This window comes from Panthera tigris, chromosome D1 (genome assembly GCF_018350195.1).
Source record: "Panthera tigris isolate Pti1 chromosome D1, P.tigris_Pti1_mat1.1, whole genome shotgun sequence".
Taxonomy (NCBI): domain Eukaryota; kingdom Metazoa; phylum Chordata; class Mammalia; order Carnivora; family Felidae; genus Panthera; species Panthera tigris.
Window position 1 is genome coordinate 30,941,225 of NC_056669.1, and position 144,179 is coordinate 31,085,403.

General features: G+C 44.7%; 2 protein-coding genes across 3 annotated transcripts; one reads left to right on the forward strand and one right to left on the reverse strand.

Annotated features, from left to right (window-relative positions):
- Nucleotides 1-17,686: 17,686 nt before the first annotated feature.
- LOC102957305 (beta-galactosidase-1-like protein 2) lies at nt 17,687-80,770 on the forward strand. 2 transcript variants are annotated; one of them, XM_042959119.1, is made up of 19 exons: nt 17,687-17,802; nt 37,685-37,882; nt 39,520-39,588; nt 40,177-40,272; nt 42,053-42,161; nt 46,840-46,932; nt 49,760-49,841; nt 56,188-56,258; nt 59,344-59,428; nt 61,242-61,379; nt 61,941-62,021; nt 62,422-62,528; nt 63,183-63,323; nt 63,619-63,690; nt 63,954-64,032; nt 66,213-66,300; nt 66,582-66,693; nt 67,132-67,248; nt 80,720-80,770. In XM_042959119.1, the coding sequence occupies exons 1-19, from the start codon at nt 17,687-17,689 to the stop codon at nt 80,741-80,743; spliced, it is 1,878 nt and encodes a 625-aa protein (XP_042815053.1). In that variant the 3' UTR covers nt 80,744-80,770. The 2 variants fall into 2 exon arrangements, with proteins under 2 accessions (XP_042815053.1, XP_007082722.2); XM_007082660.3 differs by lacking the exon at nt 80,720-80,770 and adding an exon at nt 67,538-68,542.
- Nucleotides 72,494-80,055, reverse strand: B3GAT1 (beta-1,3-glucuronyltransferase 1). The gene is made up of 6 exons (XM_007082659.3): nt 79,973-80,055; nt 79,661-79,807; nt 75,775-76,283; nt 74,837-75,133; nt 74,001-74,101; nt 72,494-72,809 (listed from the first exon to the last, which is right to left on the reverse strand). The coding sequence occupies exons 1-5, from the start codon at nt 79,974-79,976 to the stop codon at nt 74,015-74,017; spliced, it is 1,044 nt and encodes a 347-aa protein (XP_007082721.2). The 5' UTR covers nt 79,977-80,055; the 3' UTR covers nt 72,494-72,809; nt 74,001-74,014.
- Nucleotides 80,771-144,179: the final 63,409 nt, after the last annotated feature.

Sequence of the window (144,179 nt, forward strand, 5' to 3'; positions counted from 1 at the left end):
CAGAGTCATGAGTTTAAGCCCCATATTGGACATGGACCCTACTTAAAAAAAAAGTCTAAAGGGTATAAATAGAATGAGGGGAAAAAAACAACTAAAAATGTAACCAATAAAAGGTAAAAAGGAGTGAATAAAGTTAAAAATGAGTACGAGGGACACCTGCGTGGCTCAGTGGGTTAAGCATCCAACTTCAGCTCAGGTCATGATCCCATGGTTTGTAAGCTCCACACAGGGCTCTCTGCTGTCAGTGCAGAGCCCACTTAGGATTCTCTGTCTCCCTCTCTCTCTCTGCCCCTCCCCTGCTTGTCCTCTGTCTCTCTCTCTCCCCTCTCCCAAAGATAAACAAAAATTAACAAAATAGGTACAAATAGAAAGTACATATTAAGATAGTAGAAATAAATACAAATATATTAGCAACCATAGCAAATTTTGTAAATGTACTAAATCTTCCAACTAAAAGGTAAAAGTTGTAAGACACGATAAAAATGAAATAAATAGATTTATAAGAGATACACCTTTAACCTGGTACACAAAATGATAGAAAGTTAAGATAAAAATATACCATGCATGAATTAGCAGAGAGAAAAATTAAATGATCCCATTTACAATGACATTGAAAAGAATAAAATACCAAGAATATATTTAACCATGGAAACAAAAAACCTGAACTTTGAAAACTATAAGATATTGATGAAAGAAATTGAAGACAACACAAATAAATGGAAAAATATACCATGCTCATGAATTGGAAGAATTAATATTAACTGTCCTTACTACCCAAAGCAATCTACAAATTCAATGCAGTCCCTATCAAAATACTGATAGCACTTTTCACAAAACTAGAACCAAGAATCCCAAAATTTTTATGAAACCACAAAGACGCCCAACTAGCCAAAGCAATCTTGAGAAAGAAGAACAAAGATGGAGATATCACAATCCAAGATTTCAAACTATATTACAAAGCTATAGTAATCTGAATGGAACTGGCATAAAAATAAACACACAGACCAATAGAATAAAATAGAGAGCCCAGAGATAAACTCAAGCTTGTATGGCCAATTAATTTACAACAAAGGTAACAAAAATATACAATGGGGAAAAGACAGTCTCTCTATAAATGATGTTGGAAAAGTTTGACAGCTTCCTGCAAAAGAATGCAACTGGACCATTGTCTTACACTACATATAAAAGTAAACGCAAAATGGATTAAAGATGTAAATGTAAGACCTGAAATCATAAAACTAAAAGAAAACATAGGTTGTAAACTTTTGGAATCGGCCTTAGCAATATTTTCTAGATATGTCTCCCCAGGTGAGGGAAACAAAAGCAAACATAAACAACCAGGACTTTACCAAACTAAACAATTTTGCACAACAAAGGAAACGACAAAAAAAAAAAAAAAAAGGGCAACCTACTAAATGGGAGAAAATATTTGCAAATGATATAGCTGATAAGGAGTTAATTTCAAAATATATAAAGAACTCACACAACTTAACACCAATAAACCAAATGATCTGATTTAAAAATGGGCAGAGGACCATAAATAAGTGTTTTGCCAAAGAAAGATACAGATGGCCAACAGACACATGAAAAGATGCTCAATGTCACTAATCACAAGGGAAATGCAAATCAAAACCATGATGAGATATCACTTTACAACAGCCAGAATGGCTAGCATCAAAAACAAACAAGAAGTACCAAGGGTCAGTGAGGATGTGGAGAAAAGGGAACCTTCGTGCATTTTTGGTGGGAGGGTAAATTTCTTGCAGCTACTATGAAAACAGTATGGAGGTTCCTCAAAAAAAAAATTAAAATAGAAATACCATATGATCCAGTAATTCCACTACTTGGTATTTACCTGAAGAAAACAAAAACAGTAATTTGAAAAAATATGTGCACCTTTGTGTTTATTGCAACACTATTTACAATAGCCAGGACATGGAAGCAACACATGTCCATGGATAGATGAATGTATAAAGAAGAAGTGGTGTAAATATACAATGGAGTATTATGCAGCCATAAAAGGTTGAAATCTTGCCAGTCACAATGTCATAGATAGACCTAGAGGGTATTATGCTAAGTGAAATAAGACAAAGAAAGACAAATGCCATATGATTTCATGTACATGTGGAATCTAAAAAACAAAATAAGTGCACAAACAGAAACAGACTCATAAATACAGAGAACAAATTGGTAGTTGCTAGAGGAGAGGGGGCTGAAGGTATAGGGTAAAATAGGTAAAAGGGATTAAGAGGCACAAACTTCTAGTCACAAAATAAATAAAACATAGGGATGAAAAGCACAGCATAGGGAATATAGTCAATGGTATTGTAATAACTTTGTATGATGGATGGTTAACTATATTTATTGTGGTGAGCATTTTGTAATGTATATAATTGCTGAATTACTGTGTTGTCCACCTGAAACTAATACAAAATATGTCAACTATACTTCAACTAGGAATAAAAATGTATACATACCATGCAAATTCTTATAAAAAAAAAACAACTAGAGTAACCATATTAATATCAGGCAAGCAGACTGAATGGCAATAGGTGTTACTAGGTATAGAGGATTACTAATAGTAATAAAAGATTAAATTCACGAGAAAGATATGTTTCTAGAGTTGTATGTTCCTAAAAATTTAGCCTCAGAATATATAAAGCAAATATTTCTAGTTCTATACATAAAAAAAGACAAATAGAAGTGCTTTACACTTGAGAAAATTTTTGAAATTGAGATATGGTTCATATACTAGAATATCTACCCTTTTAAAATTTACAGCTCAGTAGTTTTTAGTGTAGTATGTAGTAAGTTCATAGTGTAGTGTGTTGTGAAACCATCATCTAAATCCAGAATATTTCATCATTCTGAACATGTACCCATTGTTACTCCCCTGCCCTCATCCCCAGCTCCTAGCAACACTAATTTACTTTCTATCTCTATGTGCTCACCTATTCTGAACATTTCACGTACATGGAATCATATAATATGTGGCCCTCTGTGACTGGCTTCTTTCATTTGGCATAAGGCTTATAAAAATCATTCATGTCATAGCATGTGTCAGTACTTCATTCCGCTTATAAAAATCATTCATGTCATAGCATGTGTCAGTACTTCATTCCGCTTATAAAAATCATTCATGTCATAGCATGTGTCAGTACTTCATTCCTTAGGGATTAATTAAATTTTCGTTATATGGATACCACATTTGTTTATCCATTCATCAGTGGGTGAATATTTGAGTTATTTCCACTTATTTGGCTATTGTAATACTGCTATGAACATGCACACACAAATTTGTGTGTGAACATATCTTTTCAGTTCTCTTGGGTATACCCTTAGGAGTGGAATTGCTGGAACACATGGTAACTCTATGTTTAATTTTTTAAGGGAACACCAAACTGTTTTCCTAAGTGGCTACACCACTTTACATTCCCACCAACAATGTATGAGGGTTCTAATTTGTCCACATCCTCACTAACACTTGTTTTAATCTCTTTTTTTTCTCTTATTACTATAGCCATACTAGTAGGTGCAAAATGGGATCTCATTAAGGCTTTGATTTTCAGCTCCTTAAAAATGTATCCTCTTAAATGCTGAATGTAACAATGTAGCAAAGGAGTAATGCAATTGTACTTTAGGAAAACAAAAAGAATCTGAAATTTCTTGGGCATCTCATCTTTCGTTCCCACAGGACACCAGTATTCTTCAGCAAGTGTCATGGTAGGGTAACTCTGTCATAAGGTAATCAACATGTTACTTCTTCAGCAGGTTCATGCATTAAAAAAATCATTCACTGTTTGTATGGCCTCCTATGTTGCTATTATTGTCTATAAAGTATGGTAATAAGGCTTTCTTTTGCTAAAGGTTAAAAAATATTTAAAAAACATGTATTAGCTGCTATTCAAGCTTTCTGAACATCTTGCATAAAGAGACAAGAGTTTCAAAATATCTTGTATGTCATGGAATTTGTTTCTGGTTGAAAAATGCTCACTTTAGAACATCTGAGAGAGGAATTAAGATGGTGGAGCAGCATGGAGACTCTGAGCTTGCCTTGTCCCTGAAATGCAGCTAGATCAGCACCAAATCATTTTGAACATGTAGGAAATTGATCTGAGGATTAACACAACAATCTGCATAACCTGAACCACAGAGCTCGACAGGTACATGGTGTGGAGAGATGAACTGGGGGAGATAAAAAATATGCAGGATAGGCAGCTGTTTTTGCAGAGAGACAAGAGAGAAAGAGAAAGGAGGAGATTGCACCACATAGGGATCATTCAAGAAAAGCACTCCCCCGAAAGTAGCTAGAGAAAAAGAGAGGAAGTGAAAACACTGGCAGGGGGCTGAACAACAAATCTGTTCCCCAAAACCACTGACAGGAAGAAAGGAGGGGGCTTCAATACAACCAAGATCCTATAAACAGTAGAGTGCAGAGTCTGAAGTTTCTGAGCTCAGTGCCTAGTGGTGCTCTGGTAAGGAAGCAGCATGAATCCCCAGAAACAGACAGGTCTGAGGGGTACATGTGTCACATGGGGAGAAGTTCCCCTGCTTGGAGTGCATTTGGTAGAGGCAATATGGCCTCCCCACAGGCAAAAAGTCCCAGGGGACCTCAGAGAGCAGCCATGTTTGCTGGTATCCCAATACCAGCAAAGATGCCAGAGTGTGGTGAAAGCTGGAACCAGCTGTGTTTTGTGAACACAGCAGTTTCTCTGAAACTGCTGCTGTGGGATCACACATTTTCTGTGGCAAGTTGGCACCTGGCCATTGCTCAGCAGGACCCTCCCCCAGAGAGCTAGTGTGGGTCCAAGCTGCAAGAGTCTCTGAAGCATGGGGTTTTAAAACACAGCCCCATCTGAGATAAAACTCTGGAGGGAGGTGCCACCTGGCAGTCAGCTTGGACACCAATAGGGTAGAAGTGAGGAGTGGATGGAGGTCTGAGACAAAGGAGGGGTGCTTGATCATGGGTCAGGGAGAGCATGAAGTTCCTGTGCCAGAGACTAGGGAGCTGGGTGAAGCCATTTCCACTTCTACTGCACATGTGCATGTGTGCACATGCACACCACACTGAACCACCCTAGTAAGCTAAGCAGTGCCACATACTGGAGAATGGAGCCATTACACGAAGCCCTGCCCAACCCCACCCTCCAAGCGCGTCCCACAGAAGACCAGCACAAGTTACTCCAGCTGCTTAGTGTACATATTATCCAGGGCTTCATAATACCAGTTCTAGGGGAACCTGGATGTAACATTATTTGGGGTTCATTTGGGATTCATTTGGGCTTCATTCTGTTAGCTTCTGTTAGATTCATTCTGTTAGGTTCATTTATTTGTTTGTTTGTTTTGCTTCTGTTTTTCACTTAAATTGTGTACTTCTTCCTTCCTTTCTTTTCTTCCTCTTTGGATACAGAAAGAGGAAAATTTATTTTTATTTTACATTTTTTACTTTATTTTTATTAAAAAAATTAATTCTATTTTATTATTTTATTTTATTGTATAAATTTTTATAATTTGATTTTTCCTTATCTTTTTTCTTTTCTTTCTCTTTTTTTTCTCTATTCTAGCAAGCTTCTTTCTTTTAAAAATTGTTTTTAATGGTTATTTATTTTTGATAGAGAGTGCAAGCAGGAGAGGGGGCGACAGAGAGGGAGAGAGAGAATCCCAAGCAAGCTCTGCACTGTCAGTGCAGGGCCTGATGCAAGGCTCAAACTCATGAACGTGAGATCATGACATGAGCTGAAATCAAGAGTCAGACACTTAGACTGGCACCCCTTGCAAGCGTCTTTCAACAAACAGATCAAAGCACACCTAAGATATAGGTTCCTTTATTTCATTTTTTGTTTTGTTTTTAATTTTTAATTTTTAATTTTTTATTTAATTAAGTTTTTTCTTCCTCCACAATGACTAAACAATGGAATTCACCCCAAAAAAGAAAGAACAGGAAGAAATTACAGCCAGGGACTTAATCAACACAGACATAAGCAAGATATTTGAACTAGAATTTAGAACCATGATAATAAGAATACTAGCTGGGGTTGAAAAAAAGCATAGAATCCCTTTCTGTGGAGATAAAAGAAACAAAATCTACTCAGAAAGAAATTAAAAATGCTATAACCAAGATACAATATTGAATGGATGCCACTACAGCAAAAATGGAAGAAGCAGAATCAGTGATATAAAAGATAAAATTATGGAGAATAATGAAGCAGAAAAAAAGGAGTGAGACAAAGGCAAAGGCATGAGACAAGAATTAGAGAATTCCATGACTTATTAAAATGGAATAACATCCAAATCATAGGAGTCCCAGAAGATGAAGGGAGAGAAAAAGGGCAGAAGGTTTGTGTGAGTGAATTATAGTGGAAAATTTTCCTAATCTGCAGAAGGACACGGACATCAAAATGTAAGAAATACAAAACAACTCCCATTAGATTCAACAAAAACCAACCATAACCAAAGCATATCATAGTCAGATTCACAATATGCACAAACAAGGAAACAATTATGAAAGCAGCAAGGAGAAAAAAGTCCTTAGCCTATATGGGAAGATAGATCAGGTTTGCAGCAGAACTATCTACAGAAACTTGGCAGGACAAAAAAAGGAGTGGCAGGATATATTAATCGTGCTGAATTATAAAAATATGCAGCCAAGAATTCTTTATCCAGCAAGGCTCATTCAAAATAGAAGGACAAAGAGTTTGCCAGACAGGGGCACCTGGATGGCTCAGTTGGTTAAACATCTAAGCATTGGACCTCGGCTCAGCCATGATCTCATGGTTTGTGGGTTTGAGCCTCACATTAGGTTCTGTGCTGACAGGTCAGAGCCTGGAGCCTGTATGAGATTCTCTGCCTCCCTCTCTCTCTCTCTCTGCCTCTCTCCTGCTCATAGTCTGTCTATCTTTCTCAAAAATAAATAATAAACATAAAAAAAGGTTCCCATACAAATAAAACTTAAAGGAGTTCATGACCCCTAAACCAACTCTGCAAGAAATTTTAAGGGGGACTCTTTGAGTGGAGAAATGACAAAACAAAGCAAAAAAAAAAAAAAAAAAAAAAACCAAAAGCAACAAAGACTAGAAAAGACCAGACAACATCACCAGACACACCAACTCTACAGGCAACACAATGGCACTAAATTCATATCTTTCAGTACTCATTCTAAATGTTTATGGACTAAATGCACCCAAAAGACATAGGATATCAGAATGGATAAGAAAACAAGACCCATCTATATGCTGCTTACAAGAAACTCATTTTAGACCTAAAGATATCTGAAGATTGAAAGTAACAAGATGGAGAACCATCTATCATGCTAATGGTCATCAGAAGAAAGCTGGACTAGCCATACTTATATCAGACAAACTAGAGTTTAAAATAAAGACTGTAACAAGAGATGAAGAAGGGCATTATATTATAATTAAGAGGTCTATCCACCAAGAAGATCTAACAATTGTAAATATTTATGCCCCCAATGTGGAACACACAAATACAAAAATCAATTAATCAGAAACATAAAGAAACTCACTGATAACAATACCATAATAGTAAGAGACTTCAACACCCTACTTACAGTGATGGACAGATCATCTAAGCAGAAAATCAGCAAAGAAACAATGGAACAGACAGATATATTCAGAATATTTTATCCTAAAGCATAAGAATACATATTCTTCTCGAGTGCACAGGAGCATTCTCCAGAATAGATCACATACTGGGTCACAAGTCAGACTTCAACAAGTACAAAAAGATTGAGAGTATACCTTGCATATTTTCAGAGCACAATGCAATGACACTCAAAATCAACCACAAGAAAAAATTTGGAAAGACCATGAATACTTGGAGATTAAAGATAATTCTACTAAAGAATAAATGGGTTAACCAAGAAATTGAAGAAGAAATGAAAAAGTACACGGAGGCCAATGAAAATTAAAACATGACAGCCCCAAACCTCTGGGATGCAGCAAAGGTGGTCATAAGAGGGACATATATAGCAATCCAGGCCTTCCTAAAGAAGGAAGAAAGTTCTCAAATATACAATCTAAACTTACACCCAAAAGAGCTGGAAAAAGAATAGCAAATAAAGCCCAAAGCCAGCAGAAGAAGGGAAATAATAAAGATTAGAACAGAAATCAATAATAATAATAATAAAAAGCAGTAGAACAGATCTATGAAACCAGGAGCTGGTTCTTTTAAAGAATTAACAAAATTGATAACCCCCTAGCCATATTGATCAAAAAGCAAAAGGAAAGGACATAAATAAATAAAACCATGAATGAAAGAGGAGAGACCAAAATCAACACCACAGAAATACAAACAATAATAAGAGGATATTATGAGCAATTATATGCCAAAAAATGGGCAATCTGGAAGACATGGACAAATTCCTAACAACATATAAACTAACAAAACTGAAACAGGAAGAAATAGAAAATTTGAACATACCTTAACCAATAAAGAATTGAATCAGTAATCAAAAATCTCTCAAAAAACAAGAGCCCAGGGCTGGATGGCTTTCCAGGGGAATTCTACCAAACATTTAAAGAAGAGTTAACATCTATTCTTTTGAAGCTGTTCCAAAAAAATAGAAATGGAAAGAAAACTTCCAAACTCATTCTACAAGGCCAGCATTACCTTGATTCCAAAACCAGACAAAGACCTCACTAAAAAGGAGAACTACCGACCAATTTCCCTGATGAACATGGATGCAAAAATTCTCAATAAATACTAGCCAACCATATCCAGCAAAACATTAAAGGAATTATTCACCACGATCCAGTGGGATTTATTCCTGTGATGAGGGCTGGTTCAATATCCACAAACCAATCAATGTGATACATCACATTAATAAAAGAAAGGATAAGAACCACATGAACTTCTCAATAGATGCAGAAAAAGCATTTGACAAAATACCACATCCTTTCTTGATAAAAACCCTCAAGAAAATAAGAATAGGAGGATCATACCTCAAGGTCATAAAGGCCATATGTGAAAGACCCAAAGTTAATATCATCCTGAAAACTGAGAAAGCTTTCCCCCTAAGATCAGGAACATGACAAGGATGTACACTCTCACCACTGTTGTTCAACAGAGTGTTGGAAGTCCTAGCTTCAGCAATCAGACAATAAAAAAAATAAAGTGTATTCAAATTGGCAAGGAGAAAGTCAAACTTTCACTCTTCATAGACGACATGATTATATGGAAAACCCAAAAGACTCCACCAAAAAAAAAAAAAAACCTGCTAGAACCGACAAATTAATTCAGTAAAGTCACAGGTATAAAATCAATGTAAAGAAATTGGTTGTATTTCTATATACCAATAATGAAGCAGCAGAAAGAGAAATCAAGAAATCAATCCCATTTATAATAGAACCAAAGCCCATAAAATATCTTACCAAAGAGGTGAAAAATATATACCCTGAAAACTCTAGAAAGATTATGAAAGAAATTGAAGAAGACACCAAACACACAACAACAACAACAACAACAACAACAACAACAAAAACATTCCATGCTCATGGATTGGAAGAACAAATGTTGTTAAAATGTCAATCCTACCCAAAGCAATCTACAAATTCAATGCAATCACTATCAAAATGACATCAGCATTCTTCACAGAGCTAGAAAAAACAGTCCTAAAACTTGTATGGAACCAGAAAAGACCCTGAAAAGCCAAAACAATCCTGAAAAAGAAAACCAAAGCTGGAGGCACCATGCTTTGAGACTTCAAGCTATATTACAAAGCTTTAATCGTCGACAGTATGATACTGACACATAGGTCAATGGAACAGAATAGAAAACCCAGAAATGGGCCCACAAACATATGGCTAATGAATCTTTGACAAAGCAGGAAAGAATGTCTAATGGAAAAAAGTCTGTTCAGCAGTGTTGGGAAAACTGGATAGTGACATGCAGAAGAATGAATCTGGACCACTTTATTAAACCACACACAAAAACAAACTCAAAATGGATGAAAGACATAAATGTGAGACCATCAAAATCCTAGAAGAGAAAACAGGCAACAACCTCTTTGACCTGGGCTGCAGCAACTTCTTACTTGACATGGGAAACAAAAGCAAAAATGAACTACTGGGACCTCATCAAGATAAAAACTCTCTGCACAGTGAGGGAAACAATCAGAAAAACTAAAACGCAACTGACAGAATGGGAGAAGATATTTACAAGTGACATATAAAATAAAGGGTTAGTATCCAAAATCGATAAAGAACTTATCAAACTCAACACCCAAAAAACAAATAATCCAGTGAAGAAACAGGCAGAAGACATGAATAGACACTTTTCCAAAGAAGACATCCAGATGGCTAACAGACACATGAAAAGATGCTCAACATCACTTATTATCTGGTAAATACAAATTAAAACCACGATGAGATACCACCTTACACCTGTCAGAGTGGCTAAAATGAACAACTCGGGAAACAACAGATGTTGACAAGGATGTGGAGTAGAACCCTTTTGCACTGCTGGTGGGAATGAAAACTGGTGCAGCAACTCTGGAAAACAGTATGGAGGTACCTCAAAAATTTTAAAATAGGACTACCCTACAACCCAGCAATTGTACTACTAGATATTTATCTAAAGAATGCAGGAATGCTGATTCAAAGGGGCACATGCACCCCAATGTTTAAAGCTGCATTATCGACAATAGCCAAAGTATGGGAAGAGCGCAAATGTTCATCAACTCATTAATGGATAACGACGATGTGGTATACACACACACACACACACACACACACACAAAATGGAATATCTTGGCAATCAGAAAGAATGAAATCTTGCCATCTGCAACAAATGTGGATGGAAGTAGAGGTAATTATTATGCTAAGCAAAATACGTCAGTCAGAGAAAGACAAGTATATGATTTCATTCATTTGTGGCATTTAAGAAACAAAACAGATGAACATAAGGAAAGGGAAGGTAAAATAAGATAAAAAAATAAAAGAGGGAAGCAAACCATAAGAGACTCTTAAATACTGAGAACAAACTGAGGGGTTGCTGGAGAGGTGTTGGGTGAGGGGAAGGACTGAAAAGGCAAGGGGCATTAAGGAGGACACTTGCTGGGATGAGCCCTGGTGTTATATGTAAGTGAAGAGTCACTAAATTCTATTCCTGAAATCATTGTTACAGTATATGTTAACTAACTTTGATTTAAATTTTTAAAAATAGTAGCTAAAAAAAATCTGAAAAAAGTGCTCACTTTGTAATATGCCAAAATTGCTTTCTAAATATGGATCTGAAGGTCATGAATGAAACCATATGTTTGTAATTTTTAAATCATTTATGGCCTTACCCATGTTTGTCCTTTGCCAATGAAAAATACATGACACTCTTATTTCCTAATTTTTCATTTTATAAATATTTCTTAGTTTGCAGTGCTACACTAAGAAATCATGGTAACAAAATAAAGGAGAAGCATAGCTAACTTCATGGTTAGTTTATTATGCTGTCAAGTTTTAACAAAATTTCTATTTGTTTCAATATGTCCAGATATCTGATATACAAAATGTGGGTATTTCATATCACTAACTGGTGCATAGCAAAATATAATTTGTGGAAAATGTTTTCAGTAACATATTTTGTAGAAGGAACTTTGCACCTGGGAATCATAAGTTTGACAGATTTTTAAAAATCTTTTGGCAGCCTACCAGATACAAAAGTGCTGATTCAAAGGGGCACGTGCACCCTAGTGTTTATAGCAGTGCTATCAACGATAGCCAAACTATGGAAAGAGCCCAAATGTCTATCAACTGATGAATGGATTAAGAATATGTGTTATACATAAACAATGGAATACGTCCTGGTGATGAAAAGAATGAAATCTTACCATTTGCAAAAATTTGGATGGAACTAGAGAGTATTATGCTAAGCGAAATAAGTAAGAGAAAAACATATCACATGATTTCACTCATATGTGGAATTTGAGAAACTTAAAAGATGATCATAGGGGAAGGGAAGGAAAAAAATGATAAAAACAGAGAGGGAGGCAAACCATAAGAGACTCTTAAATACAGAGAACAAACTGAGGGTTGATGTGGGTGGGGTAAATGGGTGATGAGCATTAAGGAGGGCACTTGTTAGGATAAACACTGGGTGTTATGTGTAAGCGATGAATCACTGGGTTCTACTCTGGAAGCCAAGACTACACTGTATGTATGTTACTTGAGAAAAAAAAAAACAAAAACAAAAACAACTAGCACACAAACACACATACAGAGACACATACACAATCCTTTGTCAGTTGAAAACAACTGAAAGTGGCAAGATAGAGCAATTATTTTGAGGAACTTTTTTTTTAACCCCCATTGACTCAAATCCATAAGAAATTGTCTTTTTAAATTATTATTATAAGTCTGTCCTTTTGAAGTTTGGTAGTGAGAACAAAGTGTGCCTCATTTTTATTTAATGCTTTTATCTTTTCTTCACGTGTTGTTCATTCTTTATTCCATCTGGATCAAACATGATTTATCATAGATGTAGCTGCACATCATGTTGTAGCGTTTCCTCCTTATGAAATTTCAAGGTGGCAAGAATTCCCAAAGACAACTTTTTTTCCAAGACTCATGGCTGCAATGAAATTGTTATACAATTAAATTCAGTTTATAAAAAGTATGTTGTTTAATGCTATGAATGGTAGACATGAAACAATTCTAAAATGATAAAAGTTGTGATATAATAATATTGATATCTCTTAATTATTATTTATATTTCTAAATTTTTATACTGTATAAATATATAATGTCTATCTTTTTTTTTATTTTTAAAGGTCATCTATTTACATACATTTGTTGGCTCAAAAAAGATATCATATTCTTCCTTAGAACTTATAAAACTAATGTACTCTCTTAATATTCTTACTGGCTATCAATGTATTTCTCTATGTTCTTAAGGATTTGTAAGTTCTTAATAACTACTTCTGTACATAAGGGTAATAATTTCCACAATAATCATTAATCACTGTTTTATTTTGCTTTAACTTATCAATAAAATTTTAAGGTTTCACTTCATGTCACATCTCAAATGTATCCCTGCATCTGAAAGTGAATATTCAAATATTAACAACAAATTCAAATGACAAGCCCAGTTCTTATTTCTGACAGTGTTGCACTGTCGGTATTTGAAATTAACCTAGGTGATCATTTTATTGCAGAGAATGCGGTGATGCCTTAAATGATCTTATATGTTCACACCTAAATGATCCTACATGGGGTCACCAGCCCCCATCCGTTTCACCTACTCAAGGGTATTGCTCCAGAGATTTCTCCCAGGCTCTCCTACTTCATGATTTTCACTCCCTTTTGATCATGATCACTATTCACATACAAGCATATGGTAGTTTCTAACTAAAATAGAAATGAAAATAGAACACTAGCTCTGACTCAGAGTCAAGAACCACTGGCTCCATTTATTGATTCCCCTTTAATTCTTAGATTCCTCTTCACCCTTTCTAAACCTATCCAGTCAGCTTCCCCAATCCTACCCCCAACCCACCTAAACTGCTTGTATCCTAGTCACCAAAACCCTCCATGTACTGAATACATTGATTTGATTCATTTTCAGTCTTTCCTTAACTTGACTTATAACATGTAACACAGGTCATCACTGCTTCCTCTTTGGTAATGTCTCTCTGTTGGAGTTCAGGATTCCATGTTTTCTGAGTTTTCTTTCCACCTCACTGACTGCTCCTTCTACTTCAACTTTGCTGTTCCTCCTCTTTTCTCAGGGTCAAGTGTCCCAAGGCTCATCCTTGGTCCTCTTTCTCTGCACTTACTTCTTTGATGATCTCACCCAGGTTCATGCCTTTAAATACCAACTCTCTGCCAATGCCTACATTTATAACCCCATCCTAGACCTCTCGGCTGAACCTCAGCCTATACATTCAACAGCTTACATGATATCTCCACTAGCACATCTCATAGATATCTCAAACTCAGCCAGCCCAAGCTGTGCTTCTGATATTCCCACAGCCCTCTCCATCATGGGTAAGAGCAACTCAAGTTCTTCCAGTTTCTTAGGCCCAACATGTTGAAGTCATTCTTCAATCCCCTTTACTTCTCGCACCCCACAAATGACCCTGGAATCACAACAATTCTCCTGTCTCTGCTTTCATACTATTTCCAGAAATCCAACACTTCCCACCACCTCCATTCGTATCATCCTGAGCCAGCATCATCTCTCACTGGGACTGCTGCCTCCTGGCTGGTCTCCTTTCTTCTGCTCTTGCCCATTGCTGGTGAGTCTCAGCACAGCAGCCAGAGGAGTCTTTTAAAGCATAATTGATGTCATGTCCAAAGCCTGCAATGACTCCCATTTCATTCAGTCAGAACTCTGCTCTGAAAGGCCTTCTGTTGTTAGGCCCCTGTGCTTCTCTGGCCTCACTGCCTGCAGTTCTCCACCCCACCCCCGCCCCCCAGCCCCCTCCCCCCACAACTTCACTTCCCACAGGGACCTTGCAGTTCCCAGAACACCCTGTCATGCGCCTGCCTGAAAGCCTTTGCACTGTGGGTTCTTTCTGCTTGCATAGCCCTTCCTCCAGATATCTGCATGCATGGTTAACTATCACCTCTTTCAAGATCATTGTCTCAGTAAGGCCTCTGTGCATGCCCTACCCCACCACGCTCACAATCTCCTTCCTTTATCTACTTTCTTTCTGCTATGAAATGTACTACCTTTGAACAGACTCTATGATTTATTTATTCATTTGTTAATTTTTGGTGTCTTTTGTCCTCAGCTAGAATATAAATTTCAAATGGAAGAATCCTCATCTGTATTGTCCACTGATGTACTGCAAGCATCTAAGTGTTCAGCACATAGTAGTCATTAAACATGTTGTTTACTTCTTAATGGATGAAATGTGGAATTAGGTCTTTGGCTTTTCTGCCTTCCAAAAGGCTGAGGCTGAAAAGTGATATTTTTAGACTACAAAGGCCAAGGATGAAGTTCAGTGCATCCCTTCCCAATGTATACAGGTCTCTTCCAGTCCCACTGACACATCTCTTGAGGTAAGAAGCCTTGACAACTCATCTTAACTTGGATCTGTTTTCTTTTTCTTTTTCCAAGGCCAAAATCACCTTCCTGAGACTTTCTATTTTCTTTTTGTCTATGGTTGAAATTGCCTTCCTCTAGTCCCAGAAATTCCCACATGTTCTTAATTTCTTTGCTCAAGACTCTTGGTCAATTTGACAGCATAGTTGGTCTTGTCATGTAACCTGAAGCAAAAGAACTGGAGAGGGTGGGTGTCAAGGACTGGTCTGGGGTGTCTGTCTTTAAGGAGGAAGGTGAATTGAGGTTGTTATATCATGTTCCAGGGGCCCAAGTAGCTGCACTATCACAGAAGCCACATTTTGCATCTTGTTCTCATGACCTTAAGAAAGATTTTGTGAAATGTTTTTCTAAAATTCAGATACTCTATATCTAAGGCATTAGCACAAGGTACTCAAAAATAAGATGTGAGTAAATGAATAATTGATCTATATACCTGTTTGTTATGCCTATTATAAATAAAAATAAAACTGCCAATGAGGTTAGTTTGATACGATTATTTTTCTTGAGAGCCTACACTGTACTGATTCTGATTGTAGCTTTTACTCCCACCACGCTTCTTGGTGTACATTTCTTTCCCACTGACTATGTGGGATAGGTGAATTATCAAGGAAGGAACCATGGTCTCTGTCAGAGCTCTAATAGCTGAGCTGTGGGCTGAGGATATCAACAGGACTTCAGTAATTTTTTTTTTTTGTATATTTTCTAAAGCAAAACCCTTGACCCCAGAAAGGTGACCTGTGAAGATTATGATTCCTGAGCGTCAGGGATTTGTTTCCACCTCATGCACCTTGCCAGAACACTTTGTTTTCATCTCTACCAGGCCAGTTCATTTAACTGTAGCTTACATTCCCAGGGATTTGAGTATTTCATTGTCTTCCTTGGGTTAAATTCATTAAACATTTTGAAAAGAGTATTTTGAAGGAGTATCTTGCTAATATTTTAAAACCCAAAAGTCTTGGCTCCTCAGCAAAACACCTCTCAGATTAGTGCTATCTTTGTAACACTCTCCATGGTATCATTAAATCAAGATAAAGTAAAATTGCTCTTAAAGTGTGAGTAGTTGTGTCTATAGTTCTGTGCTTCCCAGGGGGTTAAGGGGTAATGATTATTTTTAAAGCACTGAGTTATTTATGTTTTCTTCCATAAATAAAAACAAGGGTAATAGAGTTGGGCTAAGAATTTCAGGGGTATTATAGCTCATTAGTTTTTGCTAATATCTGAAAAAGTATGGAGCTGCTGGTATTGTTTAAGTAACTTTAGAATACCCTTATGTGTAATAGATTGTACTCCTCCCCAGCGATATCACAAGGAGTGAGGGGTGAGTGTTGGGTATGTGCCAGGGATGGGCCTCCAAAGGTAAAAAGGGGGCTAGACTTTAACACTTTCTCCATGTTTCATGGGCTATCTTTTATCACAATTATACCAAAATATTTTCATCATACTCCTAGTATGTATCAAACAATTACATGCCTTTAAAAATGGAGAAAAGGTACTGATTTTGTAGAGTGTGCTAAGGGGTAGCTACTTCTCTCTCTAAATGTCTCCAGGAATGCTTCTGGCCCTGCTATCCTCCCCTCTTGTTTGTTTTTGCTTCTTGGTTTTTTGCTACCTGACTAAATATTTTCCCAATGCTACAAAAAGGACTCTTCACACCAAACTCTGCATGTCTTTGTTCTGAAAAGTAAAATCTCATTTTGTTCCTATCAACTTTACAATTTCAAAACTATGTACAAGTGACAGAAGTAGTTTTGAAACATGAAACGGGGTATTTTCTAGAAACTCGGGTGCTCTGAAAAAACATTAGCCTTCCTAGAAAATGTTTCAGATTTTCTTTCAATAAAATCTGAATTCTGTTCTTGGCATGAGTTAGGTGTGTGATTGTTAGAAAGCATAAGTTTGCCCAAATCTTACACAATGTCCTTTGTGATATAATTCTGTACCAGAATAAGAATTTTATTCGTCCTTTTCATGTGAGTATTTTATCTGGACTTTTTAAAGATAAAAAATTGAATGTGCTGGGAGTCAGGACCGGAACAAGACTTGTGGAGACTAAAGGCAAAAAATATTTTGGTGTTCCTTTCTCGGCACCCCACCATCCCCATGCGATGCAAACGTCAACCACACTAAGCCATAAATTATGTCTAAAGAAAATTCTACACCGTTTTGACTTTTCACATGTCACTACAAATTTTTCTTTCTTCAAAATCTGAATTGCTTTAAGATAGTGCGTTGGCTTTGCAGGTGCCTTTAATCGCTGCTTGCTAATGTAGCGTGGGGGGTGGGGGGTGGGGTGTGCTCTACGAGTGTGCAAGGACTGGGCTACACGCGCCGGGTATTTTGCACCCGTTTGCATATCACGTGCAGGTAAATATCCGCAGAAACAGCCAATGCCTCTTTGAGACTTGGGGCGTGGCAGACCCCGAGAACCGCCGGGTAGCGCGGGGCTGCAGCCAGTTCTAGGCCCCGTTCCCGCCCACGCTAGCCCGAAGGCGCTAGGGGCGGGGCCGAGGGCTTCAGCGAATGAGCGCCTGCGGGCCGGGCGGGCCGCTGTCAGGTAGCCCAGGCGACCGGAGTGCGGCCCCGCCCCCCGCGTCTAGCCTCCCGCGCGCGCGGCTGAGTGCTGGCTGGAATGCTAGCTGCGGTCCCTCCAAGCCGCGCGATGAGCAAGTGGAGCGTCGGGCGAAAGCCCAGCCGCACACTCGGACTCCTGCTGCTGGTGATCTTGAGTTACCTGGTGCTCCGCAGGTGAGAGAGCCCCGCCCGGCACCTGCCTGACTCCAGACATCTCAGCCTTACACACCCGTAGTTCTCGCCTCCCCTCTCACCTGAGGGAGGCGGCCCCAAGAGTCTGCATCCCGCGAATTCCGAGCCCCCACGGGGAAGGGCCCTTCAGTCTCTTCTTCTTTGGGTCTGGCGTCCCCCTGCATCACTAGGCACTCTGCTCCTTGCCTCGAGATCCAGGCCCCTGGGTCACACTAGGCGCTACCCGCTCAGTCTCCAGGCGTCTGTGTCCTAGAGCTTCCCCACTCTTTCTCTGTGCTTCTGATGCCCGGGCTCTGCTTTCCTCGTGGATACTCCCAGCTCTCTGGGAAGGACAACAGAACTAGCTTTCAGGTCTCTTTCAAATGTCCCCCATCACTGCTCCGCCCCTAGTCCTCCTTGGGGAACCTGCTTCTGTTTTTCTCCCGGGTCCGTACTTTCCTACCAATCCTGCTAGAAGGCTTGTCTATTCCGCAGAGGCCGGAGCTCCGGGGCTCCCAGCTATGGTAGATCTTGACTTCCCAGAGCAGTCAGCAGAACGCTGTCCCATGGGTCCTCCAAGATCCTCAGCCCTGGATTTATTTGCCCCACTCTAGGATTGATACAGCTTCTCTCTCCATTTGTCAGTCACCAGCTCACTCCTTCCCAGTCCCCTTTTGCAAAGTGTTGTCTGTGGCAAATGGTTGTGTTTAATGATAGAATAACTTACCCACAGCCTGCATGGGTGCCCTAGCCCAGATTTTTTGTTAACTGTATCTATTTATAGTATTCTATAACCCTGACCATGTCTTTCAGGTAGATTGCTGGCACTTTCCATATTCAAAACCTCCAGTGTTGCTGGGAACACAGACCAGCAGTATCAAATGCTTTGGCACTGAAAGTTAATGTTGAAGCTGAGTCCGGGCAGACAACACCACTTAGCTTTTGCTTCTTCTCTATCCCCTTTGTTAGTTTCTCTGAGTTTCCTCCAGGAGATAGGGAAGTTTTTGATGGAAGTGAATATCTGAATGTATTTTGCTGCCACAAGAACACCTTCAGAAACTCTTTCTATTTCCACCTTTTCAAGACTTACATGTCTTCTTTGTTTTACCTGTTCTTGACTTTGGTGTTGGGAAGGATGTCATGATATTGTTTGAGAGAAAGACATGGCACTCTTCTTACTCTGGGGCTCAGAAAATTAAAGAGGCATTTTGTTTCCCCAGTTGTTCCTAAGACTTTTTTTCCATCTTGTCAGTGATCTCTAACCCATTCCTCTTTGAAGACTGGCTCTGGCTCTTGTAGGATGCTCAGCCTTCCTCCTGATGCAAGGCTGATGCAAACCCCAGAAGGATTACTCAAAGCAGAGGCAACAGGAGCCTCTGACATGCAGCAGGGTATCAGGAGCCCACACCACAGAGAGAAAGGCCAGAGGTGTGCAAGTAGCATGTTGTTTGTCTATTGATGCAGGTCAAGGATATGGCAGTCCATGCATGGGACCCAGCCAGGTCATTATGAGGAGCAGCTCTGAGGGGCTTGAGTTGGGCCAGATAGTGCACCCTAATAGTCCACAGGAAAAGGTGTGGGAGGGAGGCTGGGTATTTGTTGATGTCTGGCATGAAAGAAGATGAGGTGTCAGGTAGTTGACTGGCTGTGAAGAAGCCTGAGCTTCTCACAGGTGAGTTAACCATGTCCATACCTGGGTTGGGGTGGCTGCAGCAGGAATCAGTCAGGGGCTTATGGAGGTTCCTGGGAATAGCTGTGACTCAAGCCTGAGGAAATAGTTTGAAATGCTTAGTAAAGTCATTGTTATCCTTGTTATTACTTCTTTTATACTAGGTAAGACAGAGAAGCTCTGACCCAAATTCAGGGCCGTCTCTTAGAGTCCTTCACAATATATGTCTTTTGGGCATCTTTTTGATTGTATCACCATCATGGTAATAGGCTTTCTGATCAATTCGTCCTGTCTTGCATGGGCTGGGCACCAAGGATTATCTCTGGAGGCCAGAGGAGAACACACTTTTTGTTGCTTCCTCTTCTTGCTTTGCTCTAGCTTTGACTGGGTCATTAACTGAGTTGGAGGTGGGGACCTTTCCCAGCAGTAGCTGGGAATGTGGATGTGGCCAGTGGAATATAGGTCACAAGGGAATTGGCTACTTAGCTGGCAGCTTTGTGGAGCTGAGCTGTTAGGATCAGCCCTTTTCTTGTACCTCAGAAGGCAGGTAGTGGGTGGGGGAAGGGAAGGCGCTGCTGGGATCCAGCTTTTGTTTTTTCCCATGAACTTTACCTTATGCTGGTTCATAATCAATCATAACTGTTTGATTATATCACATCCAAGAAATAGGAGGACAAAGATGACTTTTGAGGATGACCTCTTTTTTTTTTTCCTTAGATTGAACAGTGGTCTCAAATTACCTTTACTGCAGTATAATTGTTAGCAATAAGCTTGCATGTTTAGCTTGCACAGTTTGAAAATTTTATAGATATAGATATATAAATATATATATATAATTTTATATATCTATATAGTTATATAAAAATATATATATATAAATATAAATATATATATATAATTTTATATATCTATATAGTTATATATATATAAATAAATATATATAATTTATGTATATATAGATCAACATATATATATATAAAATTTTCAAAATATGAAAATTCAGAATTTCAAACATGAAAATACCACCACAATTAAGACAGTGAAAATATCCATCAGCCCCAGAGATTTCCTTATGCCCCTTTGCATCTCTCTCTCATGCCCCTCTCTGCTTCCGCAGCCCCAGGCACACTGATCTGTTGTTTTCTGGCACCATATATTTGTTTGCATTTTCTAGAGTTTTCTAGAAATGCAGTCCTAAAGTATGTACTCTGTTTTTATCTGGTTTCTTTTACTCAGCATATCATTTGGAGATCTTTGGTGCTTATCAATGTGAACCATGTCTGAACCAGCTCCCTCTCCTCTTTCCTACTCCCACTCCATGAATGCAAGAATTCCTGCTTGATATGATCAAGGCATAGTTCTTACTCATGACTTTTTTCCTTAATATAAATGCATCAGTGAGCAATAATCCAATTAACTCTGTATCTCGTATACCTGATATTTTAGCTGGCAAAAGTTAGGAGAGAGGAAAGTGGCCAGGTAGGCACCCTGCATCATGCCTCTGTAAAGGTAAGTTCATCTCTTTGCCCAGCTCTGCCTCATTTAGTGCTCCTTCACTGACATTACCTGGATTCCAGATCCAAAGTTCTTGAAGGAAAGAAGAGGAGAACCTTATCAGTCTTCTCCTTAGAGGAGGTGGATAACTTAGCAACATGACCTGGTCACCTTCTTTCATCCATATTACAGAAAGTGCTGTCTTCCAAGGGTGTGTGGGCAAATTGTGCCTCTCTTCCTGGCCTTCTGTGAGGTCACCGATTTTATGAGCTTTGCCTGTTTTAGGACTTTACCCTGCTTGAGGCCTGAGTCATATTCCCTGGAATGTTTGAACTCTTTGAACACTGTTCCTTTCATCTTCTAGTAGTGAAGTTTTCAGCATGTGGGAAGTGTCTCTTTCAGCAGGTAGTCATTTCTCTGACACAAGTGGGGACACATGGCTACCTGGGCAGTGGCTCAGTCAGAGAGAGGTAGGATGTCTGAGCCGTCCTGTGCTGGGAAGATAGAGTTGGCACTGGGATTCTTACAGTGCTGTACTAGCCAACTGAAGGGACCAGAGTGTCTTGGAGCAAGAACATGGAGATTAAATTTGGGGCAAAAGCTGCACAGCCTGAGCAGCAGAAGTATTGGAAGGTTAGCCAAAGAGTTTTCTGTGCATTCAAGGAATGCACAGGTCAAGGAAGTAGCAAGTGAAATAAAAGTGCTTAATCTTTGATGCGATGACTCAGAGTTCCATTATACTGACTTGAATGCTCTTCTAATGAAGATTCAGGATATGCTGGAGTTTAGGTCAGTATTTTCAGAATATTTAGCACCTGAGAAGGATTCTGGAGGCCAGCCCCCTTTCTCTGGTTCCTCCCCTATAATCTAGCAGAATTCTTTTCATATAGGGATATTTTCTGCTTCTTCCCCATTCAGGTTTATTTCTTGCTTAAATCTATTGCTCTGGATATTAAAGGCCACACATGTTGTGTGAGATTCTCCTGCAATAGAAGGGCAGGGGTATTTTTAGAGGCTAATGGTAATGAAGCAAATAACTCTTGACTGGGTCTACTGGGTAGACCCTCTTAGGTGATGATCCTCACTGATTTCATGCATCCGTGCACAGCAAGACAGTGGCATTGTTCCTTTCAAGAGCATGCTGCTTTTCCTGCAAAGTTTACTTTGTGAGTAGGTAATCTGTAAGGATAAAATATTCAAATAATATAAAGAGGAAAATAAAGCCTCCACTTCTGGTCCTAAGGTACCCCTCTCACCTCTAGCAGAGGTGATTACTAATAATGGTTTCTTCAGGGGAATTACATATACGACAAGACAGCTCTATGTATTATTACCCCATTTGTCCATTAGGGACATAATTTATTCAAACAATCTCCTATTGATGAACATCGATTGTCTCCAATATTTTAGCTACTGCAAGCAAAGTTGCAACGTAGGTTAACTACACTGGAATTAAAATAAAATAATATAAAGTAAAAACAAATAAGAAAACCCACAAAGTTACAATGAATATCTGTTGGTATATTTCTGTCTCTAGGATTGCTGACCATATAAGATATTCATTTTAAATATTGATAGACATTTAAAATAAGTAAGTAAAAATAAGTTAAAATAAGTAAGTAAAATAGCACATTCTGTTTCTGTTGGATCATTGTGAGGGAGATTCTGAGCTCTAAAGTCCGAGGGGAAAATTCTGTTTACTTTGTATGTGCACAGGTTCTTTGTGTCTTTAAGAGCTAGTACATTTCTTGTATATCTATGTAGATAAGTCTCATGCAGTGGCGACTGATTAAAAAAAATGTTGAGCATATTTGTATTGCCCCTGTGTCATTAAATCATTTTATTCTGATTCCACAAGTACTCTAAGAGGGGAGTCTTGCTATCAGTAGAGTCCTCTGGGTCATCTAACAGAATTTTCACCCCTCTCTAAGTTGAGATATAATCTTTTTTTCTATTTATGATGCTATCAGTGGGAAATTTTCCCATAATGAAAAATTTCTGTTACATAACATCAGGACACTTTTTATTGTTAATATGTGGTTGATTACTCCTGAACTGTTTTGTTGCTTCACCTTTGGGTCTCAAGGTTTTGGTCTAGTAGGTGTTTATTCAATACAAACTTCCTACAGCATTTGGAAGATGTTGCCCTCCAAACCAACAGCATGTCCCTGGATCATGTAGGTAGACACTTGGCCTGACTTGCTGGAGTCTGCATGCTAGGCCAGTTCCTGGCTCACCAAGAAGCCTTTTCAGAGGGAAAGACAGAGGTACTAAGATTGTAGCAGTGCCATCGACCTGCAGAATGCTGCAAAATGACCTGCAAAATGAGGTTATACTAGCTTTGAAATGGAAGGTTCAACCCCTTTGGAAATATTTAATGCTGTTCTAGCAAAGCAGGAGCCTAAAGCTTTGGGCACAGGCCAAGGATCACATCCAGGAAGTTGGATCAGCTACAAGGATAGAGTTCCATTTCCCTGGGATTGAAGTTCTTGGGGTTCCAGGATTGATCCGAGAGCCATTATTCTGGATTAGAGGCATTAAAGGCACTGGCCTGGGTCAAAGAGTGGGCAGCTCCTTCCTTAGGCCTTCACGATTCCCCACTGAGGGAGGAGTGTATAGCCTTAAGGCTGGTAAGGCCAAAATATCCCCAAGTGCACAGTTGAGGGGAACAGAATGCCCAAGGAAATAGGGCCTCATGGGAGCCTGTAACCACATTAGGATCTTGAGAGTGACGACTAGAAATTTGTATTTTAAATCCAAGTGAGGAGATTTCTATGCATGATGATGTCTTTTGGGCAGTTTAACATAACTGCCATCTAAATAATGGTTTCTAGCATGAATACTTGGATTAATGAAGATGTGAGTGTTTCCTTGGTCATCATCTTTAATGTGATGCTTTGGACCCAGATTGAACCTCTTCTCAAGGTGGCCCTGATGGGTTCACAGTGCACCTGGAAATTGGATTTGTAAGTTGTCATATCTCAAGTATACATTACATATAGTGCCAAAATAACCAGTCCTTAGGACCAGCGAAGACTTATGTTCTGTGACTTGAAGGACTATTTCTGCAGATTCCTACTTCATCTCCTGAGCTTGTCCATACCCTTGGAGAGCCTAAAATTGTATGGGCATTGCCTGGTCTATGCTGGAGGCCACCATGCTCCAGAAGTTGATGATGCTGTCTCTGTCACATCTGGTCGATGGATACTGGTCTGAATCTGGTCAGACTGTGTGGTATGACAGAAAGCTGAAGGAGATGGCTGTGACCCCAGGTGAAGCTTCCCAGTTCTACAATGGCCCCAGTTACTGACCAATATATTTTCAGGATTTACAGGTGATATAGGGATGCCTTCTGGCATGGAAAGAACCATTTCAGACCTGCTTCAATGAGCATACTTCATTCAAGATCATTCAAGTAAGCGACCGGATCTGGCTCTTCTCCTACCCCACCCTGAAGACTCTTTCTGAGATCTGAGAATCAATTCAGGGACCCATTTCACATGAAAGAAATTGTAAGTTTGCCACCTGCTCATCTGCCTTTTCTAATTCAAGCACATTAACTCAGCACTTTTGACCATGTCTGGTGAAGCCTGGCCTGTGTAGAGCCTGTGCTGTGTCCCTTGTCCTTATGATCCACTACTGTGATAAAATATAAGAAGGATTCATCCCTCTACCCCTCCACACTCCCAGTCTCTGCCTGATGGCAACTCCTCACCTGGGAAACTCAGGCCCCAAGTCTTCTGCCTAATGTTTCTGCTATAACCTGTTGCATCTATGGCTCACACAGCATATATCACCTGCCAAAAGGGATGGAAGTAACCAGAATGTAGAGGTATTGTTACATTGTGTGGGGCCCCGTCAGAAATCTGACATGTGTGCCACTTTCCAGGAACCTCACTGTAGACTGTGAACAGAGTAGGACTCTGATCAGGGCAAACCTGAGGACAGGTCAGGTCAGTGACCAAGGCCTGCTCTTCAGTTTATTCAAGGACTGAAAATTTACTTATCCTACTATGAAGCTAAGATACAAAGGCAAACAAAAATTCCAGGAGAAAGTAAAATACGCTCCAGCTAAAAAGAAGGCAGATGCCCTGTATCAAAAAAAAAAAAAAAAAAGTTTCAACAAGGGACACCTGGTTGGCTCAGTTGGTAGTGCATGGAACTCCTGATCTTGGGGTTTTGAGTTTGAGCCCCGTGTTGGGTGCAGGGATTTCTTTAAAAAAAAAAAAAAAGAAGCTTTCCACAATCTAAAAAACAAACAGACACACAGAAAAGCTTTCCACAATCTGAAACAAAAACTTTCAACATGAATGAGTTGCTCACTGGGAAAAACAACACAAACAAGGGAACAGGGTTTCCTAAAGGTTTGGTTTGCTCTGTGGTAACAGGCCTAATTTAGAAGGAAAGTGTCTCCCAACCTCATGTAACCAATATAGTTTCCATTGTCCTTATTTTGTTATTACTGACTTAATTATTCAGGAAGCACTGAGGTTATTATTAACTTATGGTAACAAGTACTAATGATCATTATCAGTATTAATAACCATTTTCACGGTGTTTTCTCGTTTATGAGGCTCTAATATATATCATCTCATTTTTCACAGTGGATTCCTTGGAGAAATACCAAATTTATCATCCTCATTTTCTCAGTGAATTCATCCCTTTTATTAATGTATTAAAAATTCACCTAGTAACCTACCAGAAAGATTTCAGAAAGGAAACAGTTGAATTCTCTAGAATTTGGAGTTACAAGCTAGCTTTTTTTATTTGCAGTGTTAGTTTCATGCCTCTAAACAAGCACTGAGAGGTAATATTTATTTTAAAAAATCTTGAAAGTGATAGCACATAAAGACACTAGCAAATACAAGCTCTGTCCAGGAAGAGATGGCATATACGTATATCAAAGGACAAAATATAGATTAGTGCTTCTCAAACTTTACTGTGGGGTCTGGTCAAAATGCAGATTCTGATTCAGGTCTCAGGTAAAGCCTGAGTTTCTGCATTTTTATCAAACTCCAGATGAAGGTACCCTGCAGGTGCAGTGCACACCTGGAGATGTAAATCCAGAAGGAGGGGACAGATTAGGGAGACTCTCTTACTAGCAGGAAGTATTTTGGAATGAGGGTCACAGAGAGTGCTTCCAGCACCATCAGCACCTCTGCACCGAGTGGGTGGAGAGAGGGAGGCTCTCGCATCATTTGGGAGACACAGTCGTAAATAAAAGTTGGGGTCAGTGATGTGAGCTTGGTGAGCTGGAGATTGTTCTTTTGAAGTTCTTGCCAGTGGATAAGGATTGCTGCCTGGTGGCATGACTGCTGAATTGTATTTTCACTGTCTTTAAAAGTAATGAGATTTTGTGCGTGCATGTGTGTATTTTTACCACTGGCAAAAATATGTATTATTACCACTGGTCAATGTATCTCTGTGTTTAAGAAGAGAATCTGTCCATCAGTTCTTCCTCACTCTAGCCTGGGGTGAGCCTGAAGGGTGGAGGACCTAAGGGATGCCTAGAAGTGTCCAGTGGGGAGAGTACATAAAGCCTAGTGAGTAGATGAGGCATGAGGGCAGAGTGTGTTCTTTGGAGCAGATATGAGGAAAACAACCTGTCCTGTGCATGCGGTATGAGAAACTTCAGATGCAGTCAGAACACTCAGGAGCTTATAGTCAAAGGGAAGAGCTAAGGGGAAGAGCCAAAGCAAGGAGATGGCTAGGAGGCCCAGACAGTGGCCACAGAGGGCCTGAGGCCTCCTTTTAGTATATAAGGCCTCATCCTTCAGGGCAGGATTCCTGTAAAGGGCAGTTTACTGTAAAGGGCCAGGTAGCAAATGTGTTCAGCTTTGCAGACTACATGGTATCTTTCACGTCAACATCACTATGCCCCAAAGCAGCCACAGACAGTATGTCAACGAATGGGCATGGCAGGGTGCCAATAAAACTATTTATTAACATTGAAATGTGAAGTTAATATAATTTTTTTGTGTTCCCACATCTTGCTCTTTTGATTTTATTTTTCTAACCACTTAAAAATGTGAAAGACATTCATAGCTTGCTGACTACACAAAGACAGAAGGCATAGTGGCTTTGGCCCACACCTGGGGTTTGCTGACTGCTGGTCAAGGGGCTGGGTTGGTTTGACAGGATCCCACTGGACAGACCTTTTGTTGTAAAATTTTATAAACTGTAATAAGATGACTTGACACAAAATCTTGTGCATAAAACATGGTTAGACAGAAAATTAAATGCTTAAGAATGGAAAGATTGGGATTATTTCCTATTAAGGACATAAAAAAAAACCCACACTGAGGCTATTCTAATATACAAAGCATACAAAAATAAGCATTTCAAATATCCACAAAACTCCTTTATAGCATGTTTCAGAGTATTTAATTTATATCTGACCTTCAAAGGGTCTTTGTGAACAGTTAGGCATTCACCCATTTTACAGAGGAAGAAACTCATGGCCACAGAGCTAGTGTCACTGACCCAAAGTGATGGTCCTACAAGGGTAGGGCCAGGATCATGTCCAGATCCTCCTTGTGCAAATATTGTTCTTGTTTTCACTTTCCCATACAGGTGGTCCTCTGGAAGAACTATATTCTGAAATATCACTTACAAGTCACTTGGAACATGGAACTTTTCTGTTTAGAGAAAGGAAAAAGTGATTAGGTTCCCAGGTTATTCACAAATGACTGTTTCAACTATAATATAGCATAACTTCAGTCCTGCAGTGGCATCATGAATTCTGGGTCCTGGTGGCTGTGAGAAGTAGGAAGGAGGAGATCAACATAATTTTCTTTGCCCATAGTGGCCATTTACAATATTCCCAAGTGGTCAGTGATGTCTGTGTCACCTCTGCCTTCTTGGCCTCCTGTTCTCCCTACTCTGGCCATCAGGGTCCCTGATTTGCCCCAGACCCTCCTGTAAAACTTGCCCTAGACCAGTGGCTCAGCCTTGCTCCGATCTGTGGAGGAGCTTTTAAAAACTACCAATACCTGTGCCCCACCTCCAAGGTCATTAACTGGTCAGGAGTGGGGCCTGGGCATTCATTGTTTTAAGTTTCCCAGGTGATTCAGATATGGGACCAGCTTTGAGAGCCACTGTGTCTAAACCCAAACCTCTCTTTTTGTGCTGTAGCTGACTTCAGCAAAGTGCTAGGAAGGCTTCTGCTGAAGTGGTTTCACACTGTTTTGGTCTCATACGTCCTACATCCATTTGGTTGCTAAGCCTGGTAAACTGAACTGGTCAATATATTTGTCCTCCCAGCTCTGATCACAACTGCCCAAGGACAGACTGTTGTTTCTGGTCTAGAGCAATACTTCTCAATCTGTCTGTGGTGAAGAATCATTTTTCCTTCTTTAAATTTTTTTTTTCTAGTCTGTTACTTGATAAAACACATTCAAAAATTATTACTAGAAAAAGGAAATGAAAAGATATACAAAGTCCCTGCCCCAGCTTTTATGATGAGCTTCAACAGACATAAAATTACCTTCATTACGGTAAAGGTACCTCAATTTCTGTACCAATTCCAGACTGTAGCAAGCAGTTGTGAGCAGTGAGTGCCAGTGCCAGGCATACACTGTTGAGGGGCTCCAGGCTGGGATACTGCTCATACAGTCTTCTCACCAGTCTGCTTGCTATTCTTGGAGTACATCTGCATTCACTTTTTAATACTTTTGCCCCTAGTTTCCTCTGTTTTCTTATATTCTCTGCCTTCAAGACCTGTGAAATAGTTATCGTCTAAACAAAGCCTTCTGACTCCTCCTGGATGATTTAGATAATTTCTTCATTCAACAATTAGCTATATATATATTTCAGCTACTGCCCTCTGCCACTGCTAGGCCAGGTTACCCTAACGGGTGGGGCCCAGTGCGTAATGAAAATATGGGGCCCTTGTTTAAAAAATATTAAGAATTTCAGGATGAAGGTAGTGTGTCTGAAACTATGTGTACAGTGTGTGCTTTGATACATTTATATGTTGTAATATGATTGCCACTGTAGCAGTATTTATCACATGACATAATTATAGTACAATATTATCTATATTCATTGCACTGTGGATTAGATCTCTGTGGCTTATTTAACTACTTGTTGCAAGGGAGCCTTCTCAGCTTGGGACCCTGTGTGGACTGCAGGCCTTACATGCCCTGGAGGGCCAGCCCTGGCCTTATCTTTGCGCTTGGCTTACAGCAGCCGATAATTTGTAATTATCTGAGTGTACAGTGATGTGGAGAACACTGTACATGTCAGAAGCATCTGGTTTGGAGGAACTTTGGTAGGACGGGAGCTAACTTCCTGAGGAGTGTGTGCAATTGAATTTTTCCCATTAATAGCAGGTCTCCAGCTGCTTTACAGTGTAGGGTATGTAACTTTATATTCAGAGCTGAAGCACTTGGCATTGTAGGTGGAGGAGAAGCTGGCTGGCATGTAGGAAAAGGACCCAGCAGGAATACAGGGCTGTGGAAGAAATGGAGAGAGAGCAGGAGGGATGGCTCATCCAATAAGCACATTGGGAGAGTCAATGATGGGGTGTGCGACATGCATGTGTTCTCTGCCCCCATGACCTGCACCATTGGTCCCTGTGGCTGGCCAGAGCTCTGTGAAAGAGTTGCCTATTTGAAGTGCACAGAGAATGGCTGAACCCAGAATCAAGACTGAAGATCTCAGCCCATTTTGGTTCGTGCATCTCTGTTTCTTCTAAGCGATGACAGTCCCCAGTGTGTATCAGTATCAATTGAATGAAGCAATTTGGGCCTTAAGCAGTGGCACAGTTTTAGCCAGTGTTACAAAAGGAATGGAAAGACCAGCAGCACTTTAGGGAGCTCTTTTATGCAGAAGAGCCCTGCAAGGCAATATGACTTCTAGTGGCAGGAACTGTAATGAAAAGTGGGCATAGAAGAGGCACCAATGGAAATTTGCTTTTGCCCCCGACTCACTCACTCACTCACTCACTCACGCTGTTGTTTTCTGTCTCCAACTCTCATATATATATATATATATATATATATATATATATATATACACACACACATATATACACATATATACATATACATATGTATATGTATATATGTGTATATATGTGTATATATATATAAATTTGTGTATATATATGTATATGTATATATATGTATATATATATATATATAAATTTGTGTGTATATATATATATATATATATATATATATCTCCAGTTTCCCCTCTCCTCCCCCCCCCCCCCCATCGACCATCAGTTTGTTCTCATTATTCAAGAGTCTCTTATGGTTTGCCTCCTTCCCTCTCTGTAATGTATTTTTTACCCCTTCCCCTCCCCCATACTCCTCTATTAAGTTTCTCAGGATCCACATAAGAGTGAAAACATATGGTATCTTTCTCTGTATGACTTATTTCACTTAGCATAATACTCTCCAGTTCCATCCATGTTGCTACAAATGGCCAGATTTCATTCTTTCTCATTGCCAAGTAGTATTCCATTGTGTATATAAATCACAATTTCTTTATCCATTTGTCAGTTGATGGACATTTAGGCTCTTTCCATAATTTGGCTATTGTTGAAAGTGCTGCTATAAACATTTCGGTGCAAATGCCCCTATGCATCAGCACTCCTGTATCTCTTGGGAAAATTCCTAGCAGTGCTATTGCTGGGTCATAGGGTAGATCTAGTTTTAATTTTTTGAGGAACCTCCACACTGTTTTCCAGAGCGGCTGCACCAGTTTGCATTCCCACCAACAGTGCAAGAGGGTTCCCATTTCTCCACATCCTCTCCAGCATCTATAGTCTCCTGATTTGTTCATTTTAGCCACTCTGACTGGCATGAGGTGGTATCTCAGTGTGGTTTTGATTTGTCTTTCCCTGATGAGGAGTGACGTTGAACATCTCTTCATGTGCCTGTTGGCCATCTGGATGTCTTCTTTAGAGAAGTGTCTATTCATGTCTTCTGCCCATTTCTTCACTGGATTCTTTGTTTTTTGGGTGTGGAGTTTGGTGAGTTCTTTATAGATTTTGGATACTAGCCTTTTATCCGATATGTCATTTGCAAATATCTTTTCCCATTCCGTTGGTTGCCTTTTAGTTTTGTTGATTGTTTCCTTTGCAGTGCAGAAGCTTTTTATCTTCATGAGGTCCCAAAAGTTCATTGTTGCTTTTAATTCCCTTGCCTTTGGAGATGTGTCAAGTAAGAAATTCCTGCAGCTGAGGTCGGAGAGGTTTTTTCCTGCTTTCTCTTCTACGTTTTTGATTGTTTCCTGTTTCACATTCAGGTCCTTCATCCATTTTGAGTTTGCATTTGTGAATGTGTAAGAAAGTGGTCTAGTTTCATTCTTCTGCATGTTGCTGTCCAGTTCTCCCAGCACCATTTGTTAAAGAGACTGTCTTTTTTCCATTGGATATTCTTTCCTGCTTTGTCAAAGATTAGTTGTCCATACATTTGTGGGTCCAATTGTGGAGTCTCTATTCAATTCTGTTGGTCTATGTGTCTGTTTGTGTGCCAATACCATGCTGTCTTGATGATTACAGCTTTGTAGTAGAGGTTAAAGTCTGGGATTGGGATGCCTCCCGCTTTGGTTTTCTTCTTCAATATTACTTTGGCTATTCGGGGTCTTTTGTGGTCCCATACAATTTTAGGATTGCTTTTTCTAGCTTCAAAAAGAATGCTGGTGCAATTTTGATTGGGATTGCATTGAATGTGTAGATAGCTTTGGGTAGTATTGACATTTTAACAATATTTATTCTTCCAATCCATGAGCATGGAATGCTTTTCCATTTCTTTGTATCTTCGTCAATTTCCTTCATAAGCTTTCTATAGTTTTCAGCATGCAGATCCTTTACATCTTTGGTTAGGTTTATTCCTAGGTATTTTATGACTCTTGGTGCAGTTGTGAATGGGATCAGTTTCTTTATTTGTCTTTCTGTTGCTTCATTATTGGTGTATAAGAATGCAACTGATTTCTGTACATTGATTTTGTATCCTGCAACTTTGCTGAAGTCATGTATCAGTTCTAGCAGACTTTTGGTGGAGTCTGTCAGGTTTTCCATGTAGGGTATCATGTCATCTGAAAAAAGTGAAAGCTTGACTTCATCTTTGCCAATTTTGATGCCTTTGATTTCCTTTTGTTGTCTGATTGCTAATGCTAGAACTTCCACCACTATGTTAAATAACAGCGGTGAGAGTGGACATCCCTGTCGTGTTCTTGATCTCAGGGGGAAAGCTCTCAGTGTATCCTCGTTGAGGATGATACTAGCTGTGGGCTTTTCATAAATGGCTTTTATGATGTTTAAGTATGTTCCTTCCATCCCGACTCTCTCGAGGGTCTTTATTAAGAAAGGATGATGAATTTTGTCAAATGCTTTTTCTCCATAGATTGACAGGATGATATGGTTCTTATCTCTTCTTTTATTAATGTGATATATCACATTGATTGATTTGCAAATATTGAACCAGCCCTGCATCCCAGGAATGAATCCCACTTGATCATGCTGAATCATTCTTTTTATATGCCATTGAATTTGATTTGCTAGTATCTTATTGAGAAATTTTGCATCCATATTCATCAGGTATATTGGCATGTAGTTGTCTTTTTTTGTCTGGTTTGGGAATCAGAGTAATGCTGGCTTCAGAGAATGAGTCTGGAAGTTTTCCTTCCCTTTCTATTTTTTGGAACAGCTTGAGAAGGATAGTTATTATCTCTGCTTTAAATGTCTGGTAGAATTCCCCACGATGCCATCTGGTCCTGGACTCTTATTTGTTGGGAGATTTTGGATAACTGATTCAATTTCTTCGCTGGTTATGGGTCTGTTCAAGTTTTCCATTTCTTCCTGTTTGAGTTTTGGAAGTGTGTGGGTGCTTAGGAATTTTTCCATTTCTTCCATGTTGTCCATTTTGTTGGCATATAATTTTTCTTAGTATTCCCTGATAATTGCTTGTATTTCTGAGGGATTGGTTGTAATAATTCCATTTTCATTCATGATTTTATCTATTTGGGTCATCTCCCTTTTCTTTTTGAGAAGCCTAGCTAGAGGTGTATCAATTTTGTTTATTTTCTCAAAAAACCAATTCTTGGTTTCATTGATCTGCCTACTGTTTTTTTTTAGGTTCTATATTATTTATTTATGCTATGATATTTATTATTTCTCTTCTTCTCCTGGGTTTGGGGTGTATTTGCTGTTCTGTTTCTAGTTACTTTAGGTGTGCTGTTAGATTTTGTATTGGGGATTTTTTTATTTTTTGAGATAGGCCTGGATTACAATGTATTTTCCTCTCAGGACTGCCTTCGCTGCATCCCAAAGTATTTGGATTGTTGTATTTTCATTTTCATTTTCATTTGTTTCCATATATTTTCTAATTTCTCTAATTACCTGGTTGACACATTCATTCTTCAGTAGGATGTTTTTTAACCTCCATGCATTTGGAGGTTTTCCAGACTTTTTCCTGTGGTTGATTTCAAGTTTCATAGGATTGTGGTCTCAAAGTGTGCATGGTATGGTCTCGATTCGTTTATACTTATTAAGGGCTTATACTTATTGTGACCCAGTATGTGATCTATCTTTGATATGTTCCATGTGCACTCGAGAAGAAAGCATATTCTATTGCTTTGGGATGCAGAGTTCTAAATATATCTGTCAAGTCCATCTGATCCAATGTATCATTCAGGGCCCTTGTTTCTTTATTGACTGTGTGTCTAGATGATCTATCCATTTCTGTAAGTGGAGTGTTAAAGTCCCCTGCAATTACCACATTCTTATCAATAAGGTTGCTTATGTTTGTGAGTAATTGTTTTATATATTTGGGGGCTCCCGTATTCTGTGCATAGACATTTATAATAGTTAGCTCTTCCTGATGGATAGACCCTGTAATTATTATATAATGCCCTTCTTCATATGTTGTTACAGCCTTTAATTTAAAGTCTAATTTGTCTGATACAAGTATGTTTACTCCAGCTTTATTTTGACTTCCAGTAGCATGATAGATGGGTCTCTGTCCCCTCACTTTCAATCTGAAGGTGTCCTCAGGTCTAAAATGAGTCTCCTGTAGACAGCAAATAGATGGGTCTTGTTTTTTTTTTGTTTTTGTTTTTGTTTTTTTATCCGTTCTCATACCCTATGTCTTTTGGTTGGAGCATTTAGTCCATTTATATTCAGTTTTATTACTGAAAGATACGGGTTTAGAGTCATTGTGATGTCTGTAGGTCATGCTTGTAGTGGTGTCTCTGGTACTTTGTGGTCCTTGCAACATTTCACTCAGAGTCCCCCTTAGGATCTCTTGTAGGGCTGGTTTAGTGGTGATGAATTCCTTCAGTTTTTGTTTGTTTGCAAAAACCTTTATCTCTCCTTGTATTCTGAATCACAGACTTCCTGGGTAAAGGATTATTGGCTGCATATTTTTTCCGTTCATCACATTGAAGTTTTCCTGCCATTCCTTTCTGGCCTGCCAAGTTTCAGTAAATTGGTCTGCTACTACCGTTATGTATCTACCTTTGTATGTTATGGCCCATTTATCCATACCTGCTTTCAGAATTCTCTCTTTATCCTTGTATTTTGCCTGTTTCACTATGATATATCATGCAGAAGATCGATTCAAGTTACGTCTAAAGGGAGTTCTCTGTGCCTCTTGGATTTCAATGTCTGTTTCCTTCCCCAGATTGGGGAAGTTCTCAGGTATGATTTGTTCAAGTACACCTTCAGCCCATTTTTCTCTCTTCTTCTTGTTCTGGAATTCCTATGATATGGATATTGTTCCATTTGAATGCATCACTTAGTTCTCTAATTCTCCCCTCATACTCCTGGATTTTTTTGTCTCTCTTTTTCTCAGGTTGCTGTTTTTCCAAAATTTCATCTTCTAATTCACCTATTCTCCCCTCTGCCTCTTCAATCCTCACTGTGGCTGGCTCCATTTTATTTTGCTCCTCATTTATAGCATTTTTTAATTCATCATCACTGTTTTTTAGTCCCTTGATCTCTGTAGCAATAGATTCTCTGCTGTCCTCTGTTTTTTTCAAGACCAGGAATTAATTTTATGACTATTATTCTAAATTCTTGTTCAGTTATACTGCTTAAATTGGTTTTGATCAATTTGTTAGCTGTTGTTACTTCTTGGAATTTCATTTGAGGAGAATTATTCTGTTTTGTCATTTTGGCTAGTTTTTTGTCCCTTATGCATTTTAAATGCTTGTTGTGTGCTCTGCACCTGCAAGCACCGCTATATGAAAGGAGGGTTATACAGTGTCCAGGGCCTGGCCCTTCAGGAGGTGTTTTTTCAGAGATGGTTACTTGCTGTCTGTTGTGTTTGGTTTTTTTATTACCCTACTCTTAGTGATATTTTGGACCCTCCTCCAGGTGTGCTTTGATTTGTTCCTTGGAGTAGCCCTGTAAAGGAAAACAAATAGACAAACAGGAGACAAGAACACACAAACACACAAACAACACAAACAAACAAAAACAAAAACCCAAAGACTAAAAACAAAAAAACCCAAAACACTGACTAAAGTAAAGAAGAGGGTGGAGGCAGTGCTAATGGAAGAGAACATACAAGGAGAGAAATGACAGGAGGAGTGGTGGTGGGGAGCGTGGGGGCGGGGTGGGGGGGAGAAAAGACAAACATTGATTAGACAGAGAGGTAAAAGCCTTAATCCAGATGGAGAGAAAGGAAAATAAAGAAGGAGGCAGGGAAAAGGAAACAGATAAAGTTACCCAGACAGAGAAACTATATTGCTTGATTATTCCAGAGAGAGAGAAAGGAGTGTAAATAAGGAGGTGTAGAACATGTATCAAGACAATGGATTAAATATGTCTGTTTAGACAGACAATAACCAGAGTAACCAGCCTAGGGCATGGAAGAGATAAGGAGGAGAAATGGGGGGGGGGGAATGGAGAATATATCTATATATCCAGAATTGACCTAGAGTTAATCCAGGCAATGCTGTGTCCCTTGTCGGGAGTAGCTGTCTGCAGGGTCTGTGCTGCTGTGGTGGATACGCAGTTACCCAGCACAAAGGGGCATGGTTTGGCATAATCTGGACCCACCTCCACTCTAAGCCCCAGTACTGATCCCTGAGGCCCCACCTTGGTGGTGGGGGTGTGTGGAATGGTGATCCCCCAGTCTCTTCTCCACGGAGCTGGACCCGATGGACTCTGTTTGAGTCGTCCTTATTGTGCCGAGGGCACAGGTGGGGAGGTCCTTCTCGCTCCACCAACTCCCGTGACCCTGTGCTTGACTAGGATTCAAAGTCCCACTCTGTGCACTCTGGCACTGGGGAAGCGCCTCTCAGTGTGGCGGATATGTGGTCCTGGCTAGCTTTGTCTGTGCCCCTACACTTCAGGGAGGACAGCCTTCTCCTACTGGGGACCAAGAGCCACCACCTTCGCCACGAGCCCCCGGGGTGGCAGACACAGGCAGGCTTTGTCTTTTCCCACAGCACTCCAGAGAGATGGCAGCCTTTTCCTCCTGCAGACTGCACCCTTGGCCCAGCCACTGTGCCCAGGAGTGGCGGACACAGGCAGATTCTGTAATATCACATAGCCCTCCAGGGAGAGAACCACTTCCTCCAACTGAGGACTGAGCCCCTGACCTACCACCACACCCAGGCTCCCCTCCTCTCCAGGTGCACCAACAGAGAGCCAGCTCCAGTCCAAAGAAAGCCCTGCAGTTAGAGATCGGATCCCTCTCAGTCTCAGTCCCCGGTCTTTCTCCTGTCCAGATACGGTCCTGCTCTTTCTTTTCCCTTTGTCTCTCCGTTGAAGGGAGTGCCTCCACTCCGTGCCCATGTGGCTGTTTTTTATCTCCCCCAGTTTGCAGTTACCCACCTATCTTCTTTCCAGCTTCCCCATTTTCTTCCTAGTAGATTCAGTCTCTTTTCCTCCCAGGCTCTGGTGTTCAAAGTCCTTTGGCTTCTGCACTTCTTTGTTTGAGAGTGGCAGGAAGTATGGGTCCCCCTACTTCTCCGCCATGTTGGCCTAGCTGAGGTTCTTTCTCTCCAACTCTCTTGAATGTCTTGGCTCCTCCAGCGTCTCTGGCTGGGTTTCTCTCATGGCCTTTGGAGACTGGGGAGAAAAGAGAGGGAGGGAATTCTAGTCATGGGGATCAATTTGAGTGGGCTCCGCTTGGTCAAGAGTTGCTTTTCCAGGGACTAACACTTTCCAACAGCCCTCCCAGGTGGGGCTCTCTGTTGTGCTAGATCATCACTTCAACTTGATCTTTAGATAATAATTAAGACTTGGAAATTTGGTCAATGAATAAATGCTGTTTCTAACCCAGATACCTCCTTCCAGGTATTTGCACCTCAAGCCGGGCAGCTGTGACCACAATGTGGCTCAGAGGTACTATTTGAAGTAGCTGCTTCTTTGATGTTTAGTCAAATGGCCTAGAAGAGCTGGCCATTGTAGGAACCTGCGTGCCACACCTGCCCTGGGCACCCTGCGCCCCCTGAGAATATCCATTCCGTGCCGTGTGCCCCCACCTCGCCCTCTGTCCCCATAGTACAGTCTCCATGTTGACCATTGTGTTTGTCTTGTTCCTGACTATAGTCTCAGCCTGCTCTTCTCCTACAGTGGGGTGCATATGAGTGTGCTGAAGAAAGATGCCTTTCAAGGTTTGGCTAAGTCAGAGGGTGGGGAGCCTTTTCTGAAGGCCTCAGAAGCAGGCCTGTGGAGAAGAACCCTGTCTCCTAACACTCTGTGCTGCTCATTGCTGAAGATAAGCCAGCCTTGCCAGCTGCCTTTTCTCTTTGCAGGTTGGACTGGTATAATCTGGTCCCTGCATGGCTGAGACACCGGCAATCAGGGCTGCAGGCCAACGGCCAACACTTCATGCTGGAGGACTCCACCTTCTGGATCTTTGGGGGCTCTGTGCACTATTTCCGGGTGCCCAAGGAATACTGGAGGGACCGCTTGCTGAAGATGAAAGCCTGTGGCTTGAATACCCTCACCACGTGAGTGCTGCCACCGCCCCCCCCCCCCCCCCGGAGCTTTGGCATCTGTGGCATCTGTGTCCTGGGCTTCTTCTAGGCAGCCTAGCCTGTAGGACTCCATCGTGTCAGGATGGGGGAGCGCTGCCAGATCCTGGACCTGAGCAGTCCCTGAAGAGAATCTTTGTGCTAAGCTTTGTGAGGAAAAATATAGGAGGATCAGGTCACCCACACTCCTGCTTAGGTTTGCCAGCTATGACACCTTCCTTTTCCTCATCTGCACAGCACTCCCCACTAGTGCAGATGAGGAGACAGGATGGACGTAAGGTTTAGAGGCATAGAAAGAACAATGGTGTATACATGAAGGAATATAGTGAAGGAGGGGAGTGTAGGGGTGGAAGTGATTAAATTATATATATATATTTTAAACAAGCACTCCACCCCCCAATTTATTTAGCACATGAGTGTGATCTTTTTCAAAATAGCTTCCTAAGGAAGTTCTCATCACCTTTCAGCATTCCTGTTTAGAATTATCTTCAGAGCACTATGGCTTCCAGTCTAGCACTGACCACAGTGACAGGCACATGATAGGCACTCAGTAAAATGCTGAATATGTGAATCAGTTAAAAATATGCTCAGTTGTGAAGAATCTTATCGTTATGTGGATTTATTTCTCAAAACTGCCAAAAGATAGTTGGATCCAAGTCTATGAAATAAAGTGGGTTATATCAGGCTGGGCTATTCTATTTTCAGGAAAAAATATGTGATTACAGATCAAGGATGTGGATTTTCTTGGGTGGTTTGTTGAAGCAGCTCTGAAGATAATTTCTAAGAAGAATTACAGGAATGTTCTGGGCTATAACAGCACAGTTGAAACACATGTATATCATTTTCCAGAAGGATTACTTAAAAGGATCCATTTATTTGTGTATGTAAGTTCTGATCCTGAGGGTACATTCACACATCACAGGACTCCTGAAGCTGGTGAGAATATTGTAGGCTAAGCATCTTGCATTATAAAATCTGAGTAATGTGTATTTCCTTAAATGTGGAGCTCCTGAGTCTCAATTGGAAGGGGCTCCACTGGAAGTCAGGGGTGGGTGGGAGTCCAGGAGAGGAGCAGCTGTGTTACTATCATACATCCCTTGAGTTGGGCCCCTTGAAGAACTTACTTTATTTCCTTATCTTCTCTTTAGAAGATAAGGAAAGAGTTATTTGAAATTCTGGTTGCTTCAGTAAAAACAGGACTGATCAGAGGTTTCCTCTTACCTTACTTTTAACTTACTCTCTTAGAAAGTTACCTTTTCTCCACCAGCTGATAAAGAGAGAACAGGAGACATGGGGAGGGAAGGAGGAACGTGGGGGAGTGCATGCTCAAGCTGACCTGTGATCACATCTTATGCTTCACCCAAATCTTATTGGCCTTCTCTCCCTTCTCCTAAGGAGATGAGTTGTGAGCCACCCAGGGACTGGCCCTGGATACTCTAAGGTCCCTAGATCTCCTCAGTTAGTTCTTGGTTCCAGTCCTGATACCATTAAAACAATGTGCCTAAGAAATACATCTTCAACCATCATAATGGGTTTTAGGGATAAAGAAGGTAATCTGGAAGATGAAGTGGTATAAATGAAAAGCTCATTCCTGTAATTATCTTCTATTATAGCTATGTTCCATGGAATCTCCACGAGCCAGAAAGAGGCAAATTTGACTTCTCTGGGAACCTGGACCTGGAGTAAGTGCTGTCACTGCTTCTGTGGCATGGCCTAAGGCTGGGAGGCAAAGAGGTGGCCCCTTGGGTTGGTCAGGAATCAAAGGGCCATCTCCATTCTGCATTGAGAACCAGAGACAGCCTGGGGTCTGGAGCCTTGTTCTCAGGACCCAAATGCTCTCCAGACATGAACCTGTTACTCTCAGGGTCTGAGTTTGCCTCCTCTGAGCTCAGACCTTTTCATTGCAGCTCAGAGGTATCAATCTTCAGTGTCTGCCCTGTTCTGTAGTGTGGTCCAGCACCTGGGCTGGGACAGGGCTTACCCATGTAGGGTAGCAAGACTGTTGGGGTCAGGTTCACTGTTAGGAACACCCCCCACCCCCCACCCCCCCCCACACACACCGTATCTTGTCTGATGTCCTTGGTCCTCATGCCCCCAGTAGAACTATGCAGAAGGTACTGGGCTGGGGGCAGGGGAGAACCCAGCTCGCAGGGCGTCTGAAAGCAGGGAGGGGAGGAGCCAGGTAGATCCACCACCTTGTGATGTGTGCCAGGCTCACCCCCACCCTCCCCCCCTGATGTCTTGAGAGCTGCTGACACTGACCTCCCTAGGGCCTTTGTGCTGTTGGCTGCAGAGATCGGGTTGTGGGTGATTCTGCGTCCAGGCCCCTACATCTGCAGTGAGATCGACCTCGGGGGCTTGCCCAGGTAAGCGGGGCTGTGAGGGGCTGTGGCTTGAGCTGTCCTGTGTGCTTGTGCAAAATGCTAATCACAAAGGTAGGTTTAATTTTGCTATTGAAGTATATTTTTCATTGTGTACTGAAACACCATTCAAGAATAAGTGGGACCTAAAGGGAGCCATTTTAAATGATGTTACTTTATCTTAATAAAGTATTAGAGAAACAAATTATTGTTTTTGTTTTATGTTTTATCTTAAAATTTAAGGCTTTAATGAGTTATGTTAGAATGTGTAGTCTCCACTGAGGTCAGTAGAGTGCTCTGTGGCTGGAGTAGAAATCTGGGCAGTAATCACCTGGTACCACATTCATTCCTTGTCCTCATCATTGTGATTAATTTTCAGCAAAAAGACTTTCTTGTTAATAGGGGTAATCTCTCCCATCCTCACAGTGTTCCAGGTGGTTAGATCAACTCTCTCCTATACCATGCCACCTCAAGAGGGAAGAAGGCTGGTCCTATTTGCCTTGTGGTCTCCTTTGGGAATGGCCTCTCCCTGTAACACAGCTACTAGCCCAGGCTTTGTTTTCTCTCTTTTCTCCAGTTCCACCCAGCCCTTCCCTAGGGATCCCAGGCAGTCTCTGTCTCCATCTCCTTTGCTCTCCAGGATCACTTCTCTGTCTCTGTGCTGTTCAGCTTGGCAGGAGTGCCCTTGACAAGGCCATGAACACAGCCAGAGTGCCCTCCCCCTGCACCTAGGGATTAGAAATCTGTGTGTCAGTGACGTCTTCAGGCCCAGCCAGAGCTTCCAGGAGGACAGGATTTAAGTGTTAGAACAGCAGGAGCTCCAGCACTCAGCCCTTCTCCTGGGCATCATTGTCCACTCAGGTCCTGGCATCGAGGATGGGCATGTGGGCACACCCCAGGGAGGCCCAAACAGGCAAAGACCCAGTGGTGATGAGAAGCTAGACCTGGTTTAGGTGAGATGGAGGGTGGAGGTGTCAGTCTAAAGGAAGCTGCTCTCTCCTCCTCCATTTTTACCTAACATAAATTGATAATTTTCTGACCTTGTTCAGGACTTCCAACTTAGGATGTGAAGCATTAGACCCTTTTTAAGAAAATATAAGTGTTTTACTTAGAATTTCAAGTGAGAAGGAAGAGTTCCTAACTCTGGAACAAATGATCTGGGTTCATCTGGGAAATGTGATCACAAGGGACAGGCTATGGGAAGAACTAATCTTGCTCTGCAGCTCCTCCTCTGAACTAAGCTCTGAAGAGCTATGGAGGCTGATGCTAATGAGTCACAGGGTCAGCATGGAGAGCAGCAGATGGACGGATGGACAGGAATGAGAAGTGGATTAGCCTCTCATGACCTTCATGTCAGGCTTAGTTTTCTGGGAGACACCAGAAAGTTGCATCTGGTCCCAGTGATTCTTTAACCCTTTTGGCTTTACCCCTTTGTAATGAGATTTTAGAGTAAATGCTTCCATGCTGGGCCTTGAGTTCAGTGAGAAGCTTTTCTCACTCTGACTGGCAGCCAGACCGTAGCCATAAAGCTGGAAATAAAATCCCTAGCAGCGCTGGTGTCTTTTGGTAGGGAAACAAGTGCAGAGTGCAGGTCTTGAGTTCTGGCAGTGTTTGCCCCTGAATCTGTTTGCACAATCTCCTGCCTTCCTGGCTGAGTGGAGGTGGTGGGGTGGGAATTGTCTTGCTTACCCCCAGCACTCTGAAGCCACTGCTTTTCTCCCCACCATCTCCTGCCAAGAGAAACCCACAAACAGTGCAACTAATTCGCACCCCCCTTTTATTCAAGCTGGTTACTCCAAGACTCTGGCATGAGGCTGAGAACAACTTACAAGGGCTTCACCGAAGCAGTGGACCTTTATTTTGATCACCTGATGTCCAGGGTGGTGCCACTCCAGGTAAAAGCAAGGAGACTCTTCTTGGAAGTTCAGCTATTTTCCTACTGGAAGTAAACAGTCCTAGGTTAGCTCTCAGACAAAGGGCTCCAAGTTCCTTTCAATACAGAACACATTCTTCCCCACTGCCTGAGATCTATAATTGGAGGGGTTTGCAATAATTGTCTTTTAAAAGATGTATTTCAATATTGTTTTAGGTGGTTCAGTGCTGAAGAGATAGGCACAAGGGCTTACATTATTCCACACAATGTCCGATGTGATGTCTTATTCTGAAAAACCCACTGATTGGCATCCCAATAGTGGCTCAGTTCTTTGTGAAAAAGAGCATAAATGGATAGGCCCTTACCTGTAATACATGGGACTTTTTGTAGTTATAAAATTACAATTGATGACTTTTCAAGGTACATCTTTCTACTATCAAAAAGGTGCTGTATGGTGCATATTTCATTCAATAAGTGATAAAAATCAATTTTGGGAAGAAATTATCTTATTACTGCATGTAATATTTGGAAGCAATAAAAAAGCAGGAATGGGAATAATTAATAGTTTATGTAAAAATAAGAGTCATGCTGAGAAATTAGTACATTAATAAAAAATTAGTACATCAATAAAAATTGCTCTTTAGTCAATGGTTTGTAATGTTCACAGCACACATAGATCAAAGGAACTACTTGATCATCTGTAGGGCAGACAAATAAAACACTGGGTACTAAGTTAAATTTGAATTTCAGATAAACAAGGAATATGTTTTAGTATAAATATATCCTAAATGTTACATGGGACATACTTACATTAAAAATATTCATAATTTATATAAAAACTTATTCATTATAAATTCACGTATAACTGGCTATCTTGTATTTTTATTTCTTAAATCTGGAAGCCCTAATAATGAAAGAAGCAACAAGCCAGGAAGTTTTTGGCCTACATTTTTATAAGGAAGATGGAATTACTGAGATGATTCAGCAGGTTGTAGTAGATTGGTGGAGGTAGAGGTTTTAGGGAAGGTGGTTTTAGGGAAGGTCATGCCAGGAGTATGGCTTAGAAGCATTCTTAAATATGGAAATGATGTACTAGACCTTTCTTTAAAAAAGCATTTTCTGAGTATAACTCAGAAATATTCATAACTCATAATTCGTAACTCATAATTATTTTATTTTTATTATGGTAATTTTGCCATAATATAAATTTTACCTAACATAAAAATTACCATTCTAACCATTTTTAAGTGGTTTTAAGTTCACTGGTATTAAGTAATTCACATTGTTGTGCAAACATTACCACCATCCATTTCCTGAACTTTTTCAGCTTTCCAAACTGAAACTCTGCATCCATTAAATATTAACTTCCTATCTCCCCTCTCCATAACCCCTGCCAACCACCATTCTACTTTCTGTTTCTATGAAATTGACCACTCTAGGTACCTCATATAAGTAGAATCCTGTAATACTTGTCCTGTTATGTCTGGCTTCTTTCATTTGTCATAATGTCTTCAATGTTCATTTGTGTTGTAGTGGGTGTCAGAATTTCCTTACTTTTTAAGACCTGATAATAATCTATTGTATCTCTGGACCACATTTTGCTCATCCATTCATTCATCAGTGGACACCTAGGTTACTTTTGTCTATTGTGAATAATGTGGCTATGCTAGTTAATCTCACTAAAGCTTTGTCAATTTTGTTAATCTTTTCAAAGAACGAACTCTTGGGCTTTTTTATTTTTCTCTATTTTTAAATCTCTTTTTATCTCTGTTCTAACCTTTGTTATTTCCTTCCTCCTTAAACCTTTAAGTTTAGCTTATTTTTCTCTTTCCTAGTTCATTAAGGTGAAAAGTTAGGTGTTGACTGAACACCTTTCTTCCTTTTTAATGTGTTTATAGATATAAATTTCCCTCTTAGCACTGCTTTTGCTTCATCCCATAACTTTATGTTGAATTTTTATTTTCATTTGACTCAAGATATATCCTGATTTTCCCATTATTTCTTCTTTGGGTTACTGGTTGTTTTTTAAGAGTGTGTTGTTTAATTTCCACATATTCGTGGAATTTGAAATTTGAATTTTTCAGTGTTCTTTCTGCTGTTGGTTTCTAGTTTCATTCTACTGTGATTGGAAAATATGCTTTGAATGGTTTCAATCTTTTAAAAGTATTAAAGCTTCTGTTGTGGCCTAAAATATTATCTCTCCTGGAGAAGAATGTTCCATGTGTACTTGAGAAAAATGTGTATTGTGTCATTGGATGCAGTGTTTATATATGTGGATATGGTACATTTGGTCTATAGTGTTGTTCAAGTCCAAATCTATGTCTTTTTATTGGGGAGTTTAAACATTTACATTTAAGGAAGTTACTATTAGGGAAGCATTTATTTTGGCCATTTTGTTATTTGTTTTCTGTATGTTTTGTAGCTTTTTTTCTCCCTTATTTCCTCTATTACTACCTTCCTTTGTATTTAGTTGATTTTTCATAGTGACAAGTTTTGATTCCTTTTTCATTCATTTTTGTGTATATTCTATAGATATTTTCATTGTGGTTACCATGAAGATTACAAATACTGTCCTAAAGATATGATGTTCTATTTTATATTGATGTCAACTAAACTTTAATCACACATACAATCACAACTACTCCTTTACAGCTCAACCTTGCTGTATGTTATTGATGTCACAAGTCACATATTTATATATTGTGTACTCATTAATATAGATTAATAATTATTTTCATGCATTTGTCTTTTAAATCCTGTTAAAAAATAAGAAGTAGATTTATAAACTAAAATTAGAATAATACTGGTTTTTACATTTTTAAAATATATTTACCTTTACAGGAGAACCTTGTATTTTCAAGGGACTTCAAGTCACTGTGTGGCATCTTTTCATTTCAATTTGAGGGACTCTGTGTAGCATTTCTCATAACTCAAGTCTAGTGGTATCAGATTCCCTCAACTTTTATTTGTCTGAGTATGTCTTAACTTCTTCCTCATTGTTTAAGGACAGTTTTGCTGGATACAGAATTCTCAGTTGATAGTTTTTTTCCCCCTTTCAGCACTTTGAATATGTCATCCTTCTGTCACTGCCCTGCCAGATTTCTGGTGATATATCCACTGATAGTCTTATTGGGGATCCTTTGTATGTGTCAAGTTGCTTTTCTCTTGCTCCTTTCAAGAATCTCTTTTTGTCTTTGGCTTTGACAGTTTGATTGTAATGTGCCTTAGTGTCGTCTCTTGGTTAATGCTACTTGGAGTTCACCGAAGCTTCTTGGATTTGTATACCCATGTCCTCTCAAATTTGAGAGGTTTCCAGCCATTGATTTTTCAAATAATCTCTCTGCCCCTTTTCTTTCTTCTTTTTGGAATTTCCACAATGAGTATTTTTGTCTGCTTTCTGATGTTGCATAAGTCCCTCAGGTTTTGTTCCCTTTTCTTCATTCTCTCTTTTTGTTCTGTAGACTGAATAATTTCAAATGACTTGTTTTCAAGTTAGCCCATTCTTTCTTCTTCCTGTTTGAATCTGCTGTTGAACTTCTATGGTGAATTTTTTCTAGTCAGATATATTTTTCAGCTCCAGAAATCTTGTTTATTATATTTTATAGTTTCTCTATCTGTATTGATATTCTCACTTTGCTGATATAGCATTTTCCTGATTTCTTTGTCCATGTTTTTCTTTAGCTCATTGAGCATATTTATGGCAATTGTTTTAAAATCTTTGTCTATTAAGTGTGTGCATTTCTTTAGAGATTTACTTTATTCCTTTGAATGAGCTGTATTATCCTGTTTCTTTGCCTTGTGTTTTTGTTGTTGTTGAAAATTGGACATTTGAAACAACAGTCACCTCTCATAGTCTTTGCAGACTTGTGGGGAACATCTTCACTATTTGGTGGGCTCCTACACATTAAGATAAGCATGGGGTTATGGCTCCAGATCTTCTCAGATGTTTCCTGGGTATGTGTCTAGTCTGGCCTGTGTGTGTGTGCCTTTCACCAACTCCCCTGCCTCCAATTTTCCCTGGCTGCTTTTACATGTCTCACCCCACCTTCCTTTGTGGCCTTAGATGTTCTATCATATTCCTCTGCCTATAATCCCTTGCACAGGCATACATGAGTCTGTAGAACCTCTGAAATTTTCACATGCTGTGACCTCCACTGCCTTGTGTTGCTTTTAGCCTGAGGTCCAAACTATGCCAACATTTGCTGTCTGAGCTCCAAATCAGATGAGACAGAAACTAGTCTACTGGGCAGCCCACAGACAAGTGGGCTACAAACAAGTTCCATTTTGCTCCTTTTGTCCTGAGGGAAGGAACTGGGAATTAGATTGATCTTTTGGGATTATGCCACACTGTGCCAGGGAGGAGGTTGGGCAAGGATGAGCAAAAACACCAAAATATTTCCTATCAAACATGTGTTTTTATTCATTTGCTTAAACATTTAACTAGTTTCCAGACCAGTTAATAAAATAAAGTTATTTTATTTAGTCTGTAATTGTTTGATGTTTCCATAGGGAACCAGGGCCTGGAACTCCCTACTTTCTCTGTGTCTTACTGACATCACTCTCAATTATATAATCAAATCTTTTGAGACTTTCACTTCCAAATGGAATATTTTGCTGCTAATGGGTGAGAAGTATGATGAAATTAGATAGTACAGCTTCCACTACAAATTCAGCTTCTGATTGTTTATCTCTTTCTCCAGTACAAGCATGGAGGCCCCATCATTGCTGTGCAGGTGGAGAATGAATATGGTTCCTATAACAGAGACCCCGCCTATATGCCTTACATCAAGAAGGTAAATATCAGCTCTTTATTTCTTCATATTCCTTCCTCTGGAATGTAGTATGGGCTGTGATGTGACATGTTGGTCTAGTACTTTTCTCATATTAATACCACATTTATTAGTGAATCCTTTCACCATACTTTTATTTCAGTGAGGTCATCACTTATTTACTTTTTATTGAGTCTAATTGGGGGTTGCAGTACACACATGGGGTTGCAGTGGCTGAGAATAAAGGGATGGACTTAATTGAGTGTGAGGATTAGTGAAGTCTCCCTGTAAAGGCTGCCCTCATTCCAGCATCTAAAGCAAGGGTTCCCAGCTTCGTCTGTACATTCAATTTAAAAATCCCTATGCCCAAACCATATAGCATATCAATTAAATAAGAATCTCTGGGGTGGTCCTTAGACATCTGATTCCAACGTGTGTGTGAGTTTGAGAACCATTGATTTCATGTATGGGAGATCAGAGAAGGGCTGGGCTAGATGATACTTTAAAGAACAGGCCTATCTGGTTTCTGTTACTTAGTAGCTGAGACCTTGAGAAAAGGCCTTTATTTTTCTAAACCTCCATTTTCTCTTCTTTTAAGTGGGGATAATGAGAGAATTTGCCTTTCTGAATTGTGCATGTGTGTGAGATCACTTGGCTCAGGACTGTTCTAGGACTGTTCTCAGTAAGTAGTCAATAAATAAGACTTTGATAGATCATTGGCAGTGGTTTTAGAGGAAACATTGAGGAAATGTTAAGTGGCCTCAGGGAATCCACCTAATTAAAGCTGCTTTAGCTTTGGCCCATGACGTCAGGATCTCTTCTACTGTCATAGGCAGATTCATTTTCTGTCTGGAAATTACTTCAGTCCCTGCATGTAGGCAGAATGAGCTCAAGCACTCCTGCTTATAGGATTTCATCTACTCTTGCTCCCTTTTTGTCTCTTGCAGAAAGCCCCATGTAGGGAGCAAGGCTGTCTCCAGAAAGAGGCATTCCCAAAATCAGGAAGGGGAGAGTTCCACCCTGATAGTCAAACCCAACTGCAGACTTGATTAGACCACACCTCCAGCTTCCTCTTTGCCTTTGAATTAGCTAGAAAGATCCCAACAAGGGTGCAGGACAGGAGAGCTTCTTGCATTATAACTCTTTCCCTTGGACTATCTCTTGAATGCTGGAGCTTTTCCAGCAGGTGTTTACTGAGTCCTGAGCTGCAGAGAAGAGCTCTGCTGATGGTGTGGAGAGGAGAATGCAGTTGTTAAGGGGCTTCTCCTGCTCAGTCAACACCTCCCTGGTGTCTGGGGAAGGTACCATATGTGAGACAGATGGACAAAAAGAAGCTGCAGCACACACCCCTGTCATCCTGAGCTCTTGCTCTCAAGCAAGAGCTCCCAGCTCCCCTCCTGAGCTGCCATGCAGCTTCTTCTGGGTGTAATGGACATGTGGACACCATCAGCATAGGATGACCTTGGGTAAGTCACTTCACCTTTCTGAGCCTTAGCCTCATCATGTGTTCAATGGAGACAAGAATGCTTTCTCTAAGGCTGTTCTGGGAATGAAGTGAGATTATAGACACAAGACCCCGAACTCTGCTTGGCAGATCACTGGTCATCAGGAAACAGTAATAGTAATTACCCCTTACAGTGTGCAGTCAATAGATTAATGGCCATGAAAAGTCAAGTGCAACTAGTACAGCTGTAAAAGATGGTTACACCCTCTCAACCCACATGATGCTATATGTATAAGGTACGAACAAAGGCAAAGCCTGTTACATATCAGCAAATGACTGGCTAGACAGTTGTGAGGTGGTAGGTCCAGGGCTTTTAATAAACATCTTATCTTACCTAATGGATTGAACTTCTGTGGCTTCTGTTGTCCCTGAGAATTAGGGCCTACTCTGCTCTTTCCTTACTTGCATCAGGTTTAGATATGAACATTATGCACCCCATGGATTATCTCTCTGCCTCACCTGCTTCCCAAAAGAATTTGGTTGAAATAAGCAATCTGATAAAAATATCTGCATGTTAAATTATAGGAAAGTCCCCCTTGCTGGGGTTTCTAATCCAAAAGAGCCCATAGGCCCAAAGCAGAGCCTTTCAAGGTGGGCAGACTCTAGATTCAAGTCCATACTGGCTCACTTGCTCTGTATCCCTTAACACTTTATCCAACCTCTCTGAGAGTCTTCATCTGTACAGTTATTAAATGTGAGGATTGAATAGGCTAGTCTATGTAAAGTAGTTAGCAGAAGGCCTGGCGTGAATATAAGTGTTAGCAGTTATTTGGAGTGGTAAAATGGTTATTGCATCTCAACACAGTGTGTGTTCCTTCCAGTTCTTCATTTGATTTACAACCTGCAAGGAGTGCCTCCTGTTCTACTGGGCATGTGCAGCATGTCATAGGCATGTGGCTGGGGCATGGCGGTTGAACAGAGCCCACCCTGGCCCAGTGTGAGGAAGTGATGGGCTGCTTGCTTCTGGTATCAGGAAGGCCTGACCCACTTGTAGAGCCCTGTAGTCAGCTGCTAGGTGACAGCATAGCATCTGGCCCTGCCGAGCTGCCCTCTGTTCCTAGATGGGAACAGGACACCAGCCAGACCTGACACCTTGCCAGATCTGGGGCAGCCAAGAGATGTCAGAGTCTGACAGCCCTGCCCCTGCCTCAGCTGGACTTCAGCTGATAGGAGCTTTGTTGAACATGGTGGGCACAGACAGGAGGGTTTCTGTCCATTTTCTGTGGAGAGGTAAATGCTTTATTTTGAATCTTTCCCTCTTTCTTTTCTGGCTGCCACCTTCCCAGCTGTGTGACATGGCAGGAGCTCTGAGGAGTGAATATTGACTTGTCTTCTTCCCCCCCATAGGCCTTGGAAGACCGGGGTATTGTGGAATTGCTCTTGACTTCAGACAACAAGGACGGCCTGCAAAAGGGAGTCATGGATGGAGGTGCCTACCTGGAGGCTGTGCAGGGATAGGGTGGGGGATCAGCACCCTGGCCTCACTGTGCACGCCCCCCTCCCCAAATGGCCTGAGCCACAAGTGGAGTTTCTCTGCTATCTGTGCTTCTCCTGTTTGCATGGCACTGGGCCCGAAGCTCTGGGCCTCAGAGGGTTGGAGGATCCATGTCACATGGATCTCTCTGGTCTCCCACTTCTGCTGAGCACTTACTCAGGACACTAACAGTGTTCTGCAGACTACAAGCTGGAAATGGTGAGTTGGTCATACTGGAAAGTCTCTGCATGTCTGCAGAGAGGGTGTCCTGCGAGGATGGCTTACTCAAACCCTGCCAAAATCGTGGAGATGGCTGACCACTGCCCAGGGGGTATGTAGCCCCTGCTGTGACAGCAACTGGCTGAGCAGCAAGTGTAGATGACCATGGTGGCTCTCCATCCAGCAGCATCCATCTCCCTGACTCTAACCTCTCTTCCTGTTACTGTAGATGTGCTGGCCCAGCTCCACCCTTGTGCACCAAGCCCTTTCTCCCTCAGCTACTCAAGGGCATTGCTCCAGCAGCTCTCTGCTTCTGCCCTCAGTCATCAGATTTTCTCTTTCTGTTTGATTATTCCCATCTGCATATCAACATGTTCTTTCTCTCTTCTTTATTTTTTTAAAATTTATGTATTTATTTTGAAGAGAGAGAGAGCGAGAAAGAGAGAGAGAGAGAGAGCACCTTTGCCCATGGGACGGGCAGAAAGGAGAGGGAGAATCCCAAGCAGGCTCCATGCTCTCAGCAGGGAGCCTGATGCGGGGCTCAAACTCATGAACCCCAGATCATGACCTGAGCCAAAAGCAAGAGTCAGATGCTTAACCAACAGAGTCACCTAGGCACCCCTATTTCTCTCTTCTAAAAGAAATCTCTTGACTCATTTTCCCATCCAAAGCCTGTTGTGTTTCTCTGCTCCCCTTTCAAGAGCTCTCCCCATGTCCATGCTCACTGGCCCCCCAGGCCCTTTCCCTCCTCTCTCTTAAACCATGGGAACCACATTACCACCCTCACCATTCCACTGCCGCTGCTCTTTTTGAGATCGCCAGTGACCTCATGTTATAAATTTAAGCGTTCATCCTCATTGCCTCTGACTTCTCTGATTTTACTTATCAGCAGCCATCAATCTCTTCCCCTTGAAATGTTTTCCACCCTTGGTGTCTGAGACCCAATTTCCTACTTTTTTCTCTGAACTCACAGGCTGCTCCTTCTTGGTATCTCCTGCTGGTCACATGTCTGTCTCCAAATTCTGATGTTTAAATTCTTTGCTTCTCACCCTTTGGAATGAATTCTCTTCTCCATACACTCAGTGTCCTGGTGGTGTCATCCAGGTGACTTTAAATCTGATCTGTGTGTTGATAACTGTGAGATGCTCATCTCTGTCAGCAACCTTCCCTGAACTCCTGCCTCACGTGTGCATCTGCGTACTGGGCACAGCGCCCAGGAAGGCTGCAGGTCTCAGTGGAACCAGCAGAGAACTGAACTTGTCTGTTTCCCTCCCAGAGTCGGCCCCACTTTTTAGTCTTCTTATTCTCAGTAAATTGCATCTCCATTTCCCCTAGTTGCCCTGGCCCTAAACTTTGTAGGCACTCTCAGACCTCTCCTTCTGTGTGCCTGACATACAGCCATCAGCAAATTCTTTTTATCTTTATCTTCAAATTTATCCAGATTCAAGTTTTAGCATCTGAACTGTTACCATTGTTCTCATATGCATTATTGCCACAGCACTGAACTGATGTTCCTTTTTATTGTTGACTCCTGCACAACTTTTTCTGAACATAGTATTTGAAAATGTCATTTGGATCACCTCATGGCTCACCTGAACTTCAGGTACATTCTGCCTTGCTGACAGTGAAGCACAAGCTATGAGAAAAACCTCCAGGGGCATCCTTTGACCTGTGACCTCTGTGACCTGGCCAGGTGTCTCCTGCTCCACCCTCCTGGCCTCCTACCTGTTCTTGGAACATACTGGACACCTCCAGCCTTCATGCAGATACCTGCATAGCTATTCCATTTCCTCCCGTTTTTCTCGGAGATCACCTCCAAGTGAGGTTTCCTCCAAACACCCAAGCTCCTCCTGGAGCTCCCCCGGCTCTTTGGGCCTGCTTTATTTGGCCTTCTAACATTCTGGGTAGTTTGTTTTATTTACGTGTCTCACTGCAGTGCTAAGTTCAGTCTTGTTAGGCTGTACTCCTGTGCCTGGACACGGTTCGGTTCATGCTCTGCATAGATGATGGTGGTTGAAGGGCCTCTTATGAGCTGCCTGGTGCTTCCTGCGGGCTCCCACAATCGGCTTGCTCCTGCTGCAGTGCATGTCCCTTTCCAGTTCCTTCTTCGTCGCCCTCCCCTCCACTAGACTGAACAGATAGGGCCTTTCATCTTCGCAGCCCTAGGCCAGCGCCGGCCAGCAGGGGGCCCCCAGGGCGTGACTGCTGGATGAATGAACAGAAGGCCCTTTCCCTAGACTATTGAGTTCCTCAAGGACCAGCAGCGATTCCCGCCATTTCCACGCGGTGGCACTGTCTCCTGTGACTACTTCCAAGGCCTCCGCTGGCCCGTGCCATTCGGTGGGGCCTAGGAGGAGCTGTGGCCAGTGCTGGGAAGGCAAGGCTCTTTGAAGGCTGGTGTATATTTTTAGCGTGTCGGCAGTGTGCTGAGCAAGGCCTCTGGTGCATTAGGGAGTCTCCGAGGCAGGTTGCTGGACACCATACCCTCTCTACGGCGCGCTCCTCCCCTCGCCCGCCCGCCAGGCCCCTTCTCCAGGCTATGCCCCCTCCATGCTCCTCCCCACGCCCCGCTTCGGCCCCTCCTTGCCTCTCCCTGCCAACTCGGGTGCCGCCCCCGCGGTGCCCTTCTCTGCCTCACCCCGGCTCCGCCCCCGCCGTGCCCCTCCCGGCCCCACCCCCTTGGCCCCGCCCCCGCCGTGCCGCTCTGTGCCCCGGCCCCGCCCTCGGCGTGCCTTTCCTGCCCCAACCCCGGCTCCGCCCCCGCCAAGCCCCTCCTGGTGCCTTCTAACTCCCTGACCTCCAGAGCCGTGCTTGCTGCCCAGAAAGACTTTTTTCAGTTAGTTAAAAATGTAATTAAAGTAAGACATTCACAAGGTGTAAAAATAAAGCCACAGAAGTGCGGCTTCCTCCTCCACTCCCCATACGAGACCTGGGCCCGCAGCGTTCCTGGCGGTGTGGCTACGTCATAATTCTGGTTGGTTTCTTGGTGCCTGCATTACCACGTGGAAATGCCCTTCCCACCTGCTAGGGTGCGAGCCATATTCTGGGCAGTATTTGTGAACTGGCTGACTTTCGGTTGCTTGGTTTTCACTTTCGGTGTAATTATCCTGTTTATTCTCTTTTCCTTTCAATTTTTTAAATCTCCCCCCTTTCACTTTTATTTATTGTTTTTTGGTTTTTTTTTAATTTAAGTTGACGCACACATAGTTGACACACAATATTACATTAGTTTTAGGTGTCCCCCCCCCCCTTTCTCTTTTAAACAAACCTTTACCAAAGATCTTCCAAATTTCTGTCACACTGTGTTTCAAACATCTGTATATATCAGATTCTGTGTCAAGTCCGATGGGTCTGAGACCCCACTGCCCCTGACCTGATGGAGCTCTACCTGAGGCCGACCTCTGGTTCTCTCTGGAACTGTGAAGGCACTGTTCCCTGATTTTCTAGCGCCCGCTGTCACTGCTGAGGTACAGGCACATTCTGTTTCCTGATCCTTTTATATATTCTCTGTGTGTATTTTTTCCTTCCCATTTCTACAAAACTACAGGATTTTCCTTTATTCTTGGTATTCTGGTATTTCACAATGATGTTCTTTGGTGTGAGATTCTTTTCCTTTTGTGGCACTTTTGTGAGTCATTTGAATTGAAACAGTTGTGGTTGTTGTCAGTGGGACATCTAGTCAGTGCTTTCTTTCTTTCTTTCTTTTTTTTTGATATGTTTTCCCTCTTTTTTCTGATCTTTTGGTCACTCCTGTTATTTGTAGATTGGGCTTTTATATCGATAGGATCTAAGTTGCTTGTCTTTTTGATTGATCTCTGCCCTTTAGTTCCATGTTCTGGATGACTTCCTCAATTTCTGTCCTGTAATCTTTCTCTTATTTCCTGGATTTTATTTTCTTGAATATATTTCTTTTCTCAGGGCATACTTTTTTTTTTTTTTTTAACATTTATTTATTATCGAGAGACAGAGAGACACAAGCATGAGCAGGGGAGGGGTAGAGAGAGGCGGAGACACAGAATCTGAAGTAGGCTCCAGGCTCTGAGCTGTCAGCACAGAGCCCGACGCGGGGCTCGAACTCACAAACTGTGAGATCATGACTTGAGCCAAAGTGGGTTGCTCAACCGAGCCACCCAGATGCCCCCAAGGACATACTTTTTAAATGGACAGTATCTTTCTTACCTTGCTTTGAGGATGTGCTACTTTTTTTTTTTTTTTTTAATACTTAACAGTTCTGCTCAATCTTCCACGAGGGGATTTTTCTCAATTGTTTGGCTCTTGTCTGAGCAGTTGAAGGAGGAGGCACTGAACAGCCACATGGCAATGAGTGCCAGGAGAGGCTGGGGCAGGGGTTGGGTTGGGGTGTGCTATTTAAAGGATGGAAGCCTTTAAATGTCAGTGTTTGGAGATAATCTCTTTAGTGCTTTTAAGTGTTTCCAGAGAAGAATCCTTTGATCTGTTGCTGGAGTCAGGCAGGAGGAATGGGCAGGAATCCCCTGAATGAGATGGCCCTTATGCCCCACTGCAAACCTCTCCACACTCTGCTGCACAGATCCCTCCAAGCCTGGAGACACTCGGGCTCAGCTTTTCCAGAGAGTGTGGTCCCCTGGGGTTGGGCACCAGTGGGGAAGAGGCTGGGGAAGAGGCTTGAGGGGTGTGTAAGGCAGGGGACAGAGATGTCCTCCGGCTGCATGGTGTCTGGGACGTCAGGTAAGTCCTTAGGCTGGAAGTGGGGAGTGGTCGAAACTTCTTCCACTCTCCTAGGCCATTTACTGACCCGCTGCCCTTTGCAGTCTTCTGAGATTTTCTTGAAACTTCCTCTCGGCTTTGTCTTCTCTTCAGGTCTTGTTTTTTACAAACTTCCACTTTTGCATTCCTTCATTTTTATTTTAGTGGAGTGTGAGGAAGGCTAGCAATAGTTGTTGTGTTCAATTAGCCATGCTAATCCTGTTCACTTCTGAGGTTTTTGCCTGCTCAGTTTCAGACGGGCTTCTTGTCTTCAAGGTTTCTCCTTTACGTGAGGAGGGGTCTCGATATAGAGTCTTTTATCCAGTAGATTGCTGGAGGATGGTGACATCCAAGGACAATGGGTCAGTGTCAGATGGGCCTGGGATTGTAGCCCTAGTCTGCTGCTCACCAATTGTGTGACCTTGAAGCAAATGTTTTAATCTCTTAGAGCCTCAGCTATTGTTTATTTTTAATCGCTGGTAATCAGTGGCTTATGTCCAACAGGACAGTGTCAGGGTGGCCAGCTTGGCAGGCTGGCCCAGTCTCTGTCATGTATTCCCAGACCCACTGGAGCTAAGACCAAGCCCAGTGCCTCTGAGTCCTACTGTCTAGGTGGACAACAGGCAGGCAAGGAGCCTCAGAGCCAAGTTCTGCAGCTGGCGTAGGCCAAAGGGTCCATGGCCACAAGCCAAATGTAGCACATCTTTCTCCAGCATACCTTTCACTGGTGCCATTTATTATTATTTTTAAATGTTTGTTTGTTTGTAGAGAGAATGCCAAGCAGGCTCTGAGCTGTCAGTGCAGAGCCCGATGCAGGGCTCGAACACGTGAACCATGAGATCATGACCTGAGCCAAAATCAAGAGTTGGACGCTTAACCAACGAAGTCACCCAAGCATCCCTCGCTGGTGCCATTTAAAATATAATTTTAAATTATAGAATGGACACATTATGGAATGGAATACAAAATTAGTCCTCATCTAAGGAATAAAAGAGGAGTTTTCATTTAGGTCATCACCTTGCACTAGATACTTGAGGTGCAAAATAAACATGAGACTCTCGGCTCCTCCAAAAGAATAACTAACAGAAATGCACACTCTCATTGTAAAAATTACATTAATCAAGAACAGATGCCTCGTGAGTGACTGCCCTGTAAGCTCTGTGCTGAGCGGTAGAGTTTCCAAGATGAATAAGATAAATCTCCTGACATCACAGGAACTTAACTCTAATTGGAGGTGGGAAACAATGTCAAGATTAGTTAATTTATTTTGCTGATGAATTGGGAAAGGTCTTGGTTAATTCAGAATGTCTCCCTGGCTTTAAGACAATCCTTTCTCTTTTCTGCTTGCCGTTCACAGTGCTGGCCACCATCAACTTGCAGTCACAGCATGAGTTGCAGTTATTAACCAACTTTCTCTTAAGTGTCCAGGTAAGTCTGGCCCAGGAGCAGCTGCCTGCTCTGCTTGGCATGAGTGTAGGAAGTCTTAGAGTCAAGTAGAACCTCTGTCAGGAAGTGTGTGGTGTTTTGGGGTACCTGCAGCTATGCCCAGGGCTCTGGGACAGGGGAAGAAGGACTCAGGACTCTCTCAGCCTTTCATCTCACAGACATTCTGTTGCACTGTGGCTCCTAACCCCTGTTGTCCCCATGTTGCCACACCCCCAGTCAGAATAGCAGTGTAGAAGTGGAGAAGTTTCTCTGAATTGTTGCTGTATAGACTGATGCATGAATGTGGTTTCCTGCCTCTTGAGAAAGGGGCCCTTTTTGGAGCTCTAGGCTCAGTTTGCTCATAGAAGCTCTGGACTAGAATTTTGTGGACTCCACAAAAATGCTTTCCTGTCCTGTACTGTATGTCTGACCTTAACCTGTAGGTTTCTAGGCCTAGAAAGATTATTTCATCAGCAGGATGGGAGGCCTGAGCCATTCCAGGTCAGAGAAGAAAAGAGTTTCTAACTATAAGTCCACATCTCTTAAGTTGATGGGAATTTACAGTTAAATCCTATTCTGATTGATTTCTCTTCTCTAGAATTCATGTGCCTGTCTTTCCTAAGGAGGCAGATGGAATCTGGCCATGGCCCATTCATAGAGCTGAGGCCCCATCTCTCACCATGTCTTAATGAAGGGTGTGAATGCTCCAAATTGTCACCACCTATTAGATGTAGGCATTGATCCCAGGCCTAGTGTGGAGCTGTTGGAGTGTTCATATCACTCGTGAATAGGTGCCCACAGAGATGGTAGGGCTGTTTTCCATCTCACCTGTTTGTTTGGTAGAGCAGAAGTAGCATTCGAAGGCACATCCATCTGAAGTCACCATGGAAGTGTGAAGCCGTGGAAGATGAGGGCTGCCCATGTGTATGATGTGGCTACTACTTGAGTTTAGAGGGACAAAAGGAATGAGAAGAGATGGGGCAGGATGGGAACTGACCCCAGGGAGATTTTGTTAGGCTGATCAGGGGAGAGACAGTAGGTCTGGGTGGGCCTGGGTCCAGACCCTTTCTCCTTTCCTTCCTTCCTCCAGTGTTCACTGAGTGTCTGCTCTGCATGTAGAGTGTGGCTAGGCCCTCTTGCCCTGAAGTAACTAAGATAGTAGGGTCTGTGTCCTCATGGGGTTTGTGACCTACCTGTGGAAATATGTGTCCAATAAACAGTTCCCCAGAAACTGAGTAGGATTGTGCTTGAGTGCTGTCCAAGGCAGGTATAGCATTTTGTGAGCTTCCCCTCTGCCCACTCTGTAGTGTGATCCCTCTGTGCTTCTCTTTCCTCTTCTGTGAAGTGTGAATGATGGTAGTATCTTCTCATAGGGTTGAGGAGCAAATGAGGTAATATTTGGAAAGCACCTGGGATAGCAAGGCTTCATGTTGGCTCCTTTATAGTCATCCTTAGAGAGGGGCCCCACACCTGTGCACCCAGGCCAAGTCATCCTGCTGACAGACTGGTACTGCCAATGGCCTTTCTGTCTGCAGTTCAGGGATGTCTGTTTTACTCAAGGAAGAGGACTTAGATCAAAGTCTGCTTTGAATACTCAAAGAGGATAGTTCCAGCTCTGCTTACTTTGGGATGTCAAAACCTTGCTGGGTCCTCATGTCCATGTCCAGTGATGGTTTCTTGAGCTCTTCCCAAGTGCTAGGCATCATGTGCTGAAGGCTGTACATGTAATATCTCATTTAATTCTCCCAGTAACCAGGTGAGCTGTCTCCTCATTTTACAGTTAAGGGCACAGATTTATAGAACAAATAGAGCACCCAGTAAGTGACTGGTGAGGGAGTATAGCACAGTTGACTGAGGCAGAGTTCTAGCTCTTCACCACATGTGTGGGGCAGTGACCTGGGCCACTGGTAGATACCCCCATATCTTGGCCCTGGCACCCTCAAGTTGGGAAATCCCTTCCTGGTACTGGAGACTATTGACATATGACACTTGGAATCTACTTCTCCCTTAGTGACTTAAACATGGTATAGTGTATCCCCTTCTTGGGAGGGAGACAGCTGTAAAGACAACCAAACCACCAGTCTTGCTAAAAAAAATTGTTGTGACTACTTTGACCTTCACTCTGGTGGGGTTGATATCTTCTACTCATAAGATAATAAATCTACCCCATCACTCTGGACCAGATTTTGTTGCTCTGTATGTGTTGTCCTCTAAATGTAAGGCCATCACTAACAGAGAAAGTACTTGATAAATGAGGATGAATGAGAAAGGATCTCTAGTAGGAAACCTGAAACAGCAGCAAATTAGTCCTTACACCTCCCTCAGATGCTCTGGTTCTTCTGAAAACATGGCAGAATAAAGCATGGCTCTGGGAATGATTTCTGCTTCCTGGGGACAATCCCATGCGAAAGTCGTACTCTGAGGTAATATTAAAGACTTAATTGTTATTGAACATCCTAGCCAAGGTGTGAAGCCAATTATTGTGGCTGCAGCGCCTGAACTGTGAATAAGTGTGCTATATAGTGCTCTGATTTTCTTGTCCAGTTTTGCACTTTTGTTTAAGCTAGATCTCAAGAAAGGACCCACTCTATAGCCCTCTGACTCTTCCAGCACCTGAGGGGTCTGCATCCTCGGCGTGCCCTTCAGAAATGGAATTATCCTGATATAACATTCTCCTTCCCCAAGAGAGGATAGGCAAAGGTTGGCTTGGCCCGGAAAGCAAACCAATGTAGGAAAAGACTCTCGGAGCACATGCTGAATTCTAATGCAGACTAACATTGAACACACATTTCTGTGTTTTCTCACTAGCACCATATGCAACATTAAAACCACATTAAGGCAGCAGGGTCTCCTGCATCAACTGTGTTAGTTCGTTCCACTTTCCACCTGAAGTGTGGAGGCCCCATGTGGAGATTCAGCTGGTGCTCGTGCATTTGGTCCTCACCTGTGCTCTGCTTTTGATAGACCTTAAGTCAAGGAGTGTGTGGCCAGGGATGAGTTGGGAGGGTCGAGGGGCTGGGATTTCCCTGAAGGAAGAGCTCTCCTCTGCCTCTTTTGGCCAGCTAACTTCTCATTTTGTGGTGTCCAGAGGGTTCAGCCCAAGATGGTGATGGAGTACTGGACAGGGTGGTTTGACTCGTGGGGAGGCCCACACAACATCCTGGATTCTTCTGGTGAGTGCTTTACGGTACCTATATCCACCATGTGTATTGACCTACAAAGTAAAAATCAGTTCCAAATAACCTGCTAATTGATGTAAATAAGCTGTAGGGTGCAAGGCTCCTGGGATTATCTGCATGTAATAGTCAGATCTTGATAGTCCAGAGTCATTTGTCTTGACATTTAAAGAGAATGGTAGGACTTTTAACAGTACTTTATCATGTTTATATATTAGATAAATAACGTGTGCCTATTGCAAGCATCCTGCAAATACAGAAAATGTAGAAAGAAGAAATAAAAATCCCAGAGCCCAGAGAAAACACATGCAGTTGACTGTTGAACAATGTGCAGGTTAAGGGTGCTGACCCCCTGCACAGTTGAAATCTGGGTATAACTTTTGACTCACCCCAAAGATAACTAATAGCCTGCTATTGACCAAAAACCTACTGATACCATGAACAATTGATTAACATATATTTTGTACATGGTATGTATCATATACTGTATTATTACAACAAAGCAAGCTAGAGGGAACACAATGCTATTAAGAAAATCATATGGAAGAGAGAATACAGCACTGCACTATAAAAAAGTGTACATAAGTGGAGCTGCACAGCTCAAACCCATGTTGTTCAAGGGTCAGCTGTAGAGTGTGCTAGCAGTTTGCTATCTCTGTCTGCAGCCGTGTACGCACACACAGATAGAGATATGGACACATACAGTCACATCTGCTCTGTGTTACCTGCTTGTGCCAGTGACTGACACAAATGGAGAGCCTTCCACACTATTAGAGAGTCCATCACTGTTTTAAAGGATGAAAAGAACCCTGTGGTGTTGGTGATTAAAACACGATTTATTTAGCCATTCTCTTATTGATGAACACTTAGGTTGCTTCCAGTGGTTTTCGTTTTTTTAAATTTATTTTTAATTAATTTATTTTTTTTTAGAGATCAGGGAGAGAGAGAGAGAGGGAGAGGGAGAGAATCTTAAGCAGGTTCCAATGCTCTGCGCAGGGCCCCTGATGAAGGACTTGATCTCATGACCCCAGGAGCATGACCTCAGCCAAATTCACGAGTTGGATGCTCAACTCCTGAGCTCAACGCCTAAGTCACCCAGGCACCCCCCAGTGGTTTTTGTTAATTGAACACCATTGCAGCGAACATTCTTGAACATCCAGTTTTGCATACCTGGCATATTATTTTTCCTAGCTTAAGTTCCTAGCAATAGAATTGCTACATGAATGAAGTTTCAGTATACATTTCGGTATACATGTACTCTGGCAAGATGTTAGCAATTCTTACTATTATTAAGCAAGAATACTTATTTCCCACAGATTCATCAATACTGAGTTTTAAAAAAAAATTAATATTTTCCAATATGATTGCCAATACGTGTGTGTGTGTGTGTGTGTGTATAAAAGTACTTGATATTTCTCCTTTGATGTTGTTTTCACACTTATTTTCTCATAGAGGTGGGATTGGGGAGGTGATAAGAATTAAACATCTCCAATTATGAGTCCAGTCTTTTGCATCTTTCCAAGTGTGAGTAATGGTTGAGAAGGGTGGAGGTAGCCCAAGCAGCACACTGTTCTGATCGTAGTCATCAGGGACATGGTGGAACCGACAGCTGGAAGGCTGCAGCTCGGGGGCTGTGGTGCTGGCCCATTTCTCTTCATGCCCTTCATGTTCTGTGATTGCGGTTCTAGTGGAAGATGAAGGGCAGGGCTATGGAGTTGAATTTGATGGGGTTGGGGGATCAGAAAAGCTGAGAGGCTTGTCCCAATCTCTGACTTGCTCTGCACATCCCCTCTCTCCCCTCCTGCTGCAGAGGTTTTAAAAACAGTGTCTGCCATTCTCGATGCTGGCTCCTCCATCAACCTCTACATGTTCCATGGAGGCACCAACTTTGGCTTCATAAATGGAGCCATGCATTTTCATGACTATAAGTCTGATGTCACCAGCTATGGTAAGTAATCCCCAACACTGGCCTTCCCTGGAGCATGCCACATTTGCATGTCTGGGCCTTTTTATGGAGAATCATTTAGGGGCAGCATCTGGCACCTTTAATGCATTCGGCTCTAGAGTGCCTGGGGAAGGGATAGTTTTGTCTGGATTGTCACTTTTAAATTTCTAGAGCAGTAGGAGATGGAAGCCCATGGACATGCCTGTGAGCCTTTGGAAATGAGAGGCACAGGCAGGGTGAAGGCAGATTCTTCAATGAGGGCAGCCTCTTTAGGCCCTTGAGATGTGTGACCTCTGATTCCCTTTAGGTTGAGAGTCCACAGAAGGTAGGCAAGATGCAGGAAATTGAGGGTCATGCTATGGCCATGGCACTTTTGGTGTCACTTTATAGTATTTAGTATTTATTGTATTCTGACTGATGGCTCACACCAAAAGTGTTTTGCCTCCCAGATTACTGAGAAAAAGACCCTGCCTCTATACTCCAGCTTCTCCTTTCTCTTTTTTTCTGCTGTGGACGCTGTCCTGTGATACAGGTGACAAGTGACAGTGTCCTGGTGTCTTGCAGACTACGATGCTGTGCTGACAGAGGCGGGGGATTACACAGCTAAATACTTCAAGCTCCGAAGTTTCTTTGGCTCCATCTCAGGTACCTGGCAGTCAGCAGACTTGAGCACCAATTTGGGCCCTTACTTGTGCTCTGAGACCCCTAAAGAGTTACTTCTTCACTATCCCACCTAAACCCCAGTTGACCTATGTGCAAGAATGTCCCTAGACAAGGACAGGCAAGTTTGAGAAACTGTTTTCATCATAGTTTGTGTGCTTGCAGCTTCATCTTTTCTCTGGGCGGTAAGACTCCTGAGGGTATGAGAAAGTCCCCTGCACCCCCGCCCCCACATTACCTTCCCAGTGGGAATCAGGCAGTCTAAGACTGTTTACATCTTGGCTCCAGAATAAAGGATCACACTGGGCTGTGGACAAGAGCCAGTGGCTAGGGAGGCTGGAGGAGGCAATGACTTTTTGGGATGGCCCTCTTGTCTGTGTTGCAGGTGTTCCTCTCCCTCCCCAGCCTGACCTTCTTCCCAAGATTGCCTATGAGCCCTTGAGCCTGAATTTTTACCTGTCACTGTGGGACGCCCTGCAGTACATGGAGGAGGTGAGTGCGGCAGGGTAGAGAAGCCAGGGCAGTTGCTAAGTGGGCAAGCAGGGCTGTGGAGGGGTAAAAAATGCTTGATAGCTTTGAGGTCTGTTTTATGACGTTAGAGCTCAGAGTTAAGAGAACAGACTTTTGCTAGGGTATAAAGTGGGAAGGAACAAAAAGAACTTGAAGAAAAACTGGGTAACACAGTAGGAAGTCTTTTTCTCCAGCCTGGGTGGACAGAGAGGAGGTGAGGAGGCCTGTGAGTGGGCTCTATCCCTCTCTGAGAATAGGGTGCACCCTGGAGCTGACTCAGGGGGGTGCTGTGATGCAGAAATGGTGGCGGTTTGAAAGGCCACAGGTCTGATACATTGCTGGGCTTCATTCCATTGCCTTCACACGCACACCCATGACCCTGGATAGCCATGGGTTAATGTGATAAGTCAAAATCAGAACTTTGGAGGTTGGAGAACCAGTTGGCAGGACTGGCTCCCCATGTTTGTGTAATGAGAAGTCAAACTAGTAGAAAAGGCTAGAGGGCCCCTTGCCCCACCGCCAGCCCCAGGTAGGATCTGTCTGCTACTCCACACTCCCCGAGAAGACTCAGGATGAAATTTGTGCCTCTTTTCTCCTCTGCCTAGTCTGCATTTTTCCCGACTCTTCTCTCTACAGCCAGTCAATTCTGAAAAACCAGTCAATATGGAGAACCTGCCAATAAACAATGGAAATGGACAGTCATTTGGGTACACTCTGTATGAGACTACCATTGCTTCATCAGGTGTCCTTAGTGGTCTTGTGCGTGACCGGGGACAGGTAGGAATGTCTTCTCTTAATTCCTGTGACCTTGTAGTCATCCAGCCCTACCATATACATCTGACTCTCTCTCCTGAGTCCTCATGTATCTGCCTGGTACCAGTGTGTAGAAATGGCCCATCATTGTCTTTTTCAACTACAATCATGGGCTAATGCCCATTTTTCCTCCTATGCCTGGCTAACACCCATATTCACCACACACACATAATATTACCCCTTTCTTTGCTTAGCAGAAATTCCTCTTATGCCACTCTCCTGTGGACCCATGGATGCTTTCTGTCTGTTCCTTTGGCAGGTATTTGTGAACACAGTGTCTATAGGATTCTTGGACTATGAAAAGAAGAAGATCGTTATTCCCTTGATCCAGGTTTGTTATTCTGGGGAGCTGGGTAATGGCTAGCACCAGCTGCTTCCTGAATAGGTTTGGTGGGAGTCAAAGAGGAAGACCTAGAAGATGGGAGCCTTCTTAATCACAGAGCTGCTGATGGAAGAAGGGAAGAGCATTGGTATCTGATCAGTGGGTACTTTTTCACCCCCATCCTCAGAGTTCAGGGAATAATTGGGGTTCCACAAAGAAATCTTATGGCTGGGTAATCAGGCAGTCATCATCAACGACTATGTTCCTGGCAGGGTTACACCAGGCTGAGGATCTTGGTGGAGAATCGTGGGCGAGTCAACTACGGGGATAATATTGATGACCAGCGCAAAGGTGGGTCATAGCATGTGCTAAGAGAAGAGCTTCTAGTGCTTAGCAGTGCCTGGCTATATTTTCTTCATACCAGCATGCCAGCAGTTCATGGAGGCTGACTCTCATGAGGTAGAGTCATTGTAGCCCATTGTAGCCCATTGGAGGGAGCCCATTGTGGAAACCCATTGAAGGCAGGTGGGTCATGGAGGCCCATTGGAAGGAAGAGGTTTGTAGAGGCCATTGGAGACAGGTGGGTTGCAGAGGGCCATTGGAGGGAGCTGAGTCATGGAGGCCCACTGGAGGGAGGTGGATGTGGGCCTGAAAGTCCCACCTGGGTTCTGACCTCTTTCCTATGCATGTTGTCCACATGTCCATGGTGAACACACAGGAAACACTGAGCCAGCCTTTCCACATCTCTCTGGGCTGCAGTCTGCTTTATCAGGGGATAATCTGCTTGGGGTGGGGTGGGGGTGGTGAGACTTAAGGAAGGGGATCCCCAGAAATCGAAAAATGGCACAGGACCCTTGCCTTCTTGGATCTTCACACTCAATTTCTTTTCTTGATCCACCTTGGAAATCCATTGATGATCTCATTTGTGGTGGGGAGGAGGAGTTAGTACATACAGTAAACAAATGCTCTTGATGGTATGCTCCCCTAGGAATATTTTACCAATTCATGTTATTTTTCCTGGGTTATTTGTTTGTTTGTTTGTTTTTTGAAAGAGGCTGAGAGAGGTGGGGGAGGGGCAGAGGGAGAGAGAGAATCCCAAGCAGGCTCCATGCCTGGCATGGAACCTGACGTGGGCTTGATCTCATGACTGTCAGATCATGACCTGAGCCGAAATCAAGAGTCAGATTCTCAGCAAACTGAGCCACCCAGATGCCTCTATTCTTCCTGGTATTCTAAACCTTCTATGCTTAAATGTGCCTCTTCCTTTTCATCTGTCAAAATGTGGGTGGTTTCATGTAAGTTGTGACATAAGAATTCAGACAAATAAATCCTACTACTGTAAGGGACACTGGTGACCTCCCAACTCTCATGGGTGTTTGCCTTTGTAATGAGGAAGTTTGTGCATCCCTTCCCTGCCTGCCAGGGAAGCACTGTGGCCCAGCCATTGGGGGCTTCTTGGGTCCTGGGGATTGGCCCTCTCTGGATAGGCCTCTGGATAGGACAATGCTTCTAGCATTGTCCAGGCTTACCTTCCTTTTCCCCTAAGCAATCCCCCCGGTGTTACTCTCTGGATCTCAGCTTCTTCCTCCAAGGAGCTCCATCTCCAGGCCCATCTTCACTTCCTTTGCTCTCCTGGGGGCAGGAAGGGATTGCCAGCATGACCCTGTTCCCAGTCTTTGCCTCCCAGGTCCCTGATTAAGATGTGCCTTGGACTCTCACTGTGGAGTTCTTACCCCTGGAGCAGTTCAGTGTTTTTAAGTCATAGACCTACCCCCACATACACCTGTACCTGCAATTTAAGAGTCCACAGGCTCCATGGAACCTGTTTACAGTCCCTAGCCTATTCACAATCCCTCTTCAGAAACTCAGCAGCTCCATGATTATGAGGACCTTGGAAGCTGCTCCAGGACCAACATCAATGGCGTCTCCCCCCAGGCACTAGTTAATCACTATGCAAAAGTGTGCATGGGCCCTCAGACTCAGATGCCCAAATCATATTGCCATCTGTTCACAATTCAAGTACTTAAACAATATATCCTTAATCCTAGGCCATATAGAAGATTTCTGGCTGAGTTATTAGGTCTGTTTAGTTTGGGACACCACTGAATTTGACCTTGAAGCTAAGTTAGAACTGTTGTGACCTCTTGATCATTTGCCCACTGGGCTTCATTTTATTGTGTTGGAATTCTCATACCCAAAAGAGAGTTTCCCCTTCAGAGAGAGACCAGAGACTGTTCTCACCCTATGACATTCTCAGCTCTGTCATTGCCCTTAGATGTACTCTTCCATGCAAGTCCCAGAGAAGGCCTGGCAAATATTGCTATTACTCACTCTTCTCTCCTTTGGGATTTCTAGAGGAGGTTTTATACCACATGAAGAGCTCTGTAGTATATACTGTAGGGAGTATATACTTCTGGAGGAATTTTCACTTGAACTTTCCAGAAACTCTCCATGTATGTGCTGGGCCTTAGCTGGGTCAGCTGTGCCCCTTCCTTTGGCCTTATTCATGTTTCCTTGTCTTCTTCCAACAGGCTTAATTGGAAATATCTATCTGAATGATTCTCCCTTGAAAAAATTCAGAATCTACAGCTTGGATATGAAAAAGAGCTTCTTTCAGAGGTGAGTCCTGACCCCATGAAGTGTGTGTACCCATGGATAACATGTAATAAGAGCCAGGAAGGTCCTGCTCTGGCCTAGCTCCTCCCAATCACGTGTAAACAGACCCAGAGCCCAGAGCAGCTTGCTCAGGGTAGGGGCAGTACCAACGCTAAAGACTGGGGGAATTTCCATGATACGCTGGTTAACACGTGGTGAAAATTTGGGATGCCTTTGTGATTGAGTGTGGGATAGGGTCCAGATCTGAGAATGTGCCCTTCTTCTTTCTTGTCTTCTGTTCATAGGTTCAGCGTCGACAAATGGAGCCCTATCCCTGCAGTACCTACGTTCCCTGCTTTCTTTTTGGGTGTCTTGTCAATTTCCCTTTCCCCTTTTGACACCTTCATGAAGCTGGAGGTTTGTAGTCCCCTTACTGCCTGGGTTCTCCAGTCTTCCCTCCGAGGGCTCTGAGCCCAAGCCCCTGTACTTGTCATTGCTGGAGCCTTCTATATCACCTGCACCCAGAGAGTCTCTGTCTTTGTGTTGCCCTCTCTGAAGGGTCTCTGGGGCCTCCCTGGAGAGGGGGAGTGGACTCAAAGCAGAAGAACCACCTGGTGATACTTCTTAGGGTCCAGGTCTGAGCTTGGGTGCCTTGCTGGGGAGGCTTAGAGCTAGTGGACACAGGAAATAGAATACCCCATGTGTTAACCTCATGACTGTTAAAATATCCATTCATACTGATATCTTGGAAGCTGAGAGAAGAATGCAAGGCATGTGTCCGTCTCTTTCTTCTCATGTGACTTTATATTCAGTGCCTTTCATGGTAAACTAACCCCTTTCCCACTCTGCTTAAAGGGCTGGGAGAAGGGGGTTGTATTCATCAATGGCCAAAACCTTGGACGCTACTGGAACATCGGACCCCAGGAGACCCTCTACCTCCCAGGTGCCTGGTTGGATCAAGGCATCAACCAGGTGGGAACACTTGCAAGTCCTTCCCTTGTCCCAGCCCTCCCCAGTATCACAGTGTTTCCCTGGGGGCTGCGGGTGACAGTCTATTAAGGTTGGTTAGGGCAGGAGAGGGGGTGCAGGAGAGGGGGTGCAGAAGGTTTAGCCAGCTCCTTCTGTATTCCTCCTTGGTGCTGATGAGTTGTGGGTCCCCATTCCTTCCAGCCTGCTTCTCAATCCCTTCCCCTAAGGCACCCTCATCTGGCTCCAAGACAAACCTCGGCTACTGTCATACACCAGCCCTTCTCTCTCCCAGGTCATTGTTTTCGAGGAGAAGATGGCAAGCCCTGTGATACAGTTCACTGAAACACCCCACCTAGGCAGGAACCAGTACCTTGATTGAACAGCACCGCTCCTGCGCCCCCTGGAAGCAGGAGAGCACCACTGTCCTCTCAGCTGAGCAAGGCCTGGTGCTCTGCTCCCTGACACTCTCCCATGTGGGAGAGTTTCCTTAAGTAACATTCTCAGGCAGCCATGGGGGCTACAGCTCTGCCCCCTACTTTAATTCAAAGCCCTAAACTTGGAAGAACTGAAGAAGAGAAGTGGAATAGGAGGGAGGGACCCTCTTCTTACCTAAGTGGCTTCTTGACTGGGCTTTGTTGATGGCACCTTTCTACTTTCCTGCTCTTTGGGAGAGGACAGAGAGATGTCTCTCTGGGGGGTGGGAATGTCTCATCATATCTCCACGTGATGAGGTTTGCTTCTATGATGTTCTCACCTGCACTCAGCATGGCCCTCATGGCCCCTTTTCATTTCTGAAATAGAAGGTTTGTCACCATTTGTAGAGGATGGGGAAGGGGGTGGATGTCTCACCTCTCTCTGGGATTCTGGAAGAAGCTCCATTTGAGAGACACACACATCTTCTTCTTTTCCTTTCCACTTTAACTGCATCTGACAGGATGACAAGCCAAGCTTAGGAGAAACAGAAATACTCAGCCTGAATTAGACAATATTTCTGGTTTTACTTGATGAGAAGGAACATCAGCTGAGGAGGGAATGCAGGCCCTAGAAGAAACCACACCCCAATATGAGGGCCCAGCTCCAGTGGCTTGGGCAGGGAGCCTCCCTGCTATGTTGGTGTAACCACGGGGCCTGCAAGCCTAGACCAGACCTTGCTTCCGGCTCAGTCTCTCCTTCAATCCTTGTAACTAAGCAGGAGGGAGGAGAGCCAGTCTTCCTTTGCAACTGTCTGTCCAAATTTGAGGTGCTTGTTCTAGGGATCAAGTCCACTGGTTTGGCTTAGGTTCACTGTCCTGAATTGCAATAAAGCAAGAGTTGAATCAAACCCTTTTTAGTGATATTTCTGATCCCATCTGTGCCCCTGTTTACCACAGGCAAAAGCATTGTGGTGTCAGGCACCCATTTAGTCTATCTGGCACTGAGAATCTAGACCCTGACTTTACCTAGTTAGTGGATGATCTATCCCCTGGCTCCTTACCACCTCCCTCCTGACCTTCATTCTGCCTGACATGTCATTGTGGATTGGTAGTGCCATTGGAGAGGAGAAGTCAAGTACAGATTCACTCTGGTGCTGGTGGGCAGTTGCAAGAATCTGCTAGATAGCCAAGAACTCGACATGTGAGTTAGCTACAGAGGGTGAGTTTTCCTCACGAATAACATCTGGATTGTACTGCCAGAAACTAATTATTGCCAGTAATAATCAAACGTAAATAGCCAATACCTCTCCAAGACGATGCCTATGCCAGGAATCCATAAAGGCCTGTGGGGAATAGCAGGCCATGGGGCTCCCAGCCACCCCATTGCTTACATCTTGGGCTTGGCTAAGGAAAGGACTCTGCAGTAGGGCATTTGTGGTGTGTAGCCACTGGGCCCAAGAGCTGAGCCTGGGTCAAGGACATACAGTAACAAGGGGCTGGGCCCAAGGGTCCTACTATCTGGGGATGGCCAACACTGGGAGCGGTGTCACTGTACCTTACTTTATACCTGACCGTGTTCTTACAAAGGTGTGTGTAAAAGTTGGCTTTGTTGGAAGATGTGATAGGGAACTGGTATTTAAATGAATCTTACAGCAAATCCTTTTATAAAGTGAAGAATCCCCTTGAATTGGTTTTATCAAAATCTGCTCAGGGATGCATTGGTCCTCTTGCCCCAACTTACTGTTCTTGACCTTCTTATCTGCCAGCTAACCCTGCAGCTTCTCTCTGTCAAAGCCCTTTGGCAGAGCTCATCCTACAGAGTTTATTCATGTTTGCCCGGACCTTCCCTACTGGATGGCTTCATCACAGAATCTTTAGAAGACTCTTCATCACCCCCACATCTCTAGACCTGCTCCTTGGGCCTCTTCTTCCCTCTGTCCACACTCACTGTGGGTGCATCACTAACCAGGGTTTGTAAACAGCCTGGAAATTCATGCTCTTCAATGTTTATCTCCATCTGAGCTCCAGATCTACTGGCTGTACACTCACCTTTGCTCCTGCATGTGATGACAAAGTCCGATTACTCCCCCATGATCCCTGCTGCACTCTGTCCCATAGCAGGAAATGGTTATTCTGTGTCTCAGATTGGTTTTAGCTTCTCCATTTTATGGAGAAGTGCACAACCACTCCACCACTTCATTCTCCTGGCTGTATCTCAGGCATATCCAGAACCTGACCACTTCTCTCTGTCCCAAGGCTTGCTCTTCTGACTCACCATCATCTCCTGCCTGGATCATGGCAGGAGCCACCTCCGCTAGCCTGCCCTGCCCTCTGTTTATGGTCAGCACAGAAAGGGGAGTGATTTCTTTATAGGCCAGTTTGGCCCTTTGCTCCAAACCCTCCAACGGCTCCACTTCCCTTTTTACTTGCAGAAGCCAAAAGCTTTGCCCGGTTCCCAGGGCCAGTATATTCTGTGCACCCCACCAACTGCATCCATTTTACTTCCCACCCAACCCCTCCTGTCTTGCCAGTCAGTTGTAGGCACACTGGCCTTTTTGCTGATCTTTAAACATGCTAAGTACTCTCTGCCTGGAAGTGAGTTCCCGTTTCTGGAATGGTCTGATCCAGGTAACTGTGTATCTGTACTCTACTGCTCTGCTGGGTCCTCTCATCAGGGAGGCCTTCCTGACCACCCTAGAGAGGGGATCAACTCCTCCTCAGCTACACTCTGACACCCCTATCTGGCCTCATACTTCTCGTTAGACCAGATCACATCTAAAATACCGTATATGCCTGGTGTTCATCTGTCTTGTCCCTAAGGAGGGAAGCTCCATGAAGACAAGTGCTCTGTGCTAGTTCCTAGAATAATGCCTGCTCATAGTAGGCACCTGCCAAGTAAATACTTGTTGGATGGTTAAAGCAGTAAATGAGAATAAAGTAAGGCAGGGCTGCAGACGATTAGGGCTATTAAAAACCATGTTTGACTTTTAATTTTGGAAACAAATTAAATACAGTTAAATTAAAACAGACCAGATGGTGCAGCTGCACAGGCTCCACCCTCACCCCAGGCTCTGTTCTGGTGGCTCCTAGACCCGGGCCTCACTCTTGTGGTGGGGAGCAGGAACACACTGGGTTTGAGAAACAAATTGTAGTCATGGACCCAACTCTGATAACAAACTCATTCCCAACAAAGATGAAAGCTGCAGTCCACCAGGGTTATAATTATAAATAAATACACATGCGGCTAAGAGAGGCTATTAGGTGAAATCAACAGAAATAGCATCTGCCAAAAAAACAAAAAAACAAAAATAAAAACAGAATATCCCATTTTGTTGTTCATTATCAATTTCCTGAAAAATAAGCCCTGGGTTTTTGGCTAAGAAGGTGGCCTAAGACCAGCCAGGCTGACCTGAGCATTCAGGGCTGGTTTCAGTGAGTGAGGCAGTGCTGTGCCTGGGCATGAATTCACTCATTTGGTGGGTGCCCTGTGCACACCTCCTCCCTCCCCTCCCATGACACCCCACTTGATTCTGAGGGGTTGATTTCCAGAGCCACCATAGAAAGTGTAAGAGGCTGGGAATATCCTGCAAGGTGGCTCAGGGTTCTCAGGGATATGATCCCATCGGATGGTTTCACGAATGCTGTGGGAAGTTAAATCCATTTCAAAATAGGCAGCCAATGCTATTTTTTGAATGTTAGGTTGCTGGACTGAATCCTACCCACCCACCCAGGAGTGGGTTCTTAGCGGTCCTCAGACCGGTCCTGTGAGTTTAAATGGAGTGGGGGCTGTTAGCGTTAAAAAATAAACACCTCTTCAGTAGGCTCAGGCCTTTCCTTTTCCTCCAGTTGGGAGGAAAATTGTGCTTCCAACTTTCAGGAGCATGAGTGATAGCCAGCAGAGGGCTGTCCCTGTCAGTAGCCTCCAGGTACAGGGAAGTAACACATGCACACTGTTCTTCCTCAGGGGTGGGGGTGGGGGGAGAGGGAACAAGCAGCAGGCTTGTTCTCATGCTCCCAACTCAGGGAGAAGGAAGAGTTTTGTTCCCATTTTGTGTTTACAATAGAATGATTTCCAAAGTAATGTGTGCTCAGGTCTCCTTTCCCCTCAGGATCCAAATGATCTCTGCCCCTTTTCCACAAGTCCCTCTGCTAACCCAAAGCCCCTTCCTCCCTTAAACAGGGGCAGGAAGGAGTACTGGATGGCCCCTGCCTCCCGCCTCTTTCTGCCTTGCCCACCCCTGGCTCACTTCAGCCCCTGAGGTCTGTGGTTCTCAAGAGCTCCAGAAAGAGGGCTCCTGCCCTCCCCAGTCCCAGCCCAAGCAAGAGGCCGTGGAGCCCAGTGGGCAGTGGGGAGACAGTGTCTAGACAGGGGCCCGCATGATCTTAGTCCAGGTCAGTCCATGACCTGTGCTGGCTCGAGGGCCCACCTCCTTCCCTGTGCTGGAAGGAGCAGGCTTGAGGGATGTGGGCCCGGAGTAAGGGACTCCACTCCCACCACAAGCCTGAGGTATGGGGGAGCCTGATGGCAGGCCCAGGCTCCCCTCATGCAGGGTGGTTGCCTGTTGGGATCAAAGACAGCCTTATGCTCTGGAAATAGGAACCAGAGGAAAGCCACAGAGGTATGTCTACTTGAGAGCAGCTCTCCAAGGACAGGGCGGGGCAGTGTTCCTGATGCCTGGGCAGGGGGCTGTTCTCTGGTCTTCAGAATTCCCTGGCCAGGTGGCCTGTGCAGTCATGCTGGGCCCCAGGAGCAGGGAGCCGGGCAAGGCCACACTGCACTTGACAGCTGGGGTCTTTTCACCTCTCTCCCAGCCTGGCATCACTCCAGGGCTTAGGTGCCCACTGCATCTGCTCCGTCAGGCCCTGTCAGTGCAGGAAGCTCTGGGGAGGTGTGCTGGGGCACCGGTTCGCTGGTTGGCGTGACTTGGCTAGCAGCTGGGCCCCTGGTCATACTGGATGGAAGATAACAACAGGTCTGGGATTTCTGTGCTTTGATTCTCCGTCCTTTGTCCCGGCATCAGGCTGGGCTCTCTCTGAAGCCCCCAGTATAGAAAGGAGGGTGATGGTGATTCCTTAGGAGTTTGCCTCGGAGGGACCATCAGCCATGGGGAGAGGATGGAAGGCCAGGAACAGGGTTTGAGAAGGAGGCTCCTGTGAAGGGGAGAAGAATATGGGTGAGGCGTTTAAGCAGGGAGGCAGGTGAGGGGCAGCCAGTCTGGCCAAACTGCTCAATCATGAGCCCCCATCAGGGTTCACCCAGGAGCTCCACAGAGCCCAACCCCTAGGGTCCTCTGTGAATCCCTTATTGAGAGGCAGGTGGGGGCAGGTCCTTCCATTGACCAGGTGAGGAGGTAGGTGATGGGGCTCTGTACAGATGCATTTTCAGTGGCACTGTTCAAGCTGATATTTTGGTTCAAGGCACAAAACAGGCAGACTGACACCCCATGGTCTCCTGTGGGCAGGGTAGCTGCCAACATGATATAGAAGTTGAAGCTTAACTCTGAGGCCAGAGGACAGATGTGTATCCCACCGTCTGAGCTCCCACCTCTGGGATGATATTATAGAAAAGCCCATAAATTTCCTGACTTGGACAAACAGCTGGCACAATTCACTTCATTTAGCTTTTCTGAACACCCTTTCTTTACCTCTAAAATGTAGATAGATCCTGTGGCCTACTTCAATAGAAAGTTTTAAAGAATTAAATAAAAGTAGCAACACTTACATAACACTCATTATGTACCAAAGATTGTTCTTGGTGCCCCTAACAACCCATTTTACAGGTCAATAAACTGGGGCCTAGAGAAAGAAAGTAAGGTCAAAGGATGAAAAGTGGTAGGCCTGGAGCCTGAACTAGGCTCTGGGGTCCATGCTTTCATCAATGTGCTACACTGTTGCTATTAAGAGACACCCGGAGGTGCTTGATGAGGTGGAAGCAGGAGAGTGAGGGGTCCCTGCCACAGCAGCATGGCTGAAGAGAAACCCACAGGGGAAGACAAAGCCTGGAGAAAGAGTCCACATAGTAATGCCTTGCAATGGGACTGGTGTCATGGCCACAATAACAGCAGTAATGACAGGAAGTTGTCATGAGGCTGTGTCTAGAAGGTGAGACCTTCAAAGGAGTTGGTGGCAGAAGGACCCAGCTGTGCAGGGGAAATTGGCTCCCGTGAACTTCTAGGCAGCACAATGAGAAGGGGACTTCAGCTATGTCTCTTCCACTCTTGAAGTATTTGCCCTGCCCTCCCACAATTAAAAACCAAGAGGAAAAGCCTTGGCAGATTTGTTCCACATCCACACTTGGGGTGCCCCTGCCCAGTGTGTTGTCTACCCTTGTCACTGCCATACCTGTAGCCTGGGGCTCAGATCTCCACAGTGGGGTCAGTGAAGCCTTTTTTCCCCTCGTTCACCAGCACCGGCTTCTCTGTCCGTGTGTGCCAGACCAGGATCTGTGTGTCCAGAGACACAAAACAACATGGAGCAGGTCCCCCCCTAACCTCACCTTACCCCCTCCCAGGTCCCTTCCACACTCTACAAGTACTTCTGCTGCCCCTCCGTTCTGTCCTTGTTCTTTATTTCTACCTGCTTCCTGATTCTTGCTGTTTGTACATATAATGCATTCAAAATATCTGTTGGAAATACAAAGTGTGCAGCTACAGAAAATAGACAAGTCCCAAGATTTCCTCTTACTTCTCATCTTCCCCTGTGTTTTTTGATGGGTCTCTCTAGAGAGGGAGACATTTCTTCAAGAGACTTCGGCTCAGCCAAGTGTATAGTCCTGGCCCTCGCTGGAGCAGTCCAAACTAGAAGCAGTGTGTATGTGTGTGCGTGTGCACACACGTGCATGGAGTCATGTGTGTGCATGCACCTTGGCATGAACACGTTCATGCATATGTGTTCACACATGTCTGGAGCCTAGCTGTTTTGAGGTTTGGGAGGGGATGCAACCCTTGGTCTTCCTTACTGACTGCCACCCTCTCCATTTCTGTGCTTGATTTTAGCATGATGGCCTGACTGGGTATAAGCTACCTTCTTGGGAGGGTGTTCTAGGAAGGCATGGCTCTAGGCTGGTCCTTTGCAGTGCAGTTTTGAGGTCTTTATTTCCTTCCCTCTGACCTGTCGGGAGTGTTTGGATGGGCTGGGAAAAGCTTGCGTTATACCTGCCAGTTCTGCTGAGGGTTTACCTTGGTGCAGTTGGCTGCCTTGGGCTCCAGGTCATTGAGGGTAACAAGTTCTCGGAGGAGGCTGCTTTCCTGGTAGCCTCCCTTCACACCACGCAGCTTGAAGTAGGCCTGGCTACGCTGTAGAATGAGCCTCAGGTTGACTGCAAATCCAGCCATGTCTATTGCAAATGGTCGGTGCGGGTCAAACACTGTCTTCCAGCCGACCACCTTCCCAGCCCCGTTGACCCGTGGGGCCTCGTACCGAAGGCCACCAACGAAGGCAACGGGCCACACAGACACCCTCCTGGTGCTGCGCATCTACAAGAGGGAATCCAGAGTCAGGACACATGGGACTGCTGATAGGGAGTGGTGCCTGTCCCCAGAGAAGGGGAAATCAATTAACTCTACACACACAGGCCATCTGAAGCCATACCAGGGGATCCGGCCCAGCCCCAACTCCAGATGCATCCTCCATGGTAGGCATCTACAGAGGAACCTGCCTTGCCAAAAGCAAGGCCTGACGCTCACCCCAGCTAAAATGCTTCTTCTCCACAAGACTTGGAGTCTAGCTTTCTCTCCTCCTGCAAAAACCTCTGTCTTCCCAATGTAGAGTCTGAAATGACTCCTTCCCCTGCCCAGACTCCAATGACTCCCAAGTCCCAAAGATAAATTATTGCACATAAAATTATACCACTTGAGGGCATGCCTCTAAGGCCAAGACTTTGTTCTATGAGCTACATACTCTGCTTTCTTCCCTTGAGGCAGGGGTGACTGCAGAAGTCTGCAATGAGTTTTTTCCATCCCTTCTCGGGTTGCCTGCAGTCTACACTGACACCCCAGCAGGCATTGCTCACCCCACCCCACTGTTTCCCTCTGTGCCCATACCAAAGGGCCCCCACACCAGAGGCCCCTCACCAGCATCCTCCCACCCCTTCCCAGCCTTCTGCCCCGTCCCACACCTCCTCAAAGAGCTCCAGACTGTAGGTGTTGTCGTCGTCAGCGAAGTACACCACACCCGGTTGGCTGGTGTTGCGCGGGAAGGTCTCCCGCAGCCAGCGCAGGGCCAGGTTGCGCTGCATTGTGCCCCGCGGGATGCGCGGGTCACGGGCGTCGCCGCGCAGCTTGTAGTTACGGGGCGTCTCCACGTGCAGATGGGTGTAGTTGAGGCCGGTGTCGCGTAGCAGGCGCGCGGTCAGCGGCGTCCGGCGCGGCGCATCCTCCACCACCAGCCAGTGCAGGTTGGGCACGTGCAGCAGCGTGTTGGCCAAGCGTGTCAGCTCGGCCTTCTGCACCGGGCGGCTGTAGGTGGGCGTCACCACGTGGATGGTGGGCAGCGTGTCGGACCACGGCGGGGGCCGCGTGTACACATACTCGGTGCGCACCACCTCCACGATGTCGCGGTCGGACATGCAGTATTCCCTGGGGTCGGCACCCTGAGGCACGTCGCGCCGGGGGTCACTACCGTCATCTGTAGGGTTGGGAGACACACGGTGTGTGGCTGGGCCGTGCAGGCCTGCCTCTGGCCTCAGGTAAGGGGCAGGATGTCACCCACCCTGCTAAGACACACCTCCCCACTGCTCCTTCTGCAGGAATGCCATCAGAAACCTGCCTGGGCTCTAGCTTTTACAGGTAACCGAGAAAGCTGCATCCCTGGAATTCTCTCAGGCATTTTCCCAGTTCTGACTCCCGAAATGACACAGAAATAACCTCTTCCTCCTTCTCATATTTGACAGCTCTGTGGCTATTTGAGTGTGGCTGGCCAAATTCCAAGACTGCTTTCTCACTTCCTAAATGTGTTGGGTTTTATATGACAAAGTGTCCTGACGCTTCCCACCCTAGTGCTCTCCCCATCTGGCCAGAGCTGACTGCACTTGCCGCCCCCGCTCCCCCCCCCCCACCTCCTTGGGATTGCATAGCAGGGCAGCACTGCCACCCGCAGTGGTGTAAATGCCACAATGCCCCAGTGTTAGTGCTTTCCTAGCTGCAGTGCACTGTGGATCTCACAAAGTGTGAGGTTAGCTCAGCCCAATTTTTCATAAACCCTCTACTCAAGTGGGGCCTCTCTCTCCCTTCCTGTTTATGAATCTTGGTGCAGAATTTCATGCTTAACTACCACGTTTTCTTCCAGGGTTATGCCTATAGTTGCCAAGATAATTTTGAATCCTGAACCTGTTGTTTGTGGTTTTAGATGTTCTTAAATTTTGACCTACACAAAAAGACAGAGTGGACACTTGCTTTAGCTTTTCTTCTGCTTGATGTCAAACTCCTGATCTGCACTTTCTAGACACTCATTCAAACATCTGGGAGACTAACCGTACCACTGACCCCAACTGTGCTAGCATCCAGCTAGTGTTTATACATATCTCCCCAAGGACACCATCAGGGGCAGTGGAATTTTGAAGAGGTCTGGCCTCTGGTAAAACACTCACAGGCATGGGGAACCCATTCCTTCCTGAAGGCAACCTGTTTCAGTTGGGGCAGCTCTTATTACCAAGCTTTTTCTTACATCCTGGACATTTTTCTCATTAGTAAGGCTAGCAGTCCTGTCAAGAGGACAAATCAGGGTCATTGGTATTGATTTTACTGAGCCCCTGCTCTCCAAGTCTTTCTGTGTGAAAAACTGTGTGGCCCTCACTGCTCTTACACGATCTCAGCAGGAGGTGGCAATGGTCAGAGGACATACCTAGGAGATGGGAATGGTCAGAGGACATACCTAGGAATCCAAACACTGGGCTCATACCCTGTCCAGTTCTGGCACTAACTATGCCTTTGAGCAGGTTACTTCTCGTGCCTCAATTTTAGCAACTGCAATATGGAGGTAATAATAGCATCTATTTTATTGAGTTACTATGTGGATTAATGAGTCAATATATGTAAAGGACTCAGAACACTGCCAGGCAGTTGTTATCATTTCCTCGTGTTTAAAAGGAGGACAGTTGCCAGCCCTACTTCTGCATAGCTTCCTGTACCTAGAGAAAGGATGCAATAAGCATTTTCGTGATTGGGTTGAAGTATGGTTCCAGGGAGGATGCTGGGAATCAGCCATTCTGTCACCTCCCCTACTTCCCATCACTGACATTAGCACATGGAGTGTGTGCAGTTCATGTATTAGATCTGACACTGGGCTCCGGGAGGAGGTACAGATGCACCCAGAAGATGACCAGCTCCAGGCTCTTAGGGTGTTCACACAGGCCAAGGGCACAAGACATGCAGTGGGGAATACCATGCCTCCTGGTGTGTGAATGCAGGTGTAGAAGACTAGCTCAGCCTCTGTTGATCAAAGGTGACTTTTTGGAGGGGTTTTAGGTCAAACTTGGAAAACAGACCAAGGTGGAGGAAAGAGAGATAGGTGATGGGGATTCTGACCAAAATTGATATAAGGGTTAATTCATCCTGCAGTCAGTGAAGTTTTGGAAACTGAATACTGGGAAGGAAGATTTAGAGCCATTTTCCCCATCTTTCTTCCATTCAAATCACACCAAACAGACTGGTCTGGGCCCTGGGAAAGTTCTCCATGCATTCTGACCGGGCCACAGTGCTGGCTTCAGGGCTTCTGCAACCTTTGAGTCACAAAGGCCTCCTGGTGCCCCTGACATTATTTCATTGCAGCTTTCTTTAAGCCCATCTTGACATACTCTGAGGACACAGAAAGCCAGCTCCCTATCCTCAGGCAGCAGCATCAGTGCTTAGCAAAACATTCTGACACCTCTGACTCTAGAGCTTTGCCAAGAATGGAATTTACATGATATTATGTCACTTGGTGTATTGTAGCTTTAAACCTCCTGGAATGATGTAGTTGTAGGATAACAATTCCAAATGATGAGCATTAAAGAGAGATGTTGGAGGATAAATGTCAGGAGAGGCTCTAAGTGCCCAGCATGGGGCAGTGGGAATTCTGCAATCTCCAGCCTGGAAAATATTCCTCATGGAAGCTTCAGGAACTGCTGGGGCTGAGCAGGCCCCACTGTGTAACTGTGAAACAGCCTGGCTTCAGACTATGATTCTTGGCTACTGCTTGCATCCAAATCACCCAGGGTTATGAGCCATACATGGATTTATAGGCCCTAACACAGAGCCATACTCTCTTTCTCTGGGATGGGCCTGGGTACTTGTGTATGTTATCATGTCCCCCATGTAATATGATGTGCATTTCAATAGGAGAATTGCTGCCCTACAGTATTGAGTCTGTACATGCATGGGTTGGGTGGGAAAGAAGAGCATGAGATGAAAGACTGAGGAATGAGGAGGCAGGCCAGATATGGGGCAGATAGAAGCGAGAAGAGTAAAGGGAGCCCAGTGTGAGAAGGAAAGGCAACCTGGTGGGAGGGAAAGCCTTGGACTCAGAGCCAGGAGAAACTGGTTCTAGTCTGTTCATCCACGAGTGCTTTGTGGGACTTTTTCTCTTTCCAGGTCTATTTTCACTAGGTAGGATCAGGGTTGCCCAAGCAGGAAAAGAGAAGCAAATAATATGCTCTCCCTGAATGGTTTTAAAACACAGGCCAAAAACCCTGTCCATCCATCCCTCCCCATTCACAGCTGAAAGCAACCAGTCCTTACATGTCCTGAGACTGGATGCAGAGTTGTGCATATGTGCCTTTGTGTGTTTCTCTGCATGTGTGTCTCTGTGCACGTGTATGTGTATCTGTGCATGCATGCGTGTGTTGGCACTCATCAGATTCTGAAAGGGACCAAGACCCCCCAAAAGGTAAGGTCATTGGCCTTGATCATCCTATGGCTCTTCCCAACTGCCTAGTAAATGAAAATACGAACTCCATCAGCGTCAGCTGTGGTCATTCTTATTACAGAAGCCTGGCTGGGGCCAGGGCAAGAGGTTGAGGGGCTCACCCTTGTGTGCGGTGAGCAGAGGCGCGATGGTGCTCTGGTGCCACACGGTGACAAGCAGTGTCCAGGGCAGTACGATGAGGACGATCGCAAGGATGTCCCGTCTTTTCGGCATCTCCAAGGCTGGCTGGGCCCACAGCTCCTCGTTACCTGAGTGGCGGCAAGGTCAGGAGAAGGGTGGCCCCAGGGGTGACGGCAGCAGACAGTGGCAAGCACAGGGGAGAAAAGAACAGGAATGGGCTGCTCAGGCCAGGCACAGGGAGAGCAGAGAAGCCGAATGTTGGCTAGCAGGTCTTACCAGTGCTCACAACCCACCCATTGCGGAAGCAGGTTTGCAGAGTCCAGCCAGACCGGAGACTGCAAAGGGGTGGCTGTCCAGGGGCACAATCAGGAACCCTGTGAAGTGGACACCTGCAAGAGAGAGCAGAACAGGATGGCCAGAGACCTGGGGGTGGGGGGAGAGATGCCCAGAAGGGCAGGGCCTGGCTGCAGGGCTCACAGCATTGGCGTTTTCATAGTGGAGCCTGCACTGCCTTCTCCCTGAGGACTGCTTCGGCCAGCCTCTGTCCCCCACAGGCATGGGGACAAGGTGCTGCCCAGTTACATGAGTCAGCAGGGCACAGAGGTTAAGGGCACGGCTTTCAGACACACAAGTCTTGGTTTAAACCCCAACTCTGCCACCAACAAGCCATATGCCCTTTACCAAGTTATAGCAACTGTTTCTGCCTCTATTTTCTCATCTATGAAATAGGGTACTATCACTACCTATGTCACAAGGCTCAGAATCAAATGTTAACCTCACAAAAGCCACAGAATGGTGCCTGGTGTGTGTGTGTGTGTGTATATATATATATATATATATATATATATATATATATATATATATACATACTGAGTGCTCAAGATGCATTGGCTACTCTGGTGTCCACGTTTGTGTCCAGATGGTTTCTTCATAGCCTAGATAAAGGGGTAGGCGTTGGGGTGAGGGCCAACAGGAGATGTTTTGGGGACAGGCCCTGGGAGTACATGCAGCAAGTGCCTTCTCTTTGTCCATGTCAATAGGAAATTCTCATGAATTCTGCATAGCTTGGGTATCAGCAAGGTGAAGAGATGGTCCCTGTGGGGGCTGCCATACCCTGAGGAGACGGAACTCAAAATAGCAGCAACAGGAGCCCTGGGAGAGACACCCCTTCGGTGAATAGGGTAAGCCTGCTTGAATTTCTTCTCAGTTCTGCAGAGGGTCCGTCAGCAGCATCCTTCTCTGGGGCTTGTTGTCTTGTGTGACAAAGAGAGCACACACAGAGCCCTCACAACCACCATGGAAACTGTCAGATCCTATTCTCTGCCTTCCTTGTCCCTTCTCTGCTGAACCCTGTGTAAGATGCAGATGGGATCTGCAAAGGGGGTGGGGAAATGTCAGTCCTGGGAAGTCCATGGCTGGTCCTGGCATGCTCACCACTTCTAGTGTCCAGCACTGTGCAGTGACATCCCTTAGAGAGGCCAGCTGCCCAATCCAGCCCCAGGTAGCACATGCTTTCCATCTCTGGCAGCATCAGGAGCCATGGCTAAGGAGAATTTTGCCCCCCACCTCCCAATCCCAGATTTGGAAACAGTGTGTTTCTCTGTCCTTGTCTAGTCCTCTCTCCAAATAGTTTTGTCACCTTGTGGAGGAACCAGTTATGTCTTCCAGTAAAGAGCACTGTGGTTTCCAGGGTCAGTCAGCATGTTGCAGCCAACCACTTACCACCAGGGGCCTGCTCTGCCTCCACTGTCTCCTCGTAGGCAGGAGGTAAACAGGCTACCCCAACTTCTCAGGGAAATGGAAGATCCACTGAGGTTAAATGTTACTGGCAGGGACAAATGATGTGGACACAGACCAGGGAGAATAATTCTGGGGTACGTGCTGTGTCTCCTACAAACTCCTCTTCCATGGCCCCTCCAGGTGACAGAGCCCAGTGTCCACCCCAGGAGGCCTGTCTGGATCTCATGTACTAAGTATGATGAAATGGAGTGACCTCATGCCACCCTCAGCCCCAACCCAATTTCCCCACTCCAAGGTCACTGACTAGGCTGCAAAGGGCTGAGTCAGGGGCTTGGTTTGGCTGGGCCATCTTAGGCCACATTTGATGGAAGACAAGGGAGCTTCTAAGAGGTCTAGCTGGGAGATTTCCTTTGGGTTCTTAGTGACTCAAAAAGGAGCTTTTCCAAATGTCCTTCATCTTGGGGAGGGTCCTAATTCCAGGATGGAGAAAGTAACAGAGAGGCAAGCTCCATGCCAATTTGTTGCGTGCATATCCAGCCTGCTCATGGTGCAGGTGCCTGCATCTATACTTTTTAATGGGCAGCCTCTTTATCCCAAGTCTCTTTCCTCTTGCACCTGCTCAACCTCCTACTTGTCTGCTTGGGCTGTCATTAGTAATAACAAGCTGTTATGTAGCACTTGGTGGTGTCCAGAAATGACACTCAATACTTCATGTTCGATCCTCATGGACCACTGGCCATAGGTGCTGTTGTAACCCCATTTCACAAGGAAATCATTGATGCCCAGTGAGGATCAGTGACTTGTCTGAAGTTGCAATCAATAAGGTCATGGTTGACCCAGACATAAGTCCAGGCCCTTTGGCTCTATGCTGTTGGCAGGAGTGTGGGAAGAGAGGTTCCAGGCTCAAGAGCCTAGAATCCAGCTCAGGTGCAGGGTAACCACAGGTCCACACACAGGCCCTGGCCAAGAAATGCTTCACAGCCACACTCCTCCATGAAAGTTGTCTGCTCTGTGGGGTCCCAGCAGCTCCCTGGAGGTGGGAGCAGGAAGCAGGTTTGGGGTGAGGAAGGATGCAGTCAAGTGTACATGAGGGCTCTGGAGAGACCGTTCTGATCCCATCCAGTCTTTTTGGTCAAAACATCTATGAAAGGAAAGGGAGGATGGGATGAGGGAGAAAAGCTCTAAAAATAAACTTAGCAATAAACCCCAGTTGTGCATTAATTACTCTGGAAGCCATTATGGCTTGAAAACCCCATAACTTTAATGGAGGCTATTATAAGCATAGTAGCAAAATCGTGGAGCTAATTACCAGGCAGTTGTTAAGCAGCACAGAGAGAGCCCCCAGCCTTAGAGAAAGCCAGCTAGCCAGCAGGGGGCAGGTTTATGGGAAATGGGGCTGGGGGCAGGGGAGGCAGCTGGGGGCTGCACTTACCCCTATTGCAGATCTGTAGACGGGACTGCAAGGGTGGCCTCCTCACCACAGCCTGCTGCTTCTGCCTGTGCCTTGGTGGAAAGGCAGTAGCTAGACTGTGGTCACAGGTTCAGACCCCAGAATTGCTCTGGGCCCTTGCTGGCTAGGGCAGAAGAATCAACATGAAGATGGAGCAGGGGCTTGGCCACACCCCAGAGGCCAGCAGAGAGGAGGTGGCAAGAGCAGGGAGAATGGGATATTTGAGGAAGTGTTGGGTGGAGGCTGCGAGGGGTGGCTGACAGGAAACTGCAGGGACCTGGTGGGGCTATGATTCCCCACCTGATACTTGTCACTCATATCTGTGAGCAACCTCAATTGTCATTTGTCCCCCAGTAAGTGCAGATATGTAGAGGCCCTTCCACCCTCCTGGTGCCCTCAGAAGACTTCACTGGACACAAAGGCTGTGATGTAGGTGGAGGATATAAGGTCGAGTGGGGGATGGTCATTTGGCGACAAAAGCAGAGCACTTGGAGGCAGTGGTAGGGAGATGGGGCAGCAATGGCCTGGACAGTGCTCTGGGTAGTGGACAGTGTCCCCCTTCACTGGGGGACTGGGTTCCATTGCTTGCCCTCCTTGGCCTCCACCTTCATCTTAAAATACGGAGGCTGGATTGGGACAGTTCTAATGAATTTTTAGTTTTGCCATTTTAGCAATGTGAGGTTGAAACAGGCCTCCATGAAGATGAAGAAGTGTTCTATATGAGAATAGTGGGGGTCATGTAGGCATTCAAGGCTGGAAGTCAACCTAGCAACTTTTCATGGAACGTAGTCATGATTTAAGGACCAATTAGCTATGATGATTGGCCATGTCTGGAAAGACATAGGAATTTGTCTATGGGTTTTAGGGTGTCATAGGTTGTGTGTGAGAACTAGGTTCCCTGGGTATGGGAACTCAGATGGAACTGCCCAAGACTGGGGACAGAGCCAGTCAGGCTGGACAGGAGATGCTGGGCCTGGGGTGGCAGAGCTAGATCCATGTTGGCTTCAAGGCTGGATGATTCTAAATGCAAGGAAAGTTTCCTTCTGAGCCTACAGGTGTTCAGATGAAAACCTCATCAATGCCCCTAGTTGCTGAAGAGGAGGCTTATTTAATCAGATTCAACAAATATTAACTTGGCATCTGTAGTAGGCAAGTACTGTGTTAGGTTCTATGGGCAATGCAGCAGCATGGGGGAGGGAGGCAAGGGTTTCCTTCCAGCATCTCGCAGCCCAGAAGGGAGGAGGAACTTTACACAGGTGTCTGTGAGGCTCCCACAACATCACTCAGGGTGATGTGTGATGAGTTCTAATGTTGCAGTGTGTGTGTGTGTGTGTGTGTGTGTGTGTGTGTGATGGAGACTAGTCACAAACAAACTCAGAAACCATCCAAGACTGACATCATTTGTCAGTTGGTCAAAGGAATCCATTAAAGTGAAGAGTCCTTCAAAATGCACACATAAAATACACATTTCAACTTAAGCAACTTTTAAATAGCTAAGAGCTCAATAAATGATGTTTTCCCACTACTACACAATAATGTGGTCATTTTTCACAAACCCAAACCACCCACCACTGGGTAGCTTGCAGCACTTCTGCTTTTTTGACACAGGGCCGAGGCTCTTTCTTGGGCCAAGGGACAGTTGAGGTGAGTCCCATGTTGCCTTTCTGACGTCATCCACACCATAGTGCCCTACCTGTGACCTCCAGTGTGGGTTTCTTTAAAGTAGTCTGAGACCTGAAGGACACTTGGTGAACAATTCAAGTGCAGTATGCTTTAAAGTTTTTATGACTTTTCCAACCAATCCTCACCTAATTTTGAGAATTTTTCCCTAGATGCATCTTATGGAGTCCTTTGAGAGCATTCAACTTAAGTTTTCATAGAAACAGCATATTTATTTCTTTCCAGTTCATGTTTCATGGTTTGTATAATATCCCACGATGGTGACAACAAGCATGCCCATTGTAAACTGTTTGGGAACACTATGGACTCTCAGCAAGTATGCAGCTTGGCTAGTATAAGCACAGGGAGGGGGGACACCAGAGGGGAGGTCCAGCATTATGCTTGCACACGCATCTGTTAGTGTGCTTTACAAATGAAATGGAGAGCATCAGTAGTATGCTAAGCCAATTGAGGAAAGGCTTGGTTAGGAGAGCTTCTGCTGTATGTGTGAAGCCATCCTCTGTCATCTGGAAGCCTGAGTCCCCCTGGGGCTGATGAGGCAGATGCTGAAGCCTCCCCATGCAGAAGCATAACCAGCTCCACTGGTTGGGGGCCCAGAAGGAGGTTGGGGTAGTCAGAGGGGGATGGGGAAGCTAGGATGGCTAGGGAAGGCACCAGACCTTTGAGCATGGGAGCAGGGATGTGGTAATAGGAGGCAGAAAGTGGGGAAGTTTTACAAGAAGATAGTGGGAAGGATGCTGGTCAAGGCTCCAGCTTTACCCTCTAGCCCCAGACAGTGCCTCTCTCAGAGGGGCACAGACTTTGTCCCAGAGACCTGCAAGAGCCCCTAATGGGATCAAGGGATTAGTATTGATTCTGCTGCCGTTGCTCAGGAAAAGCCCAATGCCAGAGCTAATCATTGCCTGGGTCAGTCAATCCATACTTCATTAACCCAGCCTCAGTCTTCTGCCACCCCTGGCCACCCCCATGTTCCATCCCCAAACCTGGCCCTGGCTTCCAGCCACCAGCTCCTGCTGGGGAACAGGACACAGGCACTGGCCTCTCTCCACCCACCATCCCCCAGAACACTCATGGTGGAGGTATCCAAGTAGCGTCTTTGTCCAGGCCTCCTGATCCTTTTCCTCCTCCCTTTCCCCCATGACTTGGAGGGAGGGATGGGAGTTCCACCACTCATTCCACTCAGAAGAAGTGAAGGTACTGTGGGACACCTGGTTGGAACTGCAAGCCTTCCCAGTAACAGCCCTATGCTGGGCCAACAGGATTCATTTTCCTTTGATCTTCACAATAGCTCTATGAAGCAGGCAGGAAAACTCACTTTACATATGAGGAAACCAAGGCTGTGTGATTGGCCAAAGGTCGCCGCCAGAGTCAGCCTCTGGCAGAGTTCATGCTCAAGCCTTTGGACTCTCAATCAGTGTGCCCCGCATGCCCACGCTGCCTCCCTTCCTGCAGGCCTGGTGCTGCCTCCTGGCTTACCCATCTGGCACTTCTGCCCCAGGGACAGAGCTTCCTGAGCTTGTGGGGGCCCAGTCCTGGCCTGCCCTCCTTGTGGTCAGGTTGAGTGTCCCAGGAAGGGGCTCCCTCACCCTGCTTTCATGGTGTGGTGCTGAGGAGAGGAAGACCCAGGCTCTGGGGAGGTGTGTCCTGCCTCAGGGCCTGGCCACTGCTGGCTCTCACTCCTGGATACTTCCGATAGGAAGAGTGGCATAGATTCCAGATCTTGCACCATCTTGTTCCTTTCTAGCTAGGAAAACCAAGCCAAGGGCTTGGGCAGAGGAAGTATTAGTTCAGTTCAGGCTTGGCGTAAAGCACACTTTTATGCTTTGGTTTTCTTCCAGCCCAACAGTGTCAGAAAATGCAACTCATGGTTTGTTTGTTTTAGGTAGCTCCTTTGTTTCTTTTTTTGTTTTTTCTGAAACAGCCTTTCAACTCAATTTGGATTATGAATCAGTAAGAAATGAAAATTGGGGTTTGGTTTTGTGTGTGGTATTCTGCAAGGTAAAGTCCATTCTGGTTCACTGCAGGAAGTTAAACAGAACAAGAGATTGGCCCCAGCTGGTTTCATTGAAGTTCCCTGAATCATGTAGCTTGTGGGCTTCAGGCAGAGAGGCATCCACTCATCCCAGAGCCTCCAGGCAGGAGGCTCTTAGAGAAAAAAATCAAATGCTTCATTTTGTGGGGACATTAGTTGCTACTATCAGTTGGTGCTGGCCTAGGCTGGGGCCCAAACACACAGATGACCCCAGCTTGGTCCTTCAAGAGTGGGGACAGCAGGGAGGGTGCAGTGGCCAGGGAGACAGCTAGTTGGAGGACATATGCCTGACGGAGGGTTGTGGAGAGTTGGGTAGTGGCCGGCCAGGCCCATGGGCACCCCCCTGAAGAGCTAGCATGTGGCAAGTTGTGAGTGCTGACTGTAGGGGGCTGGTGGGCAAGGCATTCCGCAGGTGTGTGCTAATCACTGGCAGGGCAATGGAGAGTACAAGTCAGGCAAACTGCTGCACATGGCCACAGAGCCCTGCAGTAAGGGTCACACTTTGGAGTGTGGGACTTTGGGGAGCAGTCCGAAGAGCCCTGTGGCCCAGCTTCCAGCATAGCATTCTGCATTTGGCTGGGGCCTTGGGGCCCAGGGAGGGCTCTGGGCCTGCAAAGTGCCACCACCCTCACCTCCTTTACCTTCCCTTCCATGTCATCTTTCCATCCTCGCCCCAGGCCTGTTCTGGCAGCCATGCCAGCATTTTGAAGGGAAGGTCAACTGCTGCCTAGCAAGTCTTCATACACTTAGCTGCTTAAAATGACACACATCTACTCTCTTCAGTTTCTGTGGCTCAGGAGCACAGACATGGCTCAGGGGCTCACAAGGTTGCAGTGTACTGTCTGGGCTGTACTCTCCTTGGGGGGCTCACTGGGGAGGAACCTGCTTCTAGGCTCAAGCTATTGGCAGAATCCTCTGCCTTTCGGGCATAGGACTCAGGGCCACTCTCCCTGCTGGCTGTTGTCTGGGACTGCCCTCAATGCCTAGAGGCTGCCCGAAGTTCCTTGCCATATAGGTTTCTCCAATATAAATACTTACTCCATCAGGCCAGCAAGGGAGGGGGGTGGGATCTAGAGCAAGTCTGCCAATGGGACAGAGTCCTACATAACAAAATATGGGAGTGACATCCCATCACTTCTGCCACATACTACTGGTTAGAGGGTGGTCACAGGTGCCATCCACACCAAAGGGGAAGAAGTTACACAAAGGACAAACAGTAGCAGTCAGGAGATGTAGTGGAGGGAGGACACCTTAGAGTCTGTCCACCAAAACAAGGAGGCCTGGTCTCCACTCTCAGCTCCTGTTTGGCCCCTGTAGCTCCCGAGGGTAACAGCAGGTTCTAACCATAGTCACAGCCTTCTGTTGCCTCCCTCCCATCTTTCTTTGCTCTTTTCTGCCCAGAAGAGTGGCACACAATTGGACAAATAGTTAAGAGCCTGTGCCCTGGAGCCAACAGCCCTGGGCACAATATTAGAGGCTTTCATCCTCTGCTGTGTGACTTGGGCAAGGTAATCTCTCTGGGCCTTGGTTTTCCATCTGTAAAATGGGAATAAAAATAGTGCATCCCTCACTAGGGTTGTTAGGGTAATTAGGCAAAATAAGTTTAAACTATCTGACCCATGATTGGTGCCAATAAAAGCAGCTATTTGCAACTGCCAAACTTACTTACAGCCCAGAAGGGGGCATGAGATGGATCTGCTTGGCCTTGCTTCTCTCCAACTCCCTCCAGCTGAACTGGCTGCTGGAAGGCAGGAGCCACAGATCCTGAAAGCCCCATATCACCCCTGAAGGAGGAGGCAGTGAGGAAGGGTGGCTGGGATAGTCAGAACGGACACCTCCCTTCCTCAAGTGCTAACATTGGCCTTACACAGTGTGAGGACATTGATAACTACCTTTGATTTCTCTTAGCCTCAGTTTCCCCATCTCCAGTGTGGAGTTGTTATGCCTCTTTTATTGTCCGGCATATTCCACTGTGACCTTAAATACAACATGACTAAGATTCAAGTATCATCTTTCTTCCTAGAGCAGCTCCCCATCCCTTCCTTCTTTCTGTCATCCATCTTCAGCCAATATAAAAATCCCAGAAATGCCCTGGATCCCTCCCCCTCTTCACGTAAGGTGGGCCTCAGCTCCTTTGGCCTGGCCTGCCCCTAGGCCTTGAGCTGCATCCCTCCAATACAGGTCTGGGTCATATCTTTGCTCCCACAGCCACCCATTGTGATCTTTCTTCAGATTCCAGCCCACTGCCTGACCCTCACCCCCATACTGACTTGCTCACACTCAAAACCTTTTGTATCTCCTGCTGACTGTAACTTACTTAGCTTGGCATTCAAGGCTCTTTGCCATGTGGCCCAGCCCACTGCTCAAGCTGCACCCTCTTCTGTTTCCTATCCACTTTCTGTCCACAGCAGTCTCTGACCTCTACCATCCAGAGCCTTCTCCTCTCCCTGCACTACTTGGGGAAGTTCTGGTAGCTAGAAGACCTACTTGGTTCATTCAGATGGTAATTGCCCATTCCCATCTAGGGCCAGTGTCTGAGCCAGCCCCAAGAGAAGAGGTCTCAATTTAGAGTCAAGATGCCCAAAGAGCAAGCAAGGCCTGGCTCTCACAAGCTAGCATCTCCCTTATTTTTCCTTCCACCTTCAACCTTGCTTCTTCACCTTGGCCTCTGACCCCTACTGTCCCTCTTTGCCAGACCTCTGCCATCACCCAGCATGGTACGTGTGTACCTGACCCTGCTGGCTGTCACAGCTCCTTATCCTGTGATAGTCTGAGTATCAATTTGGTGTTTGTGGCCTCTCACCTCTTACCACCCTCTGTAAACTGACTGGGGAAGATGTCAGCCTGGTAAAGGTGACTGAGATACCCTGCTCCCCATCCTCCTGAATTTGTAATTTCACTCAGGAGAATGGCCGGACTGAGTCTTCCATTCTGACAAGTCACCAAGGCTGTGTCAACTAACTATACAGCACCCCTTCAGAGTGATTTAACAGGGCAGCAAGTTATTTCACACACACACACCTGAATGCAGATCTGTGCTCATGGCCAGCACACCATCTGAATGAATGCACATGTGTTCATGGGCACATGTACACACACCCTTGGCTGGGTTTGGTTATTGCTTCTGAGTCCTTCTGGAGAATCCCATGATTGGGTCTCTGTTCAAAGGAAGGATTACCTTGTGTGCCCTTGGCATCCAATGGCCCCAGATCCTAGAACATAGAGGTGGACAGGCCAATTTACCTTCTCTGTGGTGCTGTGGGTAGGGGGCAGCCTCCCCTAAAAACTACTGATAAAATGACTCATCCCGATAGGGATCTGTAACTTCCCAAATGATTTCATACTGGTGATCTCATTTAATCAATAAATCCTTGTAATTCCAAAGTTTTATTGATGTTTTACAGATGAAGAAAACTGAGGCACAGGGCATTGAGTGTCCAGGCATCCTGGGTCCAGTGAGACAGCGGCTCAGCCTCATGTCTGTCTGAGACCTGCTCCCTAGGTGGAAATGACCCTCACAGGGGCCAGGCAGCGCAGCTGTGACACCTCTCCTGGTCCAAGCTCACTGCTGGCTGCCTTCCAGGGACATGCTCCCACTTCTTCACTGGGCTCAGTGGAAACTAGGGCTCCTCCTCCTGGCCTGCATGCCTATACTGGGCATCTGTGCTTAAGTCACCTCCCTTGACCCTGTCCATCAGAGTAGGCGTGACCATGTATTTTATTACCAAAAACAGGGCCCTCCAGACCATGCTGAAGTGATAAAACAACAGGAGTCAATGCATCAGGAATAGACATGCTCAGGGACTGTTCTGGGCACAGTGGGCAGTGGTCCCCTTAACTGGAGCCTGCTGACACTCAGTATGTGGTGCCCAGCTATGCATATGAGTGCCAAGTTTGGACCCAGTGCTTCTCCCGATTCTGCCAACTCCCAGAATTGGATCTTTGCTCCTGCATGAAGCACAAATCAACATACTTGGTTTGTGCTGTGAGCAAATCCAGAACAGCTCCTCTGTCCTCTGCATCATGAGCTGTGGGAGCACTGGAGTTCTCACTCATGGTTGCTAGGACACCTCCCCATATCCTCTGCCTGCCCTGGCCTCACCTCACCCTCTTGGAGACAGGGATGCAGAACTGGCAATGCATATCACCCTGGTACAGGTCGAGGTTGCACCAGGATACTGTCCGGCCTTGGATTCCACGTATGGTTACAGAAAAATGCTGGTGAGCCTTTCCTGCCCAGCTTGCCGCAATACTTAGTGAGCTCTGTGAGAGGTGCAGAGAAGCTCAGGACGTGTGGTGGGGCCTTGCCTCCAAGTGGCACACACTCATAGGGTCAGGCCACCACAGGTACCTGCCTGAGTGGGGATGAGGGGAATAGGAGTGGAGGGCTCAGCAGATTCCAATACAAGATGAACAGTAGGGGCTAGTGGGACAAGACAAGCAAATCATCAGTTGCTAGTGGAACAGCGGTCAAGAACCACACAGGTATGACCCTCCTTTTCTGCCAGCCTAGCAGCAGCAGTGGGGATGGTCTGCTCCCTGCTGAGGCTGAGGTTAGAGAACAGTCTGGAACCCAGAAAGACCATGGTACCCTAACATCCTGGGCTTTGGGAGCTGGGAGGGCACAGCTCTCATCTCATTGGCCCTCAATTACAGAGGTGGCCCAGGGAGGATGAAACAAGCCCAATGCTGGCCTCAGTGGATGCCAAGCACTTGTTGCAATGAGGGTCCACATTATGGAGCCTGGCACAGGACATGGTGACTGACTTGGCATCCATTAGATCCCTGCAGACCAGCAGGCAGGGCATGTGACCAGGGCCTGGGGACTGGAACCAAGCAGGCCAGGTAACCTGAGGGTTGATGGTGAGGGTGGACTGGGATAGCCATGCAGAGCCTCTCAGACTGTGGGTGATGCTGGCATTCAGACACCTTCCAGGGAGGGTGTAAGCAGCCAATGCTAGTCTGTCCCCATAGCACCATCTTTCCCACCCTCATGTCGTTCAGGCTGCTGTCTGTCTCAGTTTCTCTTGGAGCTGATGTCTACGTAGTTCTGGGTGAGGGTGCTGACTAGGTGAGACCATCCTGAGCTCTATGCCCTCAGGCTGCCCTTCCTTCTTTGAAGCCTTCCCCAGCCATGCTCTTCTCCAGGCCTGAGCACTCAGTGTCCATGCAGTGAAGGTTCAGCCTTGTAACCTTCTGTGCACTTGTTGTTTTTCATGTTTGTCTCCAGCTTCTAGGCCATGGGTTCCCCTGGGGCACCAGGTCTTACTTAAGTACCTCTGGATCCCACCACAGAATCCAGGCCCTGACACAAAGCAGAAGCTGCACCAATACCCCTGTGATTCAGTTTTCTTATCTGTAACTCTTACTGGGCTATTTTTGGGATCAGATGAAGGAATCCATGGAAAAATCTAGCATGGGGCCTACACACAATTAACACTAAAAATGTCAGATAATGTAAAGTAAAATAGTAATTATAACCACCACCACCACCTTGTTTTAAGATTCAGCTGAATTCAAGAGCCTGAAAAAGAAGGGGAAGAGAGAGGTGAGCACTGACCAGCCTCTGGGGCAGCTTTTCTAGCAGATTCCTCCCTCCATGGACAAGGCTGTGCTGAGACTGGACTCCACAATAAGCAGGCACATTGGCATGCAGCAGTGTGATAAACAAAGGTGCAAGTGTGCAGTGGCCTGGAGAAGGCAGACTTGCCACACACACAGGGAGGCCATATCCTGGAAACCTGGTGCCCTGGCCCTGGCCCCTCTAGCCCTGTGCTGACCTCCAGGTCACCTCCAGCCCACTACAGAGTTTATAAGCTCTTTCACATACAGTTGCCCATGGCTGCCTTTCTGCACAGCTCCCTTGGGAAGGCACTTCTTTCCTTGCTCCTCTTTCACAGATTTGGAAGCTAAGCTCAGAACTGAGAGTCTGTGCTATGGGTAGATGGCCAGGGCCTGTCCTGGTGTTGGGACACCTCCTGAGTTCCATGTTTCTGCCCAATCCCCTGAGACACACACTTAGGCAAGGACTGGGGATGTTGGAAGGTCAGGTGCCCCCTCTTCTCTTTTCCTGCTTCCAGAGCTCTCAGAGCATGGAGACTATCACAGCATTGGGGCTGACAGTTGGCCATCAGCAGGGGTCTAGGGCCATGCACCTATGGGCCCCCTCATTCCCTGGCTTTTCTCCCCTGGAAGCAGGCCGGGTGCCTGGAAAGCTTCATCTTCCACCTCGGAGGCTGCCCAACTTTCTCTCTTACTTGTACCTTATCCTTTAGATCCCTCCTGGTATCAGCTAACCCTGTTGACTGGATGAGGAATAGTTAAGGAAAGGTGTTGAAGGTGGTTGGGTATGGGGAGCCCAGCCTCAGAAGGCCTGGGAGTCCAGAGTGGACAGTGTGTGCTCCCCCCGTGAGCACGCAGGCGTGAATGTGATGAATGGAGGATCCCTAAATCTCAGTCCCCCAGATGGTAGATTATGCTGACAGTATCTATATGTTTTACCAACTGTGTATTATATAGCTAGCAGCAGGGTGGCTATGGATCATAAAGATGGAGCCTTAACAGCGCAAAGCCATGTGCTAAGGTAGGCTTGCCACATACACAGGAGCTCTCTGAGGTCACCAAGGGCTCCTGCCCCCAGGGAAGAGCTCTGGGAGTACAGGGAAGATTTCTCTCTCAGGGTCCTGAGAAGGTGGCATGTAGGGAGGGGTTTGGGACAGGATTTTGGCATCCCTTCACTGGCAGGTACCTCTGCCTAGAATGTTTTTCTCCTCATTATTCCTCAGTGCACTGAGCTCCTGTTTAACCTTCAAGGACTGGGCCAGGTGCACTTCTCCTGGGGAATGCCACACAGGGGTAGGCATCAAGGATGCTCAGTTGTCACTGGGCAGTGAAGGGAGCAACCAGAGATCCCAAAAAGATACCATTCTCTTCAAATAAAATGAGGCTTCTTTTCTGTGCTCCTATGCTACCTGGCATGTAGGTTAACTCAGAGCATAGAGGTCTCTGCTGGACCCTTATACTGAGACACCCCCTAAATGAGAAGGTCAAGTGGGGAGAACCACCATTACTGAGAACTTTTTGCTCCATGGCCTGGCATCAAAGAACCTGTCAACTGGATGACTGAATAAAATGCAGTTGACATATACAATGGAATATTATTCATCCTAAGAAAGGAAGGAAATCCTGACCCATGCTGCAATATGGATGAACCTTGAGGACATTATGCTAAGTGAAAGATGCCAGGCACAGAAGGACAAATACTGGATGACACCACTTACATTAGGTATCTAGAGTAGTCGGACTCAGAAACAGAAGGCAGAGCAGTGGTTACCTGGGCCAAGGGAAGGAGAAGTGGAAAGATATTGTTTAATGAATATAGTTTCCAATTTTCAAGATGAAAAAGTTCTGGAGATAGATGGTTGCATGACAATGTGAATGTACTTAATACCACTGAACTCTGAGAAATGGTTAAGATGGTAGATGGTGTGTGTGTGTGTGTGTGTGTGTGTGTGTAGTACACACACAAAAAAGAACTGGTTATCCAGAGGTCTGGTTAGATCTGTCAACAATGACACGTCCCTTAGGGCCTGCACACTAGGCAGGGTGAGGGAATGACGGGGCTGGGGGCTTTCATGGCATCAGGGCTGGAGTGGGCACCTGTGTGTAGTACCAAGTGGGGCTTCTGGGTACACCTTCCTGCTGGCTGTCACTGGGGAGCACTTCTGTGTGTACACATACACAGGGCACCCCCCAGAGGTTCCAGATGTGCTGCTAGGAGTGAGAAAGATGTGGTGGAAGAGTGTGTGCACACATACACGGACACACACGAATGCACACACATGCTCATACATGCATGCACACACACACACATCCTCATACATGCACACTCATGGCAGCTTGCTGTGTCACCCAGTCATGGGGCTTGGGAGGGGACAGAGATGGAGCAGTTGGGGCATTTGTTTCCAGAGAGAGATTTATGAGTGGGAGAAGAAGTTAGTATCAACAAGTGATGAGTTAGGCTAGTAATACTTCAGCTTAAGTTCAGAAACTCTGGTGGAAAAAGAAAATAACATGTCCAGCGGCTGTACGTCAACCTAAACAGGCTGGTGGCATGGACAACCTGCTGCCCAGAAATGAGGCTCCTGGATCCTGGTGTGAGTTCTGGCCAGTCACTCTTTTGGAACAAGGGGTTGTCCTTGGTCTGTGCTCCATGCACTAAGAGGGTAGAGAAGAGAGTACAGGGTACTGAGTGGGGGAAAGAAACATATGCCCAGGATAGCCAAAGGGAAGAGGCACCTCCTTGAAGTCCATCATGAAGCCTATTTGGCCTGGATGCATTATTCCATTAACTTTGCCTCCCAGGGGACAGGTCACTAACATCTCTGGGAGTCTGCACATACCTATTTCCAAGGGCATCAGGATGCTGGTGATGGGGGAGGTGGGCTGAGGAGCATGCCCAGATCTCCTCAGGCTTCAGAAGACATCCCTGAGGAAATCCTCAATCAACCACTGGGGACACTGAGTGCTTTAGGTCTGGGCTGAGACAACCTCAGTCTCAAGATATCAAGGGCCCCTGGTGGCTCACTCAGCCTGATGATTTCCAGGCTGACCTTATTCCTTTGGTTAGAGCGTGCATGGACACAATACCAGGATAATGGTTCAGTGATTTAATTAAAGTTTTGTATGTATTTTTAATGTGTTGCCTGTGGTCTGAAAGATCTGACCTTCCCTGGGGTCTGTCAGAGATAGTTTGGTTAGTCTTCCCGGGCCATGTGTCAGAGGAGGAGAGAGAAGACTCATCCCAGCCTGTGTGAAAGGGGCCTTGGTGTCTCAAGTGCTGGCCTTTTAGCCCCAGCCTGAGTGAGGCTGTTCCTGCTGCCCTGATGTGCATCTCTGTCTTGATAAGAGGGCAGGCGGCTGACAGAGAGGGAGAAGCAGGGAGCTGGGAGACTTAGGTCATGGTCTAGGATAAGGCACTACCATGCTGTGTGACCTGAGATAAGCCAGGAACCTCTCTGGGCATTAGTTTCCTTATCTATAAAAAGAAGGAAGCAACCAAGAATCACAGAATCCAAATTCTGGGCTTTGCCCTGAAGGCTAGATAGTTTTCAGTGTTTATCTGATACTTTGTGGCTATGGATGGCAAATTCTTGATTCTCAGACCCATTTCCTCTACCAAGGTAAATGGTATAATTCAGGTAGGGCAATGTTCATATGGCTCCCACTCCTCATATTTTAGATGAGGAAGATGAGGTTCCATGAGATTCTATTACATAGTGAGCTGCTGACATAGCTGTGTCCCTGGGTTAGCCAGCTGATCACCTCATCCTGTCAGGCCAAGGGCCCTTCTCCCTCCTTGCTGCTTCCCTCTGTTGAGCTCAGGACAGTGGCCTCCTAGCTTTCTTTCCCTCAGGATGAGGGTGGGGTTGAGCCCAGGCAAGAGCCCCTTAAGTCTCCTGCTCCATCCTCACTCAGCATGATGCTGGAGGCAGCTGGGGCCTCATTTGCTCATTTTGAACCTCTGGGGGCTTAGGAAATGCTTTTTGGTGAGAGTGGTTCCAATAAAAAGAATTTCAGGTGCATCCACTTCCAAAAATGTTAGCTCCTGTTTATCTGGAAGTGTCACGGACAAAGGAAGACATATTCCTCATCTCATTGTATCTCATCAGGGGCGTGGTGCAGGGGCTATTATTGGGCTACATTCCCATCACAGGTGAGGAGACTGAGGCTTAGGAAGCAAGGTCACATGCTGACGACTGACAGACCCAGCACCTGGCATCATGCCAGGCATAAAGTAAGCTGTTCAGTGTTTATTAAGTGAATTGTTAAATAAACGAATAATAGAAATTGCTAGGCAAAGCACTTACTATTGCATGTTCTGGGTGATCACCATGATTAACTGTAATGACTTGCTCTGTCCTCATAAATCTCCTAGTATTATTCCCATTTTTGAGATGATAAATCTGAGGCACAGAGAGGTTAAGTAACATCCCAAGAAAACACAGTTATTAAGTAGCAGAGCAATATTTGAATTTAGCCAGTCAGGCTCCAGAGTCCATGCTCTTAGCCATCACACTAAACCATCTATGTCAAGTCTAGAATGGCACTTTCAGTAGAACTTTCTGTGATGCTGGGAATGTTCTGTATCTGTGCTGTCCAGTATGGTAGCCACTAGCCACATGTGGCTACTGAACTCTTGAAATGTGGCTGCTATGAATGAGGAACTGCCCACTATGGGAGGGAAAGCAGCCCATCCTACATCTAGTGTTGGGCTATGCAGGTTTCTGAATAACGGTCAAATGAATAGTACAGAGTCTTGAGCCTAAAGAGACGTGTGGCCTCAGAGGCCAGATTGGCCACCTGCCTCATAAGGAAGGAAGCAAGACAGAAGTGAAGGAGAGAGGAGAAGGCATGAGCCCAGCCAGAGAGGACTGGCAGAACCAGGTACCCAACCTCAGGTCTGGTACTATAGTTCCACTCCTAATACACAATATTGCTTTCTTGTCTCTGCTCCCTCCATGCTTCTTCCCTTCATAAAGAGATAATAAGAGCTCACACTTCCCACATACAAGAAGAAAGAAGCCCTGCCCATGGCTCTAATACTTAGCTGTGAGACCCGTAGCCCTGTGGGCAAGGCTTATCCCTAAATCCAGTCAACTCTTGGTGATCCAGACTGAGACTCTCCACTTTTGGGCTTATCGGTGGCAAAGCCCTAATCCCTGCCAGGCACTTTGCTGGGAGGCTGCCTGCCCTGCTGTCAGCTGGTACGCACAGGGAGCACAGACTCATTTTAATATTGGCTGGGGCTGAACCTCATTAGAAAAGTAAATTTGCTGTAGCTGCAAAAAAAAAAAAAAAAAAAAAAAAAAAAGCAACCCACATAACCCTTCCAAAAGCTAAATAAAAACCCCTGATTTTGGATTATTTGATGCCTTATGTTCTCAGCACTGGCCCAGAGCCTGGAACACAGTAGGTGCTCAGTCAATGTGTGTGGAAGTGAATGGAATTTTGAGTGATCTCTGTCCACCTTGTCATCTTTCATCATGGATAATAGGAGGTCACAGAGCCAGAGTTCTTCTAAGTTACACAAATTGTTTTAGGGGAGCATTGGCTGATAAATTGGAACAATTACACTGACTACTAATGAGACACTGAAACATTGTTGATGCTGTTTCAAGGAGACACCTAGAGTGTCCTTGCAACACAGGCATGCCCCAGGTGGGCCAGGGGAAGGCCCAGAGTCTGGAGGTGTGGCAAAGCAGATGGGGTGGAACAGCATGGGGGGTGGAGAGACTACAACCATCCCAATGTGACTGGTTTCAGAACTGGCCAGAGAATTGCTACTCCAAATCCTAGAGCCATCCAGATCCTGGAAGAATAGGGGGGGAGGTTATATAAAATAAGTACATAAATTAATATCCATCTAGCACTTCACTTAAAGACAGCCTGGTGAGATGAGGCTTCCTCAATTTACAGATTTTTAGGAAACCAGGGCTTAGAGGGCTCAGTTTTTCCCAAAGTCCACTCAACTAGTCATAGAGGGAACAGAGCTGGGCCCCCCAGGCCTGGCTGAGAGCCTGTGCTCTGCATTGTACTAATTCCTTTCCCCATAATGCTCTTCAGCAGGGTCTCCAAAGTTCTTGTCTGGCAGCCTGGGGGGTCATGAAAGAGGTTTTTCTTTTTCCTTCTCCCCAGAGCCAGTCTCCCCAGAGTCGACACCCTTCCCTACCCCACTTCATCCCAGGACCAGGAGGGGCGGAGGGGCAGGGTCCAGAAGATGGGAGAAACCCTCAGCACTGGGGGATGGGCCTGAGCAAGAAGGTCTTCCAGAAGACTCTTGATCCAATAGCCAGTCCCCTTTCTGCCTTTGGGTCTCCCTCTGAACCACCCCTGCATTCATCAGAGCCATGGAAAGAGCATTCCTCAGGAGACTGTCCTCCTGATTCCCTAAGGAGTCCCCTGCCCAGGCAAATGAGTGCTGATACATTGGAGCTTGGAAGAGCACTGGACAAACCCCAACTGCACTGCCAGGCAAGCCAGACCTCTGCCTCTGGGCCCCCTGCCCTGTTGTTCTGTGAGCGTGCTTCTGTGTCTTTGTCTGTTGTCTCAGGCTAACTCCTCTGCCTGCCTCAGACTCTCAGATTCCTTCTCTTCCTGAGCCCTGCCTTTGCTTCTCCTTCAGTGTCAGCAGATGGGAGCTCTCAGGCATTTCTATTCCTCTTTTCTAGCCAGACTTAACCAGCATGTTCCCCTACCCTTAAGCCTGACTCCCAGGCAGCTCACCCTACTGCATTTCTCACACTTGCAAAGCTCCTGCCTTGTCTCCTCACCCTATGCTTCACAACAAGAAGTAAAGCCGACTTGCTTCCCTCACCGCTCAAAAACTACTATGGGAAAATCCAGGTCTATCCAGAGGCCTGAGGCAGGGGACTGGGCTAGCCCCACTGGCATCTTCCTCTACAACCCCTGGTCTCTACTGCAGGCTCCAATCCTGTCACTGGAGCTGTCCCACCTCAGTGGTTTACCTGCCCCATACTTCAGGTGGACCAGTTAGTGTCTGCTCATCCAGAAACCTATATGCACATATTCAATCCAGCACATGTAAGCTTCCAACATGCCTAAAAATAGAGTAATTTCCAAGTATGTAGGAACAGGTAGAGAAATGGGCACAGCAAACCACTTGGCTCCTGTGCTGAATGGGGCACACATTCATTAACCCTCCTTCTTCCATTAATGCTGGCAAGCCATCTTGCTCGCACCAAAAGGGGAAGCGGTAAATGGCGCGCAACTCTAGAACCTTTGGGGGTGCTGGGGATGGACTTGGCAGAGTAGACAGTCTCTTTGAGGGTCTCATGGGAAGGGTCTTCATTCCATATGAAAGAAGGGGGTCTTGTCATTTGGTCCAGTAAGGGCAATAATGGTCACCAGTTAAGCAGGTTCTGGGAGCAAATGTCTCAATCTCTGTGGTGGCTATTGGCAGAGGTAGGGAGACATGAGGCACAGAAAGACAAATCTTAGAAAACCCTACAGCATCAGTCTTGTGAAGCCACCTGCCCCCATAACCCCAGTAACTTAAGAAGCTATGTGCCTCCTGTTTCTACACAAACATAATAACTTCACAGTGCTATGCACAGGACACTCACACCTGATCCTTTTACAGAGCATGCCACAGAACCCAACCAGGTCCCAACGGGTCCTCCATCCAGACTGGTAACCATGCAGGCAGAGCTGCCCCACCAGCATAGGGCTAGCAACTGTCAGCAGAGGTCCCCTTTGGAGTCCTGTGAATTGGAAATCCCTGGAATCCCTTAGCTCCAGCTTCTACTAGAATTCATCTAAATAGTACATGGCTGGGGAGTCTGGGTGGCTCAGCTGGTTGAGCTTCCGACTTCAACTCAGATCATGATCTTGAGGTTGATGAGTTAGAGCCCAGCATCAGGCTCTGTGCTGACAGCTCAGAGCCTGGAGCCTGCTTGGGATTCTGTGTTTCCCTCTCTCTCTGCCCCTCCCCCACTGATGCTCTGTCTCTCTGTTTCAAAAATAAATATAAACATTAAAAAAAACTTTTTAAAAATAGTGCATGGATGACACTAGGCCTGGCTGGGTGGAGGCAGGGGAAGGGGAGGTAGTCAGGACTGTTTGTTGATTGATGTATTATATGTGTGTGGGGGGAGAGGGTGTCTCTTGACCTTAGTTGCTTGGTACCAGGCTGTCACCTCCTTTCCCTGGCACTGTTAGATCCTGTGGCTTCCTCTATTCTTTCCTGCCTCACCTCTCAGCCTCCTTTTCAGAAGTTGTATCCCTCCCTTTGGAGGGATCAGGACCTCAGGCCTAAGCCCAGATGCAGGAGGCTGGGTGGTGAAGCTGGTCATGCCTCCTTCCTCCTGGCTACGCTGAGGGTCCCAAGGACCCTTTGTCATCCTTGCCACCTCACAACCTTTCAGTCTCCCCAGCAGAGTTGCAGAGCCTGGGTCCCCTGAAGAGAGTTAACTTGCCAGCGCCTGCAGCCTCAGAGCGACTGGGGATGGCTTTGGGGAGCAGGGGTGCGGCAGGTGTGCGGGCCCCTGACTCCTCCGGGCCACCAGGAACCACCTGCTGAGGTGGAAAGGGACCCAAGAGCTAAAAGCCTGCGCCAGTTGTGAGAAGCTGACGAGAACCAACTCTCCCCTTAAGGCCGACCGGAGGAGGGCAGGCATCGCCCGGGTTTTGTTTCGCAGCCCCCTCGGTAGCAGTGCCTCCCAGCCCCGGCCCGTTCCCGGCCGCTTTCCAGCTGCCCCCGCTGCGCGCGCTCGCGCACGCACACACACGCGCGCACACACACACACACACACACACACACACACACACACACCCCACACAGACACACTCGCACCCCAGGAGGACATGGCATGGGTACTGATGGGGACGCATAAAAGGGCTCTGTGCGCGGCGGTGGCTCTCGCGGGCGCGGGGGCACTGACCTGCGGCGGCGAGTCCGGATCGTCCCCGGCGCGGTCCATGGCGGGCGGCGGCCCCTACGCGCCGACTCCGGCGCCCCTTGGCTGCTGCCCTGGGCCGCGCGCACCTCCCTCCCCGGGGGCTCTCGGGCTCCGGGCCCCCGGGGGCCACTTCATAGCCGCGGGGTCCGCGCACCCACCCGCCGCCCCGGCCCGGCTCCTTCTGGGCTCAACGAGGCGGCGGCCGGAGCCTGGGAGCGCGCGGGAGGGCGCAGGCAGGGAGACAGGGGCGGGGGAGCCGGGGAGGGGGAGGCACGGGGTACCGGAGAGGGGGTGAGGCGAGGGAGCCAGGCCCTGGGGACAGCGAGGGGGAGGCGCGGAGCGGCCGGAGCCGAGCCGACAGGGCCAGCGCGGAGTCCCCTCGGCGGCAGCGGATGCGCCGGTGCAGCCGCGGCTCTGACAGAGCCTGCCGCCCCGCCCCCACCCCTTCGTTCCCCACCCCCACTCCCCCCGCCCCCGCCCCCGAGAGCGCGCAAGCTGCTGGCTGGACCCGCGCCGCTAATGGGCGGTACCAACCTCGCCAGCTGAGGCGGGGGGCGCGAGGAGGAGGAGGCGACCCCCCCTCCCGGGATTGGTATCACCCCTCGCCCCCCTACACACTTGCCCTTCCCAGCCCCAACAGCACCAGCTTGAGGAGCTGGAGCAGGGGCTGTGGGCGGGGGCCGAGACAAGCCCGACCTCGGCTCTCTAGAGTTAAAGCTCGCCAGACCCGCTGCCTGCACCCCCATCCCACCCCGCCTCCATCCTGGCTGTTCCTGGCGCCCAGCTTGGCAGCCTTTCTCAAAGGGTGATTGTTTCCGGGCTGGGCAGTTGGGGGGCGGTTCTCTGGGACTGGGAGGCAGAGCTGGGGAGCGGGGAGGGTGCGGCTCCCTCCTCGGTTTCAGGCACCCCGGAGTGGGAGATAGCTGGTGGGGGCAGGGGTACCTGCTGGGATACGGAGCTACCTATGTAGGGTGAAGACGGGGGTCCCTGGGCGCCGGCCAACAGAGCGGCCCCACCTGTGGGCACTGCTGCCTTGTCGAAGGGCATGTCCAGCTGCCGAGTGTCATCTTCAACTCCCTCTCCCACAGTGCCCTGGACATTCCAAAGAGAAAGCAGGGGGGCAATGCGTGGGGTAGAGATGGACTGGGAAGGAACAAGGAGGAGCAGAGATGGAGAGAAGGGGGCCAGCAGGCTATCTAGTAATTTCCCAGGGTTCCTTGGGCAAAGAAGCCCCAGTATATTTCCTGCCTGTGTGTGCCAGGAGGGCCAGGGGAGTGTATGACCAGGGAGTCCTTGTGTATGCATATGTGTGTACATGTATATATGGGGTGTAGATATAGCCATGGCATGTAGCTATCTATGGAGATACTTCCAAATGCTCTTGTGTCAGGTTGCCAGAGACTTAGAAGCTACCCTTATACCTGTTTTAAGGGTTTGCACCCACAGGCTGGTCTTCCTCCCGGACACCTGTAGTCAAGGCCACCGTGTGTCCTCTTCACAGCCCCGGGAGAGGCCAGCTCCTATCGCTGGGGTTCTGGCCATAGCAGGGCCAGAGAATGTCAGTGTTTTTTAGAAGCTCAAATTCTTGCTCAAGGTCTGATGTCTTCTTGCCTCCACCAACTCTAGACCCACTGTCAGGCATTGCTGAATTAAAGTTGTACCACCAGTCAATGTGTTTCTATGTACCATGGACTGATGGTGAGAAGCAAGGGACCTCTTTCCCCACCACCTTCCCTCTCCTGGTCAGTACCCAGCCAAGCTCTGCCCTGCTCCTTCCCTGAATATGTGTGGTAGGTGGAGGATGGGGTAGGGGCAGGGTCAGGGGCTTCAGAATCAGCTACTTTGATCAAGATCTTGAGATGTGGAAGGGGCCTCATCGTCCATACCATCTCACAGATATTTGAAAATATAATTAATTACTGCTTCTGGTGACAGCTGTCCCTCCCTCTCATTCCCTCCTCCTTTCCTGTATTTAACAGCCCTCTTCACCAGCAAGGAAGTTCTTCCAAATCTAACCTGAGTACCTTCTGCTGCAGCACAGGATCATTTCCTCATTCTCTTAATGAAGCATGAATTACAGCAATCCCTATACTCTGCTTTTTCCTTCCCTATTGAATAACCCTTGTTCCTTTTACTCTGCTAAGAGAATCTTTCCGGAGACTATGTTTTCCTTGTCTCTACATTCTGCTCCCTGCTCCACACCAACTGGAGCAGGGGAAGGGCAGATGCTGGAACAAGAGAGGGCAGATCAGGAGAGCACAGTGGAGGGGCCAGGCCATGGGTTTGCATGGAATACAAACTGCCTCTCTCCCCAACTAAACCAGCTGGTCCTGTTCACACACTCACCAAATGGTAGAATAGAAATGGCTTACAAGAGTTGTTAGTTCTAACCCCTGATTTTATGAACAAGGGAACTGGAGCCACAAAGGATGTCATCATCAGCAATGTGTGAACTATGTGCGTGAGGGTGTGCCAGAGATTACACTCATTTTCCATCCATTCTCCCAGGACAGGACATAACCTTCATATGGTAAGCTCAGGCAATGGAGAGCTTCAGGCTGATTCTGAAGATACTACCTGAGTGACTAGGTAGTTAGTCTTTTCACAGACAGTGTTTTCAGTAAGAAAACCAGGGGTCTGACTAAACAGTCACCAGTCCTCTCTGGTCCTGACAGGCTGTGGCCAGTTGGATACCTTCTGCAGGTGTTCTCTGGTGCTGTGCCTTGCACTAATGGGAGGCTAGCCAGATGGAACAGGAAGGGTGACAAGCTTTACCCTCAACATTCTTATGAGAACAATAGTGATAATAAAACTCCTTTCTAGGGACCTTTCTTGCAGTTTAGCCCCAGGCTCTGTTTATAGAATTTTTTAATATTAATTTTTAGAGCCAACTTAAAACAATAATGTGGGATTAAAATTAGCATGATAAGCCTCAGTGAAGAGAGAACAGCCTGCCATTAGTTTCGGTGGGAAGTTTTGGCAACACCCCAAGTGCGTGAACACATATAAATACACAAACAGCTATATAGACACAAAATGTGCACACAGAGGCAGATACACATACAAACACACACAACTCTTGTATTCCTCCAGTGCGCTCATGCATGCATGCATACACCTATGCATACCTGAACCCGCCCACACATGTAGATGTATATGTGCACACACATATACACACCAGTCCCCATAAGGTGGTTGGGCCATAATGATTGCCTTCTACTCCTTTTTCTGTTTTCCTGCTTGCCTCTTCAGGTCTCTGGAAACCCTTCTCTTCCACATCTGGATTTAGTGCTTCCCCTATAATTTAGCCCTTGCTCCAAACACCTGGAGCAGTTCCTGAATCTCCTTGAATGATTGATCTTCCCATTCCCCCTCTTCCCTGCCAAGAGTGAGCCCCTCTTCTCAGAGGCCCCCAAAGCCTGCCACCAAAATGTTTAGTATGCAAAGCCTGGGTCTGTCCTCTGGGACAAGCTATTATGTGTTTATTGTGTAGTTAAATAGGAAGGGAGTCCTGTCCCTGCTCGGGTCCTGGCACAGCTCCTACAATCTGTCTCCCAGAAGGGTTCCATAAAACCATCATCTGCAGTGCAAAACCCCAAAAACCATCTGGGAGGTCTGTAGGTTTTCTCCAAATCACCTGTCCCCTAATTTAATATGAATAACAGTTTACTCTTATCAGTTAATTGTTCCCCTTGTAAGTTCCCTCTGACTCTGCTGGCCTCTCTTTCAGCAGGAGCTTTGGCCTTCTCCTGATTTGTAATGAAACTCCCTTTTCTGACCACCCTTCCTCCTCAGCTAACCAAAAAGTCCAGAGAGATAACAGAAAACAGCTGAGCTGCTCTCTGCCTATCTGGGATCCAGTGCTAGTCTTTGCTCTCTGTTGGGGCCCCCATTTCTAGGGAGCCACCCCCCACCCTGGAATCTACAGCAGTGATTTTGCTGATGTGAATGTACTGGTCCACGAAGACTCCCCCGGGCCCCCACATGCTGCATGTGCTCACCCATTATTGTAGCCCCTACCTCACCAGAGTGGTGGGAGTTGAGAGGAAGGACAGCTGCACTCAGGCTGGGCAGGGCAGTCAGGGTGAGTTCCCCAGGGCCCTGGAACACCTCACAGCATCTGGCAGGCATGCATGACCTGCTCCTCAGTGGCTCTCGCTGGATGTGTATGCATGTGTTGTTTTGGGTGGTTGAGCTCATGGCCCAGAGAGAGAATGGAGAGGAAACCTTTTAGCTGTTCTCTTTCATCAGCAGTTCTCTGGTCAGAGCTTTGGATTTTGAACATTATTGCTTCCCCATAACAAATTAGAAATGGTCCTTGGGTTCTCAGGACTCTCAGACCTCCCACTGTCTCCCTCTTTCTCTCTTTAGCAGGTCCAGGATCCTTCCTGAACTACAGCAAGGAGGCTGAACTTGCCCTTCTCAAATCCCTGCATCCATGGGGAGGGTGCAGTTGCATGGCTTTAGACCCCCCAAATTATCTCAGTTTCTAAAATTCCAGTATAGTTAACATACAGTGTTATATTAGTTTCAGGTGTACAATACAGTGATTCAACAATTCTATACATTACTCAGTGTTTATCGTGATAAATGTACTCTTAATCCCCTTCACCTATTTCAGCCACCTGCCCACTCACCTCCCCTCTGGTAAGCATCAGTTTGTTCTCTGTACTTAAGAGTCTGTTACTTGGTTTGTCTCTTTTTTTCTTTGTTTGTTTTCTTAATTTTCACACATGAATTAAATCATGGAATTCATCTCTCTCTGATTGACTTATTTCACTTACCATTAGAGACTGTAGATCCATCCATGTTGCTGCAAATGGCAAGATTTCATTCTTTTTATTGGCAAGTAATATTCCGCTATATGTATACCACATCTTCTTTATCCATTCCTCAATAGATGAACACTTGGGCTGCTCAGTGTGCCAAACTATGGAGTTTGACTATTGTAAATAATGTTGCAATAAACACAGAGGTGCATATGTCTTTTTGAATTGGTGTTTTCGTGTTCTTTGGGTAAATACCAAGTAGTACAGTTACTGGATTGTAGGGTACTTCAAATTTTAACTTTTTGAGGAACCTCCATACTGTTTTCCAGAGTGGCTGCACCAGCTTGCATTCCCACAACAGTGCACAAGGGTTCTTTTTTCTCTACATCCTCGCCAACATAAAATGATCTCATTTTTGTTTTGCTTTCTTTTTCTTGTGGCTGAGGGAGGCGTGAGAGGCTATGGGAGGAGAGCCCTGTGAGTTGGAGGTGCATCCCTCTGAGGCAAACTTGGGACCAGTCTCTGTCCTCTTGGGGCAGTGAAAACAACCCGAGGTTGCCCCTTGACCTCTTCAACTACTCCCTAACTATTCCCCAGAACCCATTCCTCCCAAGTCCCTCTGGAACTCCTTATGGCCCAGGTCTGGGTCAGTCACAGTGTGAGCCCTAGGGACTCCCTCAGTTCCTTCAAGAGCCTTCTCTGGCCCTGCTGCTCTCCCCCTGCAACCTCTCCTGACTGAGGCACCTCAGGAAGTAAACTGCCTTCCTCTCAGTGCCATCACATCTTCTCTGGGCTTTTCTGAAGGCTCTTATTGATGCATGCATGCTTTCATTTGTTTAGCTGATATTCTGTGCCTATTATAAGATACTCTTATGCCAGACTCTGTGCTAAGCATCAGGATAGAGCAGTAATAACAGACGTAGCAGTAAATAACAACAATGAGCAAAGTTAATTTTCATGAGTCCCTTTATATGTACCAGGTAATGTTCTAAGTCTTCACATGCATTAACAAATTTCATGATGTTTGTTTATGAGGCACTGTTTATGACAAGGTTCTATTATAAATTCCATTTTATAGGTCAGGAATCCAGGGCATAGTATTTAGGTAATATAATCAAGGTCACATGTTTAGTAAGTGAGAAAGTTGGCATTTCATGCAGGCAGTCTAATTCTAGAACTCATGCTGTTCATCATCCCAGTATACCTCAGGAGCTTATATGCTAGGGGTATAATAGACAAGCAAACACGCTGAATAAATACAAATATTGAATGAGATATAAGAAGGAAATCACAGGATCAAGAACTAGGGAAAATCCTGAGAGGGGCTTTTTACATGAGAAGATCAGGGAAAGTCTCCATCAAGAGTTCACAGTTGAGCTGCATCCTGCAGAATGATAGGGCCAGTTGCATGAAGAGCTGGAGAAAAGAGTCCCAGCCCTAGAGAACAGCAATAGACAAAGTTGGGAGGCAAGAAAAGGCTCAGTGTGTTTGAGAAACAAAAACAAGGCAAGTGAGGCTGGAGTGTGGAGAGCAAGGACAAAGTGCTGTGAAGTGAGAAGAACATTCTCTTTCAGAGTTTAAGAATTCATGTGCATGACCGACCTCCTGCACAAGTGTCTTCTAGAGAAGAGCTGTTCAATAAATATGATGGATGTAGTTGCTTAATTTCCTGCCTAGACTCCAGGGTGATGGGCAGACATCTTAGACCTCCAGTGTGAGCAGAGCTTCTGCAGAAGTGACTCCTTTCTCCTGAGCCTCTCTCACCTTCCTTTTTGAATTTGGAAGACATAAAGAAGGACTAAGAGTCTTTCCTTATGGGTGCTTTGATTTCTCTCATTCATTCATTCATTAATTCATTTATTTATTCCACCCAATTTCTGGGAGCCTGCTCTGTGCCAGGACTTATACTAGGTGCTGAAAATAGAGAAATGAAAGATATGGCTCCTGCTTTCAGTCTGGCAGTCCTCTCAAGCCTGAGGTTTCTGTGTTTCCACTTGCCATCTGCTTTTCCCCATGTGCCCTACCACTGGATTCTTCTGAAGGCAAGAAGACGAATGAGTCATCTGGGAGGCAGGTAGAGACTGGGGTGAGGCTTCTGTAGAGGGCAAAATGTAGGAGGGGAAGAGAGAGGAAGCATTGGGCAATGACCTCCAACTTTTTCCTTATTGCCCAAGATGCTGGGTGTCATGACTTCTTTTGGATAGGAAAGGAAGAAAAGGAGTCTATAACAGTTGCAGGCAAATTTTAGACTTAAATTAGTGATTTTTAAAAATTTTATTTATTTAAAAATTTTTAATGTTTATTCATTTTTTGAGAGAGAGAGAGAGAGAGAGAAAGAGAGAGAGAGACAGAATCTGAATCAGGCTCCAAACTATCAGCACAGAGTCAGATGCAGGGCTTGAACTCATGAACTGCAAGATCATGACCTGAGCCCAAGTTGGATGCTTAACTGACTGAGCCACCTAGATGCCCCTTAAAGTATTATTAATTTTTGATCAAGCATATTCTGGAAGAAAATTTGATATTAAAAAATTTGAGAATTTTTTTTTTTTGTGCTCAGTGTATCGGAAGCAGACCTCTCTCCTCCCTCTCAAGATTCCTTAGACCTGTGAATTTCCATTCTTCCTTCCTTCCTTCCTTCCTTCCTTCCTTCCTTCCTTCCTTCCATTTTTCTCTTCTTTTTTTTTTCTCCTGGAGACATGAGAATGGCAGAAGTGAGGAGGGGATACTCAGAATCAGTGAGCATTGATGCTCTTTGCCAAACCTGCATGTGGCCTGATCTATGTGTTATGGAAGACAGAAAAAGAGAGAACTCACACTAAATGCTCTCTGACAGCCTCATTGATAATGGGAAGCTGAGGGGACTGAGGAACATGTTCTTTCTGGCTTTGTGAAACAAGCAAGAGTCTGTCAGGATTTCTGGGCAGCGAGGACATATGAATGGAAAGGGTGCTGAATATCGAGAATCAAACTTTTCCTCAGACTGGGAAGAAATGATGGAGGCAAGGCCAGTTGAAAGCCTGGAAACTATTCAGCAGTCGACTGTTCAGTGAGATCCCAAAGATTGAAGTCTTGAACTTCCAGTTCAGGCCACTGTGGCTGCTCACCAGGTAACCCACACACAAATGACTGCAGCCAGGCCTATAACTGGGAAAACTCCCCTTCACCTGATTGCTACTTCCTCACTGCATGCATTCAGGGTCTGTGTAGGGGAGCTGGTGATCTGTCCTCAGATAGACTACTGATGGATAAAGGGGCTAAGGAGTTAGGGAGAGCTCTAATAGCCCTCTGGGTTAGAGCACACATCTGATAATTCTAATTCTCCAGCTCCATTTTCTGCAAATAGATGGTCATCTTGGGCTTTCTGGTCTCTAATCCCTCATTCAGCAAAGCAAACACCCTAAATCCTCAATAATGTAGGTTTTACTGTCTCATATATATATATATATATATATATATATCTGTTTCAGCACCGAGGCCAGCACCACTCATGAGCAGCATATGTTCTTGCATCTGGACATAAGCAATATTAGGACTCTGGAAGCCCAACTTGGGCTTGGCAGGAGGGCATCACATTGTGGAAGCCAGGCTGGCATCCACATAGAACCCTGTTTCTAGGCCCTGTAGCTGTGTTTCTTTGAAAAGACAGAATCTTTAAAAAAAATTTTTTTTAATGTTTATTTATTTTTGAGAGAGAGAGACAGAGTGTGAGTGGGGAGGGTCAGAGAGAGAGGGAGACGCAGAATCCAAAGCAGGCTCCAGGATCTGAGCCGTCAGCACAGAGCCTAACGTGGGGCTTGAAATCATGAACTGTGAGATCATGACCTGAGCTGAAGTTGGCCGTTTGACCTACTGAGCCACCCGCGCACCCCAAGATAGAGTCTTCTTTAAAATGACAACTAGATAAGACATAGAATAGAAACAACATATTCAGGAAAGGATTGGAAAAGGTCAAGAGGGCCCATTTTCCAAATGAGGGGGCTGACCTAGATCATGATGGCAAATCAATTTTATTTTGCATGCCAATTTCAGTGAATTCATTGTAGATGTGTGAAGTGTTGTGTGAAGTGTTGTCTGAAGCTACATCTGTGGTAAGCAGGACAGAGTGCCATGACCTATTAGTAATTTTGCATTGAGTGGGTGGTAGGATAAGGATGGCCATTTCTGCTAATTAGGTGATGTCTAAAATCCTTTTAACTTATAGTATTATATGTTTTAAAAAATCAGTTTCTATATGTTCTCTTCTTTTAGTTCTTCCTTAAAAAAAATCCCACCCATTTATTCACCCATTTAACTTTGGTTGAGGGCCTGCTAGGTGCTTGTAACATTTTACTTACCCTCAGTAAGCTTGTAGTCTAACAGAGAAAAAACAACCAAGGAGATGCAGCACAGTGGGAAAAGACAGTGTTCTATGGAATTGATGACATGATTTTGGTGTAGTGAAGGTAGGATGAAGTCCCAGCACAATGGGTCCCCAAATTCAAATTACAACTCTCAGCACATTGGTGGCCCAACTGGCAGAACTTGAAAGCAGGCTTCCTGTTACTTAGCTCTGAGGTTGAGAAAAGAGGTCCCAAACTCTGGGTCATCAGTTTGTCGGTAGACCCACCCTTGTTAAGTGACATTTGCCTATTGATGTAGCTAGGGCAATCAGAGAGTCCTCTCATAGGCCTAACCTAGCTATGTTCAGCCACAGACTACCTAGTAGAACTCCACAGTTGCTATACAAGAAGGCTCAGCATATCCCCAATTTGAAACCACATTTAAAGCTCCTAAATTTTAGAGGGGAGGGAGATACTGGAATGTATTTATTAAGGATTAAGGGGAAGGATAGTAGTGTCTTGTCATTGAAAGGAATTGGGAAGACTACCAGAGATGCTAAGACAGGCCATTTATAATGAACTTTCTCTTTGTCCTCTGGTAAACTATTATCGTCTTTGTGAGTTTCAGCAGATTTATTCGTGATCAATCAGGGTTAAGAAAACATAAGCAAAGGGAAAGTGGACATTGTGGCTTTACAACTGGGCACACTGAGGCCTAGGAATGAAAGAAAGCTGCCCAGGCCACATTGCATGGCCACCAATCCTTCTGTGTTCTCAGAGTCCCAGCAGGCCTGCAGAACTAAGAAATTACAATGGACAGGGGCCCTCCTAAGACTGAAAGCTAAAACCCAATCCATTCATCTCAGTGGTGAATGGTGAATCTTTCTGCCTCTCTTGAAGATCCCACAATTAAACAGGCGAGAAATGTATTTCATAAAATATGCATATTGTTTGCTTTGTATAAAAGCATTTTAATCTCTCTTAGCTCATAGCCAAGATGAGCAATGGAAGGAACAATCTTTCACTGTGTATTAAAATCAGACACTGGTTAGCAGTATCTTCTGGAGTGAATTCCTAATCATCATTGTCATCATCATCATCATCATCATCATCATCACCACCATCATCACCACCACCATTATCATCACCACCATCCCTACTATTTATTAGGTAAGTGTATAATTTCACATGAGTTCCACAGAAGTTGGAACTGTGACTTATTCATTAAATCATCTCTTTTACCTAAAAGTTTTTGGTACATGCTAGAGGCCTAAGAAATATCAGATGTTATAAATGTTTATTAAAAATAAATGAATGAATAAATGAGGTTTCATATAAATTATGTTGTTTGTTCCTAAATATAATACCATGAGGTAGATAGGGTAAGTCTCATTACCCTCAAATTAGATATAAGGAAACTGAGGCACAGATGGGTGCCTTGCCTTGACCTGGCCCTATCTTGAGATCTGACCTCTTAGAGGTAATTGTCCTGCTTTGCTCAGGTTTTCTTCCTTGGGTAGAATATGATCACTAGCCTCCCTATGCCAGCTTCCCTTCTGGCCCTGGCTGAGAGCCTATGTTGGGGAAAGAAGGCAGCCCTTAACCCATTTGTCTCCTGTGTTCTATCAGACTAACTTCACTTCTATGGATAATGGCTCACTATCAGCCTTAGAGCCTGAGAAGCAAATTCTTCATTATTGGATGAAGCTGACATACAAGAACAATTGGACTAAATTGATTGTATTTTCCAAATCATCACCCAGCTTCTAATTCTATCTATGAGATGGACTAATTTGAACAAGAATTAGCTTCTAAATTGGGAATCTAAGCCCTTGACCAGGAAGGGAGAAAAGGGTCTTACACAGTTCAGGCACTAATAATGTTTTTAGGCCTGCAATAGACCCAGCAGCATCCCAAGAAAGGGTTTCTTGGAGGGAAGGAAATGATGTACAATCAGGATGGGCCCTTGTCACTTTCCTATGCCACATTCTGCTGTCTTCTACCATTACATCTGTATTTAGTAATTGTATTTCAAAACCAGTTAAGTAGAATAGTGAGCTTGAATTCAGGCTCAACTGGCCTTCTGGATAGAATCAAGGCAGTGGGCAAAGGTCGAATTTAAAAACCTTATACCTCAGAAGAAATCACAGGCCATCCATCCAAACCTCTATAGGATACTCCATTCCCCTGTACAACACTCCAGATAGGTGCCTTTCTTGTTTCTGCTTTAACCCAATGCCAGAGGCCCCACTGCCTTTTAAGGCATCTCAGTCCATCTTTAGTCTGCTTCCTAAATTAGAAAATTATTCCTACTCAAACTGAAATCTCCCTTTTTTTTTTACTCTTTGGGCCATGTCCTTAGGGCACTGTCTCTCAGACTTTAAAATACATAGGAATCTCCTGATTCGGATTGGAATCTGATTGGAATATGGATTCTGATTCAGATACTGATACTGTTACCATGGTTCCACTAAGCTCACTTTGAGTATTGAAGGCTCATGGATACAAGACAGGATAAAAGTGTGAAGGCAGTGATAATGTTCATATTTTGATTTCTTTTCACCAAGATAAAAGTCCTACATTCCATTAAAATCACAGTAAACAAGTTTTATAAACTCATAGAATGCCAAGTCTAGAAGAGGCCTTGTCCTCCATAAAATATCTTATCTAATTTTTGCATTTTATAAATGAGGAAACTGAGGCCCATAAGGTTCAGCGATTTGCCTAAAATCATAAGGCTTGGCAGAGCCAAGAGTACTAGAGTTAAATTTTTCTGAGCCAACATATTTTTCTCTTAATTTGCACTGCCTTCAGATAGTACAAGTAAGAATAACAGATAAAAGAGGTTGATAAACTTTGTTCCCTGAGCTGATGTGGGAGGCAAAAGCACAGAAGAGGTGGTCTTCTCAGTGACGTTCTATTGGGGTAAGAATAGTTGGACTTAGGTGCTCCTTCCAGGGGAAAGAGGATGTAGCAGGAGAGATATGTGGGAGGAAGAAGGCAATGGTCAAGAGAGGTGGGGGAAAACACCATGGAGAGTAGAGACAAAGAATGCATGGCTCTTAGGGACTCCTATTAAATAGGAAGAAATATTGAAGGCAAAGGAAGAATTAAAGGCTTGGATTCCTTAACATATATCAAAAAATGGGTACTCATCCTTCTCATTCCTATAGTACTTCTCCCTTACCCCTATATGGAACTTAGCCCTTTGTGCAGTATTTCCTGTTCACAGATACACTTCCCTACCTATATACAATAAGCATCTTGGAGGTGAGAACCATGATTGGTTCACCATTACTTTTCAGCACCTAACCTAGGGCCTGGCATACAGTATGTATTAAATATGTATATATTTTTTAAAAGTTTATTTATTTATTTTGAGAGATAGCAAGATAGCACATGTGAGCCTAATATATTTTTGTTTTGAATGCATAGTGCTAGAATAACAAACTGGAAGCAGGAGGTCAAAATCTAGGACTGTATGTCCTAATAAGAAAATCTGATTACTGTAGACACATGAAAAATATCTTGATAGGTCAGTTTGGTAATTAGACCTAGGATAACCAATAAGACTTGATAGGTTTTGGAAATGCACGATGAAGGAAATGGAGAAATTAAAGATAACTCCTAGGTTTGTGAATCAAAAAGCAGGAATCAGATTTCTTAGGAAAAACCAAGAACTCTGTTTTGGCCATTAAGTTTGAGATGAATATTAGATACTTTAAGATTTTTTTTTTAATGTTTAATTGTTTTTGAGACAGAGAGGGAAAGAGCATGGGCAGGGAAGGGGCAGAGAGAGAGGGAGACACCAAATCTGAAGCAGGCTCCAGGCTCTGAGCTGTCAGCACAAAGCCCGACCCGGGGCTTGAACTTGTGAACTGCGAAATCATGACCTGAGCCGAAATCAGATGCTCAACCAACTGAGCCACCCAGGTGCCCCATGAGATGAATATTAGATACTTTAAGGAGGATTCTGAATAGTCCTTTAGATACCGCTAGTATCCCTGGATTCAGAGAAACTGCCGAAGGTCTAGGGGTGGTCTGAGTCCCTCCCCAGCCATGAAGGTGTGAGAGTGCTACTCCAGCTGCCATGGGGGTAGAAGCAGAGAGCTTTCCTTCTGGATCATCGATGGAAGACTGACAGCTTGCCATGGGGACTCACAGGAATCCTGGTTTGCAGCAGCTCAGGGAAGCTCAGCTGGCTGGGAAGGGCCCACAAAGTAAATATGGGGTAGCAATGGAAAATTGAAGCACACTGAGTGGGACCCTTCAGCCTGGGACAGAACAATCAGAAATGTCCAGAGTAGGTGGCTCTACTAGAGAACACAGAGGAAATCTAGCAACACTATAAAACCAGAGTAATGAGTGATATTAAACCGTAGCATAATGGACACTTTCCAAAACTAAAACTCAGGTTTTCCAAGTTGAAAAATTCAGTAGCTAAATTAAAGAAGAAGATGGAAACTCCTGAGAGGTAAATTAGTGGTTTAGAAGATCAAGTGGAAGAAATATTTCACATATGAAGCAAAAAATAAAGAGTTGGAAAATATGAGGAGACAATAAAGAAGATATTTGGAGGACAGATTCTGGAGACTTCACATGTAAATAGCAGGAGTTCCATAAGGAGAAAAAGGAACAGATGGAGAAGCAATAAATAAAGAAATAATACAAAAAATTTTTCTTGGTTTGTCAAAACACTTGAGCCTGGAGATTGAAAACTTACTGAGTTCTAGGTGTGACTGACAAAAATCTCCCACCCGGGTACCTACTGGGAAAAGTGTAAAATGTGTGTCTTCATCTTCACTATATCTCCCTCAGTTCTAGGGAGATGAGTATCTCTAAGGATGTTGATGCCCTTAACGATTACCCTGAGAGGAGCTTTGGGAGAGATTCAACAGGTCCCACATTACAACATTCCATTGAAGGGATGAAGGGAAAGGGAGTGGCTTTCGGCCACATTCCTGCTGTGATAGTCATGAACCCATGGAAAAACATATAAGGAGCCAAATCCTAGATGCACAATGAAGAAGGTGGGCTAGGAACTAGTGTCTGGGTTCAAGCCTATGCTTTGTGGCCTGAGTCTCCCAAACAATGATTTCTTGTTGTGTTCCTTACTATGCAGAGAGCATGACAGCAGGCAGGGGGGAATAGATGAATGAGCACAGGTAGTGCTGTACAACCAGTCTCATGGCATATAGATTTGGAGAATCTGGAGGACATGGAGGTTGTCTCGTGTGCCACTCTCCTCCCCCTTCCTGGACTCATGGTTAGCCATAACAGTCATGTTAGCCAATGTACATATCATCTCACGCAGTACAAATCATTGTCAGACATGTTACCTCCTTAGCATGATTATGTTATATCCTTGTGATGCTTCCATGGGATAGGGTAGGAGCAGGGATTATCATGTACACATTTTACAGACAGGATAATTGAGAATTAAAGTTCTTTTGTAGATGAAGAAAATAAGAAACTGTGAGAATCAGTTGGCCCCAATTCTTCACCCATCCCTGAATCTATACCATTGTTATAGACTTATTGTTGGCAGTGTGTAGTTTCCTATTTGACTCTGGGTCTGTCCATATAACTAAATCCAAACATTGGAACAGGGTGGAAGTGGCAGCAAGCCATTCTGAGACCAGGCCTCAAGAGGTCTTGCAGATCTTTGCCTTTTTTCCACCTTTGCCATAGCTATGAGAGGAGTTGCTTCCCCCTCAGCCTCACTCCAGAATGACTGCATGTCTAGACTCCAGCACTTGCAAACCTATAGCTTGAAGCTAAATTGCCTCTGTTGGCCTGCTAATCTGTAAGGACAAATGACTCTTGTTTTAAGCCACTGAGGTTTTGTGGTTTTGTTTAGACTAGGCAGAATTATTATTATTATTATTATTATTTATTGTTTATTCATTTTTGAGAGAGAGAGGGAGACAGGCTTTGAGCAGGGGGAGGGACAGAGTGAGAGAGACACAGAATCTGAAGTAGGCTCCAGGCTCTGAGCTGTCAGCACAGGGCCTGATGCAGTGCTTGAATCCACAAACCATGAGATCACGACCTGAGCTGAAGTCAGAGGCTTAACTGACTGAGCCACCCAGGTGCCCCTGTTTTCACTATGCAGAATTATTATAGCAATAGCTAACTGATACTCGTAGAGACAATATGTCACTTAGTACAGCTTCAACTTTTGTGCACAAAAGAATCACTGAGGTTCCTGTGCCCCCACTGAGGTTCTCCTAGGGGATTCTGATTTACTAGGAAATTCTGATTTACTAATTTAGGAGGGGGCCCAGGAATCTGCCTTTTAAGTTGGGTTCTTGTGGTTCTGTGACAGGCTGTTTGTCTCATACACACTGGGTAAAGTGATGCTATTTGTCTGAGTTCACCAGTGGCTGGGGATAGGAGTGTTGGAATGCATTTTCAGGACCAGGACTACCAGTTCTCAGACTCCAGATATTGCCCCTTTTAGCCCAACTATAGCAGGGGATTATGTGTGTGCATGTGTGGTGGGGGCACATATGTGAGTGTACCCTACTAGTACTGCCATCTGGGACCCTACTCTGTGTGCTGTGAATGCTGTAGTTCTAATCTAGCAAATTGTTCCAGGAACTTGGTTAATGCTGTGCTCTGAACTGCTCACAGCTGCAGCTTCTTGAAGAGAGCTGCCCCTCCCTACACACACAAGCACACACAGGCACGCACACGCAAGATGGCACTTTTCTTTCTGCAAAGATCAAATTGGCCTCCTTGTAGCAGGCTCAAAGCAGCTGTTTATTTGTTGTTTTCATGTTTTCAACTGTTGTGATGAGGTTTGCTTCCTTCTCCTTTAACTGAATTACGTGTCATTTAGCTCTTGAGTGCAAGCTGCAAAGTGAGCTGGATCCTTCTGCGTGTGGGGCTTCAAATTCCTAGTCTGTCTTACAACCCAATTAGACTAACACAGCCATCAAGGACTCAGGCTCTGAGGCCCCTCACACACACACACACACACACGCACACACACATGCACACACACACACACACACACACACACACACAGAAGAACAAGCAGTTCCTTTGGTCAAGCCAGATGTTCTCCCTCATCTTACCTCCTTGGGAGTGCAGCTGTAGATGAAAGGACCAGGTAGAAAGCTGAGGTCACCCAGAGGAGTATATTCTCTCTCCCACATTTGTCCTGCCCACATTCTGTGACTATTCAGGAATGCAGGAACCCAGAGCTGATTTACCTTTGTTTATGGGTCCATTGGGTACAATTAGTTGGCCCATGTTAGCTGAGTTGAGTGCAAGGGAAAGAGAATGGAAACAAATTTGCTTGCAAGAGAGCCTGTGAGTACACAGAGATGGCTGGAGGCAGTGTCATTGGACCAAATGTTTTTCAAAACCTTCCTTTTATCACTTGGGACCCATGTTCTATCAACACTGACCTTGAAGGGGTGGGAGAAGCTTACCATTAGGCAAATGTCACTTCTGTTTTCCTGCTGTTGAGCCCTGGCTTCCACCCCTGCCATTTAGTCTTGCTCCTGTCTCCAAGCAGGAGACACCCAACCTGTCTCCATCAGGCTGCTGTGTCCAGAGGAATTACCTTTATAAGTGATTGGCTTGCTGTGTGACTTCTGCAGTCACTTCCCCTTTTGGAGCTTGAGTCTTTTTAACCCTGAAATGAGGTGATTGGGCCAGATGAGCTGGGTCTAAGATTCTTGTTAATTCTAAATGTCTTTGATTTGCATGTATGGCTATATCTAAACTTAGTTACTTCTTAGTAATGCTGGAGCAAATTAGTCTAGCATAGTCAGTTTAGCATCACAATAACAAAAAACTTGATTCTCAGGTAAATTAGGCATGGTGATAGGCTTGGCAATGTTCAAAAGGAATGCGACAGATTCTGGAACTGAGGTGTCCTGGACCTGAGGCTTTTACTTGGCAGCAAGTACATCTGGGGATGGTGAGGTCAAGAGACGGTGCAGCACAAGGCAGTCTAGGGCAGCCCATATAACAGGTTTTAGCAGCAGGGAAGCCAGCCAGATGGATCACAGAGGTCATGCAAAGTTGAGGTAGGCTAAAAGTCTGGCAGGTAGGGGAGCTTGGCAAGGAGGAGCCCAGGAGAAGGTCAGACTAATAAGTGCTGATGCAGAAAAGTCTAGTGGCTATAGAAGGGGACTTTCTGGATATACTGAAGTTTCTAGTTGGTGCAAGGGTTGGGGTATCAGCTCTAGAGAAAAGCAAGTGCTGATCAGGGAACAGACAGGGACACACTTAGGAGACTGAGGCTTGAACTGAGCATACAAGGCACAGGGCCCACAGGTACTAACATACCCCCACCTAAGCTGGCTCATGGGGTATAAGTGTCTTTAGTTGCAGGACCTCACACACTCCAAGTGAGGGTCAGACCAAGCTCACCTTCCCTTCCCTGGATGTCTGTCAGTCCTGCTGGGTGAAGCAGGATGGGGTCATATTACTCCCTGCCCTCCCCTATACCTCACATATCAGTAGGGACAGTGGAGTGTCCAGCAAGAAGCCAGTTGCCTGGAGGGCTTGTAAACCAGTGATGGCTCTGTTCCGGAGGACTCACTGTTCCTCAGCCACTCCCAAGTAAATTGCGGCTCTTCACAGCAGGATTAACTGATGCTTTTAATAATAATGTGAGAAGATTATATATTTTTTCTTCCCAATTAAGCCTCTATAAAGAAAGACACAAAAAACAATTCTGAAAAAAGGAATGCTATTTTTTAGAAGCAGCAAGTCAGTGTTCTTTCCTTCTAGCAGGAAAGGAAAGAGATCTGCACCCAGAAAGGCTCTCTCTTGTGTTTCCATGTGTCAGGTTGACTGTTCAGGGAGACATTTTCTTATTATTTAACAGATGAAGAAACCAAATATCAGAGAAGCTAAAGCATTTGCTCTAGGGCACACAGATATATTAGGAGGGTGATGGGGTCCATGTCTTTCTGGCCCAAGCTATCTGGCTTGATGGGGAAAACATTACCTCACATCCTGGTCCTTGCGTTCCACCTCCTGCTACAAAGATGTCCCCTCATGGGGCTGCCCAGGATATTGACTTTAGTCAGGCTTTGCTCTGTTCTGCAGTTCCACTGAGAAGACCATACCTGGAACAAGAGCCAGAAAGAGTGTTAGAGATCATCCAGTCCAGTGGTTTGCATACTTGATTTTTCCAAACAAAACTGTATAATATGCTCCAGTATTTAAAACAGGTAAAAGAGTTGCTGTTTCTGTTCTTGGGAGTGCTGCCATGGGAGCTGGGGCAGTGAGGTGGGGTGGGGTGGGTGCAGGGCTTGGACAACCTCCACATGGTGATCCAAGTACCTCAGGGGAGCTCGAGAAGATGTTGGAAAGCATCGATTGGCCCAATGCACCCTTTTGCAGATTTGGAAACTGAGGCTCCAGGTGATTTGCTCAAGATCACAGAATATCTTGAGAGCTCTGAATAAAACCCAGGTTTATCTGTCCTTCAGTGGGGTCAAACTAATATGTCTGGTCAACTGAGATGGGATCTGAAGAAATTTCTTCTTTCTGCAGGGAAATTGCTTCTTGGGTGTTTGGAAGGTGAGTCTGTAACTCTCCATGAGTTACATGTGGCAGGGTTGCCTGGGAGCCAGAACCAGCTGTCAGTGCATTAACCTGCCAAGTACTTTATCAGCTTTACTTAGGATTGGTTCTTCACAATACAACCTAAAGTATAATGAAGTTAATTCACCCCTCCCCTAGGAAGTTTTCCACTGGTAGTTCTGGGTACTGGGCTTTATAACTGTTGACTTCTAATGATTGTATTCATTTCATTAAATGGACAACTTAAGTGGGTCACCATATAATATTTAATTTTTATCTTAATTTTCTAGATTTTGGTTTAGAAAATACGGTCACTATGGGCAGAACTCAAAATTTAGGAGTCTCCTGGAAAAAGCAGGCCCTCTGCTTCCACTGCAGGATGGTATTCCCAGGTCAGGGGGATGTCTCACTTCCAAAGCACCCACTTTCCTGCCTGTCCATCTCCTTCTTAGCATCCATGAGCTCCACTCCTGCCCACAGCTCCCCATACCCCTGAAGTTAACCCTTGGGCAGCTCTAGGTCCTCAGTACATGGGTCTTTGGTGCAGTTCAAGACTATTTAAATTTGTCTTTTGTTGAGTGCCTATTATGAGCCAGGCACTGGAGACACAAACATGAATAAGATACAGTCTGCCCTGGAGAAGCTTACACTCTTGGGAATGAGAACAGGTAAACAGTATGGTGTGGGAGGTTCACACTGAGCCTTGAAGGGGGACAAGGGGCCATATGGGAGAGGGACCAGGAGTAGGTATCTCACACATGGAGAGCTGCTGTTGCCCAGAGACCTGAGGGACATGTCATCTACATTAATTTTTCTCAGAAAGTCAGGGAGTGTACCTGAATACTCTTATCCTAAAGCAGGATAAGAGAGAATGGGTCCTTCCCTTAGAAGCCACTAGAAGTCACTTGGAAAATAACATTGCAGTGAAGGAAAACCACTGTAGGAGAGTCCTGTGGTTCCAGCCCAGAGGCAGCTGTCCAGCTGTGAGAGCAAAGCCAAGCCAGAAAATAGCTCATCTTCTGGCTGCCCAGCAATGGAGAACACCCCCGGGGAAGGTTAACACGGCAACATCATCATTAGCTTCAGCAGTTAGAAGGCTCCTTTCTGAGATGCCGGCTGCCTGCTGGATCTAATGATGGGAATTGGGCACTAATTACCATGAAGCCACCCTGCATGCAGTCACACAGTGACTGCACACTCCATGGGGTCGTCAGAGAGGTGCCCTTCTCCATTCTTTAAAAACCAGAGTCTTACCTTACCTTTTCGTGGCACTTATTGGTGGATAACGAACTTTCACACCTGTCTACTGATTTCCTGTCTGCTGTGTGCACCGTCATTATCATGTAACTGGTGAGGAAGGAAAGGTTGAAGGGAGGGTCCAATTTACATTGTTAATAAGCGGGAGATGTGAATTGACATAGTTTTCACCATATTTCTTTCTAATTAATCTGTGCTTCTGGGTTGGGGATGAGGAAAGGAAGAGAGTAACATTTATTGATTACCTTTCATGTGTGAGGCACTTTACCAATGCTAACTCATTTAATGAACAATACCCATTTTATAGGTGAAGAGACAGAGGCTCAAAGAAACTAAACAATGTACCCAGTGCTGCACTGTTGCTAAGAGGTTAGCTGGGAATTGGCTTCAGATCCAACTTCACTGTGTCTTTCCTCTTCCTATGATGTTCCCAGATTCTTCTGGCCCTTCCTTATTCATTGCACCTGTGTGTGATTTGGGCACTATGAATACTGTGGGTTCAGGCATTGTTAGCTCACTTAGGTCTGTACAATAGAGCCTTGCAGGGGAGTCAGGTCTTTTTTATTTATTTTAGTCAGGGCTTGCAAAGCCTTGTCTGTTTGGATTAAAGGGTGTTTCAGAATTAGAACTCACTTCTGCAGCAGTGAAGACCTGGAGAATGGGTCCTTCCCTTAGAAGCCACTAGAAGTCACTGGAGATCTGACTGTAGCCTTTGTTGGGGTATGGAGGCTTACCCTGAGGACCTCAAGCCCATTGATAGTGTCCACAGCACTCAGGAGTGTCTGCCTATTGCTGTTTTACAGCAGTAAGCTGTCCCATGTGACAAAACCTCCCAAACCCTGACACTTTGGTTGTGGCCTCCATGCTGGTCCTATTACATCGGTCATGGAAGAAAGGAAGCTGACAGATAAGATCATTGTTTTCCAGTCTTGATTCTAAACAGCAGTGAGTAATGGAAGGGTCCTTTGACTCCTGTCCCCATGTCCTGCATACCCTAGGAATCTAGTCCAATGTCTTGTAGGTGTCTTAGGTTTGACTGTAAAGGTCATGGATAATAATGCCGAGGTTAAACTGTGTTTTGTATAATTGGAGTTAGGGATCAATGAATGGGATCTTCTAAATTTTGCTAATCAATCAATGAGCAAATGTAGCCACAATAGTTTGCAAGTGGGCTGGTAGAAACTCAGAGAAGAAAAAAATTTGACACTATCTAATCCAACCTATTCACTTCACAGATGCAAAAACCAAGGCCCAGAGAGGGGAAATGATGTGTCTGGTTATGCAGCTGGTAAGCAGCAGAGCTAAGAATAGGATTCATGTTTATGAGTGCTTTTTAAAAAAAATTTTTGTAAATATGCCATGATGTTGCTACTTTCTGCAGTCTATTTTTCATCCTCATTTTGGCCCAAATTACCAAATTATTTCAGATAAAAATGTTCATTTGGGCTGTAAATTAGCTGAATAATCGCTGTATGGATCTCATACCAACAGCTCTTCCAGATAGCCTTCCATGCCAGCTCTGTCCTGTGCCCTCTACCTCCAGGGGAGAGAACACTGTCAGAAAGGTCGAGTGCTCCCCAGAGTCCTGGCACACCCCACTGCTTGCCCTCATGCCCTATCCAAATAGAGTGTAGCACATGCAGGAGGAGCCTCAATAAGAAAGGAAAATGGGAAGCCTGAATATCATAAATATATCGATTCTTCCCATGTTAACTCATAATTTAATTTTTTCTCAAGCTCTGATTTTTTTCATGAGGAGGGGAAGACTTGACAAAATAATTTTTAAATTCATTAAAAAATATACAGGTGAAAATAGCTAAGAATTATGACAGAGAAGTTGAATGAGAGGGTTTGTTTTATCATATATTTGAACATACCATAAATCATCACTAAATAAGACTGTTTAGTAGTAGTTAAGGAAGAGGAGAGAGATTTACAGCACAGGATAACCTACATAAGGGCCCTTCATATGATATAGGAGGCATGGCATCTCAGTGTGAAAAAGAGTGAGTGGTCAAATTTTTAGCAAAAATGGCTTGCTCTTTGGGGAAAATAGGTAGTTAAGGATCTCACCTTGTACTGTATATAAAAAGAGATCTATGTTAATAGGGAAAAATCAAACCATATTGAAATTAGAAGAAAATTTAAGTCTGTACTTGCCTCTAAATGAAAAAGGGTATTTTAGGCATAAAAGTGAAGAAACAGATAACAATAAATTTGATTACATTTTAAAAACTCTATGCATCAAAAGTATTTGGCAATGAAAAGGCAAATGTAATGGGAAAAGTTAAAGCTATCAAAAACAAAGAATAACTGATCTGAAGAGTTCATGGTTACATTGGTAAGACAAATACTAAGACCCCTGTAGGAAGATAGATGAAAATCATACATGGGCAGGTCAAGATAGCAATGCCTAATAAACATTTTAAAAATGTTAATTCTTCTTAGGAATCAAATAAATGCAAACTGACATACAAGAGATAACGTTTTCACCTACTACATTTACAGAGATTTAAAAGGTTGACTTTTTGAAAAAAAATTTTAATGTTTTTTATTTATTTTTGAGACAGAGAGAGACAGAGCATGGGCAGGGAAGGGGCAGAGAGAGAGGGAGACACAGAATCTGAAGCAGGCTCCAGGCTCTGAGCTGTCAGCACAGATCCTGACACAGGGCTCAAATTCACGGACTGGGAGATCATGGCCTGAGCTGAAGTTGGATGCTTAACTGACTGAGCCACCCAGGCACCCCTAAAAGGTTAACTTTTAAACTCATTGCTTCAATGAGTTGAGGACATGCTAACATCATTATTTTATGCTGACTTCTGATAGGAGCATAGAGGTACTGCCTTACCTAGCATAGTGTGGACACATGCATTAGAAGTCTATATATATATCCAAACAATCTGAGTAAATAATTCTCCTTTGTGTTTGAGATTCTTGTACAAGGATATTCATCTAAGTATTGTTTATTACAATTGCAATCCAACTGTCTATTTCTTCTTTAGGTCATTTATTCAATAAATTTCAAGATCGATAATGTTCTAAGTACTGTATTTGATGTTGGGGACATGTTGGTGAATAGAAAGGGCATGGTTTCTGCACTTCATGGAACTTACCATTTAGTGGGGGAGGCAAGAAAGAAATGAGATAATTAAGAATGTTCATCATCACAAGAAAAAAATTGTAACATGTGAGGATGTGAGGTGATGGATGTTGGCTAAACTTACTGTGGGGCGATCATATCTTAATATACCCATGCACTGAATTGCTAGGTGGTACACTTAAAACTGGTACAATTTATATGTCAATTATATCTCAATAAAACTGCAAAAAAGGAAAAAATGCTTAGCAATTAATGTATAATTATGGAATATCCTTGAAGAAAATATTATGTGACCATTAAAGATGAAGAATGACATACATCCATCCAGCAAATAAATATTGAATTCCTAATATGCATCAGGAACTATGCTAGGCATGGAGGATATAATTATCAAAACAAACACAGTTTCTGCCCTCATGACCCTCACATAACAAGGAAATTCTAATACTGTTGATAAGGAGTCTGGTAGAAGTCAGGACTAAGGTAGCCCACAAGAGAGACCATTACCTGAGGTGAGAATGGTCAGAGAAGTCTTCCTGGAAGAAATGCCATCTAAGCTGGGATTCCAAGAATGAGTGAGGTCAAACTATCTGAAGACAATGGTGTTACAAAAAGATGTTGGGAAGTGCTTAACAAAATGGATACACAACTGGACATATAACATGACATCAGCAGTATAAAATGTGTAAAACTATTCTAGGAGAAAATTTACTAAACTGTTAGAAGTAGCTGGTGAGATTATAGATGGTCTTTATTTCCTGCCTTATTCCTTTCTGTGGAAGTCAGGCTTCAGAGTTTTTCTCCTCCAAGTTTCCCCCAGTTACTGCTGGTGAGTCCTCAGGTTTGACCACTGGGCAGTTGGCTGCTGTAGCACAAAGGACAAGAGGTGCCCATCTGGGCTCCCAAGGCTTCAAGAGAAATGGTGTATCTTGTGAACAAAGTGTCCAGAGAAATAAGGGAAGAAGAAGAGAGCCCTTGCCACCCACAGAGACAAAGTGGAAAATTGTATTTTCAATATAAGCTGTGTTTAGGATACCTTGATGTTTCATTTTGCTTTTGATAGAAAAGGCTCTTTCTTGATAAAGAGCAACAAACACTACCCACATGGTGTGAGTGATGTTGGAGGAAGGGTGCTTGCTTTCTGAGCAGCTGAGGGACAAGGGGCACACCTCCACAGGTGGTTCAAAGAGGCCTTGGAGACGGTGGTTGGCCTGCCTTCCTTGTGCGTGTCCAAGCTTGCCAGACATCAGCACCATGGCTATACCATCTTCTGCTTCTGAATGGGGAAAACCCTCCTTTCTTCAAGCCACTCCATTGGGTTTCACATTTCACTCCTGCTACTTCCATGAACAAACTCCTGACTTGGTGGCCATGGGTTCCAGATGTCCTGAAATCTGGCCCTAGTTGACTTTGTCCTCTATCAGGAATGTGCTCTTCTCTCTCTAGCTGCTTAAGTAAAGGCTGCTCCTTTTGTAAGATCCTGTTAAAAACTTCACGCTCTGTGTAGTCTTTCCTGACCAGCCCAATTCAAATGGGTATTTTTCTTTAACTTGTCTAGCATTTACTGTCAGAAACACTCATTTGACATTTATCACATTCTGCCCTTTATTGCCAGTTATTTGTTACTGTGTTTGCAACTCCCCTCTCCAATGTGTAATGCTATTCTCAACTTAGAAGGTGACCATTCTCTTTCCCATCTGCTGAACTCCTACTTAACAGCTCCCAGGCCCAGCTCAAAAATCACCCCCACCCTGGGCTTCTGCACTTTTTTATTTGAACCAGAATTCATTTTTATCCACAAGAGTGTATTCCTTGTAAGGCTACGAAGTGTATATGACAGGGGTGCCTGGATAGCTCATTTGGTTAAGCCATTAAGCATCCAACTTCGGCTCAGGTCATGATCTCAAGGTTTGTGGGTTTGAGCCCTGCATTGGGCTCTGTGCTGACAGCTCAGAGCCTGGAGCCTGCTTCAGATTCTATGTCTCCCTCTCTCTCTGCCTCTCCCCTGCTTGCTCTCTATCTCTCTCTCAAAAATAAATAAACATAAAAAAAGAAAGTGTATCTTACTTATCCTAGCATTCCCTGAGGTGTCACGCTGAGTGCTGGGGCCTAACGGGTGATAAAATTAAATACTGAGTCAGTGAGTGAATGAATGGAAAATGAATGAGGGCTTTTTGAGGACTGTTTCAGTGTGTTAAAGGTTATGGGTTGGCTGTGGTATGCTTTTGTTTATACTGCATAGAAAGTGCTATGTACATAACAGGTATTTAATGAATATGAAATTTTTATTAACTGTGATATATGTATAGGTAGCTTCAGTATTAACATCAATCCTGCCATCCCTGAGACAAGTCTGTCAGAATGAGGTAGGTGCTTGGTCCCTTTCCCTCTCATTCTTGAGTAGGAAGACTTACTTCTGGAGATTTCCTGTTCCTAGAGGAAGATCCTTCCTGTCCACATATAAGGCAGCCAGATTTAAATCCAACACTTGTTTGCATCTGGAGGAGGGTCCTCTGATGAGGGTGCAGCTTCTGTCCCCAGGCAAGGTGTTTTTACAAAGCTCCCCCACAGGAAATAAGACTTCTACGCAGGTCCATCACACCCTGGGAGGGCCTCAGGTGGCAGGAGCAGATATAAGGGTCTGCTTCCTGTCTGCTTGTTTGCCTATATGACAATTCAACTGGGTGGTAGGGACAGGGGTTGGACAGTGATCAAAATGCCTGAACAATCTTAGGGGCCATAGAACTGCTCACCAGCTGGAAATCCCTATTTACTGCTCTGACTTGCCCATGAAGACAGAGATCTGAGCTCTGGGCATGCTATCAACCCGGTGGTTTATTTAGATACTTTTCAGAGCCATCAGCTCTTCCCTCTCTTCTCCTGCAGAGCATCTTAGTGAGATGTGCCTCATAGCAGTTCCATGAAGAATCTTAACAAAGAGAAAATAAAAATAAAAATAAAACAAAACCCCCAAAACTCCAGCTCAGCAGAGTCATGCTGTCCGGCTGGCTGTATTTATCCTGACAGTTTCTGTCCCTTGTTTCCCCCCCCCTGAGTAGAGCTGTTCTTTTGGTCCCAGCAGCTCTCAGAAAAAGTGTGGCACAGAGATAATTATTTTTTAAAGTTGCTGAGGCATCATAGCCATGAAGAGCCCTGCCTCTCTGAAAAATCAGATCTTGCTGGGAGAGAGTCTCCCAGGCTTTCCCCTCCATCCTTGGTGGGAGGGGCCTTGGCTGGTGCCAGGTCATGGGTACAGGTGCTCCTGGAGTGGTCCCAGCAACCAGGCCACTGTTCAGACCCCAGCCAGCCCTGGCTCTTGGGAAAGCCCTCATGCCATGGGTTTGGGTCATGCTGTTCTGGCAGAAATCTTTGTTAGGTGACTGAGTTGTAGAAGGACCCAGGGGTAGATTCAGGGCCACTCAGAGAAAGAGATAGGATGGAGGGATAAGGAGAGAGCAGGCAACAGCAGTCACCCATTGATGAGAACACACGGAAGAGAGATAGTAAATGCTTCAGACTCCTTGAGGAAGCAAAGCCGGGTGGGGTGGGAATAGAAATTCAGTTTCTCAACCCACACAATTCCAAATATACCACTGTGGAGAAATAAGTGGATGTGGAGAAAGAAATGTCCATTTGGGGTCAGCTAAAATTCTGGGAAGTCCATGGATCTCCCCATTCCTTTTTGAGTGTCTTGGCTGATTCATGAGCCAGGTTTATGATAAGGGGATTGATGCTCCATCACTCTTTCTAGGGAAATGGCTAGAAAGGCCACCCCAGGGGGTTAGAAGTTTTAGGCTTTATCATGTTTCTGAGGCAGTGCTAACTCTTTTGGATCCCTTTGTCTGGGGCCCCCCTCTCTTTATTCCTAAGCCCCTCCCCTGCCCACAGACTTTCAGAGTCATACAGATCTGAGTGAGAACATGGGCTTACCCCTTATTCCTGGGCCACTCATTTAAACCTCACTGAGCTTCTGTTTCCTTACCCACGAAATGAGAGTGGTTTGAGAGTTTAGTCAGATAACTTGGGTGAATCCCCTTGCAGTCTCTGTGCCTGATGGTCATCCTGCCCAGAGAGGTGCAGAGTGTCCTCCCAGAGCACTGAGGTCACTGGATGGGTGCCCTTTCCCCTGCGGCTCAGCTAGTGGGACGTGGCACCCACTGGTTCTAGGGAAGCCGGTGTGGCATTTGGAGTGGCATGATATGTCCATCTCATACATTCTGAACAATCTCTGTGATTCTAGGAGAGCACAGAACACAGAACCCTACCTTTGGTGATTTAGACCAGGTAGGTTCTGGGCTGTGAGCCTGGATAAGGAGCAGTATCTCCACAGTCATAACCCAGCCAGGGTCAGGGGACTTGCTGGTTGTATTTGAGTTGGGAGGTCCATACTCTGCAGTCCCAGGAATTTAAAGTTTTGACCATGTGAGAGTCAGCCCTGTGGGTAACAGTGACTTCTTAAATCACCCAGAGATAAGAAAGCTTCCATCTAATCTCTGCATTTTCCCTGAGGCTTTTGCTGCTCTTTGCTGAAGCACCAAAGCTGCATTAGTGAGCATCAAAGCTCCTTTACAATGGTTAGCGGCTTCAGAGTCTGCTCTCTGCTGGAGCCATCTATTTGGGGGATTGTGAGTGGAAGGGGCATAGTGGAAGTTTTAGGAAAAATTCCTAATGTGACTGTATATGCTTCCAGTCTCTATACTCCAATTGTCAGATTAGACAGCTCATATTCATGACCTGAGAACTGAATGATACAGTTTTGTGGATGGGTCCTAACAGTGATGGCCTTTCTATCCCCAAAGTCTTCATAAACCTGGGAGGACTTTGGATCCAACTTGTTGGCCACAGTTAGGAAATATTTGGCCTTCATGATCCAGAAATGAGTGGCTACCCACCAGCTTCAACTCTGGCCAGTTTCAGGTAGAGTGCCCCCTTCCCCCCACCCTAATGCCTGCCAGCATCCCTCCTAGCTCTGTCGTTCGCCACAAGGATTACTCTTGTTTCTCTTTCTTCGTTTGCCACAAGGATTACTCTTGTTTCTCTTTCTAAGTGGTAAGTAGAGGGGGTGATGGTGGATTCATCTGTCCTAAAGATGAATTTAAGGGAAGAATAAGAAAGAAACAGAAATAAATAGACTGCAGGCCGACTCTGTCATAATCTACAAAAGAAAAAAGACCCAGGGTCTGAGGGCAGGTGATAAAGTTGCCCAGAGGGAGGACGGGTACCTGGCTTCCTCTAGTTTCTGGGCAGCCTATGGGCCCATTGCTGATCTTCCTGCTGCTGTACAGAGAATGAATCAATCCTTAAAATGATCATTTCTGTGTGAGTGAATCACCTGGATGGATCACAAGTGCAGAGTTGATGGGTGGGCAATCCCCCAGCAGTGGTGGAGTGGCTGGTTTTGTCCTTTGTAGGGAGCCTGTGTCAGCTGGAAAGTGTAGCAGACACTTTATTCAAAAATAAAGCCCATTTTTGGTTCACTTGTTACTCCCCCAACTGATCTCCCTTTGACTCCCTTTTTCTTCCTATCTTCTGAGGTGGGGAGCCTGGAGGACTTCTCCTCCCTGCCCTTGTCTTTTCCATGCATATTCCCACAGAGAGCTCATCTCCTTCCCAGAAATTTCAAAGACTCCTTTCCCAGCAGGAAGCCTTGGGAATTGAGAATGCCAAGGTGAACAAGGTGTGAACTGTCCCCTCAAACTGAGGACAGACATAGGCTCTTCCTTCTCTCCCAAGTTCCAGGCTCCAACTCATCATATTAAAAATAAAGCCCATTATCTTCTATCATTCCTATTGGTTTTTGGCATCTCCATTCTCCTGGTCAAACCCTAGAGTCACGAGTGCCCCCCAGTGCCCTTCACCCATGTCCATCCAGTCTCTGTGTCCTGTTGACTCTTCCTTCTTGCTTCCTGCCTGCATCCCTTCTGCCAGATCCACAGCCCTGACTCAAGCCCTCTGGCCACACCTCCAGGCCTTGGGCAATAGTCCCTGTCTGGGCTCCCTGCAGACTGCAGGCAGATTAATCGTCCCAAGGCTCTGCTTTGATGATATCACTTTTATAGACACATAAAAAGAAGCATTTAGGCAGTCAGTCATGTTAAATCTTAACCATCTTTACAGAGTTTTTTAGTGCAACCCATCAAAATTGTCACCAGTCCTGAAGGTCCCACATTTACAGTGTCCATGATAGTACCTCCTATGGCAGGAGATAGCAGGCACCTGGAGATGTAGGGCGCTGAGCTGGCACTGTGGAAGATGTTCTCTCTTGGGTCTGATCTCACATGGCTGCTGCTGGCTTTAATTTACATCTAGACTCATTTTCTCCTGGGTACCACCTGGAGCCAGAGGTTGCCTCCTGCTTATTTTACTCAAGAGGGATAAGTAATCACTCCCTTTGGACACCATCAGCACTTGTCTGCAAGAGACAATATATCACAGCAGTTAAAAATGTGTCAGGTATTAATCTTTCATTTGCTGGATGGGGGAGGCCTGGGGGTCCTAGGGACATGTTAGCATGGGCAGAGTGGAAAGTCTTCAGCAGCAGCTATGAACCAAATGGTGTGGGAGCAAATCAGCCACTCGGTGACAGGGAATAGAATAAAACAGGAAACAAAACCCATAGTTTTAACCTGTGGGGTTGGGCTATGGGTGATTGTTTTCCATTAAAGTTGATATTGCTACCATATACATTAATAATAAATAAAGACACCACTTCTGAAGAAATAAAGGCACTGGGAATAAAAACAACTTTATGGGTTCTGGAGCCAGACTCCCTGAGTTCAAAATCTAGCTCCCACACTGACTGTGTGAGTTTGGCCCAGCAACTTACCCTCTCTGGGCCTCAGTTTTCTCATTTGTTAATGGATATAAAATGGTATCTAGTACATATGGTTGATTTGAATAAGTGACTTAGGACCTGAAAACTGCTTAGATAGTGTTTGGATACAGTGAATGTTCCAGAGTGGTTAGTGTTTAGAGGTGTGGTGTTGTTGTGTGCACACTGATGTTGGAATGGGTGGTTTGGGTTGGAATAATGACCAAGTGACCCTCTGGTTTGCCTTGTAAACTTGCCTCCTGCACTTTGCTGGCATAGGTCTGTGTCCTAGGCAGAGGGATCTGTGGGTGTCTTCCTGACATGTCCATACCACATCTGTGCCTTGCTTGTGCTCATGGCATACTTCTCCTTCCACACACTGGAGTGCCTTTATGAGTCCTGATTATCCAGCAAGTCCAACTTCATCTTCATTCCCTTCCAGAAGCCTTTCTCTGTCTGCTTCAGCTCACTGTGGCCTCTGCGTCTTCTGGTCCCCAAGGACCTACTCTTGGAACTGTCTACTTGGCACTTTGTATGTGGCTCCCAGAGTTGGATATGTATCCATGTGAGTGAGACTTGTTTTCCCAACTACTTGTCTGTGTACTCATGAGTATTGCAGTGTGAGTGATGCTAAGTACTCCAGGAATTCTGTCTAACTAGGACTGATTCACTCCCACGGCCTTGTGCTTGCTGCCTGGTGGTCAGTGGGGATTATGGACTAGGAATGCACTGGTCTATGTGGGACACTGACCACAAGCTTGTTATTGGCTCTGCCTTTTTCTCTCACTAGCCCCCCAAAAGCAATCTATTTATGGTAGGATCAGAACGAGCACAGTCCAGCAGGCTTGTCTGATCCTCACCTTCCTGAATCAAGGAAGAAGAAAGCTCCATGACTAGTCCATGTTATGAGGGAAATATGAACAGTTAATTCAGGCAGGGCTGACAGCCATCCTTGGCTGTACAGGGGTGAGGCACTGCAGAAGCATATGTGTAACCCAGTTTGGATTTAGTCCCTGGGCTTCCAAAGACAATGACAGCCTGATCTGAAGTGTGGGTTATTGAGAGGTGGCCAGTTCTGCTGTGTGCTCTCAGCCCATGCAAGCATGCAGCTTGCTTTCTATGCCATTACATAATTAAGTTGGTACTACAGAAAAACTTTCGTATTAGTAAAAGGCCTCAATTAATTGCTTTCATTTTAGCTGTGTACTACATATCCAAGAGGAAATAAGAAAGAGGTAATGTGGGTTTTGAAGCCAAGAGGAGAGATGCCCTCATAAAAAGTGACAAATGCCATTCTCATCCAGTTGGGTCTACTCAATTACACAAGTACAGGGGGTGGCAGCCACCACTAGTCCCAGACTCTGGCTGTCTACCATGGCTCCTGGTGAGCTAGGGCAGCAGATGTGGGGATCCAGCTTCTTGCTGATGGGTGGCATGTGACTGATGGCCTCTGATGGTCTGACCCAGTTCTGTGACAAGGTGTAGCAATATTGGATTGCCTTATTTTTTTAATTTTACAGATAGAGAACATGCAATGGGGGAGAGGGGCAGAGGGATTGAGAGAAAAAGATAAAGAGAGAGGGAGAATCTTTTTTTTTTTTGTATTTTATTTTATTTTATTTTTATTATTATTTTTTTTAATATATGAAATTTACTGTCAAATTGGTTTCCATACAACACCCAGTGCTCATCCCAAAAGGTGCCCTCCTCAATACCCATCACCCACCCTGCCCTCCCTCCCACCCCGCATCAACCCTCAGTTTGTTCTCAGTTTTTAACAGTCTCTAATGCTTTGGCTCTCTCCCACTCTAACCTCTTTTTTTTTTTTTTTTTTTCCTTCCCCTCCCCCATGGGTTTCTGTTATGTTTCTCAGGATCCACATAAGAGTGAAACCATATGGTATCTGTCTTTCTCTGTATGGCTTATTTCACTTAGCATCACACTCTCCAGTTCCATCCATGTTGCTACAAAAGGCCATATTTCATTTTTTCTCATTGCCACGTAGTATTCCATTGTGTATATAAACCACAATTTCTTTATCCATTCATCAGTTGATGGACATTTAGGCTCTTTCCATAATTTGGCTATTGTTGAGAGTGCCGCTATAAACATTGGGGTACAGGTGCCCCTATGCATCAGTACTCCTGTATCCCTTGGATAAATTCCTAGCAGTGCTATTGCTGGGTCATAGGGTAGGTCTATTTTTAATTTTCTGAGGAACCTCCATACTGTTTTCCAGAGCGGCTGCACCAATTTGCATTCCCACCAACAGTGCAAGAGGGTTCCTGTTTCTCCACATCCGAGAGAGGGAGAATCTTAAGCAGGCTCCACACTCAGAGTGGAGCCCTACACAGGGCTTGATGCCACGACCCTGGGATCATGACCTGAACCAAAGTCAAGAATCAGATCCTCAACAAAGTAAGCCATCCAGGCACCCTAAATGGGTTGATTTATGGTACTTCTATTGGAAAAAAATTCTGAGTCATCACACACCTGCCTCCTGGGCCTTGTGGATGAGGCCTGCTATTTACTGCAGGTGGCTGCCAAGGCCAAGGACATGCATGGTGTCTTGTGATGTCACCACATGTATGAGATGATAAGGTGAGGAATGATCTAATGATATTTCATACTTGCCTGAATTAGTGCCTGTCTCACCATGTTTTATTATTTGGTTTTGTATCAACTTCTCCCACTAGATGTCTGTTCTATAAGGGCAGAGACCTTCCTTCATCTCTGTTTCCTGCCTGGAGCACAGAGCCCAGGGCCCCTTCCACCAGATGGGTTGGTCTGTAGATTATGATGTGGACAATACCTATTGGAGCTGTGTGATGTAGTGGCACTGATAGTAGGTGCTTAACAGATTATTTTGAATGAATAATGGAATTCCACAGATGTTTACTGAGTGTCCATTGAATTTGGGGGAAAATCGAATGCACTGGGATTATGGTTAGACCAAAAAAGACAAAACCTCCCTCATGGAGTTTATTAATGAGGGCAGGTGGACTATACACAAGTAAAAAAAGGGAAAAATATCCTGGAAGATGATAAGGGTAAAGAAGAGCAATAAACAGGAAGATAGCAAATGCCAGAGCATTAGTAGGGAGGGGGAGGGAGTGGCAATGTTAGAGTGGTCAGGAAAATTTTCACTGAGAAGGTGATATTGAGGCGAAGACTTGAAAGAGAAGGAACTATGGTATGCATGTGTGAGAGAAGGGTGTTTCAGGCAGAAGCCCTGAGATGAACATAGACCTGGCATGCTTGAGGAATCCCAAGGAGGCTCATGTGGCTGGAACCAAGTGTTCAAAGGAGAGTAATAAATGTTGACATCAAAGAGGTAACTGGGGTGGGGGTGGGGCAGCACCTGGTGGTTCAATCGGTTAAGGTCTCACTCTTGATTATGGCTCAGGTCATGATCTTGTGGTTGTCAGCACAGAGCTTGCTTGGGATTCCCTCTCTGTCTCAAAATAAATAACTAAACATTAAAAAAAAAAGAGAGAGGTAACTGGGGACCTGAGTGTGCAGTCCTTGTCAGGGCATTAGCTTTTCTTTTTTTTTTTTTTCTTTTTTTGAAAACTTTTCTCTTGTTTTAATTTTATTTTAGAGAGAGAGAGCATGGGAGAGGGAGAGGGGAGAGAGACAGAGGAAGAGAGAGAGAAAGAGAGAGAGAATCTTAAGCAAACTCCATGTTCAGTGTGGAGCCAGATATGGAGCTTGGTCCGACCACCCGAGGATAATGACTTGAGCTGAAATCAGGAGTAGGATGCTCAACCTATTGAGCCAACCGGGTGCCACAGTTTTTCTTTAATAGGAGGGCACTGGATAGTTTTGAGCTTCCTGAGCCATGTAATGGGAGGCAATAATGACCCCCAAAGTTGCCCACATTTTTTTTTGTTTATTTATTTGAAAGAGAGAGAGAGAGAAAGAGAGAGAGAGAGAAAGCATGCATGGGGGGGGGGGCAGAAAGAGAGAGAGAGAGAGGGAGAGAGAGAATCCTAAGCAGGCTCGTCAGCTCAGAGCCTGATGCAGGGCTTGAACTCACGAATTGTGAGATCATTACCTGAACCAAAATCAAGAGTCGGCTGCTTAACTGACTGAGCCACCCACATGTCCCAAAGATGTCCATATTCTGGTTCCTGGGCTCTGAGAATGTGTGCAGATGACCAAACTAAGGATCCTGAGATAGGGAGATAATCTCAGATTACCTGAATGTGCTAGTATAATCATAGGGATTCTTGTAAGCAAGTCAGAGAGAGAGGAAAGATGATGACCAAAGCAGGGTCAGAGAGTCACAGAGAGATTTGAAGATGCTATACTGCTGGCTTTGAAGATGGAGAATGGGGCCACACATCAAGAAATGAAGGTGACTCCAGAAGCTGGAAAAGGCAAGGAAACATATTCTCTGATAGTACCTCCGGAAGGGAACACAGCTCCACTGACCTCCTGAATGTTTATTATAAGGTAATAAATGTGTGTGGCTTTAAGCCACTAAATTTGGGATGATTTGGTATGGCAGCAGCAGGAAGCAAATACAGAGGTCAGGAATGGTGTTCCATAACTTGTGGGCAATCCTTTGAATGATTTATGTGTGTGATACCATTGGAAATAACAGAGCTAGAGGTTGGGAAGTCTGGCCTCCTCACCACTTAGAGGTGAATGATGGAGAGAGTGAGGTCACCAGGTGAACTGCAAATGATAAAAGACATCGAGTTCAGGTGAGCTAACCAGGGCCAGGAGTCTCCTGGGAGAGGACAGGTAAACAAAGTAGACCTGACTGGAATATCTGGTGGGAATCACCTCTCACCTCTGTGAAAGCAGAAGTATCTGTGGAATAGTGGATAATCCCACACCAGGAACAGCACCTTCATAAGGATTTTGCCCAGACCAATCATTTGAGGTCTTTGCACTTCCTGGACCAGCCCTGGTCACAATACAGAAGGCAATCCAAGAGCTGGGCAGGTATTAACTGCTGGAGGCAAGACACAGGATGGACAAACCTCTAATGGGGCATTCATTCTGTGCTGACTTTAGAGGATGGAGGGCTTTTCCCCTGGGGAAGGTGGAAGGAGGGAGGCAGTTCCTCAGGCTTTCTCTAGCCTTTGGGCATTACCATTCTTATCAGGGCTCAGAGGAGGGCCAACAGCTGGAAAGTAGTGGCCACTGCTCAAATTCAAAGACTGGACTGATCAACTTGAAGAACTGGTTCTCCTCATCACCTCCTCCACCCATGCACAAGACCTGGACTTCAACTCTATCTCCAATGACTTCTTTAATGCAGGCGGTATGTTCTTTCCCACCATCCAGCAGAGTTTCATCCTCCTAAAAGGGTTTTAAATCTTCCCTCCTTATAGAAACTTTCCAAAAATGGTAAAGTGAGCATCAATAGCTTCCCTGGCCCCATGGTCTGGGAATTCTGATGGGTATGTATTCATAGCTCTCCCCTTTCAGTACATTTTTCTAATGTGGTTTTAATATGAAATGTGCCACTATAAAGTTACTTTGGTTCATGGTGGGCTGACTCCCTATGACCTACTAAATTTTTTTCAAATAAGTTAAATTTATAGGTGTCTTAAACAGAGAGTGTGGCATGAACATATTCTTAGAAAGCATACCCATCCATCCATCTATCTATCCATCCAGCCATCCAGCCATCCAGTCATCCAGCCAGCCAGCCAGCCAGCCAGCCAATACTTACTGAGTCCCTACATATGCCTAGATCTGTTCTCAGCACCAGGAATACATCCATGAACAATGCAAGTATAGCTCCTGTCAGAGGGGTTGCATCCCAGTGATTCTGACCTAGTGTTATGAATCAACATTTAATTAAATCTTTCGGATATAGATTACTTCAGAAATGGAAAATGTCAAGGCTGGAAGGGACCTTAAAGATCATCTAGTTGGGATGCCTGGATGGCTCAGTTGAGTGTTCCAACTCTTGATTTCCGCTCAGGTCATGATCCCAGGGTTGTGGGATCGAGCCCTGAATTGGGCTTCATGCTGAGTATGGAGCCTGATTAAAATTCTCTCTTTCTCTCTCTGCTCTCTCTACTTGCTCTCTCTTTTTAAAATATAAAAATAAATAAATAAATAAATAAATAGCATCTAGTAAAACCCTATCATTTTACAAATGAGGAATCTGAGGCCAGAAAGAGAATGTAGGTGGCCGGAGGTCCCTAAGCTGGTCAGTGGCCCAAACATACCTGAACCCAAGTCTCTGGCCAGTATTTCCCACTACATGGTGCAGTAAAACCCACCCTACGATTTTCCAGGCTTAGACTTGTTGTCTGTGAGTGGATGATTTATAAGGCCGACGTGGCACATTGTAGTCACAGTTGGAATAGGGAATACAGTGACATTTCAGGTGATTGAAATAAGAAGGAGCACTTTAAAAATGGAAAGGCTTCACGTCTGTGTGATGCATGGTAATGTCTCAGGGAGGGATGCTTCTAGGACATCCCTAGAAAGACTTGGCCCTGCAGATGCTCACCTGGATTGGATTTGGACTCCAAATTTAGGCTCCCAGGTTGGGTGAACAACCCCCTACTCCCTGCATTTCACCCTGCCAGGGGGGACTCATACTTCCTGGAATTGCACCTTGTCCCTTACAGCCTCCTTCTGGGTCCTCCGTGCTGTTCCCTCCTGGGGTCTCTTCCTCAGACACGACCTTTGCTCATGCTCGCCTGGACCACTGCATATAGATATATACATATCTATATATCTATATATCTATATATCTATATATCTATATATCTATATATCTATATATCTATATATCTACATAATCTATATCTATATCATCTATATCTATATCTATATGCCATCTTCTATTCATTTCTTCTTGATTTGTTTCCACAATGCTTCCTGACCTTTCTTCTTTTTCATGTCATGGTATACACAGGAAATAATATTTGAATGGTGCACTGGAGCAACCTGGAGGGCATTTGGTGGTGTCTATATGGCACATGGTGAAAATATCCATTACATTCTTTTTTTATGTTAAAGCTGATGAGAAATGATAAAATATACAATTCTAAGGAAGGTATTTAATAATTTTTATAAGAGTTCTAGAAATTCATAACAAAATTTAAATGAAAACTTGAACTGGTTTCCATGAACATAACTTTTTTTATATATCAGTTTTGATGCTTAAAATAGCTACAAGGCAATTTATGTCTCAGACTTAGTGATAATTTGTTCAGATTCTTGATAGGCACCATTGACTGGAAACTTTGTTCACACAAGTAGGCAATAAAAGTTTTAAAACCATTTTTTTACAACCACTCAAAAATTTACAACATCTAAAATTATATTTAAAGGCTCAAACAGTTCTTCCTTTTCTTTCACTGACAAAAGTAATGTTGGAATTTATTATAATAATTTAAATGGATTTCTTATTGGCCTTTTTCATATCAAGTATTTCAAAATAATGAATGTGCATACACTTTTAGAGCAGCCAGTTTGGACACCACTGAAGGACATATCGGCCACAAATGTTATGTGGACATATACATATGGGCCCTTTGCCTACAGATGCACTGGCCAGAAACCATCACCACAATTGGCTACACCTTGGCTGCAGATGGTGTCCTTGGGTGACAGGAGCACAGATTCTCCTGTGGGCCCTTTTGTCAACCAGAAGCAGGGGCTGCTGGAGTAGATGTGCTTGTGACCTAGAACCTCTTCAGCCACACTCAGAGCATCACACTGAATGGCATGTGCCCCATGTCCTATGAGTTCTGGAACCACGCTTTTGAGAATCTCCTCTGGGCTTCCTGGGACTGCAAGGGCCAACCTGGCACTCTGCCCTCATGGCTGGTGCTCACAGATTCATGGCACATAGATCTGCCTTGGTCCCCCTGGTTGGGAAGCTCTGTTCAGCATATTGCTTTCAGAGGCATTTCTACATCCTCTCCGCATTACTTAACCTTCTAGTGCTTTCTCCATCTGTCTCATTTTTAAAAAATTTTTTTAATGTTTATTTATTTATGAGACAGAGAGAGACAGAGCATGAGTGAGGGAGGGGCAGAGAGAGAGGGAGACACAGAGCCAGAAGCAGGCTCCAGGCTCTGAGCTGTCAGCACAGACCCCGACGCAGGGCTCGAACTCACAAACCATGAGATCATGACCTGAGCTGAAGTCGGTCTCTCAACCAACTGAGCCACCCAGGCGCCCCTCCATCTGTCTCATTTTGAGCAGATGACATTTTCCTTTTCTACTGAGAAAGTTGAGATTACTCCATGGAAACTCCCATTTCCCTTCTTTTGTATTTCAAATTCTCCATTCCTCATTTCCCTTTCTTGCCTCCTATTTTAATTTGCAAATATTTGCACACTACCCACTTTATGCTGGACACACTGTTAGGTGATGGGGATGCATAGTGTGGATGAAGAAGAACAAGACACATCTCTTCCACTTGGAGACTGCTGGGTCTGGCAGGAGGTGAGCAAGGACTTGGCTGACCCTCCCCAGATAGACCCTCTCTCTCCTGCATCTTCCACATCTTTCTCCTCCTTGCTGAATGGCTTTTTAAAAATTTCTTCTTCTTCTTCTCTTCTTCTTCTTCTTCTTCTTCTTCTTTTCTTCTTCTTCTTCTTCTCTTCTTCTTCTTCTTCTTCTTCTTCTTCTTTTTCTTCTTCTTTCTTCTTCTTCTTCTTCTTCTTCTTCTTCTCTTCTTCTTCTTCTTCTTCTTCTTCTTCTTCTTCTCCTCTTCTTCTTCTTCTTCTCCTCTTCTTCTTCTTCTTCTCCTTCTCCTTCTCCTTCTTCTTTTCTTCTTCTCCTTCTTCTTCTTTCTTCTTCTTCTTCTTCTTCTTCTTCTTCTTCTTCTTTTCTTCTTCTCTTCTTCTTCTTCTTCTTCTTCTTCTTCTTCTTCCTCTTCTCTCCTTCTCCTTCTCCTTCTTCTTCTCTTCTTCTCCTTCTCCTTCTTCTTTTCTTCTTCTTCTTCTTCTTCTTCTCCTCATCATCATTGTTATCATTTTTTTTTAATTTACATCCAAGTTAGTTAGCATATAGTGCAACAATGATTTCAGGAGTAGATTCCTTAATGCCCCTTACCTGTTTAGCCCATCCCCCATCACATAACCCCTCCAGTAACCCTCTTTTTGTTCTCCATATGTAAGAGTCTCTTATGTTTTGTCCCCCTCCCTATTTTTATATTATTTTTGCCTCCCTTCCCTTGGGTTCATCTGTTCGGTGTCATAAAGTCCTCATATGAGTGAAATCATATGATATTTCTCTTTCTCTGACTAATTTCGCTTAGCATAATACCCTCTAGTTCCATCCACATAGTTGCAAATGGCAAGATTTCATTCTTTTTGATTGCTGAGTAATACTCCATTGTGTGTGTGTGTGTGTGTGTGTGTGTGTGTGTGTATATATATATATATATATATATATATATACCACATCTTCTTTATCCATCCATCGATAGACATTTGGACTCTTTCCATACTTTGGTTATTGTGATAGTGCTGCTATAAACATTGGGGTGCATGTGCCCCTTTGAAACAGCATACCTGTGTCCCTTGGATAAATACCTAATAGTTCAATTGCTGGGTCATAGGGTAGTTCTATTTTTAATTTTTTGGGGAACCTCGATGCTGTTTTCCAGAGTGGCTGCACCGGTTTGCATTCCCACCAACAGTGCAAAAGAGATCCTGTTTCTCCACATCCCCACCAACAACTGTTGTTGCCTGAGTTGTTAATGTTAGCCATTCTGACCGATGTAAGGTGGTATCTCATTGTGGTTTTGATTTGTATTTCCCTGATGATGAGTGATACTGAGCATTTTTTCATGTGTCGGGTGGCCATCTGGATGTCTTCTTTGGAGAAGTGTCTGTTTGTGTCTTTTGCCCATTTCTTCAGTGGATTATTTGTTTTTTTGGGTGTTGAGTTTGGTAAGTTCTTTATAGATTTTGGATATTCACCATTTGATATGCAGTTTGCAAATATCTTCTCCCATCCCATCAGTGCCTTTTGGTTTTGCTGATTGATTCCTTCACTGTGCAGAAGCTTTTTATTTTGATAAGGTCCCAATAGTTCATTTTTTGCTTTTGTTTCCCTTGCCTCTGGAGACATGCTGAGTAAGAAGTTTCTGTGGCCAAGGTCAAAGAGGTTTTTGCCTGCTTTCTCCTCGAGGATTTTGATGACTTCCTGTATTACATTTAGGTCTTTCATCCATTTTGAGTTTATTTTTGTGTATGGTGTAGGAAAGTGATCTGGGTTCATTTTATACATGTCACTGTCCAGTTTTCTCAGCATCGCTTGCTGAAGAGATTGTCTTTATTCCATTGGATATTCTTTCTTGCTCTGTCAAAGATTAGTTGGCCATATGTTTGTGGGTCCATTTCTGGGTTCTCTATTCTGTTCCATTGATCTGAGTGTATGTTCTTGTGCCAGTACCATACTGTCTTGATGATTACAGCTTTGGAATACAGCTTGAAGTCTGGGGTTGGGATGCCTCCTGCTTTGGTTTTCTTTTTCAATATTGCTTTGGCTATTTGGGGGTCTTTTATAGTTCCATACAAATTTTAGGATTGTTTGTTCTAGCTCTGTGAAGAATGCTGGTGTTATTTTGATAGGGATTGCATTGAATATGTAGATTGCTTTGGGTAGCATTGACATTTTAACAATAATTGTTCTTCCTATGCAGGAGCATGGAATATGTTTCCTTTTTTGTGTGTCTTCTTCAATTTCTTTCATAAGCTTTCTATAATTTTCAGTGTATAGATTTTTCACCTCTTTGGTTAGATTTATCCCTAGGTATTTTATGTTTTTTGGTGAAATTGAAAATGGGATCGATTCCTTGATTTCTCTTTCTGTCGCTTCATTGTTGGTGTATAGGAATGCAACCAATTTCTGTGCATTGATTTTATATCCTGCAACTTTGCTGAATTCATGGATGAGTTCTAGAAGTTTTTTGGTGGAATCGTTTGGGTTTCCCATATAGAGTATCATGTCATCTGCAAAGAGTGAAAGTTTGACCTCCTCTTGGCTGATTTGGATGCCTTTTATTTCTTTGTGTTGTCTGATTGCTGAGGCTAAGACTTCCAATACTATGTTGAATAACGATGGCTAGAGTGGACATCCTTGTCTCGTTCTGCACCTTGGGGGGGAAGCTCTCTGTTTTTCCCGTTGAGGATGAGATTAGCATTGGGTCTTTCACACATGGATTTTATGATTTCGAGGTAAGATCCTTCTATCTATACTTTCTTGAGGGTTTTTATCAAGAAAGGATGATGTATTTTGTGAAATGCTTTCTCTGCATCTATTGAGAGGATCATGTGGTTATTTTCCTTTCTTTTATTGAAGTGATGAATCACATTGATTGTTTTGTGGGTATTGAACAAGTCCTGCATCCCAGGTATAAATCCCACTTCATTGTGGTGAGTAATTTTTTTCATGTATTGTTGGATCCAGTTGGCTAATATCTTGTTGAGGATTTTTGCATCCATGTTCATCAGGGATATTGTTCTATAGTCCTCCTTTTTAGTGGGATTTCTGTCTGGTTTTGGAATCAAGGTAATGCTGGCTTCATAGAAGCAGTGTGGAAGTTTTTCCTTCCATTTCTTTTTTTTTGGAAAATAAAGAAGCTGTTTTTTTGGAACAGCTTCTGCTGAAGCTTCAGCAGAATAGGTGTTAACTCTTCCTTAAATGTTTGGTTGAATTCCCCTGGAATGCCATCTGGCCCTGGACTCTTGTTTTTTTGGCAGATATTTGATTACTAATTCAATTTCTTTACTGGTTATGATCTGTTCACATTTGCTATTTCTTCCTGTTTCAGTTTTGGTAGTTTATGTTTCTAAGAATTTGTCCATTTCTTCCAGATTGCCCATTTTATTGGTGTATTGGCTCGTGATATTCTCTTATTATTGTTTTTATTTCTTCTGTGTTGGTTGTGATCTCTCCTCTTTCATTCTTGATTTTATTTATTTGGGTCCTTTCTTTTTTCTTTTTGATCAAACTGGCTAGTGGTTTATCAATTTTGTTAATTATTTCAAAGAACCAGCTTCTGGTTTCATTGATCATTCTACTTTTTTTTTTTTTTTTTTGCTATTGATAGCATTGATTTCTGCTCTAATCTTTTTTTCTAAGAATAAGAAAAATATATAACTATATTTAAAACACTTAAATTAACAAGAAAGTACTTTTCTGTCCTAACAAAATATGATATATTCAGTTTAAACAAGAGTTAGTGTCCACACTCCCAGGCCCCTCTTCTCTACAAAATCTCTGCTACACACCCTTACACCTGGTTGCTATTCCCTCTCGCTCACTTCCCAGTTTATCTGATTTTGGTGCTCTCTCTGGCCCTCCCATCTCTCCAGTCTTCAACTTTGCACCCTCTGGTGTCTGTTTTTTTAAAGGTCACCAAAGACTGAAATGCTGGATCAGTGGCATTTCCTCTACCTTCTCCTCCTTCAGCCTCTCTGCATGGTCAGACAATGACGGTTGCCTTTTATTCTGGCAGCCCTTCTCCCTGTCTCTGTGATATCACATCTTTCTGTCACCTTCCACTTCCCAGGGGTTCCTTTTCACCACTACCGGAGAGACCTGTCTGGAGAATGAAAAGTGGTAGGAGTATGGGATTGAGGCATGAGTAGAAATGCCAGAGAACCAAGTCTTCTATGTATTTAGATTCAAAGACTTCTATTTCATTACTGTTAAATCTTTGGATTTTCCCTTTTGGTTATTGTCTCTTGATATTATGGGTAAGGAACATCCTTAGTAGAAGAAAGTGCTTTGTATTTTTTAAAGAAACACTAGGGAACTAGTTAGTGACCAGACCCTGTTTTCCAGATCAGTTATTTGAATGAAATGCAAAATTCCAGAGGAGCCAGACTGCCTGGGCTGTCCCTCCAGCCTCCTAGACAGAGAAGCCACACCAATCTGTCAGGCACCCAAAGGCCCCAGCATCTCTCTTGTAAGGTCTATTTACTACATTGTCAGGACCAGCACAATCCTTTCCTCTCCTGCCCTATATATGAAGATTTCTCCCAAAAGTCTATTCAGAGTCTGTCTCCTGATCTCTCTTTTGTATCTGACGACTCACCTATTCTAATGGCTTGAGCCTTCTCTTTTCTGCAGCTGGAGTCCAAATTCATAACACTCTAGTCATTGTCTTGTCTAAGTTTTCCCCCAAATCAAGGCCTGAGAAAGGGTCTAAATGCAGACTGTTTGTTGAGACAGCGATAGTAAGATACCAGAGTTAGAGGCTGCGGTACGTGAAACAGGCAAGGAGGAGAGCTTTTCCAAAGACTCATTGCTGAGCTGGCCATCACTTCTGTGTCAGCAGCTGGACCAGCATC

Bases quoted from the DNA above. Each gene is read 5' to 3' on its own strand.
- LOC102957305 (XM_007082660.3), top strand. From the start codon at position 17,687: ATGCTAGCTGCGGTCCCTCCAAGCCGCGCGATGAGCAAGTGGAGCGTC. The intron at 62,022-62,421 runs GTACCTGGCAGT...TCTGTGTTGCAG, and splicing joins TTTCTTTGGCTCCATCTCAG to GTGTTCCTCTCCCTCCCCAG. The intron at 66,301-66,581 runs GTGAGTCCTGAC...TTCTGTTCATAG, and splicing joins AAAAAGAGCTTCTTTCAGAG to GTTCAGCGTCGACAAATGGA.
- B3GAT1 (XM_007082659.3), bottom strand. The intron at 76,284-79,660 runs GTGAGCCCCTCA...CCAACCCTACAG, and splicing joins TCTGCTCACCGCACACAAGG to ATGACGGTAGTGACCCCCGG. The intron at 74,102-74,836 runs GTAAACCCTCAG...CTGGACACACAG, and splicing joins AGGCAGCCAACTGCACCAAG to ATCCTGGTCTGGCACACACG.